General features: G+C 38.1%; 1 protein-coding gene and 2 pseudogenes across 2 annotated transcripts; 2 read left to right on the top strand and 1 right to left on the bottom strand.

Annotated features, from left to right (window-relative positions):
* Positions 1-21,813: 21,813 nt before the first annotated feature.
* Positions 21,814-22,477, top strand: LOC141511123 (large ribosomal subunit protein uL6-like; annotated as a pseudogene).
* A 10,099-nt stretch (positions 22,478-32,576) lies between these two features.
* Positions 32,577-34,234, bottom strand: LOC141512979 (alpha-1,3-mannosyl-glycoprotein 4-beta-N-acetylglucosaminyltransferase-like protein MGAT4E; annotated as a pseudogene).
* Positions 34,235-42,441: 8,207 nt separating this feature from the next.
* KDM5B (lysine demethylase 5B) lies at positions 42,442-112,053 on the top strand. Of its 2 annotated transcripts, XM_074222387.1 has the most exons (28): positions 42,442-42,656; positions 66,957-67,034; positions 69,287-69,409; positions 69,944-70,114; positions 71,409-71,465; positions 74,649-74,783; positions 76,346-76,442; positions 78,948-79,057; positions 80,148-80,306; positions 81,044-81,163; positions 81,949-82,107; positions 82,791-82,972; positions 84,082-84,244; positions 87,451-87,570; positions 88,699-88,893; positions 90,209-90,390; positions 90,621-90,745; positions 91,653-91,803; positions 92,057-92,171; positions 93,289-93,644; positions 95,314-95,452; positions 103,955-104,134; positions 105,213-105,371; positions 106,763-107,248; positions 108,735-108,846; positions 109,512-109,666; positions 110,189-110,509; positions 111,059-112,053. In XM_074222387.1, exons 1-28 carry the CDS (start codon positions 42,459-42,461, stop codon positions 111,194-111,196), a joined length of 4,686 nt encoding a protein of 1,561 aa, XP_074078488.1. In that variant the 5' UTR covers positions 42,442-42,458; the 3' UTR covers positions 111,197-112,053. The 2 variants fall into 2 exon arrangements, with proteins under 2 accessions (XP_074078488.1, XP_074078489.1); XM_074222388.1 differs by lacking the exon at positions 71,409-71,465.
* Positions 112,054-144,179: the final 32,126 nt, after the last annotated feature.

Raw genomic sequence — 144,179 nt, 5'->3', positions numbered from 1 at the left:
ACTCTGTCGTGAGTGGATCACATTCTTTATGATAAGTCCATCACAAAAGTTACTTCCATATTTTTCCAACGTTGCCATTGCTGATCGCAACTCCCTCCTTTCTTATTTCTCCACTACCATGTACTATATTTTCTCTCTCCTTTCACTCTGACTCTGCTGTAGGGTCGCTGAGTGGTGCAGCAGACAGATCCCTGGTCCTGGGGCCAAGAAGCCCTGAGTCCCCATACCACCCCTGAGGCCCAGAATCCACGTGGCCCTGTGGTCCTGGGCAGGCCATCCAATCCCAGCCCCTTGCAAGAAGTAAAAAAGAAAATGTGTTATATCTGACCGTTGTCCCCCCATGGTCCATCCTCTCCTCCTTTATTCACATCCCCACCCCTTCCCCCTGCTCCCCCCTCCTTCTTACTCCAGATGTCTATACCCCATTGAGTATATTTGCTGTTTCCTCACCTAGCCACCTCTGATGAAAGCAAAGGTTCCCTCATTACCCCTTGCCCCCCCTTCCATATCATTGCAATAGCTCATTGTAATAAAAAAAATCTTATTATGTGAGATATCTTGGACTATTCCCCCTCTCCTTTTTCTTTCTCCCATTCCATTTCCCTTTTTTTCTTATTGACTCCATTTTTACACCATATTTTATCTTCAAATTCAGCTTTCTCCTGTGCTTCAACTATAAAAGCTCCCTCTACCTGCTCTATTAACTGAGATGGTTCATATGAATATTATCAGTATCATTTTTCTATACATGCAGTTCATCCTCATTAAGTCCCTCATATTTCCCCCCTCTCCTCCAATCTCCATGCTTCACCTGAGTCCTGTATCTGAAGATCAAACCTTCTGTTCAGCTCTGGCCAGTCCAAAAGGAACCTTTGCAATTCCCCTGGTTCATTGAAAGTCCATCTTTTTCCCTGGAAGAGGACATTCAGCCTTGATGGGTAGTTCATTCTTGGCTGCATTCTAAGCTCTTTTGCCTTTCGGTATATTGTATTCCAAGCCCTATGAGCTTCCAATGTAGTTGCTGCTAAGTCCTGTGTGATCCTGACTGCAGCTCCACGATATTTGAACTGTGTCCTTCTGGCTGCTTGTAATATTTTCTCTTTGACTTGGGAGTTCTGGAACTTGGCTATAATATTCCTGGGTGTTGTTTTTTTGGGATCTCTTTCTCTGGGGGATCAGTGGATTCTCTCCATTTCTATTTTGCCCTCTGCTTCTAGAATATCAGGGCAATTTTCCTGTAGTAATTCTTTGAAAATGATGTCAAGGCTCTTTTCCTGATCATGACTTTCAGGTATTCCAATAATTTTCAAATTATCTTTCTAAGTCTGTTTTCCATATCAGTTGTTTTTTCAATGAGATATTTCACATTTTCTTCTAATTTTTCATTTTTTTGGTTTTGAAGTATTGATTCCTGATTTCTGGTAAATTCATCAATCTCCCTGAATTCTATTCTTTGTCTGAAGGATTTGTTCTCCTTAGAGAGTTTTCTTATCTCTTTTTCCATCTGGCCAATTTTGCTTTTTAAAGCATTCTTCTCCTCAATAACTTTTTGAACTGTTTTATCCATTTGACCTAAGCTGTTTTTTTAGCATGCTATTTTCTTCAGCATTTTTTTGGATTTCCTTGACTAAGCTGCTGACTTCATTTTCATGTTTTTCCTGCATCTCTCTCCTTTCTTTTCCCAGTTTTTCTTCCAACTCCCTCATTTGATTTTCAAAGTCTTTTTTGAGCTCTATCATAGCCTGAGCCCAATTTCTGTTTTTCTTGGAGTCTTTAGATGCAGGAGCTTGTGCTTCCTCATCTTCAGACTGAGTATTTTGATCCTTCTTGGGCTCATTTGCAAAATATTTCTCAATGGTCTTCCTCTTGTTTCTTTGCTTGTTCATTTTCCCAGCCTAAGCCTGTTTTTTGGGGGTGCTTCTTGAGCTTTTGGGACACTCCCACAAGGGTTTCAGTGTGTGAGGCTCTGTCCTCCCTCCTGGTCTGTGAATGACCATATGCGCCCCCCTCTGCCACAGGGCTGAGGTGGGGGGGGGTCCCTGCTGTTCTATGGGGGGGCCTAGACTGGGATCAGGATCTGAATGTGGTCAGAGCCCCAGAGTCCTGTTCCAGGGGCAGAGGACAGAGCTGGGCAGTGTCTCTCTCTTCACTCCCCTCTCTCAGCTCAATGGGCTCATGCCCTGGGGGCTCCTACTTATGGGCTCCACCTGCTTCTGTTTCCTGGTCTGGGCTGCTGAAAGACCAAGCTGCTTGCTGTGTGCCCCGAGGGCTGGGCTCCACGTGCTTGCTCTGGCAGAGGTCCCCCGCTGTTCCCCCACTTTGTGCTGGTGCTCCCCGGGGTGCAGCTCAGGTGACTCCCCCACTGCTGTGAGCTGAGGCTCCCAGCGCCCTGTGGCTGCCTCCGGGAGACTGAAGTTCTTTGGCTCTGGCAGGCCACCCCTCCGGAGGGCCGCCCCTCCAACCCCGGGGAGCAGAGGCTTTCTGCTCTTTTCCAGGTCACCTTGAGTAGGAGAACTGCCTCACTGGGTCCCTTTGTGGGTTCTGTCTCTCGAAAGTTTAGTTAGAGTCCTTAGTTTATGAGTTTTTATCAGAGAGCTCCTAAGACTCCATCCCTTCATGTTGCCATCTTGGCTCCGCCCCCTCTTGTCTACACCTTTAAGAACAATTTATGTACTATTGCAAAGTACTTTACAGACCCTAATCTTATTTGATCCAATAAAACTGGTAGGTAGGTACTATTAATTCCATTTTATAGAAGAGGAAATTGAGGCTGAGAGAGGTTATTGCCCTGAAGAGCTAGGCAATGCAGAGAGCATGACTCTGGGATTAGGGTGTTGAAAATCCCTGCTTTGTAAGACTTTAGAACAGTCTGCCCATAGAACACAATGACTGTTTTGCTTTGTTTTCTTTCTTGTTTTGCTTTTTAATCCCAGAATTTAAAATAATGTCTGACACATTATTGATTTTTGATAAATGTTATCGATTGGTTGATTAATAACACTTAAGTTATCTTCCTGGACCTTAGTTTTCCCATCTGTAAAAGGAGGAGGTTGGATTTCACTGGCTTTTGACGTTCCTTCTCATCTTTTTTCTAGTCCTTATCTCTGATGTTACAGGATTTGACTGGCTTCTAAGGTCCCTTCTCATTTTTCTTCTATGGTCCTTATCTCTGATTACATAGCTTTTACCTCTCTTGGAATCTTCCTGACTCCCAGGTCAACAAACTATCCCCAGCTAAATTGAGATTTTATCTCACTTTCAGGTCAAAATGTTGGCTAATTCTTTTGTGTTCTAACACCTGAAGAAATCTTTCCCATTATTGTTTTATTGCTAGCTCTGATAAAGTTTTGCTGATATCTGTGATTATCTCTAGTGTAAACTAAGACTTTTAGGGCAGCTGATTAGCCCAGTGGAGTAAGTTCTGGGTGTGGAATCAGGAAGACTTATTTTTATGAGTTCAAATCTGACCTTAGACACTTACTAGCTGTGTGACCTTGGGCAAGTAACTTAACCATGTCTGCCTCAGTTTCCTCATCTGTAAAATGATCTGGAGAAGGAAATGGCAAGCCACTTTAACTTAATCTTTGCCAAGGAGTCATAAGGAGGTAGACACAACTGTACAAACAACAAAATAAATATTTGATGGGAAAAAAACTAAACTGTCCAAGATTGAGGTAATTTACCCTTCAGGTCTGGGTAGTTCTCCTTCTCCTTCTCCTTCCCCCAACAACCAGGGAAAGCAGCTTTTATCTTGAACCACCAAAAGAATCATACCCTTAGAACCACAAATACCTGGTGGGTAATTAATAAATATTTTCTGAAGTCCAATAATATTTCTCTTAAAAATAGGAAAATGAAAGTGATCTCTGTGCCACAGGCATTTTCCTGTTCCCCACAAAAGTGGAATTCTAGTTTCTCTGAGACTATATGGGACATTCCATTCTTAACTCTGTATCCTTGCTACATTGCCTGGGTTTGTTACACAGCTCCATGGTAATTACTTCCATGTTCCTTCCCTCACTCTTTTCCCTCCACTTCCCTTGAACATAAACTTGAAAGTAGGGATTTTCTCTTTTTGCCTTTGAATCTTTTAGTACAATGTGATTGTCTCTCATTTTCTAAGTATTTATTAAGTGTCTACTATGCTCCAGATACAGAACTAGGTACTGGAGATATAAAGAAAGGCAGAAGATAAGTCCCTGTCTTTGAGCTGTTTACTGTCTAATTAGTTAAAATTGACTCTCAAATCCCATAGAGCTGAAATCTACTGAGATTGATTGGGGGGGGGGGGGATGTCAATAAATTTCTTTTTTTTCAGTCTCATTTTTTCCTGCCAGCATGAACAACACTGACCTCCTACAAAAGGAAACTTAGAAGGGGAAAAGTTTGAAAAAGTCAAGGAAGGTTATAGCATCTCTTTATTGTCGCTGTTCAGTCTTGTCCAACTCTTTGTGACTCTATTTGAGGTTTTCTTAGCAAAGACACTGGATAAGTTTACTATTTTCTTCTCCAACTCATTTTACAGATGAGGAAGCTGAGGCAAAGAGGGTGAAGTGACTTGCTCAAAGTCAACTCAGCTAGTAAGTATCTGAGGTCAGATTTGAACTCATAAAGTTGAGTCTTCTTGACTCCTGGCTCAGCCCTCTATCCACTGAGTTACCTAGCTGCTCATCTCCTTACTTATAGTAATGTAACTCCCCAGGAGTGGATAGGTTCCTCATCAGTCTGTAACTCTCAGAAACCCCAACAGGCCCCCAATAAACAGCTGAGGCATATTTCAAGATTTTAATTCCCTGTTCCCTGGGAGCCTGGCCCCAGTTTCTCCCACTAGTCCTCAGGGTCTACCAGATGTTGATATGTCTGATATGAGCCAGGCGTGTCTGAGGATGACGGCAGTCACTACAATCCTCACTCAGCTCACCCTGGACCCAGGTAAAGTTTTCTGAAGCTTCAGGTCAAAATGCCCATCAAATAGCATTTATTTGTTTGTTTGTTTGTTTATATGTATTTATTTATATAATAATACATTTATTTAGTTTTATTACCATGTATTGGTTGCACCTTTTGAGCTCCCCAGGGCAGGGTACGGGTAGTGCCTCTCCAGGGTTGTGCCCATTAGCACCTGCACTCCAGTCACTTCATCTAGTGCCATCAGATTTACAGTCAGAAGGTTGCTGAGCCTAGGCTCTGGGGTTTTGAAGTAATCTTTTGTTACCTTATAGGCATTCTGGGGAAGGTGGTCTGAAAAAAATTGCATGTCAGTATGAATAAATACTTGAGAGTTGTGAGGAAAGCCATAGTAACTTTCTTGGAATTGGTTCTATAGGTCAACTTAGTACCTGGTTAAAAAGAGAGAGAGAGAGAGAGAGAGAGCAGCTTATGTGAATGGATTCCTTCTGCCCCATCAGTTTTTGGAAATGGGAGAGGAATAAGTCAGGAAATATTTGTGGTAGGAAAAAAAGGAGGAATTGAGCTAGGGTGAGGAGGTGCCTAGAATGACAGTTTGTCAATGAAACCCAGATTGGAGAACTATAGGACCACCTGTCTGTCCTTCCTTATCTCTACTGCCCCTCAGATGGAAGTGACAAAGTATTGGACACAGTGGACGTCATCCCTGATCATGAGGAAGTAGTTGGAGAGAGTGAGGAAGGCATGGTCCAAAGTTTGCTTTGATTGGAAGGCCTTCAAGTCAGAGGAGTTCCTGAAATTATTGGAGACTCTTCAGGAAGGATAGGTGACTGATAGGGTATGAATTATCATTAGCTTCTTGACTAGTATAAGCAGAGTGAAGAGCATCATGATCCTGGCAATGATCTGGTTGAGCCAGACAGAACTGGGATCAACCAGGTGGACCAGCACAGTGATGTGAATCAGCTCAGATTGGGAGAGATTTGAACAGATTCCAGAGTACTTAGGAGATAATTTCTTTTAGGTCCTTGGACTGAGTCTAGACTTATAGTTAGCTCTGGGGAATGAGTAAGGGATACAATTAGCAATATGGAAAAATGACAAGACAGTTTGCAGGACTAAGGTCATCTTGTTTCCTCTTTTCCCTTACTTCTTTTATTGATTATCCGATGATTGAGGGTAGACTGTCAATCACCAACTAAGTACTGATCAAGTGCTAGCTATGTGACATGCAGCACAAAAACAATTCCTATGCAAAAGGAGCACATGGGGAGACAACATAAAATAGAAATAGGCATATACACATGAGCAGAATAAATGGAATATAATAAATTATATTGTGTCTGGAAATCCCTAGTAATCTAAGGGGTATAATTGTGAAATGACTCTCATAATATTCATTTCTTCTTCTTATAGTTCTTTTTCCTTCTCTCTTCAGTTTGATCCATCCCCTCCTCTTTCCTTCTTTTCCTTCCTCGGGTCCTTACACTAGACTCCCTGAACCCTTCTTGGAAATTTACTTTTCTATAGGGCTGGGGCTCTTACTAGGTATTGATAGGTGAGCTCAGGAAGCAGCCCTGTACTCTTCTGCAGATACTCCTCAATCTTGGAACTGTTCAAGACTGAACTTGGCCATGTTTCCTAAGGAAAGACAGGAGCATCTTGATTTTCAGGGGCCAGTAGTAGGTGAATATATCCAGTCAGCAGGGCAGCTATATCAACCAATAGATCAATAAACAGTAACAGACACAGTGCTAAGTCCTGGGATACAAAAAAAGAGGCAAAAGATAGTTCTGGCCCTCAAGGAGTTTACAAAATCTGTAGATTCCAAGCCAGTGTCTAGGTCTCAGGGTACTGCTGCTCCCTCCCCCCAACTCAAGAAAACCGTTATTTCAAAGACTAAGGTCTCATGCCTGATTGCCTTCTAAGGAAGTAACTTTCTATTCCCTGAAGAGAAGTTCAGGAAAGAGGTGGGCTCAGTCAGAGGAGGGTGAGAGAAAGCAGAGAAGAGTACTAATTGATCTTCCATAGTCACCAGAAAATGGTCTCTGATAAACTTGGGAACTGTTGATCTGAGGAAAAGGAATTCTGAGATAGCCAAGGCCTTGATGACCTTGATGACCAAGGTGATGTGCTTCTCTGTAGAGAAAAATGAATGGGGTTTGAGATTCAAATGTATGACTTAACAGAGTTCTGTTCCCAAATAAGTTCAGAGTTGCCTTCCCTTCTTCTAGAATGCTCCATTCCACTGCAGGCACTGACAGTTTATTTCATATGTCTGTTGTTTCCTCCATCTGGAAGGGCCCAGATAGAGCACAGACTTTGTTCCAGCAAAGGGGAGGAAGGTGGTCACTGATGTTTGCTCTCATGCTTTGTAAGAATAAATGTGCAGATTCAACTTCGAGGATTGAGAACTAACCTCTCAATAAAGTCAAGAGTCATAAGGTGGTAAATGATGCTTTGATCAGTTTAGGAATCAAAAGAGCATTAAAGTAACTTAATATTAGGCTCCTCCCAATCCAGGTTTCAGAGATGTAGAAACAAAAATGAAAAAATTTCTGCCTTCATGGACCTTTCAATTTTTTGGGGGGGGGTCGAAACATACATATGCATAAATATAAAATATGAACCAAACCCAATATAAGGTAATTGAGGGAAGAGAAGAGGGTCTAACAGCTTGAAGGGGTGGGAATCAGGAAGGCTTTCCTGGAGATGGATCTTCAACTGAACATTAAGAGAAGCTAGAAGAAACTGGAGGAAGAATGTTATTTCAGACAAGTGATAGAGACAGATGTCAGTGTTGTGAGAAATTACAAATCAGACGGTTTGACTGAATTTTGTAAAGTTGTGGAAATATGTGAAGTATGAGTTTGTGAAATTGTGGAAATATAGTCTGGAACCAGTTGTGGTAAGGGTTTCAAATACCAAACAAAGGAGTTTGTAATATATTCTAGAGCAGCAATTCTCAAATTCAGTTTTGTTCCTCTTTCAGGGGATCTTTGAAATCAACATTTTTCATAATACATCTAATGTTTTAATTTCTAATGCAGTAAACATCAAAATATATAATATAAAATCATATAAATAAAAGCTCTTTGAGGGAACCTCATTAATTGTTTAGGGATATTAAAGGGTCCTGAGATCAAAATGTTTGAGATGTTATCCTAGATTAAGGGGGAGCATAGAAGAGGGAGTCACATTATACATCAGTTGCTTGTTTCTCAACTGACCCACACTGAAGTCCACCTTTTACACCTCCTTCATTGTTTCACTAGCCCACTTACTAGAGTGATTTTTCCAAACTTTTTCCAAACTGCCTAGTGTGCCCTCCTCAATTGAGAACTTTACCTCAATATTGCACCTAAAAAAATTAAGACCATGTTCCAAGAGCTCATTCTTTTTCTTCCTCCCTGCCCCATTTTACATCATCCAAATACCCTTCTGCCACTATCTCTTCCTTCTTTTCTGTTTCACATGAAGAAGTCTTTCTTGCCACAGCAAATTCCTCAACATGGACAAGTTTTCCTCAGCCTGTTTTCTCCAGTGGATTATCTCCTTTATCAATTCCACTCTTTCATTAGTCTTCAGTGTCTCCCTGCCTATTAACTGCTTCCTTGTTGCTTTATGAATATGTCCATATCTCTTCCATCTTCAAAACCAAGTCACTTAATCTATCTACCCTCACTAGTTATTATCCCATTTGTGGCTAAACTCCTTGAAAAAGCTCTGTACTTGTCTATAACTATATAAATGCCTCCCCTTTCTATCCTCCCACTCTCTTTTTAATTATCTGCAGTCTGGCTTCCTATTTCATCATTCAACTGAAATGACTCTCCAAACTGCCAAATATAATGGTTTTTTCTCAATCCTAATTCTTCTTGCAGTCTTTAACATAATCACTCTCTTGTCCTCCATACAGTGTTGTCACTACCATTTTGCAATACAACTCTAACCTGGTCATCCTTCTCCCTATCTGACCACTCCTCAGTCTCCTTTGCTGGACCCTTATTAGAGTCAAGGCCAATAATGTTTTTCTTCTATATATTCTTCTGCTTAGTGATCTCATTAATTCTTATGGTTTCAATTATCATCTCTATGCTGACAATTCTGTTGAAAGCATATATCCATCTTCCCCTCTTCTAGTCTCACATCTTTGGTGTCTATTTGATTTCTTACTCCTTACCCCTCCATAGCCAACCAGTTTCTAAGTCTTTTTGATTTTATCTTCTTGATATCCTGTGATAATGTCTCTTTTCTCCTCTAATAATACTGTCACCATCCCAGCCTAGACCCTCTTCACCTCATATCTGGACTAGTGCAATAGCTTTGCCAGCTTCAAATTTCTCCTAACTCCAGTCCATTCTCCCCTCAGCTGTCAAACTGATCTTCCTAAAGCACATTTCAGACCATGTTACTCCCCTATCTCTCTTTCCCTCCCCCCATTCAATAAATTCCAGTGTGGCTCTATATCACCTTCTGGATCAAATAGAAAATCATTAGGTACTCAAAGTCTTTCATGTCCTTCTCCCTTCCTAGTCTTAAATCTTACCTAGACACTGATCTCTTTGTCATTCCTGCAAAAGAGACTTAATCATCATGGTATTTTCCAATTCTGTCTTTTCATTAGCTGTTCCTCATTCTCTTCCCTCTTCTTTACCTATCCTATCAATTATATAACCTATAAATATATACTATTTATATTTAACTTTGTATTAAAATATAAAAATATATACAACTAATATATCCTATCAGTTGCCTGATTCTATAAATTTTTCCTCAGTTATCTTTTGCATTAATATTCTCCTTTCTATTCCCATTGTTAACACTCTTGTTGAGCTCCTTATCATCCTTTATTTAGTCCAGATGTTCTTAACCTAAAGGCCATGACCTTTTTTAAAAAAAAATGTTAAGATAGGGGCAGCTAGGTGGCACAATGGATAGAGCACCAGCCCTGGAGTCAGGAGGACCTGAGTTCAGATGTGACCTCAGACACTTAATAATTGCCTAGCTGTATGGCCTTGAGCAAGTCACTTAATCCCATTGCCTTAAAAAAAAAGAAAGAAAAAATGTTATGATGATATAATATTGCATTTCAATATAATTTTCTTTGTAATCCCTTATGTTTTATTTCATATACTCAAAAACATTTTTCTGAGGGATCACTAGGCTTCTTTTGATTGCTAAATGGAGTCCTTAACACACACAAAAATTTTAAAATTTCTGATCTAGGATTTTATAATAGTCACCTAACTTGTATTTATACTTTTGAACACATAATACAATTGAATCACATAAGCTCAGAAGTCACCTTATTCAATCCATACTTGACAACCAGCTTCTACTTAAAGACTTCTTCTCTAGGAATGGGAAACCTACTATCTCAGGAAGTAGTTCATTCCACTTTTGAAGAGCTCTAACTGGACAGCTAGTGGCACAGGGATAGAGTGCCAGGCCTGGAATCAGGAAGATTCAAATTCCTGAGTTCAAATCTCACCTCAGACAACTCACTAGCTGTGTGACCTTGGGCATGTCACTTAACCAGTTTCCTCACAATGAGCTGGAGAAGGAAATGACAAATCACTTCAATATCTTTGCCAAGAAAACTACAAATAGGTTATGAACACTCACGCTCTTTGGAACTACACTAAGGTGCCTTGTGGCATTTCTAGAGATAAAACTAATTACCTTCTTACCAAAGTCCATGTATTTAGTGGTTGTGAGAGGGAGCCTTATTGGAGAAATAAAGGGTGAAACAGAGAACCAAAGGACAATCCCTCCTTCTTTGCCCAAAGCTTCCAGAACTGCAGACCTTGCACATCTTTTTCTCCTTCCTTTATCCATCTATCCATCCTGTATTTCTCCATTGAAGTTTTTCCCCTAAATTACACTTTTTATATAGACTTCTTGGATTTTTTTTCCCCATTCTCTACCAGAGAGATATATACACTAGCTTCAACTCTGCTTCTGTCCCAGCATCCCAAAGGAAGGAGAGAAAAAAAAAGACATGACAATAAGGCTTTAAACGCTTCTCTTGACAAACTAGATCCATCTAAGCCACTTAGTCTATGTATTGGTTCTAGGATATCCTAGAGAAAGAGTTTTTCTTAAGGAGCTTGCACTTTCCTCTAAAATCCAGGAGAAGAATCCAGAAGACTCCACAGCAAGGTTGAACCCTTGGGTAAAGTTTGTCTTTCAGCAAAATACTATTCCATCCCATTCACATGCCATAACTTGTTCAGTGACCCTCCCATTTATGGTTATCCTCAGTTTTCAGTTTTTTGCTATCACAAAAAGAACAGCTATAAATATTTTTATAATATCAGGGCAGTTTTCCTTGATGATTTCTTGAAATTTCTCCAGTCTTTCAAGTAGTCCAATAATTCTTAAATTATCTCTTCAGCATCTATTTTCCAGGATCTGTTTTTCCAAAGAGGTATTTTATATTTTCTTCTATTTTTTCATTTTTTTCTTGATTATGCTTCACTGATTCTTGATGTCTCATGAAGTCATTAGCTTCCATTTTCCCCACCCTTATCAAAAAGAATTATTTTCTCCAGTTAACTTTTGCTTCTCTTTTCCCATTTGATCCATTTTATTTTTCATTTGCCCAATTGTATTTTTGTAGGATTTATTATCTTCTGTCAGTTTTTGTGCTTCCTTTTTCATTGTGTTGCATTTCTTTTTCCAAATTTTCTATTTGTTTTTTGAAATACTTTTTGAGCTCTACCAAGAAGACTTTTTGGGCAGGAGACTAATTCATATTCTCCTTTGCTGGAGAGTTTTTAAGGAATTTCTCCCAGTTGACTTGCTGTGCCATATACCTGCTGATCCTCAACTCCAAGGGCTTCTACAGGAGACCTCTACAGAGCTGAGGACCTCTGGTTGGTCCCTGCCTCACCCCACAAGCTGCGTGTTGGTTTTTTATTACAGGCCCTGGGTTTCCTCCTGAACCTACAAGACAGACCTTGCTGGAAAAGGCTCCATTCTATTGTGGATTATGTCATCCCAAAATCCATTTAGAGGCTTGATTAATGTTGTTTCTGATAGAAACCCCAAAGAGCTTCTCTCTACCACCATCTTGGCTCTGTCCCAATTTTAAATATTTTTGTACAAATGGCTCATCTTCCTATTTCTGTTTTGTTTGGGGGTACAGATCTAGTGGTATTACTGGGACAGTGCATAATTCCAAATTGCTTTCTACAATGACTTAACCAGTTCACAATTCCACCAATAATAAATTAATATACATGGTTTTTTCCATTGTCTCTCCAGTATGCTATTTTTATTTTCTGTCAACTTTGTCAGACTGAATATGGTGTGAAACCATTTCTCTAATTATTAGTGATTTAGAGGGTTTTTTAATTCAGCAATTGATAGTTTGGATTTCTTCTCTGAAAATTGCCTTCATATCCTTTGACACAAACTCCTACATTATAATGACCTCCTCTAACTTACTTAAGCTACAGCAGAAATCTGAAACTTTGAAATTCTATTCTTTGACCTCAAAATCTTAGCATTCCATCTCTCTCTCTCTCTCTCTCTCTCTCTCTCTCTCTCTCTCTCTCTCTCTCTCTCTCTCTCTCTCTCTCTCTCTCTCATATTTAAACTCTGCTCCTCTGGATCCATATCATGGTCTGTAGATCCTTGATCCATAGCTATTCTCTTAGTATCATCTAGCCCACTTTGCCTTCACTCACCTTCACCTTTACCCTAAGGCTCACCATTTTAATAATTCAGCCTCAACTCCTTATTTTGAGTTTCAATTTTGCAATCTTAGCTTTGACTTCCCACTTTATTCCATTACTGATCTCTGAATCCTCATCCCTGGGTAAATCCTTTTATCCCATTTCTCCATTTGTGCCCCAGGTCTGCTGAATGTTAATAGAAAAAAATTAAAAATTAAAAAAGGAAAAAGTCAAGGAATTGTATCATACACATTTATGATACATATCTCAGCAGGTCCTCATTAGGGTTTAATAATTCCATCTGTAGTGGTTCTGGATTTTATTCACATGGTAACTATTCTAACCCTTTTCCTTCTTTTCTTTTACTCTCAATTATGTTCTCTTCTTTCCATTTGGAACAGATGAACTATTCCCATATTTTACTGAGTTTGACTCAAGTACAACTAGCAAAGTGGTAAATAACTAAGATAAATGCACATAAATACAAATTAAAAAAAGGACAAACTAAAAACATATAAAAAAAGAATGGGGAGAGGAAGAAGAAAAGAAGCCTGCAAAGGAAAATCACAGAAAGAATGAAGAAATTACTTAGCAAAAACGAGCTCCCAAAATGAATGAGTACAATAAAGGGTCAGATAAACTGAAGAGAAATCTCTAAAAAATAAGAATAGGGTTGTAATAAGAATAGACTTATTGCAAGATCCCACAGAGAGGTTAAGAATCACAATAAGAGCTAGAAAGGACAATTAGACATCTATAAGACTGGAAAAAAATTACTGACTAAAGAAAATTCAATAAAATAAATAATATAATGGTAATATAGAAAAGAAAATCTTGAAGCAATTTATTCTTTGAAAAAAGGCAATGCTTAAGCATTAGAATTAGAAAATCAAGAATTAGAAAAATAAACAATAAAAAAAGTTTAAAGTCAAAACTGGAAAATATTCTCTTTACAAACTAATTCAATTAAATCTTAACAGATATTATGTGCCATACATTACAATGGTGCAGGAGATCACAAACTAAACATTGCCTATCTGGACAAAGCTTCAATTCCATTTGGGATGAGGGAGAAGATATAACATATATACTGATAAAAACATGTATACTGATAAAAGGATGGGAAGGATAAGAATTAACGACTGAGGCATTAGGAAAGGCCTGACTTAGAGGTGACACTTGAATTGAGCTTTGAAGGAAGCTAGAGATTCCAAGAGATCCAGGCAAAAAGACATTTGTTCAAAGGCAGGGAGGTGGATGATGGGCTTTCCTGTGTAAGGAATGGCAAGTTTGACTAGATTGTAGAATGTTTGAGGTCATATAACATGCAATGTCTGGAAAAATAAATGAGACATTTTTTTAAAGGGTTTTTAATGCCAAAAAAATGGAGTTTGTATTTTAACCTCTTTATCTCCCTTAATGGAATAAAAAACAAAAGAACTTAACAATATTACAGAATGTTACAGGGAAAGTTAAATCTTACACATAAATTTGATGGTAATTTAATTGATTGAGTTGAATTTGCTGAATTCTCTAGTAAAGTGAAAACTAATTGCAAAATGGATTAGAAAACAAACCACTTAACTTACTGTTCATAAGAAACACATGTAAACTATGAGAATAAATTTTGATTCAAAGTGAAGGACTAGAATGAGATGCATTTGCTTTAGTTGAATCCTCATAAGAAGGAGTTACAAACATGATTTAAGATAAAGTGACAAAAAGAAAAGAGGGAAATCATAATTAATAAAAGCATAATAATGCAACAATACTAACTTTTATGCACTAAATGGCATAGTAACCTAATTTCTAAAGAAAAAAACTCGGGGTGGCCAGGTGGCGCAGTGCGGGGCAGCTAGGTGCAGTGGGTAGAACATTGGCCCTGGAGTCAGGAATACCTGAGTTCAAAACTGGCCTCAGACACTTAATAATTACCTAGCAGTGTGGCCTTGGGCAAGCCACTTAATCCTATTGCCTTGAAAAAAACCTAAAAAAGAAAAAAAGAAAAAGAAAAAAGAAAAAACTAAGTGAAAAGTTTAAAATGATTAGATAATTGTAATAGAATTATCATGGCACTTAAATTTTTCAAAGTACTCTACATATATTACCTTACAGCAACTCTGTGAATCAGATGCTATTACTGTACCCATTTTACAGGTGAGGCACCAAGGTGAACAAGGTCACCTGATTTGTCTAGGATCACAGCAAGTAAGTGTAGGAGACAAAAATTTGACCTCGTATCTTTTTAACTCCAAGGTCAATACTTGATCCATTCTTATCACCTAAATGTCTAGATAGTAAGTCATTAATTAAATGAAATTCTAATGTTATTATTTCTGAATCTGTCAAATATAACAGAAAAACAACTAAGGAAATTATACATTTGAAAAAATTTTAGAAAGACTAGATTTGTCAAAGCCAAGGATACTTCTGAGTGAGACTCTTAGAAAATATGCATATCTTAGTCTCCTATGGGACTTAAACAAAAAATTGATCTTGAACTAGGGTGCAAATAAGATATAAATACTGAAGAACTGAACTTTTAAATAGTATATATGTATATGTATATATATATATACACACACACACACACACACACACACACACACATATATATATATATATATATATATAGTAACACAAAAGTATAACCAGGAAAGGAAATATGAACAAAAGTTAGAGATTTAAAAAAAATGACATCTTAATCAATCAGTTAATTATCAAATCATATAAATCATCAAAGTGTCACAATTATAATAAAACAAAATACCAAAATAACATAGGATGAAACTTGATCTCCCATTCCAGGGGTCCTGTTATATGGTTTGATGAATGCCTCACATAAAATATTTGGGTAATTCCAACCAGGCTTTGCTTTATACTCCAGTCATCTTTTATCCACCTATTGACTAATGAGAACATACCTTCTGACCTTCCTTTCTTCATGTGCACTTCTACTTTCCAATTCTGGAACTAAATATTAATTGAATTCTACAATTGCTCTTAGAAAAGGTATGAAAATTTGTTCCTTTATACTTCTGCTCACATCCTGGTAACTTTTCAAACCAAAATATTCCATGGTCAATAATTGAATGATGGATGCAGACATCATTCCCTTGTATTTTTTGCCTCCTCTTAGAAGGTAGTTATTACATATATATTTTTAAATTTGTACTCAGTACTCAGTGCAAAGCTTAGCACAAATGCAGTAAATATGTTTTTATTCATTTCATTTCATTTATTATGAGTTCTTATAAGACAATTTACATCTTTGAAAACTTATGTGACATAAAACAGAGATAAATTAAGATCAAAATGCAGTTTTCAAAAACCTAGAAAAACAACATAAATATAATATCAAAACAGTCAAAAAGAGCTATTTTTGAAAACTAAGGAGTAAGAATTTTAGATGACTGAATTAATAATAAAAAAGAGCTAGTTTTTAAAAATACTAACTTGATAAATCATTAACTAATTAGACTTTTTTAAAAAAGAACAAAATCAAATCAACAAAATAGAAGATGAAATGGAAGAATGGGCAACAAATGAAATGTAAATGAATGTATTTCAAATTATTTCAATTTAATATTTATTTTTTATTTAAAATGGCATGCCAATGAGAAAGTTGATTTAATGAGTAAGGGCTCCCACTAAAATTCCAATTAGTATCAATCAATCTGATAGGATTCTAAGCTCTATATACTCAATCTCAGAGCTATGTACTGCAGATGGAAAGATGACTTGAGCAATCATAGGAAGCTAGCCAGAGGCTAGCTTGTTTTTCCTTGTCTTGGTGACTTAGTCTTATGTAGTGGAGGTGACTCAACTATATGGAAGATCTCCCAAATTATTTTTGTATCTGTGGGCCATGCAAATGATCATTTTCTGACCAACCACAGTCTAGATATATAGCCTTTATCATATCCTCCTACCTAACCTAGGAAGTAGCCTATCCATCTAATAACTATCTAACAACCTTTTAGTCAGGGCAGATACTTATCTAATATAATTCCCCTGCTAATATTTCATTTTTGACCCTCAGGAGGTCAATCAACTAGTAAGATTCTGATGACTTTCAACCCTATCAAACCTATAAAAACAAAGTCCTAGAAGAAGGGGGCACCTCAGATTTAGGGGAAGATTTGAGGTCCACTTCATTAGAGGGGACTATAGACACTTTAATAAAATGCAATTGATTTAGAATTCTGTCTCAGTTTCATTTATTGTGGGTTAGATAATTTAATGCCCATATTTTGGGGGATAAATTATTTTAATCCTCATACCAACAAACCTGAAAAAAAGCAAACAAAAAAACAACAAGCAAAATAGATAATTGTTTCAAAAAATTTAATATATACAAAATAGCAAATCAGAAAATAAATATCCTAGTCCAATATCATAAACAAAAATCAATAATCTTGAATTCTCTTGGGAAAAGAATTCCATGTCCAGGTAGATTAAATAACATTTAAGAACAAAAAATTCATATGCTTCAAAATATAGCAAAAGAAGGCAAGCAATCAAAATCTTCCTATGAGATAAAAAAATGACAAAAGAAGGCACATTACCAAATTCTTTGTAGGAAATGTCTAATGTGATATTCTTTAAGATTGAATTAATATTTCTTAAACAATATATTTCTATCAGGAGTTAAGTCTCTTAACCTTTAACTAGGGCTTATAAAATGCTAGTCTGCTATGTAAAGCCTGTCTCCTGTGTGAAATCTCATTGGCTGGCCACCTAAAATTTTATGGCTCTTTGTTTAAATTGTGTAAAAATTCCCCAAAATGTTAGATCAAGGTTGGCATTTATAAGGATGTCACCTACCCATGGGTTTTTGGTAATATCCTGGAGAATTAAACTTCATTTATAAAACTAACTTTGTTGTTTTCATTTTAGCCAAAGAGAATAATGGTTAACAGTTAATGTTGCCAGAGAAAGAACTGAGGAGTTTGAACAAAGACCAAAGACTATTACCTTTAATTAAAAAAAAAAAAACCTGTTATCTTTTATGTAATTTTGCTCTCTTATACTTTATTTTTCTTCCATAAAGATATGATTTCTCTCTCTTCACATTCAACTTATATCAATGTATACCATGGAAACAATGTAAAGACTAACAGACTGCCTTCTGTTGGGGTAGGGGGGAAGCAAGATTAGGGAAAAAACTGTAAAATTCAAAATAAATAAAATAAATTAATAAAACTTATTTTAAAAAAAGTTAATGGTGCTGTGACTCAGATCTAGGCTTGAATTTGAAAAAGGATAAACTTTTCCTTTGGACAACTCATCAAAGGAATCCTTAAGGGGAAAAAAACAGGAATGGTGACTTGTCTAAAGGTGAGATTATTATTTTTCTTTTTTAAGTTTTTTTGCAAGGTAATGGGGTTAAGTGACTCGCCCAAGGTCACACAGCTAGGTAATTATTAAGTGTCTGAGGCCAGATTTGAACTCAGGTACTCCTGACCCCAGGGCTGGTGCTCTATCTACTGCACCACCTAGCTGCCCAGAGATTATTATTTTTCAAACTCAAATTGTCCGAGTTGTGAACTGTGCTGTTTTACGAAGTGAAGTTCTCTGGGATTGTTACTGATGGTTTTTGTGGCAATTTTTCATTTAGATGAGATTTTTGCCTAGTTGTATGTTTTCTAGCCAGTGTAGGTGTCAGGGTTTATTCCTAGAATCTAAATGAGGTAATTTGGTTGGTAAGATTGCCAAATGGTTAGAGCTCTGGCGTTTTTGGTTTATAAAAACATAAAGGAATAGTTTGCTTGGCATCTTGTGTCTAATGTATTGTATGTTATTTGTTTAGTATCTTTTTGGTATGTGATTTTTGTGTACAGTTATTGCTAACTGACTGTTGAAAATATGGGACATATTGAATCTAAAAACAGAGATCCAGTAGAGAAAACTCCTGCTTTTTATATGACCAAAAATTACAATTCCAGTGATCACATATTTTGCCAGAAGTGGCAAAAATTGACTAGTGATGACCGCCAGCTTAACTGACTCAGGTGGGGTTCATTTGACAGGACTAAAGTTAATTATCTTGATTTAAAATTAAAAACTAGTAAGACCTCTAAAAAAGAATGACAATTCATCTATACTTGGTATGGAGAAATGTTAAAAAGAGAAAGAAAATCTGAGAAGCCCTCATTTAGAGCTACAAGAAAAATTTCTTCAAAATCCTTTCCCCCTGATCAAACAGAAGAGGCAAAAAGCCTCCTCCCTGATGAAACTGTTTCAATATTTTGATAGATTAGTAGAAGCCTTTGATGCAAATTCAGGATTGAAGCATGATAAGGAAGGAGGAGGACAGACTCAGTTTCTCTCTCATTTTGTTAACATTCTGCGGCCCACTCTGTCCAGGAATATTAAGATAAGGGAGCCAAACTGACAAGATAAATATCCTCAATACATTGTGGAATTAGCTCAGAAAGTGAGTCAAAATTTAATAGAGGAGAAAAAAAAGAAAAAGATATCCAAGAAAAGAGAAAATTAAGGGCAAAGCAAAATAAGGTGCTGACTCCGCAGCTCAAGCAGCTGACAGTTCCTAGGATGCAGTCTGAGGATCAGGTAGACAGAGTTTGCCATAATTGCAAAAAAAGCCTGGCAGAAAAAAAAAAACAGTGTAGGTCCCATCTAGAAAATAGTAAAAACCAGAAGTTAAGAAGTCCTTCCAAGTTTTTAAAACTCTTTTTTCTGCCCCTCTTGGACAGAACCAGTTTCAGCTACTGTCCTGACATCCTCTCCTGAGGTTTCCAATCCTCCCTCTGTTGCAGCATTCACTGTGGCTTACCTATGCAATGGCTATTTTTCCATGCCTGTTCCTTTCAGCAGTAAATACATTTCTGCTTTCAAATGGAAAGGTCAGCAATCTGCTTGGATAGACTTATTTTTAAAATTTGCTTTGGAATGTAATGAGGCTCAACTTAATTGTTTGGAAATGAAATGTTCTCTGGATTTTAACCTCTGGTTTGTCAGAGATTTGTCTGGTATTTGTTCTTGCTTGCTGGGGAAGGTGTTGAAGCCTTATCCTTAGATAAGCATAAAGGAGTTGCCTGGCACCCCCTTATCTTTGTTTGTGTAGTGTTTAGGGGACCCTCTAGTGTGAGAGCAAGGTGGGGTTTTCCCTGGAGTTCACGGGGCCTCTTTGGTTCATTCTTTTTGTGTTTTTATATGTATTTCTCTATGTGTTTGTGTTAATTTACAGGAAGAGGGAAGCTCTCAGCTGTCTCTCTGCATAGTCAGGTCTGATGTTGTATTTCTGTAATTTTGATTGGCCAATCTTCCTCTTCATTCTTCCTTTTCAAAAGTAGGTCTTTTTCTTTCCCCAAAACTCATGATTTGCCACCACAGGACAGATTTTCCTGAAAATCTTGTTTGTTTTTGGGGGGGGGAGAAGAGAGTTCTATTATTCTCTATTATTTCCTATTGTTTCTTTTTTGGTCTCATCGACTGGCAGGGTTTTATTTACTGATTTGACAAAATTACATTGACTGGTCTTAATTAGCATGTTAAAAAAGAAAAAGAAAAACCTAATAATAATTTAGATTAAATGTCTCCGTGTTGCTTCTTCCCCAGCAGCTCTTCTTCAGTCTCCTCTGGCCCAAAGATCTGAGAAGAGGTCACTGGACCTTTTTGGGGATTTGAGAGGGCTAATCCAGAGCCCCTAAAATCTTACAACACAGGTTGTCAATGTATAATTTTTATCCTCTAAACAGTGCTGGTTTGGTTAATTCACATAAAATAATTTAGTGTTGATTTCAGAATAAAATAGAAGTTGAAAATCTTATTCTTAATACTGTTTCTCAGTTAGAAACTGCAGAAAGAAAAGTTTTCATTTTGTTTCTAAAATAATAATAATAGAAGAGAGGAATATCTGTAACTTACATGTATTTGTTAAGTACCTCGAAGTCCAGATTTTTAGGTTGATATAATCCAAAATTTAGTTCTGAAGGAAAAGGTAACAGGATTATATAAATTAAGAAATGTATTAAAGCTATATGATCACTTTTTTAATGAAATAACCATGCATGGATTGATTTTCTGTACATTATTAAATTTATACATTGCTTTAACTTAAGGTTTTTTAGTTGGAAAATACATAATTTGAATTATATTGTGATATTCATAAATGTTCTAACATTAAGAAATATTGCTCAATAATTGAGAATTGAGAACTGTGCAAAATGAATGAAGGAAAACTAAATTTTTTATGTATTATTGGTAGCCATAGTTTTTGACATTTGACTCATGAATTTCATAAGATTGTTAAGCACAAAGAAAGTCTTGTAATTATAAAGAAAAAGGAGTTTTAGAACCATCGAGTCATAAATCTTTATCAAAATTTTTTTTCTGTAAAAATGTATGGGGGTGGCTAGGTGGCACAGTGGATAAAGCACCACCGGCCCTGGAGTCAGGAGTACCTGGGTTCAAATCCGGTCTCAGACACTTAATAATTACCTAGCTATGTGGCCTTGGGTAAGCCACTTAACCCTGTTTGCCTTGCAAAAACCTAAAAAAAAAGTCTGATGGGCATTTAACAATTTTAGCTACCTGATCTTAGTAATTTTAATTTCCTTGATTGCCAATGAATGGGTTAATTATGTGATGTCACTTTTTAAAGCCAGTGTTTGGAAATAATTTGATTTAAGGTTGTTTATAAGGGTAATTTTATTAGGTATATTTCTCTATGTCTTCAATCAACAGACCCTTCCTTTTTGTATACAACCTCAAATTCAAGGAAGGTGGTATTTAGAAGTACTGTGGTAATTGGGATTTATTGCCTGTGAAGAATTTGTGGAATTACCTTATAATAAATAAAATAAGTTTTTATACTTAGGCTTGATAAATTCTAATTTCAAATTTTTTGTTGTTCTTGTTTTAAGATTGAATGAGAAAGAGATATCCATCATTTTACAAGTTCATAATTAATACTTGACCTTTTAACAATTAATATTTGACCTTTTAACATCAGGAATGTTTATTGCAAGACTCAGAAAAAGACTTGTAAAAGTTTTTTTTAATGTATTTTGTATAAGTTCTACTAAATTTTCAAATCTGTGACCTAATTTACTACAAATAATGTAATGATATTTGTTTATAGCTGTCATAGAAATGTTTATATATATATATATATATTTTATATATATTTAAGTTTACTATTTGGGAAACAATTAGCTATAGAGTTACTGTTAAGAGCATTTAATGGCTCTCTTTGGCCCATTCACCATCAGGATGAAGACCATTTTAAGCAACCAGACTGTGGACATTCCAGAAAATGTTGACATTTCTCTGAAGGGTCGGACAGTTATTGTGAAGGGACCCAGAGGAATCCTCCACAGGGATTTCAACCATATCAATGTGGAACTCAGTCTCCTTGGAAAGAAGAAAAAAAGGCTCTGGGTGGACAAGTGGTGGGGAAATCAAAAAGACCTTGCAACTGTACGCACAATCTGTAGTCATGTGCAGAACATGATCAAAGGTGTTATTCTGGGTTTTTGTTACAAGATGAGGTCTGTGTATGCTCACTTCCCCATCAATGTTGTTATTCAAGAGAATGGCTCACTTGTTGAAATCAGAAATTTCTTGGGTGAAAAATATATCTGAAGAGTGCGTATGAGACCAGGTGTTGCTTGTGCAGTTTCTCAAGCCCAGAAAGATGAGTTGATTCTTGAAGGAAATGATATTGAACTTGTATCAAACTCAGCTGCCCTGATCCAACAGGCCACTACAGTCAAAAACAAGGATATCAGAAAGTTTTGGATGGTATCTATGTTTCCGAGAAAGGCACAGTGCAACAAGCTGATGAATAAGTTGGAAAAGATGCCAAAGGCTGTGTCCTGAGGAATCAACACTTATTCAGATGTCAAAATAAAAATACTTTTTGTCAAAAAAAAGAGCATTTAATGTTTGCAAGTTGATGAGTTCTTGCTTTGTTTTGAAATGAGCATGTATGAGATTAAGTTCCTGTACTATTATTAAATAAGGTTATGACATCTATAGTCCTATCACATGAGATGGAAGGGATAGATACCAGGGTCACATGAAGAATGTTTAAAAGAACTTTCCCTCATATCCTCTGAGGAAATGTAAAGGTGAAAAGATCCTTTTTCTCTCTTTTGATCTGCAGGTGGCATTATGTGCCCCTTTGACTAAGACGGGGGAGTGATGAAGTAATAGTGACATAGGATTTAGCATGATAGATAGTATAATTTTGTGACAGTAGTTTTACATTTAAAATAGGGAAGTAGATATTCTGTAACAATCAAACTTATTATGAATAATATTCTCAATTTTATATATATAGTTCTTAGTTGGGGTTATTACATTAATTTTTTTCTTTTTCTTGTTTTCTTTCTCCAATTTTCCTGCATATATTGTTACATTGTTAATTCAGAACATCTGTGTTTCTTATATATTTTTGTATATATATGTGTGTTATATTTACATGCACACATACATGCATTGAGGAATATTAATGGAAAATTCTGTTTCTATGTATTATGTTTCAAATCTTTTTGTTGTAAAATCACCCTGCAACATGCTTAACATTTTGTGATTGTTACTACTATACAATCATAATCAAATTATGACATTATCTTTTAGTTTATGAAGTTTAAAGATGTATCTCTGTCTGATTATAGGAAATTGCTATAACAATGTCATGGGACTGAAATTGGATTCCTATCTTAAGTCTGAAATCCAGGTATCAAAAGAAAAGACTGGTGACTCCTAGTCTATAGAGGCCAGAAAAAGAAAGGAACCCAATAGGGGTTTTGTTGAAATTTACAGTGAAAAAGGTTTGTTCAGGGTAAGAGAGTGGGAGAAACAATTTCAGGCTGATCTGAGACTGGATTTCTTTCTGACTTGGTTCCCACAAAAGTGGCATTTTCAAAAAAATGTCTCTTATCTGGCAGAATGAGAATTTTGGCTTGAGACTTGGTTAACCTACACAATCTTCACCTGGAACAGACACCTAAAATACATAAGGAACCATGTCCTTTCTTGAATGTCACTGATTTTTATGGTAAATTGGTATGATCATGTCAGACAATCAATATTAGAACCAAGTTTAGAAATTTAAGTAATTTTGGCCTACATTTATTTGAATTTGAAATAGTCAGCTTGATTAATGTGTAATTTGGCATATCTGTTATGTAAGTCTATTTGTTAAGTGGAAAGGTATTTCTCCAAATGGAGATTAACAAAATCAATGATAATAATCTCTGTATGTAATTGAATTTTCTGTGAATACCAGTTCAAATTATAAATCATCAGAATCTAAGGGATTTCATAATTTCATTTTCTAGTAAGAAGTTTCAACAGGAAAAAGGAAAGAATCTCTACAAGCATCCTGCTTTGAAGAAATCTCTGAAGTCATACCCTAAGCCATAGAACTTCATAAAGTGACTTCAGGAAATAAGGACTTAAATCTTTCTTCCTTACTGTGTGCTTTTATCTATCTATCCATATATATATATATATATATATATATATATATATATGTGTGTGTGTGTGTGTGTGTGTGTGTGTGTGTGTGTGTGTGTGTGTATATATGTATATATATATATATATATATATATAAAATCAAGATTACCCCCCTTTTTGAATCTCTGTAATCATTTTTTATTATTTGTGATTGTATTACTTATGATTGTTATAGATCTTACTTGCTCATGGTTCTCAGGAAATCTAAAATTCCACTGCTACATGATTTCCCAATATGCTTATTATTTTCCTAAAAAAATTTTATATGATTGATCTATGAAGGACAAAGGTCAGTCTTGATCAAAATGGGGGGGTGTCTAATGTGATATTCTTTAAGAAGGAATTAATATTTCTTAAGCAATATATTTCTGATCAGGAGTTAGTCTCTTAACCTTTAACTAGGGGTTATAAAATACTAGTTTGCTATGTAAAGCCTATCTCCTACAAATGTGGACTTCACCTGTGTCAATATCTATCCGGTAATTTTAGTACCTCGATCAACAAACTTTAAGATAAGAGACATCCTGGATGAGCAGAGAGAAAATCCTATTGTTGTTTGTAAACATTTACTCTTCAGTAGAGGTGGAATTCTTGCCAATAGGAACTTTCAGTAAATATTATAAGATTTGAGAGAATTGTATTTGTAGAACCATGTCATCTACGTGAAATCTCATCACTGGACCACTGAAGTTTTATGGCTCTTTGTCTAAATTGTATAAAAATTCCCCAAAACGTTGGATCAAGGTTGGCATTTGTAAAGATGCCATCCACCCATGGGTTTTTAGTAATATCCTAGAGAATTAAACTTCACTTATAAAGTTAACTTTGTTGTTTTCATTTTTGCCAAAGGGAAATAATGGCTAACAGAAATCATTATCCTGATTTCTAAACCAGGGATGTATCAAGCAGAGGAAAAAAAAATTAGACCAATACTGCCAAGGAATTTTAATATAAAATATTAAATAGAATATTGACTAAGGGATTAAAAAGCTATAGCCTAAAAATATTCATTATGATCAAGTTATAATAAATATCATGAATGCATGGATGATTCAACCTTTAGGAAAATAATTGGCATAATAAATTATATTGATAAAAATAGGTGGATGACAGCACAGTAGCCTCTTAGGAAGATGCCACCCCCAGTGCTGGGGAATTTCCCCACAAAATTCTATGCCCCCCCCCTTGGTGGGCTGGAAGTAAGGATAGGAAAGTCAAAAGATAGATAAAAGAATTAAGTACTTCCTATAAGGAAATGAGCCAAAACTTGACCTCAAGCAGTGTATATTCTAAAAGAAGAAGAAAACACCAATAATGGGTGCTGTAAATATGCCCAGCTGTATGTAGGAGGGGGAGAGGAAGGGTTAACCCCAAATTCCCTGTCTGAGGGAAGGATTATATTAAGACCAAGAAAAATAGACCCAACTTTGTGGCAAAAACTCCTGGAGTTGATGAACTAACTATAGGAAACCATGTCTCCCTAAGGGTTGCATTTCTCCTATGTCTAACCCAATCTGGGACTTGGTAAAAGAGGCGATTCTTTGCTTCATCTCTTTCTTACCTAGCCTAGATCACTTAGTCAAACTGATACCTGTAAATGATCCTAGCTTAAAAAGGTCAAGGTCTCCCACTACATGCAGGGTCATCTCCAGTCATACTGATTTATATCTGGCCATTGGACCCAGATGATTCTGGAGGAGAAAGTGAGGCTGGTAACTTTATACAGCACCCCCTCAATTCCAACTTACATATCATGGAATCACCTTCCTTATAGCATGGTCCTCTTTGAGAATGAGGGACAGCAACTGCAGCAATAGTGGATAGATGACTGTCCTTGGTGTTGGTAAGACCTGGGTTTGAATTTCTCCTTTGATTCCCATTGACAAGACCTACCATTTAATCCCTCTAAGTCTAGTTTCTTCATTTCTAAAGTGAAGGAGTTGTACCTTCTTAAGTCTCATCCATCTTTCGGCTAGGTTGCACAGTGGATAGAGCACTGGCCCTGGAGTCAGCAGGACCTAAGTTTAAATCTGACCTCAGATACTTAATAATTGCCTAGCTGTGTGACCTTGGACAAGTCAATTAACCCATTTCCTTAAAGAAATAAAATTTTAAAAAAACCATCATCTCTCTCAGGTATATGTTGTGAAATGTTGGTCTATATCTATCAAAATGTGATATATATATGCATATACCTGATAGTATGTATTTATGTATAGGTCTGTATGTGTTTGTATGTAGTATCTAAGTGGCATGATGGATAGAATTCCAGGTTTGGAATCAGGAAGACTCATCTCCTGAGTTCAGTTCTGATCTCACTTAACCCTCTCTGCCTCAGTTCCTCACCTGTAAAATGAGGTGGAAAAGAAAATGGCAAATCACTCCAATATCTTTGCCAAGAAAATCTCAAATGGGATCATGAAGATATATGCACAACTCAATTGACTGAATATGTATGTAGTTATTTATGCCCAGTATATGTGTGTGTTATATATGTGTGTGTGTAAATACTTGAAAAGGCTGCAAGCCAGGGGCAGCTACTGGCACAGTGAGGGCAGCTAGATGGCACAGTGGGGGGCAGCTAGGTGGTGCAGTGGATAGAGCACCGGCCCTAGAGTCAGGAGTACCTGGGTTCAAATACAGCCTCAGACACTTAATAATTACTGAGCTGTGCAGCCTTGGGGGCAAGCCACTTAACCCCATTGCCTTGCAAAAACCTAAAAAAAAAATAGAAAAAAAAGAAAAAAGACTGCAAGCCAAGACCAAAGTGGAGGGAGTGTTGGTGCATAAGCTTCTTTTTTGCAGATGATAGTGTTCTCAATGCAGTCTCTTAAGCTAAGATGCGATGAAGTATGGACCAATTCTCTACTGCTTGTGCTCATTTTGGCATATCAATTAACACCAAGAAAACCCAGGTGCTCCATCAGCCAGCCCCCACACCATCCATATGTGGAATCATTGATTACATCAAATGGAGAAGTTATGAAGACTGTGGACAAGTTCTCTTACCTTGGCAGTGTCCTTTCCAAGGAGGTTCACATTGACAATGAGGTTGACACTTGCAAGAGCTAGCTCAGGATATGGGAGGCTCCAAAAGTATTGGAGAGAAGGGGTACTAAACTGAAGATCTACAGAGCCATTGTGCCAACCTCACTGCTATATGCCTGTGAAACCTGGCTACCAGCACTCTATCAGGAAACTGAATCACTTCCATTTAAATTATCTTAGGAAGATTCTGAAGATCACTTGGTAGGAGAAGATACCAGACCCTGAAGTCTTTTTTGAGCTAAACTGTGGAGCATTTAAACTTTACTCCAGAAAGCGCAGCTATGATGGTCTGGCCATGTTGCTCAAATGTCAACCATCACACTTGCCAAAAATATTATTTTATGGAGAACTCACACAGGGCAAGGGCTCTTAATGGGTTCAGAAAAAACTGGCACAAGACCAGCCACATCCTCAACATGAGAGGATGCTGCACTCTATGAACAAAGGAGAATGGAAGCAACTCAAAGGAAATGTGAGAGCCAGGTACTCACATGGACTATTTGTGCTCTACCTGTGGTAGAGCATTCCAGGCTCGTATTAGTCTGATCATCTCAGTTGGGACATAGTATAACTTGTCCCTAACATAGTAATGTTGTTTCAGTCTTCTTCAATCACAAAAGACAAGAACCAATCAAAATATAAACACAAATACATACCTACACACAAACAATTACATATATACATACAGAGAAAGAGAGATAAACATTAGTGGAAGGTGAGTAGCAAAAAAATCACTGAGAAAGACCTAAAGATGGGTTTGGAGATGAATTTTTTTTAAATTTTATTTGTTTAAGACAATGGGGTTAAGAGTGACTTACCTAAGGTCAACACAGCTAGGCAATTATTAAGTGTCTGAGATCACATTTGAACTCAAGTCCTTCAGACTCCAGGGTTGGTGCTCTATCCACTGCACCACCTAGGTATCCCAGGAGACGAGTTTTGAAATTAATAGTGGGGAAGTGTTTAAGGAAAAATATCTCCTCTTTCATTTCTTGTGGTGGATAACTGCTGCCAAAACATATTTACCATAACACAGAAATTTAAAGATAAAATCTAGGTTTTATTATTATGCCCAAGCAAAGAAGGTAATAAATCAGAACAACCATTAGGATTCTAAGAAGTCATCATTTAAGTAAAATTACATCTGAAAGAGAAATAATTCTTTTACATATTGCAATCTTGTATATTCTTCATAGGCCATAAAGTTAAAGAAATGACATTTCTAATAGCATGCTTCTTGACTGGAGCAAACAGAAGACTTGTCCAGGGTGACATAGCTAATAAACTGAGACTTAATCTGAACTTGAGTCTTCCTGACCCAAGTCCACTATCCATAGAATATCCTAGCTATCTTAAAGGAGGAAGCTGCTTTTTTGAAGGTTTGTCAGATCTAGTACAGTCCATAGAGTTCTCTCCCTCTTCAAATTACCTGTTTAGAATATAGGAGTGACTAGGATTAACTTAGCCAAAGATTATTTTAAACAAAGTCTTTGGACACTGAAGAAGTTTCTTCAGACAAGATGTTAACATCCTCATTGATAATCTTTTGAGACCTAGTCCCAGAGAAGAAATCTCTCTTAAGAATAAGTCAACTTTTGAGCATTAGACCTTCAAAAGAGGAGCTAGAGAGATTGAGATAACTGGGTTATCATTCCCCCTACTAAATAAACTACATTGGCTCCCTCCAGGAGCAAACAAAAAATCCTCTATTTGACTTAAAAAGTCTTTCAAGCACAGCCCCTTCATATCTTTCCAATCTTCTTAGACTTTACTCACTTTCAAGTTCTCTATGATCCAGTGACACTGGCATCTTTGCTATTCCTCACACCCTAAACCATATCCTGACTCTTGTCCTGACTACTTTCCATGCCTAAAATCCTCTCTCTCCATTCCTCTGTAATGGGAATTTTTAATTTTCTTTTATTCCTCTTGCAACTTTTTTTTAGGTTGTTTTTTTTTTTTTTTGGAAGGCAAACGGGTATAAGTGGCTTGCCCAAGGCCACACAGCTAGGTAATTATTAAGTGTCTGAGTCCGGATTTGAACCCAGGTACTCCTGACTCCAGGGCTGGTGCTTCATCCACTACGCCACCTAGCCGCCACCTAGCCGCCCCCCCCTAAAACTTTTAGCTCATTGAAAACCTGTCTTCCAGTAGTATGAACCTCACCTGACCAAAATCTGACCAGAATGTGAAAATTTACTTAAAGAAAGCTTTAACCATTCCTTATATAAGAAGCCAGAAGAAGAATTTCAATTGTTTTTGATTCCTTGGTAACATGTAAATCTTTTTTCTCAATTAACCTATTTGTGAATCCTCTAAATGCAGTTTAATCTGTAATTGAGATTAATTGCTAGAGATTAATAATCTCTATCAAGACAAACCTAGTCAAACTCTTGCTAGAGATTAATAATCTCTATCAAGACAAACCTAGTCAAACTCTTTAGGTAAATTAAGCAATTACAGATTAAACTGCATTTAGAGGATTCACAAATAGGTTAATTGAGAAAAAAGATTTACATGTTACCAAGGAATCAAAAACAATTGAAATTCTTCTTCTGGCTTCTTATATAAGGAATGGTTAAAGCTTTCTTTAAGTAAATTTTCACATTCTGGTCAGATTTTGGTCAGGTGAGGTTCATACTACTGGAAGACAGGTTTTCAATGAGCTAAAAGTTTTAGGGGGGGGGGCGGCTAGGTGGCGGCTAGGTGGCGTAGTGGATGAAGCACCAGCCCTGGAGTCAGGAGTACCTGGGTTCAAATCCGGGCTCAGACACTTAATAATTACCTAGCTGTGTGGCCTTGGGCAAGCCACTTATACCCGTTTGCCTTCCAAAAAAAAAAAACAACCTTAAAAAAAAGTTGCAAGAGGAATAAAAGAAAATTAAAAATTCCCATTACAGAGGAATGGAAAGTAGTCAGGACAAGAGCCAGGATATGGTTTAGGGTGTGAGGAATAGCAAAGATGCCAGTGTCACTGGATCATAGAGAACTTGAAAGTGAGTAAAGTCTAAGAAGATTGGAAAGATATGAAGGGGCTGTGCTTGAAAGATCTTTTAAGTCAAATAGAGGATTTTTTGTTTGCTCCTGGAGGGAGCCAATGTAGTTTATTTAGTAGGGGGAATGATAATCCAGTTATCTCAATCTCTCTAGCTCCTCTTTTGAAGGTCTAATGCTCAAAAGTTGACTTATTCTTAAGAGAGATTTCTTCTCTGGGACTAGGTCTCAAAAGATTATCAATGAGGATGTTAACATCTTGTCTGAAGAAACTTCTTCAGTGTCCAAAGATTTTGTTTAAAATAATCTTTGGCCAAGTTAATCCTAGTCACTCCTATATTCTAAACAGGTAATTTGAAGAGGGAGAGAACTCTATGGACTGTACTAGATCCAACAAACCTTCAAAAAGCAGCTTCCTCCTTTAAGATAGCTAAGATATTCTATGGATAGCGGACTTGGGTCAGGAAGACTCAAGTTCAGATTAAGTCTCAGTTTATTAGCTATGTCACCCTGGACAAGTCTTCTGTTTGCTCCAGTCTCCTCATCTGTAAAATGGGGATCATAATAGCCCCTGACTCCTAGGATTCATTTGAGGATTCCATGAGATAACAACTAGCTAAACAGATTCTAGCATGCACTTCAATAATGGTGCTTAATATTTACAATTTGTCTTGTAAATAGCTTATCCATACATAGTTTTTTGCTTATTGTTTCCCCATTAGAATGTGAGCTCCTTAAATTTAGAAAACGACTATACTGCCTTTATTTTCCCGATTAGCACTAGGTGTCTAGCACAAAGAAGGAGGTTAATACATGTTATCTTTTTTCTCTCCTATCCCCTACCCCCATCTCCCTAAAACATAATTTCTTCAGGGAAATTATATTTTTGTTTTTGTCTGCCTGGCACTGAATGGGTAGGCCCTTGCTTGTAGAACTGAACTGGATTGAGGATTTTATCTTTTAACCTATTAAACTTGGCTAGGCTCCCAAGGTCACACCCTTCACACATGTAGAAGTCCTTTTAAACTAAATAGACCAAATGAAAAAATAATGTGACTATTTCCCCCTTCCATATACACAACCCAGATTTTAGGAAGAGAAGGAGCTTGGAAAACTCAGGGTTCCATTTCAGACCTTCTCTCTATATAAGACTGAGATTTTCTCCTCAATGGGAAGGTTTCCAACTTTCTCAAATTTGCATGAAACCTGGTAGGTAGGTGTCTGGGTATAGCCAGGTGGGTTGCAAGGTGTCCAGAAAGAATTCAGATTCAGGTTATCTTCAAGTGAAGGCAATTAATATCATACAGTGGACTGGCCTCCCAAAGGGAGACAATTCATCTGAGAAAAGGGTGAGCTTTTTAGGAGGCAAAGATACTGGAAGACTAGGAAATTAGGGACATGTAGATTGAGGGGCATAGTTCAAAGACTTAATTGTTTCAGGGTAGGGCAGGGATTTATTGTCTTGTTGATTGGGACTTGTCTTTTGCCTGGGGGGCAGGGATTTTCTGAGTTCTTGCTAGAGGGTAAGGTCCTACACAAAAGTTCAATAACCTCTTCACTGGGGAAAACTGATGGGTTGAGCTGAGTAAATCCAATTTAGGGGGACTTTTGGAAAGGTTCCCAACTAGGGATAAGTAGATGTAGTTATTAATGAGGTTTAGTAGAAATTTGATTTCTCCTTAATTGGCTGTGCCCTTATAGACGCCTCCACTTTTTATTTAAACCTATTTCACTAGATCTAGTGTTGTCTCCTACTCACCTCAACCTAATAAGATAAAGGCTGAGCCTGATGAGTTGATAGACATCACTTTTTGTCTTCAGCAGATGCTAGAGACCATATAGCAGATTGCCTATCTAATAAGAATCTTATGTAATCATTTACTGGAGACTAGCAAGTCACCTTTTACAATAAAATAATTATGAATGAAAATACAGGGTAAAATATACATGGTAGCAATTTGGTGCCCAAGATTTGTCCACACATGATGGGGATTGGAGAGGGATGGAGGATGTTTAGAAGTCAAAGGAAGGAGACAGAAAAGACAGTCTTGCAAGAATAGCAGTACAAATGTAAGGATTTTGGTCTTTGACACACTTGTTGCTCTACTATTGGGTAGGATTCCAGGAAAAATATTTAGCCTTGTAATGACTTCTCTTCTGGGGCATTTTTTCTAGGACTTCTAGATTCCCTAAAACCTCTTATATTCAACTAGGTTCTTGGTTTGAGGATAGAAGCAGGCCTGTAGAAGCAACTTGACTCTAGGACTGGGGAAAACCTAGGGCTATAATATTGGGCTGAGTAGGGGACCTTGAGCTCCCATTTTCAGAATTATCCCACTGCTGTGCTAGTGTTTGCTCTCAGGGAAAAGACAATTTAGGATTTTGTCACTTGTCAGCTTGTACATCCCTTTCAATAGCTTGGACAGGTAACCCAAAAAATGCCCCTAACAGATTTCAAGATTTTAATTCTCTGTTCCCTATGTCAACTCAATCTCCAGGCTGGGTTCTTTCCATCTCCAACTACTCCTCATAATTGACCCAGATGTTGATGTGTCAAACAATGACCCATGAGTTATCCCAAGGGCTGGTCACTACAAGTCAAACACAGCTCACATTGTGTCCAGTCTGTCTGTTTCACCCTGCAGTCCAATTGCCCATCCCACAGCTGTCCCAGAAAGGTGTATGTTGTACAATGTTTTGATTCCCCAGAGGGATTGAAGCCCAACTCCACTTTTCCCTCCTCTAAACTCTAACTTTTCTACAGGTGTACCTGTCAGCACCTGCACCCAAATCACATTTGCACCCTTATCCAGGATTACAGTCAATTGGTTCCCAGGTAGAGCACTGGGGGGTCAAAAAGTATGTTTCATCCAGGCTATAGGCATTTTGGAGCAAATGGTTCTGAAGAGTCTGAATATTATTGTAGATGACTCCAGGTGGATTATCTGGAATGTCAAAGCTATCTGGAAACTTCTTGACATCTGATTCTTTACCTGTGTATGAGTCTTTAGGAGAAAAAGAAGAGTTGTCAACATGGTAAAAGAGGAGGGAGTCTATGTGGATGGGATCTTCCTGGCCATGAAGGATTCGAAAATGGAAGAAGAGCAAATCAGGGGACTCATCCTGGTAGAAAAGGAGGAGAAAACCAGACAACTTGGGGAGGTCCCTGGAATGACAAAGCTTGCCAACTAAGCCATGGTTGGTGGACTCCAAAATTGTCCATGGTTTATCCTTTTGGGCTTCAAGTTCCTGCTGGATTGTAGTTACAAAGTGGCAGGTACATCTGATACCATCCTCAATCATGAGGAAGTAGTCGGAGAGATTGGCAGTGAAGCTCATGAGGAAGGCATACTCTAATATCTGCTTAGCCTGGAAGGTCTTAATGTCAGAAAAATTAGACTGTGTGCGGCTGGGACCACAAGTGCAGGTAGGCCTCAGATGGGGCATGGATCACAAGCAGCTGCCCTTTGAGGATCTGTGAGGTGAAGTGGCTGATGATGAGACTGAGTGTCTCATTGAGCCAATCTGGGTCAGAATCGGCTAAGTGGACTAGCACTGCCATGCACCTCAACTCATTTTTGGAGGAAACTCTGAACATAGACCTCAGAGTAATCATGAGGTATCTTCCTGCAGGACTCTGCATTGAGGAGAGTCCCACAATGAGAATCTCTGGGGAGGAAATAAGGGACAGTGTCAGCATCACCAGCAAAAACAAATCTTTTCCCCTAAGCAGAGGTTGGCATTTCCTGTAGTCTTCTCAACCCAAAGAGGTGACCAAGATGATCTATTCTTCATCAAAGGTTTTCAAAAGACTAGGACACTTTAAGAAATGATTCCCAAAGAATCTCTTCATTCTAACCATAGTTCTTCCTTCTCTCCTTCCATCTCATCTTTGTTGTTTTTTTTTCTGTTGTTTTTCAGAGCTCTGATATTTCTTATACTGAACTTCTACAGGTATGTGCTTGGGGTAAGGGAATGGATATTATTGGTTTAAGCTAAGACTTTTCTATAAGTTTGCAGTCTAGGAATACTGCTGGCTACAGGTTCAACTATCTCAGCATAGCTGGAATTTCCTAGAATCCTCTTCCCTTCCCCACCCCTTCTTTCTTTCCCCCCCCCTCTCCTGTTGATCTTATTTCTTCTAGTCTCCCCCTCTTGATGCTGCTGTCCTTCATCTTGGGATAAGACAAAACTCATGCACTCACTTTTTTTTCTCAGGGCAGGGCTCCAGCCAGGTATTGGTAGGTGAGATGGGAGACTCTGCTTGAATCATTATATGAGTTCCCCTGCAGGTGTTTCTCACTCTTGAAGTAGAACTTCTATTCCAAGGACTGCCTTGTTTCCTGGAAATATCACAAATTTCAACATCTCAAGATCTCTAGGAGGAAAACTAATGTGGTAATGTTCCCCATGTACCAAGGTACTGGACAATGTTGTTACTAACCTTCCCCCACATATCCCTCAAGAAAAGTACACAATGAATATTATGTCAAGGGTTATGGGCTAATGCCCAATTGCCCTCTAGGAAAATCTCTTCCGTTTTCTGGGGGAGAGGTACAGGGAGGAGGCAAGTTCATTTGGGCAGGAACTACCTTGTTTCTGATACTAGAAGATAGATGACTTCTTTTATCTTTGGGATTTCCAAATTGATTAAAAACCACAGGAAGCGTGAGCCAGCTAAAATAATGGTGTAGTGTCTCAGGGACCACCGCATGATGCTCAGCATGGTGTGTTTCCCTGTAGGGTCTAAAGTTCAAGATATATAGTCTAAAAACACTCGTTCCAAAGTCGGCACAGAACAATCCTCCCTCATCTTAGAATTTCTCCTCAAATTCCATTTTTCTATTCCTCTTTCTAATTATCCCTAGCAGATCATCTTCTGAGTCTGCTGCTCCTCCTACCCCCACACTATCCTTTATTGGGTATTGGGCTGAATACACACTTGGGCTACTGACTAAAGAAAGAGATCCTTGTGATATTTGCTGTCACACTTTGCAAGATTAAATGTGCATGGAGAATATCATCTGTATCCAGAGAAAGAATTGTGGAGTTTAAACAAAGACCAAAGATGATTACCTTTAATTTAGGGGAAAAAAAAAACCCATGTTATATTATTATGTAATTTTGCTATCTCTTATATTTTATTTTTTCCCCTTAAGGATATATATGATTTGTCTCTCATCACATTCAACTTAGATCAATGTATACCATGGAAACAATGTAAAGACTAACAGAATGCTTTCTGTGGGGGTGGGGTGGGGAGAGGGAAGCAAGATTAAGGGAAAAATTGTAAAACTCAAGATTAAATTGCAGATTCAACCTGGAGAAAATCCTTCAAAACTAATTCCAAAGAAGTAAACTAAATCTGAAACATTAGGCAGTGATGGTAAGAGGTTTTGGTGATTTTATAGACTTTGAATCACAGACTTTCTGCTAAGGCTGGTTTACCTGAGAGAGTGCTAAACATAAATATTCTCCTTTATCTCTTTTTTCATTAAGGTAACAATTTATTAAAGACTTTATTCAAAATTATTAAAATTTTATTTTTGTTATATCTTATGTTAAAGCTATAATATTAAAATCTGTATTTTATTTTAATCACATAGAAAATATTGCAGGAAAATGATCACCTAAGTAAAATTAAAGAAGTCTCTTACTAATCCAATCCCTGATATTTGAAAATCATTCTGTTTTGATAAACTTTGATTCAAAGCCTTTTCCAGAGTTTTGGGTCTAATGGAGTCAGTTAAAATTCACTTGAAAATCTCCTTCCTAGTCAAAGTTTTGCAATCTGCTGCTATTCCCCTACACACATCAAAGCATCCTTGTCTTATTTCATGAAAGTTTATGAAAGATGTCCTATGTAAGTCCTAAGAACTGGTTAAGAGAGTGTTTCTTTTCACCTACCTTCTGTTTTTGACTTCTGAAGTTATAGCTTTTATAAACTGAAATTTACATGTTATAGGGAGGACTTTGCAGATTCAGTTCTTCTCAGTGGGTTTCCATGACAACTTGGTTCACCTACAAACTATTTTCTTAAAAAAAAAAAGAGAGAGATTATCTTTCTTTAGGTCTCCTTAACAGTTTATTAAAATGTGTTTTCTCTCCAGAGAACTGATCACTCTCTCTTGTGTAGCATACTTAGCAGAATCTTTGGGGTGGCATTGATCGTGGGTTGGCCTACAAGGAAGAACAAATTTTGAGTTAGAGGGAACCAAAAGATAATCTCTTCTTTTTTCCCCCACAACTACTCAAACTGCCTTCCTTCTCCTTAGAATTCAGACCTATTTCTTTTTCCTCTGGAGTGGTGCCCACTCCATCTTTCTCTTTGGGAAGGAAGTCTCATCTCTGAGAGTTCTCTCCTGATACTTTTTCATCAGGGTCATTCTATGGGATCTTCTCCAATCCTACTCACCTCTCTGCTCACCACCCACCTCCACCTTCCTTTTCTCCCCACCTCTCATTTCCAGTTTTCTAGAGAGTACTATAGATGAGTACTATAGAGAGTACTATAAGATGCGATAGTTAAAGGTGATAGAAAAAAAAAGGAAAAAGAAAAAAATCTAAACACCTCAGTCTTCATAACATCTTTGATGATCTAGGTTCATAAGAATTCTTTTGTATGTATATTATTGCCTTTGACTAATAGATGTTCTAGAGATACTTTAATAAGGAACCAGAACCCTTTCCCCCAAATCCTGTAGAAGAACCTGGAAATCACAGAGCTGGAACTGGAGTAGACAGAACCAGATGGCATTGACTTCTGTGATCCCAAACAACCCACATCTGTCATCATTTCCCCTGGGTGACATTCCCTTGGCAACCATTGTTTCCTTTGTAAAGGGAGGTTAGGTTTCTACTCCTTCCTTCAGGATTTACTTCCAATGTTATGGAAAGATGGGAAGGATAGTATATGAACATTACACATTAAGAATAGCAAATGTATATTAGAAAACTATGTAAGAACCTTATTATTCTAGCTTCTAGAGTTGGGTCCTGCCTCACTGAGGACTGAACACAACCACAGGCAAAGAGATCCAGATAATGATAGAGAAAAGGAGACATGATTAAAAAAAAAAGGAAAATGCAGTCTGTGTGATCCTGTGAAGACCAAAGGAGGTGCCACATAAAATGATCATGGGAGAGGAGGTGGGGGATGGGGTAAAGAAAGAATTGAGAAGAGCAGAGTTTCCTAATAATTGAAAAATAAATGGTAAAATCCAAAAGAGAGAAAAGTAATTATTTTCATTTTCCATATATATATAAAAAAATCCTCTTGGGAGGGTATCTCACAGGGAGTGAGGACTCCTCGAATTCCAAATTTGGAAAATTTAGGGTTGGGGAAAATAAATCATGGCCCTAAATTATTCTTCTGGGTAATTTACAAAACAGTAGGATCTCAGGGAATAAGGGTGGGCTTTCTCTCTCCCTTGTCCTCAGCCTTCTTAGAACAGTTTACATCATTTTGGGAGATATTCCATCCCAGGTAGAAGGAATTTTGTATGTTCCAATGATCCAAGATCTAGGAAGAATATGGCAATTGTATGGTAACTGGCCCAGAGAAAGAATGTCTTATAATCAAACAAGACTTTTCTGGGTGTCCTAAGCTTTGCAGCGGGCCTGACTGAAATGGAAGAACCTTAGATATGGCCTTGCAGGATTAGATTGTCCCTTTACTGCTTCCATAGGTTTTCATCCCTTTAGACATATGCTCTGAGTGGACTGGCAGATTTTTAGGCTCCTGCAATCAGTTTGGAGAGGGAGGGAGCTACCCAAGGATCTGGAAGTCTGGATGAACAGAACCCCTCTACCTGGAAGTCATCTCTCTCATCCCAAACTCCTCATAGCACTTTGCCTGGAATTGTCCTTTGTACTCATCAGTGTCTCCTATATAATTATTTACTTCTCTACAGTAGATTATAAATTTAGGAACAAGGTCTCTGTCATGGGTCTCTATTCCCACAATAGTAATTTGCAAATAAATTCTTAATAAGTTTATTGAACTCTAATAGCCCTATTTTGCACATAGTAAGTTGTTCTTAAGTTATTGAACTCAGCCCTGTTTTCAGATAGTTCTTAAGTTTATTGAACTTTAATAGCCATATTTTTGCACATGATAGATTCTTAAGTTTATTGAACTCAAATAGCCATACTTTGCACAAAGTAGGTTCTTAAGTTTATTGAACAGTTTTTTGCTGTTCTTTGGATTCATTTAGGAGAAAATCAATCAAATAAATCAATAAGTGTTTATTAGTACCTACTTAATAGTAGGGGCAGGTAGCTCAGTGGATAAGAGTCTAGATTAGGAAGACACATCTTGAGTTCAAATCAGGTCTCAGACACAAAATAGCTGTGTGACCCTGGGCAGGTCACTTAAACTTGTTCTCCTTAGTTCCTTATTTGTAAAATGAACTGGAAAAGAAAATGCAAAACCACTCCAGTATCTTTTGCCAAGAAAATCACAAATGGAGTCACAAAGAGTCAGAAATGATTAAAAACAACAAACACAGGCATGTTTGTCAGTAATACAAATAAAAGCAAAAGATAATACCCTACCTTCAGGTAACTCACAGTCTAATTGGGGAGACCATAAGCAAACCAGTATGTACACAGAAATGAGATACAGGATAAATAGGAAACAACAGAAGAATAAATTAGAATTAAGAGGTTCAGGAAAAGGCTTCCTTTAGAAGCTAGGGTTTTAGCTGGGACTTAAGTCAGAAAGTGGAGATGAAGGAGAAAATTCTGGATTGAGGTGTAGGTGGGGAGTGGGGGTGGGGGAGGAACCGCTAGAGAAGTTTCCTGGAGCAGAAACATGTCTTTTATGGAGCAGAAATTAGGGAAGGTCTTTCAACTGGGATGCAGCTTTACTGTATATGTAAACTGGTCAAAAGGAATGGATCCTAAAGCAGTCTTGCATGTAGCACATTCGTGGCATCTCTTAGAGCTGTGGATGTTCAGAGAAGTTGTCATATTTGGGGTCAGAAGGATTTCAGGAAGTGGTAGGGTGATTAAGAAGACTTTGTTCTTAAGGTCAGTGCAGGGGACTGCTGCCTTAACTAGGTGTGCACAGGAAACCTACAGAAAACTGAGTTTAGTTACCAAAAATACACTAGGAAGCTACTAAATAACCACATTGTTAAAGGTGCCCATCTGTGAATGACTTTAGGAACTATCTTAATCACTTCCCCTATCATTTTCACTTCTTGAATTGTAAAGCTGATTTGTGTGGAACACTCTGCCCTTGGGCAGCTTTTGAGAGAATTACTAGTTCAGACTCTAGTTCTTTGACTTTATGAAGATGTGGCCTCAGATTGGACCTCGGGATTTCAAGTCCGAGACAGGGATTATTTGGTTGGTTGTGCTTGTCTTCACCTGTGATTTCTTTGGTAGGGAATTGCCCCCATGCCCCCATCGTTCCACTCTCATTTCTTCTTGCCAAGCAGATGAGCAATTCTGCATCTTCCAATTCAGAGAGTTGCCAAGGGTCCTAGGGGTGGGGGCAGAGGAAGCACGTTTGCCCATTAACTCCATCTTTATAATACATTATACCTTCATTTTTCAGCTCCCTCCTGTGCCATGTCTATTATGGGCTCCTTCAAACTGCCCCAATAAATGAGGTTTATAGGAGTTATCAGTATCATCTTCCCATGCAGGAATATAAGCAGTTCAGCATCATTAAATCCCTCATAATTTGCCCTGTGAGGTAGCACATTTGGAAGTGGATCAGAGCTCTGGGTTCGGGCAAGATAATGGAAAATTCATCTTTAACTGGGGGCAGAGTTCAAGTTACAGGAGCCAGAAGGATGAGGTGGATGGTCCTAGTAGAGAAGTCATGGCTGCTGAGCCAAGACGTCTTAAGAATTCAGGAGAGTTGGGAAAGGAAATTGGTTATCTTTGTTACAATATTTTGCATCACCCATCTTAATGCCCCGCTAGGGTGGGATGGGGAAGCCTAAGGCGTACAACTAAGGCTGGACGTGGGAAGCTGGGCTAGAACCCTGCCCCGACTGGTAAGAAGTCTTTTTCTTCAGTTTCTCCACCAGACTAGGACTAGAATTCAGTCCTTAGATAACAACGTCCCCTCCTAAGCCCTTCTTAGCCGTACCCCAATTCAACCTCGCTGCTCACCTTTGACTTCTTGCGGCCTCCAGACAGGTGTCTCTGACCGGCCGCCCTCTGCAGCCTAGGCTGCCCTAGGTCCGCCCTCCTAACCCTGGCCAGCCCCCAGGGGTCCCCTGTCCCGGTGGAACCCCACCTTCTTCTATACCCCGGATTTTCGGCCCTCCCCTCCCCCAAACGCCAGCGCCTCCTTCTTGAACTGGCTTTAATGGCTTTGTGTTTCTCTGCCGATTCTTTTATATCCTTTCCTTTAGAAGGCAGGTTAAGGAATGCAGTCCTGAGAGCAGGGGCCGGGCCCCTGGAGGTCTCTCAGGTCTGCCTGACTGGCCCCCCAGAGGCCTCCTTGAAGGACCCCAGGCCCCTTTCCAGCCCCATTCCTGCGATGAGAATTCAGGGGCCTTGAAATAAATGCTCGAGAGGTTTTTGTGTGGGTTGATTGAAAAGGGGAGAAAAGGAGAGGGAGGATCCAGGCAAGGTGGGAAGTGGGGGAGGGGGTGAGGAGGGGCTCGGCCGGAGCCAGAAGTGGGGGGTCGGTGGGGGGTACAAGCAGCGGGAGGAGGGGGAGGGGCGGAGCCGCGCCGCACACGTGCGCTACGTGCAGAGCCGGCCGCCGCCCCCTGCCCAGCCCCCCGAGGGCCCGCTCCGCCTGCCCAGGCCGCGGCCGCCCGAGCGGCGCCGGAGGGGGCCGTTAGCCCCGAGCCCGGCGTCGGGAACGTGTCCCGTGGGCCCCGCGCCCGGGGGTCTGCGCGGCTACGGCCCTCCCCGGGCAGGGCCCGGGGCGCACGCAGACTCGGGGGGACCCTGGCCCGGGGCGCTGGGGTGGGGTCCCGGAGACGTGGCGCCGCGGCCGGGGGCTCGCGGGACCCCCAGTCCGCCGGGGCCGAGGCCGGCGCGGCCCGGACTGCCCGGCCCGGGCTCCCCCGGCCGCCCCCCTCGGGGCCCGGGCCCAGACAATGCGGGCCGGCCCCGCCCCCGGCTGATGCGCCCGCAGCGTCTGCCAATCACCGCCCGCGGCCAGGCTCTTTAAAAAAAGGAGATCCGGGCCTGGTGTGGCTGTCAGCTGGAGGAGATCCCTCCGCACATGTAAACACACATCATAAAGGGCAAAGGGAACCCTTCTCTGGCAGGGGGAGGGGCCGCTCCCTGGGCCCGCTTCCGTCGAGCCCCCGCAGGCGCTCCGCGCCGGGCCACGGCAGCCCCGGTCCTTGGCCGATGGAGGCCGGAGTTTCGGGCTTGCCCGCCCCACGGTGGAGGAAATCGGGTGGGCAGAGCCGGGGGCCAAGGGCTGGGAGGGAGGGCCATGGGGCCCGTTCTCTTGTGCCCGCCGCCCCGCAGTAGTCCCGGCCCAGAAAGTGCGTGTCGGGCCCGTGGGGAGCGCCCCCAGCCGTGGCCCCGGGCCCGGGGGTTAGGGTCCCAGGCCCAGCCGCCCCGTTCCGGGCCTCCCCGGACCCACCGCTCCCACGTCTGTGAGAGGTCCCCGGGGACAAGCCGGGGCTCCGACTCGCCAGGGCACCCGGGCCTTACTCAGCTGCGTCTTTTCTTACAGAACAGATGCAGTGTTGAAGCGGCCTGCCCGGGGAGGCTGCCCTCGGGCGTCGGCCCCGCGGGATGCCCGGCCCCCGGCCCCCGGGCCCCCGGCCCCCCGGCCCCCCGGCCCCCCGGCCCCCCGGCCCGGGGCCTCTCTCCTGCTCTTGAGCCAGGGCTGGGCTGCGGCCTCCCGGGCACCGGGGCTTCCTGCCCGCCCCCCGGCACGGACGGGGCCCCGAGGCCCGGGGAGGGCTGAGCCCGCGGGGAGCGCGGGGCCGGGGCCCGGGGCCCGCAGGTGGAGGCGGCCCCGCGGGCCGCGGTGACAGCCCCGGCCCGAGCCGCCCGCCCCGCGCTCCGCGGCCCCGCCCCGCTGGGGACGGAAGGAGGCGGGGGCGCGCCGCTCATTGGGGGAGGCGGGATGCCGAGGGACTCCTTTCTCTCTCTCCGTGGCGGCGGAAGGGCACGGCGGCGAGGCGCACAGGCGGCGACGACGGCGGCGGTGGCGGCGGTGGCGTCGTCGTAGTCGTCGGCGGCGTCGGAGCAGCCTCGGCCGAGCCGGAGGGGCCGCCGCCGCCGCTGCCGCTGCCGCTGCCGCGCCGCCGGGGCCCGAGCCGCCGCGCTCGCCGCCCGTCGCCCCCCCCCGGCCCGGCCCCGCCGCCCCGGCCCCGCGCCGCCCCGCCGATGGAGTCGGCCCCGGCGCCGCCCCCGGCGGGCCCCCGCCCGGCGCCTCCCGGGGGCCCGCTGGGCGAGTTCCTGCCCCCGCCCGAGTGCCCGGTGTTCGAGCCCAGCTGGGAGGAGTTCGCCGACCCCTTCGCCTTCATCCACAAGATCCGGCCCATCGCCGAGCAGACGGGCATCTGCAAGGTGCGGCCGCCGCCGGTGAGTGCCGGGGCGGCGGGGCGGCGGGGCGGCGGGGCGGCGGGGCGGCGGGGCGCCCGGCGAGGAGTCGGGGCGAGGAGCAAACTTTTCAATATGGCGGCGGGAGCCCCTGGTCCTTTGTGTGGCGGCGGCGGCGGCCCGGGGCGGCCCTCACCTGGGCGCCCCGCCCGGCCCGGCCCGGCCCGGCCCGAGTGCGCGCGGGGAGGCCCGGGGGCTCGGGCAGGGGCGCCGCCAGCCGCCCCCCCGCCCCTTGGCCCCGCGGGGACCCCCTTCCTGGCCCCAGCAGGGCGGAGGACCCCCTTTTAAACTCAGCCCCCCCCGGGGGAGGGGGACCCCGCCCTGGCGGGGGGAGTGGGAGCCCCAACCCTGGGGCCCAACGGCCGCAACGTCCGGCACGAAGAGCCCGAGGCCCGTCGGAGCCGGAGCGCCCCTCCCCCGCCCCGCCGGGCACCCCCGCCCCGGGGGCTGCGCCAGGGGCCCGGCGGCCGTTGGAGGGGCCGGGACCGTTGGGGGAGGGGGCCAACTGCCCCGCCGCGGCTGCGAGCGCCCCCTCCCCCACCCCCAGCTGGCCTATCCGCCCCCCCAGCTGACCTATCGCCCCCCCAGCTGGCCTATCGCCCCCCCAGCTGGCCTATCCCCCCCCCCCCGAGCTGGCCTATCCCCCCCCCCAGCTGGCCTATCCCCCCCCCCCCCCCCGCTGGCCTACCCCCCCCCCAGCTGGCCTGTCCCACCCGGGATGGGAGCGAAGCGGCTTTGTTTTGTTTATTCGCCCCCCGCCCGCCCCTTCCCGACCACCGCTCGCTCTTTGTAGTGACGTCTGCGAGCAGGAGGGTCTTTGCTCCCTCCCCGTCTTGAGCCCTCCTCCTTTTTGCCTTGAAAAGATGTTTATGGGGGGGGGGGTGGATCACGTCCTGGAGGGGGAGAAAACCCACTACCATCACCCCCCCACACACAAAATAAACCCACCACCACATTGTTAAGAGTCCCACTTGGACAAGTTTAAAGTTGAAATACCTGTCGTCCTGTGCCTTCTCCTCCACCCCCAATTTCTGGCTGTTTCACTTCGGTTGTGATAATAATGCAAAAAAAGGCTGTATTTTTTTTGAGAAGAGTAGACAAGAAGGGTTCTGGCGTCTGAAGGGAAGCGAATTTTCTTTTAAAGCTCTGGTAGTCTTGCCAAAGCCCACAAAAAACTCATCTTGTTGAAGTCATTGTTTTAATTCCTGAGAAGAAAATAAACAGTGGTCCATAGCTATTTTAGTTTTCTTCTACTATCAGAAGCTAGAATAGGAAGGGTGAATGTAAATTATGCAGTTCTTTTAATAGTCAGAAAGCTACTAACTTGGGCAAGTTCTTTGGGACCCAGATAGTGAGCGTCTTGTGCTGAGAGGCAGGAGAGCTCTGAGGAGGAGGCTGGATCCTGGGTGTTGTCCTCCATGTTGGCATTGTGGCATACCATGGCTGGGGGGAAAAGCCATTTATTTTTGCCTTTTATAGGTCCCCTATGTAAGATGGGGTGCTTTAGGGTGAGTTGGCTCCTTCTGTCCCTAACTTGGTTCCCATATTAATGGAAAGTTTAGTAAAATGTAATCTTGGAGCCTTTTCCCTACCCTTAATGCTAGACATGATGGCCACCATTTTGTATAGAGGGGAATACAGACTGAGGAGGAGTGTAACGAGGCACAAATAGTTTATAAATATAAGCCAAGCCTCTCTTTTTGGAACCCATCTTCATACTCAGGGGGCTTCCTTCTCTCTTTGTTTAATGAACTCCAGTGCCAAATGGAATCTTGGTATTTGTTGTTGTAAATTTATTGATCTAACCACAGAAAGGGAGTATATTCAGAAGTTATAGTTCTTGGAAGAGGGGTCTTGTTAGAACAAAGGTTTCTTGAGAAATGTTAACAGTCTTTGTTTTAGGAAAAGAGTGCTTCATTTGGAAAGCATAATGAAACAAGTGGTTTTATGTAGTTGAAATAGCAAACAAAATCTTTTATATATATTTCAATAGGAGGTAAACTTGTTATAATAGATTTATTTTTAAAAATTGAGTTCTTTTTGGAAAAGTAGATACATTGAAAGGGTGGGGTGTGAAAAGTTAATTTTCACCTTTTGGGAGTGATGAAGAAGAGGAAGAGGAAGAGTGGAATAAAAATCATTAACTTTTTGTTATTATCTTAAGAGTTAGATTGTATAATCGATTACCATAAACTCAGCTGGGAGATAGTTTGAGGTGACTTCTGGGAACTTCGTGGTGAGGTTTTATCACTGGGTTGTTATTCTGAAATTTATATGAAGGTAGATTGTATAAATTTGCTTGTAACTAATATCGTATATGTGCCCAAGCCTAGAGGTAGGAGTTAAGAAAAAGAAAAAAAAATGACTTTTAATTCAAGCAACATCAAAATAGCATGAAATAACCACCTTTTATTTTCTGCTCTTCATTACTGTTTAGATTCAAAAAGTTTTATGGAAAAGTGTATTCTGTTGCTTCCCTAGTTTTCTTCCATTAAGGATCCAATTTTATTTTCAATGTGATGTTTATATTTGTAGTTATTCTGTTAAACTAGACTATACAATTAAATAACGTATGATTCTTACTGGTTTGACAGAGTTTACTGATGTTTAAAAAAAATCAACCGAAGATATTTTAAATTCTCTGACCTTCAGATGTTTTGACTGGATACCCAGATATTTTATCCAGTGTACATAGTAGTTTTTGGTTAGACAACATCCTGCAGGACCCTTGACCCCTACTCCTCTCCAATAAGGGAGAAAAACCTAATGAATTTATATAACAATCTAAATGTTCACTCAATCTGCTCCTGTGTTCCATGTTTGATTAAGATGTATAAGTGAGATGGAGGTGGAGAATGGAAAGCTATAGGCTCGTCATTTTAACTTGTGTGAACTTTGACTTACAGTTTTGCATATATATGTGAACCATTCTTCCCAATTTTCTAAGAGTAAGGGAAGGAGGCCAATTTTGTGACCCTTTATCATGTGGTTGATTGTAAATGCCTAGTTGAATGAATTTTGGGCCCCCCCCCTTTATGGGTTTTTGTGATTTTAGCCTCTGAATCACCTGAATCCCATGGTTTAAAATCTTTACCACTGTATCACTTGGCCATCAATTTCTAACTGTCTTTGTATGAATGTTCTTGTGTGGAGTCACTCTTTTTACTTAGGATGTGCTTATTGCAGCTTCACAAAGAACCAGTGGGGAAGAGATCTTAAAATACTACTGTACTAAGGGACCAGGCAGAGAAAATGGCATTGTTTTGGCCAGAAGGCAGGGGTCTGAATTGTTTGTTCTAGTATATATATATATCACTTTGCATGATGGAGAGAAGTTTTAAAGAATTTATCTTCAAAGAATTTCGTTTGTTAAAGAACTTTATTTTTTAAGCCACTGAATTTACATCTGGCTAAATTTGACTATCACTGTTAATTGGTCTTTGAGTCACAATAACATCTGTTAAAACTTAATAAATTATTGAAAATTGATATGAGAAACTAATTTTGAGTATGGAGAAAAGATTTAGCAACCTTGAGAAAGAGCTCCCCCTTCATATAGTTGGATGATTTGTTGATGGAACAGGGGATGCTAACCGGCTTATTGGTTCATATAACTACTACATTTTATAGTCTCTCCATGAATTGCCTCTTTGTTTTAAACACTGATGTGGGACTTATTGAACTGATTTGAAAAAATTACGGAAAATTATTAACCCTTAGCATCACTTGTTGTTTCTTAGACTTAAAGTACTTTTTTTTTCTGTAGGAGCTGAATACTTCCCAATTGAGTAGCTAACTCCTCATCCTGACATCTTCATCAATGGTTTTGTGGCCATTATACTTGGAATTTTTCGGACTTAATATGAGTAGCATAAATTTGCTACTCATAAAACTTTAAAAGGGGCAAAAAACTTATTCACTTAATATATAAACTACTAATTTCTTTAAATTGAACTTGACTCATTTCACATAATGAGATCTTTTGCCGAACCTTGCTACCTTTGATTGTCCTCTTAATTAGGAAAAGGAATCATGTTGGAGAGACAAAGCCACAAAAATGAAAGTGCTAATTAGGTTCCTTACCCTGTGGTCCCTGAAGTCTAATAGATTGGCGATTGGCTGCAGAACCACTTCATTTGGATGAGGAAAAAGTTGGGATTTAAGTTTGTATAATTTACTTTATACATGAGATCCTGATTCATTTTATCCATTTAGACCTGCTTGGTTTATGATAACCAGGGTAATCCAGGTACTAGATATAGTTTTCCCTGGAGATGAGATTAAAAAGCTATCCAAAGGAAGCCCTTGGAGTGTGGCTGTATGCTAGCTAGCCTAAAGTAGGCTAGATTTTTTTTTTTTTGAAGAAGATACCTTAATTAAAACATTTTTTCCCCATTATTTGAGATTGTAGCTAATCAAAATGATAGGGCAAATTCAGTTTGGGAGCTACTCCTGGCTTTGGATACAGTTGGGAATGGGCTTAGCTGTGAAGTGTTCTATCTTAGGACTCTTTGCACCCTGCCCCTAGAGTTTTTTTTTTAAGTTTTTGCAAGGCAATTGGGGTTAAGTGGCTTGCCCAAGGCCACACGTGTCTGAGACCAGATTTTTGAACCCAGGTACTCCTGACTCCAGGGCTGGTGCTTTATCCACTGTGCCACCTAGCCCCCACCCCCACCCCACCCCAAGTGCTGTTCTTTTTTGGAAACTTTTTTAGCCTACTTAAATGGTTTTGGTTGCCTGTAACTTTAGTGAAATTTGTATATTGCAGAAAAAATTTGCTGTTGAGAACTAGTGATTAAGATGTGAGAATTGAATATATAGCAAAGTCATTTTAGTTTAGTGTATTTAATTTACTGCCTACAATGTGCCTTGATAAGAATGTTATCTATAATTTACAGAGTTCCACTGGGTATACTTTTTAAGGAGCACTTGCACTTGACTTCTACTCTTGGACCTGATACTTTATTTGACCCTGGCCAAGTTGCTTTACTCCTTCTGAGTTTGTTTCTTTGTTATATATAATAAATAGGTGACTGAAGTTGATATTCTCTCTCAAGTCCCTTCTATCTCTAAATTATAAGGTTTGCAATTTACAACTTTTAAACTTCTTGAGGGCAGTCTTGAATTTAGTAGAAGCTTAATGTTTGACTACATCTTAATGACTGAAATTTTGCCTTTTCCTAACTTGATATTTTTATTTCTATAATAGTAACCAGTTAAGAGTTTAAATTGATAGCTTGGACTTACAACTAAATTCAGTGACCAGAATAAGAATTGATAGAGAGGTGTTTGGACTCAAGAATGAATAGGGATTTGACTATATCCATCTATGTAGATTTTAAAAATCTCTTTAAAATCCCAGGTTATAGTTAAATTTCTGTTCAAGAAAAATGACTACAGGGAGCGGCTAGGTGGCACAGTGGATAGAGCCACCAGCCCTGGAGTCAGGAGGACCTTAGTTCAAATCTGGCCTCAGAGACTTAATAATTACCTAGCTGTGTGGCCTTGGCCAAGCAAATCACTTAACCCCATTGTCTTGCTAAAAACAAAGGGAAAAAAACCAAAACAAGAAACACAACTAATTTAAGTCACGAAACATGAGTATTTAAGTCCATAGGTTCATTAATGCTGCTCACTAGTAGGAAGGTGTTTTTCCTTTTAATTTGATGGTGGATTCCCAGACAGGAGGAAAATATATTGTCTTTTTTCTTGCCAGGGTGAGAAAAATTTTTAGAGATGATTTGGTGCTTTGAATTTCTCCTTGAAATTGGAAGTCTTGAGATTGAATAGAAGGGAACCTTAAAGGGGGAGCCATTGAAAGGCACCTGACTGGAAACTTCTTCTCTTCCTGGCAATGAGAGGGTAGGAGGGAAGGAAGGGTGTTGGGATGTCAGATGATCTTTTGGTGCCAAGTGCAATTACATGCAAGAAACAGCTTGATTGTTAACTGACTGCTTTTCTGTTGTTGTTGAGTCATGCTCTTCCGGTGCCCATTTAGATTTTTTTTTAGCAAAGAGACTGGTGATATGATATTTTCTTCAGATCATTTTACAGAGAAACTGAGGTAAACGGATTTAAGTGACTCACCCAGGAACATACAGCTAGCAAGTGTTGGAGACCAAATTTGAACCCAGGAAGATGACCTGAGCTGATTCCAGGCCCACCACTCTTATCTGCTTTGTTACCTCCTGCTGCTGTACTGTGTATAAAGAAAAGATATTGGAATTGACTTTTGAGTCTTCTGTGTCTAGTGGGAGAAAGACACTTGCATTGGGAATGGGAAGTGCCTTTCAGGACAGTTGCTGGATCTTGCATGTCAGCTAGTTATTCTAGGTAGCATGACATTCTGACTGGAGGGAAGTTCTCTTAATGAAAATTGGCTTGCTCTATTCTCCTTTTCTCAGATCCTACAGGTACTGATAGTTTTCAGCAATCATTTTTGTACATTTTTCTCCCTCCCTTTCCCCCCTTCTTTCTGACAGAAAGCAATGTAATATAGGCTCTTCATCTATGATTATGTTTAATATGACTCCATATTATTCATATTGTAAAAGAAGAATCACATCCAAATGGAAGAGGAAAAAATGTCATAATGTCATAATTCATAAAACCATTTTTTAAAAAATTTAAGTTAGTAAACTTTGGTCTGCCTTTAAACTCCACAGTTCCTTTTCTGGTTATGGCTAGTATTTTCTGTCACAAGTCTTTTAGACCTGTCTTTGATTATTGTGCTGTTGAAATGAACAAGTCCATCAGAGTTGATTGTCATCCCATGTTGTTGTTAGTATGTAAAATCTTTTGATAGTGCTTACTTCACTCTGCATCAGTTCAAGCAAGTCTTTCTAGGCTATTCTGAAGTTCTGTCCCTCATGATATCTTACAGGACAGTAGTGTTCCATCATATTCACATACCACAATTTGTTCAACCATTTCCCAGTTGATGGACATCTCCTCAGTTTCCAATTCTTTGCCACTACAAAAAGAGCCCCTATAATCATTCTTGTACATGTGGGTTTTACCCTTTTTTTGTGATCTCTTTGGGATACAGACCCAATCAATAATGGTATTGCTGGATCAAAGAGCATGCCTTAGTTTTATTGCCCTTTAGGCGTAATTCCAAATTGCTCTCCAAAAAGATTGGATGAGTTCGCAGTTCCACAAACAATGTATTAGTATCCCAGTTTTCCCACATTCCCTCTTAACATTGATCATCTTCCTTTTTAGTAATATTGGTAAATCTGATAAGTGTGAGGTGGTACCTCAGAGTTGTTTAAATTTGCATTTCTCTTATCAAAAATGATTTAGAGGATTTTTTTTTATCTAACTGGCTTTAATTTCATCTGAGAATTGTCTTTTCATATATCCTTTGTGGGTAGTACCATTTTAATTAGTTCTTAGTTAACTCTTTCTTGTATTTCAGTAGCTTCTAGTACTCTCTACCTGAAGATAAGATTTTCTTTCTTTGTATAGATACACACTTACATGTGTTTGCATATCTGTGCCTATCATATGTGTGTGTGTGTATACATACATATATATATCTATGATAAACTTGAGGTAATTTTATCTGACTAGTTTTCTTCAAATTTTGGGTGAAATCCCATTTTCTGCAAGCAATCCTTTCTGATTCTCCTCTAATCTTAATGCCCTCCCTCCTAAATAAAGTGAATTATTTATATTCACTCTCCTATTGGATAATGTGAACTCCTTGAGAACAGGATTTGATTTATTTTTGTCTTTGTATCCCTGATTCCTGGTACATGGTAGTTGATTAAATAAATGCTTGTAGGTCTACCTGGAAATCTTTTTACAGAAATATCTTGTGATTCTTAGAAGTTCTTTATAGAGTTCATGTGGTTTATATGCAGAATGTTTATAATTTGCATAGTTTTAATTTTTTCCCCCCAAAAAAGATGTCATTTTGAATTGGAAGTCTTTAAGATCATTTAGTCCAGCTTTCCTCATTTTAACTAGATCCAAACAGGTTAAGTAACTGTCTTAGGCCACATAGATTTAGCAGCTAAGTTGAATTTTTTTTTTTAGAATTTTGCAAGGCAAATGGGGTTAAGTGGCTTGCCCAAGGCCATACTGCTAGGTAATTATTAAGTGTCTGAGGTCAGATTTGAACTCAGGTGCCCCTAACTCTAGGGCTGGCGCTTTATCTACTGTGCCACCTAGCCACCCCTAAGTTGAATTTTGAACCTAGTTCTCTACTACTTTGTTAAGAGACTTACATCATTTTTTATTGATGGGAAACCATTAGGAATGAAGCTTTATTGAGTTGGAATTGCAGACTCTTGAAGCCACTTGATTTCATATTATTCCTTTTCCTTGTTTCTTTTGTCATATTGGAACATTTTGCCTTAAATTTTAATTGCATAAGCCAGTGGTTCAAAATACTATACTAATAGGAATTTAAGAAGCCCTAGATAGTGAAGGGTAAATGGGGAATGCCAGATTTTTAAAAGCAGATGAGGGTCTTGTTTTTCCCTATTCCAGCATTACTTTGGATGAAGCTTCATTTGCAAATAAGGATCAGACACCAACTGGGCCTGCTGTCCAGATTAATTAACTGGTGATAGGAGAGGGATTAAGATCCAAAGCCTTACTTCCTTGTTTGTTCTTGAAAGTTCTTGGTAGGAGGTTATGGCAGAATGCTTTCAGAGCTGAAACACACCAGGTCTATGAGTCTTAAAGGATAAAGCATTTCTTTTTTCTTCATAAACACAAAATGTTCCGTAATTGGAACACAGTTGAGGACTAAGGGAAGGTCAACAGTTGTACCTTGAAAATAGAAGAAAGCAACAGGATAAGGTGATTATGGAGTTTTCCTACAAACTGTGTTGTGTTTTGAGGTGAGGAGACAAAATTGTTCCTTGTTTGTAAGTAAAAAATTCTGGGTACCAATTAAAGACTAATTGTTCTTACATGATTTTTCCTGCTTAGCTTAATGTGTGTAGACTTCGTAGAAGCAGTCTATTTCCCTAAAAATTCCTACACTGTTTTTCTGAAAATTGTACTTCACATTTCTTTTTATTCGGTTTACATTTAACCCAATTTTGAAATTGAAGGAAAAGGCAAGGTCATATTGGATATAAAAGTCCTATAATTTGTATACCTTGAAAAACTATTTAGTGGAATTCAGTAAGTACACTTTGTGTTCTTTACATAGTTGCTTTTGTAAGGCAAACAGGGGTTGCCCAAGGCCACACAGCTAGGTCATTATTAAGTGTCTAAGACCGGATTTGAACCCATGCACTCCTGACTCCAGGGCTGGTGCTCTATCCACTAAGCCACCTAGCTGCCCCTATTCTTTACATAGTTTGGCAGGCCCTGCTTTGCACAGCCACTAAGTTGGCCAGAGTAAATTTTCATCTCTACATTTCAGTTTCTTTTGAGAGGAAAGAGACCTCTTATTCCTAATCTTTCATAGGATAGAACCTGTTGACTTCATAAAATAGTATAGGAAAAGCCCTCAGTTTGGAGTAAAAAGACTAGCTCAGATTTCTATGCAAGTAGCAGTGTGATTTTAGCTAGTAAGTTTCCTTTGAGTCTTTTCTTTGTAAAATGAGAGCAAAAGTCCCCCAAAGTCATGTTAATTACCTTCTCTCTGAGATTCTTTTCCTGGTCCTCTGCCCTTAGCTTGCTTCTCCATTAGCCTGTGAGATCCTGAAGAGCAGGGACAGTTTTGCTTTCTTGGTGTCCTTAGCCTCAACACTTAAAGGATCTTTAAAATTGTTAACTTCAGTTCAATTCATTAAGCATTCATTAAGGACTTAGAGAGAGTGTTAGGGATACAGGAAATAATGAAAAGTGCCTTCAAGGAGGTTTGATGCTACCTGGTGAAAATAGGTAGAGGATGAAAAAGATGAAGTCAGTCTGGAAAGATAGGTTGGAGACAGATTGAGGGAAGAGGGAACCAGCCACTGACTAAAGCTCCTAAGCTTGAGGAATGTTTCAGCAGTGGGTGGGGATGATGGATTTTCATAGAACAGAAATTAGAAATGGGGACAGTTTGGAGATCATGAGCTTGGAGATAGACACTGCACTGTCTTTTGTTTTGTTATATCCCCAGTGTTATAAGCCCTGGCAATATGGTAGACTCTTAGTAAACATTTATTAATTATAGATTAGGAGGCCAAATGAGAGCTTAGAAAGACTTGATTGGACATGTGAATGGAGAAAAGGAATCAACCATACTTGCTAACTGGTTGAATAGAGGAGAGGAAAGAGATTACTTAGGGGAAAGATGAAGCATTCCTTTGGAGGAGGTACCTCTTCCATTGGACTCAACTAGTGATGAAGGGATTATGGCAGTTGGGCCTGAAGTTCAGCCTCAGACATTTTATTAAGTTATATAACCTGTTTGCCTCAAGTTTTCTTCAACGCAAAAATGAGTATAGCGTGAGCATTTGCCTCACAGGGTTGTTGAGATCATCAAATGAAATGTTTTACAAAGCACTGGCATATATAGTGTTTCCCTTCCTTTCCTGCATGACAACTAGGTTATGACTGCAAGACAGCAGATAGGCAACTGGTGATGATTATAGGAAAGTCTTCATCTAGACTTCACTAGTGGGGGAAAGTTTTTTTTTCCATTGCCTGGAGCATAAATCTCTTTGATCTGAGTTTTGTAATACTCAGGACATCCCCTTCCTGAGTATTTGACGTGGGTTTCCATCCTCCTCCCCAAATTAATGGAAGCCCTTAAATAGAAAAATAGCTTTTTCTAGACATACCTTAAATACTAATACCAGTGGGAAGGGAGAAAAGTAGGTGACTGCATGTGTGGAAAGGGAGAAGGTATTGTAAGCAGCTCTTGAGTCTGGCTCCCTCATCCATCCTTTCTCTGTCTCCTGCTTAATGTGTTACTTTAAACCTGTTGGTTGAATTAAATTTGGCCTACCATAAAATTTTGGGCATTTATTCTTAGGTTGGGAGAAGTATTTTTAATATTTGTTCAGAATTCTAGGACGGTCTTGTAATTTTGGAGACTTGCTAATTAAATAGCAAGAGGAAATTGAGACATTAGTGTATAATTTAATTTAATCAAGTTATTGACTTAAGCCTCAGGTTAAGGATTTTATTCTATTGAACTGATGTATTTGACTATACCTTTGAGAGTTTCAGTATGATTTCCAGTTCATTTATATACATGAACTGTATGACTCTCCTCACTTTAAAATCAGGGAGATATTTTGATTTTGTCCCCTTTAAACTTGAGATACTGTTCAAGAGATGTGCCATATATGTTCTTTTTTTATTTTAGTTGTTGGTCACAGTTAAAGTTGAGAAAAAGATCTCCAGCATGAATTACAAAATAATGAATAAGTATAGAAAAAGTCACACAGCAATGAATAGACCTCAAATATGTCATTAGAATTGGCTTATGTTTTATCTGTATTCTCATAACCTCTTCAAATTGGAGGACTAAAATTATAAGGTGATGAGTGTGGATTGGACTGGCATATTTGTCCATTGTTAAAATGATTTAGATGATTTGGTAGTGATTATGATTAGATGACTTAGTTTCCTATAGAAGCATTTCAGGTTTGAACTTTAGACACTTAATTCCAATTTACCATAACGGTCAATAAACTACCATATATGTATATATGTATATATGTAATTGTAATATTAAAGATTATTTTTGTAATAGTTACAGAATCATAGGACCTCTTAATTGTTGTTTCAGAACATTTAGTCTAACTTTGCCTGAGGCATTCATCTCTTTTCCAAAGTAGAAATACTTGGTTTTTCCCCCCAATTCAATAGTTATTACTTGCTTGTTTGAAAAAAAAAAGAATGCCAAGTATAGTAATGATTCAGCAAATTTCATTCAGCCTGTGAGGCTTAGGCTGGGATTCTCATAGTTGTTTTTAATCTGTTTGCATTAACTGACATGCAATTAAATCCCACTTACTGAACTACTACAGAATCCCTTCTGCCCTTGCCCTGATTTGGAATGACTGTAAGAAGCATCTAGATTTCTTACCTGCCACTTATGAACAGACAGGTGTTTGCAAATCTAATAAATTAAGGTGTGAGTGTTGAATTTTTCTTGGTTTAACTCTTTTTGTATGTTTTAGTTTTAGTTTTTTTGCAAGGTAAATGGAGTTAAGTGGCTTGCCCAAGGTCACACAGCCTTATTAAGTGTCTGAGGATGGATTTGAACTCAGGTACTCATGGCTCCAGGGCTGGTGCTCTATCCACTGTGCCGCCTAGCCGCCCCAGGAACCATCTATCCTTCTCACAATATTGCTGTTAATGAGTCCAATGTTCTTGTCTGCTCACTTCACTCAGCATCAGTTCATGCAAGCCTTTCCAGACTTCTAGTCTGATCAAGATCTTACAGAACAATAGTACTCCATAACTTTTCATATACAACAACTTGTTTAGCCATTCCCCAGTTGATTGGGAATCCCCTCAATTTCCAATTCTTTGCTACTACAAAAAGAGCTGCTATGTTTTGTACATGTGAGTTTTGTGATCTCTTTGGAATACACACCTAATGTTGCTGGATCAAAGGGTATGCACAGTTTTATTGTCCTTTGGGTGTAATTCCGAATTGTTCTCCAGAAAGGTTGGATCACTTCACAATTCCACTAGCAGTACAACAATGTCCCAGTTTCCCCCATTCTCTACCATATTTAGCATTTTCCTTTTTTGTCATATAGCCAATCTGAGAGGTGTGAGGTAGTAACCCCCATAAAACTTTTTAAACGATTTATTTAAAAAAAATGCAGCACACAGGGGCAGTTAGGTGGTGCAGTGGATAGAGCACCAACCCTGGAGTCGGGAGGTCCTGAGTTCAAATTTGGCCCCACACTCAAAAATTATCTAGCTGTGTGCCAGTCAGTTAACCTCATTGCCTTGGCAACTACCAAAAAAAATGCAGCACCATCTTTGAATCATCATGCTAAGCTGAACAATTAGAACTGTCAGATGATCTGAAATCATTTTTTCCCTTTCATTGGCAAACCATGCCCATAGATAGGAGTGCTACTAACTACTTTAGCTTTTGATTTTGTTTGTGAAATAGGGGATTTGTAATGTATGATCCAACTTCTATTTTTTGATTCGTGCTTGATTTCAAGAATTTATGCTTGATTCAAATGGATTTTAGCTCTAAACATTGAAATGGAAGAATTGCTTTGATTGTTTAGTAAGGAACCACTGCCCCCATTTTCCTATTTATTTTTTATTTTAGTTTTTTAGTTTTTGCAAGGCAAATGGGGTTAAAGTGGCTTGCCCAAGGCCCATACAGCTAGGTAATTATTAAGTGTCTGAAGTCGAATTTGAACTCAGGTCCTCCTGACTCCAGGGCCGGTGCTCTATACACTGCGCCACCTAGCTGCCCCTAAAGTAACATTCTTAATGAGGGAGTATACTTAAAATGTGTATATTGAGAGGCAACCATAACATGTTTTGAGAACTGGTTTATGGGATCTTGGACTAGTCATCACCCAACCTCGAATTGCTTATGCAGCTGTCTTAGACTATATATGTTGCACAGAAGGTGCTGTGACTAATTTGAAGTGATAGAGGGAGTTGTCTAAACCAATGAAATGAAATGACAAGTCTAGTTGGTTTTTTTTGGGTTTTTTTTTTGATTTTTCAAGGCAGTGGGGTTAAGTGGCTTGCCCAAGGCCACACGGCTAGGTAATTATTAAGTGTCTGAGGTCAGTGAACCCAAGTACTCCTGACTCCCAAGGCCCGTGCTCTATTCACTGCGCCACCTAGCCGCCCCCACAAGTCTAGTTCTTACCTTACCATCCCTTGTTAACATTACCACATAACATAGTCCTGGTACACTCTGTGTTCTCCATACTTTTATGTAGAACTTTGTTCAGGAAATGCTATAATTCACTTTATTAAAGACCTATCTTTAATTTGCATAACTTTATAAAGATTTATTAGTGTTTTAGTTTAATCCTCCAACCTATTTCCTTAGAATTGTATTTAAACTCCTTCCTTAATGTAGTTCAGCAAACTTTTGAATATCCCTTCTGTTTAAGGCACTGCTAACCCTGGGATCCACAGATGAAAAAGCTCTCCTGAACTCATATCCTAATGAGAAGGGAGAAAGATAAAAGAAATATGACCTAAGTTTGCTACTAGGTAGACTATAAGGGCAAAGGAGAGATCACTGGAGATCAGCAAAGGATTCTTGGAAGGATATGCTAGCACTTGGTACAGTGTCTTGAGATATATTTCAGTAGCTGGTAATGTGTAGGGAATTCATATTCCCATTTGTTACCTGGACTTTGAACTGAAGTATCCTATTGTCTTATCCTTTTCTCATCCTGTACATTCAACCCATTTCTTAGTTTATCAGTTGTACACAATCTCTTATCCATTCATTAGTCACCTCTCTGCTAATCATTTTACTCACTGCATTTCCTGCTTGGACAAGTATACTTACCTCCTAATTGTTCTCCCAGTTTCTCATTTTCTCCATTCCATTGCTAACACAAAAATTTTCCTAATCCATAAATCTGGTCCTTTTCCTTTTAACAGTAGCTCGCCATTGCCCAGGTTCTGGGGAAAGTTAGGGTTTTATGGGTACCTGTTGATAAGAGGATACTTAAGTGATGCTCAGCAGGCAAATAGAAATTCAAAACTAGAACTCAGGATAAATATTGGGACTGGAGATAGATAGGAGCATAGGAGTCATAGGAATGAATGAGATCTTCAAGGAAAGGAATAAAACTTGCAATGAAATGCTGAAAGGCCTGGGTTTGTTTCATTATCAGTTAGTAATGGACCAGTATGGGGAGGTAAGACATGTAAAGGGAGAATAGTGTCTGGAATGCTAAGGTAGAAATTTAAAAAGAGTTTGGGAAATAGAACAATACCAAATGTTAAAAGTCCTGGTGAATGAGAATTGAAAAAGTCATAAAATTTGACAGGACAGAACAGTTTTGGGATCTAGCAATCAAGGATGAAAATTATATTTCAAGGGATTGAAGAGTGAGTTGGTAGATGGGATAATTGAGTCAGTAATCCTCTTTAGATACTGGGAAGTGAGGGAGGGAGGAGACAGCAAGGATGTTTGAATGGTTGGTACATGATTAAGACAATCTAGGGCCGCTAGGTGGCGAAGTGGATAAAGCCACCGGCCTTGGAGTCAGGAGTACCTGGGTTCAAATGCGGTCTCAGACACTTAATAATTACCTAGCTGTGTGGCCTTGGGCAAGCTACTTAACTCCATTTACCTTGCAAAAGAAAAAGACTTAATCAACAACAAAATGTTAGCAGTAATTTTCTATTGTGGAAGGCCAAAAAAAACCTTACTGTAATGAAACTAGTACTTAAATAAAATTTAAATCGATTTTTTTTGGAGGTGGCTGGGTTGATTGACAAACAAAAGAAAGGTATGGGCCTGTGTCCTGAATTCTGTGGATGTCTCCATGCAGACAGGAGTTAATTTCAGCAACCAACTTAGGTCGGGAGTGTTAATAGCTGTATTTCATTATAAATCATTAGCACCAGGCAGGTTCAGCAGAATAGTGTGGTCTATTAGTTGTTTTTAAAACTTAGTGATGGGGTTAAATGTGGGAACATTTTATTTGGAAAGCTGATTTTATTTTGCTAAGTTTGCCTTCTATAGGGAGATAATGGCATCACTCCCCAAAATATATTAATCTTTATATACTATAAACAGAGGAAAAAGTGCCTGATAGAGTCCTACTTGAAATGGGAGACAAGATGAATAGTCAGTATTTAGAGCAACATATAACTAAAAACATCCCTATTTTGGGAGAATAGAGAAAGATGCTAGCTAGTGAACAAACTTGTAATGAGAAGCTTGGTGGTACAATGGATATTGTATGGGTCCTGAAGTCACAAATACTCATCTTTCTGAGTTGAAACTGGCTTCAAACACTTGCTGACTGTGTGACCCTTGGCAAGTCACTTAACCCCAGTATGCTTCAGTCTCGCATCTGTAAAATATTTGGACTGGAGAAGGAAACAACAAACCACTCCAGTATATGCCAAGAAAACCCTAAATGGGGACATGATGAATTGGACACAAGTAAAACAACTGAATGACAATAACAAGTGAATAAACTTAATGAAAGAGAAGAGACTTGGCGCTGCAGAGTCTTGAATACAATTGGGAATCTGCAATGATTGTTCTGTTAACAAAACTTTATTTGCATATACCAGTAGAGGGCAGACTAAACATTTCAAGCAGCTATTCACTAGCCAGGTACTAGCATTTTTTTTAAACTGCTTTTCATAAGTTGTAACAGTTATCATATTTGTGAAAATCTCATTTGCCTTCCTTAAATTTGTTTTCATAGAATCAGAACAATTTGTAAAATGAAATATAATTATAAAATGTTGCTTAATTACCTTTGAACATTCTCAAAGATTAGTCCTTTCTAATCTCTGGAAGTTTTTTTAATTTAAAGAGCTATGGAGGGATCTTCTGTATTGAATACCTGAATTAAAAAAATAAAGTAATTAAACTTTAAAGAAGTGCTTTTGTTTGTCAGCTTAGGTTGATTATAACAGATTTCTTTTGTAATTAAAATTTTAGTACTTTTATGTCTATGTATATGTACATATGTGTATATGTGTATATATGTATACATATAACTATCTTTTCCTATATGTATGTCTATGTTTATGGAGATCTTTGTATTACTAGCCATAATTTCCCCAATTAGAGTTTGTCAATTTCAATGCTATAAAAAAACTTAATGTTAACCATTTTAAAATAGGATATTGAGCAGAAGAAATCAAGGGCTAATAAACAACTTATAATTAAATGTAAGCTTGCTTTTTTATCTCTCTTTACATTTCATTATTAAACATTTTTGGATCTTTGGTCTACATGACACTATTCTATGAATTAGTTATTTAAAACTCCATTTTTGAAAGTCAGGGTTACATTTATAAGCAGCTGCTCTCTGTAGAACCAGAAGTAAACCTTTTTTATTCTTGGATTACTTGTATCTCAGAGGTCAAATTCTCAATTTATACTTAGGTTGTATAAAATATAAGAGGGATAGATACTTCTTTAGGTGAAACTGAAAACAAATAGTTTACTTCACATAGTGTTTTACTGCAGTATTGAGGGAATGTGAGGAATGAAAGGAGGGAATCTGGCCTATTTTCTGAAGTATTCATTTAATACTGTTATAATTGTAATTATATTGGCCCAATACCACTGACTTGTTTGAGACTGGAGTCAATTTGAGAACCATGACTGCTTTTAGTTTGATAGGAGCTAGGTTTTTTTAAGTTTATTTTTATTAATGATATTATTTGAGTTTTACAATTTTCCCCCCAATTTTGCTTCCTCCCCCCCCCCCCACACACACACACGGAAAGCACTCTGTCAGTCTTTACTTTGTTTCCATGTTGTACCTTGATCCAATTTGGGTGTGATGAGAGAGAAATCATATCCTTAAAGAAGAGAATAGAAGTTTCAGAGGTAACAAGATCAGACAATAAAGTATCTGGGTTTTTTTTCCTAAATTAAAGGGAATAGTCTTGCAAGTCCTTCAAGGTTGAATGTCACCCCCATGTTGCTGTTAGGGTGTACAGTGTTTTTCTGGTTCTGCTCATCTCACTCAGCATCAGTTCATGCAAATCCCTCCAGGTTTCCCTGAAATCCCATCCCTCCTGGTTTCTAATAGAACAATAGTGTTCCATGACATACATATACCACAGTTTGCTAAGCCATTCCCCAAATGAAGGACATTTACTGTACAAGTAATGTTTTTACCCTTTGTCTTCATCTCTTCAGGGTATAGACCCAGTAGTGGTATTGCTGGGTCAAAGGTTATGCACATTTTTGTTGCCCTTTGGGCATAGTTCCAAATAGGAGCTAGGTTTTTTTGAAGTATAAACTTGGTGCTCTACTGAAGTAGAAATATATGTATCATCTATACAGGCAGAAGAAGATGGTATTCCTGCTGCCAAGAAATGAACTCTGGGAACAGGAAAGTATATCTGTTGGGTGGGGAGGTGAGAGGTGAGAACTCTTAAATTTTTTTAGAATGGGGGAAAAAAAGGAGCCAGTTTTGAAAACTAAGAGACTGAAATTCCAAGCTTGACAACTAGTATATAAAATTGTAGTGTTCCCTCTCAAGTAGAGGACAAATGAGAGGGTTTTTGTGTTCAAGACTTTAAAAAAGAAAAGGTGGCACCTAACTAAACTTTCAGATTTTGGTTCAGTTCAGAAATACCAAATTAACTGAATAATGGGCTCTGAAAAGTGAAAGGAAGCCTTCAATATGTCCTGAAAAGTAACACTGAACCCAGGACATCACCCAGCAAGACTGCAGACATAAACAGGTCTAAAGCTGTTCTGATGATGGTCATTATCACTCTAGTAAGGCAGAAATGGGGATTTTTAAATTTCTTTTTGTTTTCTCGATATTCATTCCCTGGAAACTAGTCTCAAGATTATTCATAAGGACAATTCTTGAGCAAGCGTTTTCTAGGGAAAGAGAGGAATCAAAGGACTTGGAATCATCTCTTTGGAGACTGGGGGCCAGTGCTTATATTACTACTACATATATCAACTAGTTTTTTGTTTAAATTAAATATAAAAGTATTCTGTTCTCTGCTTATTATTCAAAGTTTTCAGAGTTGATAAAATAACTTTTATTAACTATTACCTCTTAAAAAGAGAGAAGAGAATATTTATTAGATTTGGCTGGTGGTCTCTATCCCCTTCTGGTTTGTTGACATCCCATTCAAAAAAGTAAGAGAACTTTGCCATTGTGTCTGATTGGGTTTGTTTGAGTGCAAGTCAATTAAAAAAATAGTTCTTTTATCTAGGTTAATGTTATTGGCAAAAAAAAAAAGTTTCATTGTGATACTGTTTTTTTTTTTTAATTGGCCCCTTCTTTGAGGGCATCATATAGAGCCTTTTTGAAAATAATTATTTTGCTTATCATAAATTTCTTACAATAATGACCAGATGTCTTTAAAGAGAGAAGTGTCAGGTTTTAAATAAGTTAAATTTGGTTCTGTTGGCATATATAGATGATATCAGAGGTTCAAATGCCCAAGTAATTATGTGGCATCCTGGATGAATTAATTTCAGAGTTAATTTTCTTGACATTATTTGCTTTAGAAGCATTTTCTGAAACAATTTTTTATAGAGTTTTTTCTTTTTCTAAAATTTTCTTTTAATTTACTAGAATATTCTTGTAAGAGTAAACATAATATCCCCTCCCCACACAAACATAAAACATCATGAGAAATAAAGGGAAAGAAAGAGGGGGGAAAATGTGTTTCAGTCTGTGTTCTGATAGCATCAGCTCTGTCTTGGGTGGATCACATTCTTTATCATAAGTCCATCATAGAAGTTATTTCCATATTTTTCCACAGTTGTTGTTGCGGATTATAATTCCCTCCATCCATTCCTCCCCACTATTATATTTCCTCTCTCCTTTCACTCTGTCCCTCTTCAAAAATGTGCTGTAGGGCATCTGAGTGGCACAGCAGACAGAGGTTCGTCCCTGGGGCCAAGGTGCCCCAAGCCCACATCCCACCCCAGCAATCACCTGACCCTGTGGTCCCAGACAGGCCACCCAATCCCAACACCTTGCAAAAAGTAAAAAAGAAAAGTATTATCTGACTATCCTCTCCCATTATCTAACCTCTCCTTTATCACCCACATCTCCCCTCCCTTTCTTTCCTTTTTCTTTTAGATTTCTATACCCCTTTGAGTGTGTATGCTGTTTCCTTCCTCTCTGAGCCATCTAAAACAGTTTTTAAGATTTTGTCTTGTCTTCTAAATATTTTTTTCATTTTGTAAGTTGCTGTTGCTAGGTACTTATGAGGGTGTTGGGTGTAAAGAAAATATTTACCTGATTGTCCAAATCTCTGGAGAATTTTAAAGTCCCAGAGTCCTACTTAATTGCCTTTCTGAGGAATACATATATTTTGTGTTGAGGAAACATCTGGGCTCTGATTATAATAGCTAACTTTTATTTTGAACATATTTTATATATAAAAATTAAAAATAAAATTACAAGAAGTTTGTATAGACAACATGATGACTTGAAGAATTCACGTACCAATCCTGTCAGTTTTCATATAGGGAAATTTTATTAAAATATGAAATTCACAAATGTCTTAATTTGGGGAGATCTGTTGTATTTGAGTATTCACTTGATGTGTATTCAAGTTAAAACTAATTGTTTTGGCTGTCCACATATCTTATGAATTATTATGTTTATTTCAATGAAACGTAACTTTTTCCTACTTGACTTTTTTTGGTGAACTATTCTTCTAGTTCAAATTTAAGAGTTTGAATCTTGTTTTCCCTATAAGCCCATGATAGTCTAGAATTCATGGTACTGAGTCCCCAAAGCAAGCTGTGCCAAGAATACCTTTACCTTAAGCATAAAACCAAGGGGTCCACCCAAGATACAATTCTGTGGGAATAGAGAACTTTGCAGTCATCAGTGGACAACTTGAGTGACAGCTGTCTGTGCTCTCACACTTAATTTCCAGTAATGCTGATAGTTTCCTATTATTTGTAGTTAAAAGGATAATCTGTATTTTTTTTTTTTTTTGCAAGGCTATGGGGTTAAGTGGCTTGCCCAAGGCCACACAGCTAGGTAATTATTAAGTGTCTGAGACTGGATTTGAGCCCATGGACTCCTGACTCCAGGGCCAGCGCTTTATCCACTGTGCCACCTAGCCGCCCTTATAATCTGTATTTCTTTAGGACAAATGGTGTCCTTGGCTGTTGTCCCACAGTGTCCCCTGAGGTTGACTGAAGACTTAATCAACATTTTTTGTTCCTGTTGTCAATATTCTAATCATATCTTATCTCTGTTTATCATAGAATTTTATGTGATTTCTCCCTGGCTTGAACTCATATGCCTGAAATCTCAGTTTCTGGGAACCCTGAGGCTGATTTGAATTTCATTATTTTAAGTTGCAGTGGGCTGTTTTGATTGGGTATCTACAATGTTGAATAGTCATTTGGTGGCTAGCTTGGAGAGGTAATTAGATTGCCTGAGGATGTTCAGACTTGTCCAAGTTAAATCAACTCTTGAATAGTCTCTGCCTAGCCTGGCCTAGATGACCTAGACCTAGTCTCTTTATTTTATTTTAATTTGTGCAAGGCAATGGTTAAGTTAAGTGACTTGCCCAAGGTCATACATCTAGATAATTATTAAGTGTCTGAGGCCAAATTTGAACTCAGGTCTTCCTGAGTTCAGGACCAGTGCGCTCTATCCATTGTGCCCACCTAGCTGCCCCAAATCAGTCTCTTAAAAAAAAAAGCAGAAAGGCATTTAAAGACTGTTATAAAGATTAAAATGATTATCAGCATTGTAGAATTTTAAGCTATATACTTTTTAAGTACTTTCTTTGCCTATGAGAAGGTGTAATCTTCTAGACAACTAGAATTCTACCTATGCCATTTTCAGGTTTTCAACTAGAATTATGACCAAAAGGCAGTAAAATTCTTATTATGACTCCAGGGCTGACACTGTCCTCTCTACACTACCTAGTTGCCCCACTTCATATCTTTTGATAGTACCATTACTGGGTCTGTATCCTGAAGAGATCATGGAAAGAAAAGGGCAAAAACTCCACATGAACAAAAATATTCATAGCAGCTCCTTTAGAACTGGTGAAGAAGTAGAAGTTGAGTGGATGCTCATCAATTGGGCAATGGCTGAACAAGTTTTGGTATATGAATATTATTGGTGTACTGTTCTGTAAAAAATCATGAAGAAAAGCCTGGAAACACTTTCATGAACTCATGCTGAGTGAAGTGAGTAGAATCAGGAGTGCATTATACACATTATGATCAACTCTGATGGACTGTCCTCTGAGCCAACCAAATCATTGGACTGAAGACCAAAGCATACTATTTTCACTTTTTAAAATTTGTTTTTAGTGGTTTTTCCCCTTTTTCAGAGATTTTCCCCCTTTCTGATTGTTCTTTCACAACATGACTAATATGGATATTTCCAAATTGAATTACTGTCATGAGTAGGGGGAGGGAAAGGAGGGAGGTAGAAAAATGTGAAATTCAAAAGCTTAGAAAAAGATGAATATTGAAAACTTATCTTTGCATATAATTGAAAAAATGAAATAAAATGACATTCAAAAAGAAAAGTAAAGTAGGAAGTAAGGTGCTTTCAGAGAGTAGAGTAGGGAAGAAAGAAGGGAGGCATGGAGTATAAAAATATTTATAGTGGCTCTTGGTGGCAAAGAATTGGAAATGTGAGGGGATGCCCATCAATTGGGGAATGACTGAACATGGATGTGATAAACACTGTTCTTTTTTTTTTTTAAGTTTTTTTAGTTTTTTGCAAGGCAAATGTGTTAAGTGGCTTGCCCAAGGCCACACAGCTAGGTCATTATTAAGTGTCTGAGACCGGATTTGAACCCAGGTACTCCTGACTCCAGGGCTGGTGCTTTATCCACTGCACCACCTAGCCGCCCTAAACACTGTTCTAATAAGAAATCATGAGGGATGGAAATTTCAGAAAAGCCTTGGATGGATAGGCTTGCATGAATTGATTCTGAATGAAATAGGCAGAACCAGAAGAGCATTATTCAAAAGCAATATATTGGGTGATGATCTACTACAATGAACTTGTTCACTTCAGCCATACAATAATCAAGGACAATTTTAATTAAGAGAGACTTAATTAAATGATAGAAAATGCCATTTTCAGAGAGGGAACTGTGAAGTTCAAATGAAGACTAAAGCTTAAATTCAGTTTTAAAAATAATATATATATATATATATATATGAATATGAAATACTCAAAACTTACAAAACTTACCAAAAAAGATTGGTAGAAACTACCTTTGCATGTACAATTTTAATTAAGAGAGACTTAATTAAATGATAGAAAATGCCATTTTCAGAGAGGGAACTGTGAAGTTCAAATGAAGACTAAAGCTTAAATTCAGTTTTAAAAATAATATATATATGAATATGAAATACTCAAAACTTACAAAACTTACCAAAAAAGATTGGTAGAAACTACCTTTGCATGTAGTTGGAAAACCAAATAAAAATAATAAAAAAAATTTGTCCCATGATCTTTTACATTCTTTTTGGTATCTTGTCTTTGAAATATTTTGAAAAATTCCTTGTTCCTGAAGTATCTGCTAATTCACAGAACTGTGTGATTAGAGAAGGGACTTAATAGAAAGTGACTTCATTTAGGAGATTACATTTGAGTTGGACTTTCAAATTGATGCAATTAGGGGTAAAGTTACTGTTGGAGGCACCAGATTTTTATTTCTTATAACACAGACAAGATTCCATCACATTTAGCCATCCCCCAATATAAATTGGATCCCCTCAACTTCCATTTCTTTGCTACCACAAATTAATTTTAATTTTCCTCTTTGATCTTTTTGGGGTTATAGAAAATTCTGGGTCATAAAGTAGGCACAGTTTAATAAAAGCCTTTTGAGCATAGTAACACGTTTTTCAGCATGGGTAGAACAGTTCACAGCCTCTCCAACAATGTTTTTTTCCACATCCCTTCCAGCATTTGACATTTTCTTTTTTTTTTTTGGTTAGTCTATTTCTACTGATTATTAAGTTTTCACTGATTTTCTTTGTGACTTTATGCCAAATGAGAAATAATCCCAATCAATATGTTCTTAGCTTTGCAGTCTTTTGAGAAAAGCTTGATTTTTTTTTTTTAATTTGCTTTTGGGGTTGGAGTGTGGATGTGTGGAGTTATATTGTTTTATATGGGATATCTTATTTGTAAATTGATTTTTATAATGTTTCAGGAGCACTTCCCTTTTTAACGTCTTAACGTTCAGAGATACTAAAGAATATCTAAAATCCAATTTACACGATACTTGCCAGAAATGTAGCTTCTGTAGATAAGCAATTATCCCTTCGACATCTGGGGAGTTAAGAGTCTAGTAAAATCTTTTAACTGTTCCTTCATGCTAGAGAAAGAAGTCTTCTAGTTTTGTGGATTTTCTTTGTCTTGAGATTATACAATATACTTTACATATATTTTATGCATTTTTAAGTTTCTAATCTTTTTTTCTACATTGTCTGCCTTCCTTATGTTTTCTGTGGCATCTGCCACTTCCCCAAAAAATGTCTATTTAATTTCTTATGGGGAAAATAGTGATGTGAAAGGGATTACTATAGTTATGAGAAAGGGTAGTCTTTTTTTTCCTCACTTATCTAGAGAGTCCTTTTTTGGACATCAAGACCGCAAGTAACGTTGGTTTTCATGATATGCATGAAATTTAATGGCATTTCATCTTCCAATTTCTTTCTCCTCTCTCTCTTAGGCCTGGCAGCCACCATTTGCTTGTGATGTTGATAAACTTCATTTTACCCCTCGAATCCAGAGACTGAACGAATTGGAGGTAATGTCATAAAATATCCTTCTATTTTAAGACTTGTAACCATTATGGTCCTTTGTCTGAATGTGACTTAATTTCTGCAAACAGTATTATGGTATGATAACAATAGTTTCAGTCTTACGTATTGAATCAGATTTTACAAAATCAACCACCCCAAAGGAAGAAATGTCCCTACATACATAGGCCCCATCTGAACCAGACCCCAGACCCCTCTGCCCTCAAAGGAAACCCAGCATTCACCATCTCCCATTGCTCTCCCCTTCACCCATGCCCACCCCCCTTCCTACCAGCAGTCTAATTTGTAGGAGTAGGCCTACTTTGTAATCTTTTATCACTATTGACTCCATGACTTTTCTTGCTTATTTTCCTATCCACCAGTCATTTAGGGGGGAAAAACCCCCCAAAACTCTTAGCATCTCTTCTCTTTTCCTCACTCCAAAGTCTCTTCTAACTCTACCCTCTCCTATGTTCCCTGGAATTCTTCCTGGACCTTTCTCTAGCTAACATTCCTTCTCTTCCACCCTCAGGCTTGGCTGCCCTCTGACAAAAATGTGCCAGTGAATATACCTACTCTCACAATTCCTGGTCCTAGAGGAAGAAGTGGAATTCTATTTGATTCCCATTTTCCCTTTCAGACTCTTCCTTAGAAATCTTATTAACTCTGCAACCTGTCCTCTCATGAATGGAAGTCCACTTAAAGCTTTTTACCCATTCTGAATTATGGGAGCAGAGACAGCTAGGTGGCACAGTAGATAGAGCACCAGGCCTGGAGTCAGGAGTACCTGAGTTCAAATTCTGCCCCAGACACTTAATAGTTACCCACCTGTGTGGCCTTGGGCAAGCCACTTAACCCCATTTGCCTTGCAAAAAAACTCAAAAGTGAAAAAGTAAAAAAAAAGTAAAGTAAAAAAAGTAAAGTAAAAAAATGAATTATGGGAGCAGCAGTGTATTGACCCTTAGATTTTTTTCTCATTTTAAAAATTTAATTTCATTCATCTTTTTTATAGCAATTAAAAAGCATTTATTTTCTTTCCTTCTATGTCAGTTCATATAGGATTTCCCAGATTTAAATTTTTTTTTCTAAATAACAAAATATTCTATTTCTTCCATTCCCATTTTCTCCTCCATTCCCCCCACTTCCACTATTCTCCCATACAAAATCCTTGTAACTAACATGCAGAATTCAACAAAATGTCAAGAATGTCTCATTCTGTATCAAGTCTAGATGAGCAAATCTTGGTTGGTCATTGCCTTGGTCAGTTTGATGTTCTACTCTTTTGATTCTTTGCATTCTGCCTCCTTCCACATAAGTCTTCTGGGTTTCTTTCCTCCCTTTTTTTGCAAGGCATTGGGATTAAGTGACTTGCCCAAGGGAATATAGCTAGACAATTATTAAGTGTCTGAGGCTAGATTTAAACTTGGGGGCCTGTACTTTACCCACTATGCCACCTAGCTGCCCCCAAATCTAATTTCAATGAAGATTACTTTGATAGTTGGCATAGAATTTGGATCCAGGATATCTCGATTCCAGGGTTAGTCCTTTCTTCCTACTGTACCAGTTCTTCTGAAAGTACTTTGTTTTTTTAGCTCTTCATACAAAAATTTATTATTTTTGTTTATTTTTGTGCTTACTCTGTCACCTCTGCTAGATTGTGAGTTCCTTGAAGGCAAAGATCATTTCTGATATGTTCTTTTCAGTACTGTTTACTCAGTAAATAATTGCTTTCATAGACTAGGATTTTAACATACTTGGTTGATAGGTGACCATGCTGGGGTGGGGGAAGATTTAATGTTGTCATCTAAATTTAATAGAAAAAAAAATCAGACTGTTAAAAAAGGCCAAAATTTAGCCTTCCAAAGTAACTTTAAATAATCATCTATTCTGATCTGTTTTATATTTCCTTTAAATGAAACAACTCTTCAGCCCTTGCTTTCATAGCAAAGAAATTTTGAAGTAAATCATTAATTCGTTATAGGACAGAAATAATAGTTTTTAAGTTTTTCTTGACCTGTAATGCAGGCGATCTTATAATCTATTGTATGGTTTAAGCAATTACTATAAACCTTTAATCTTTCTTTGCAAGCTACTTTCACATATACTAAAGCCATAAATGATTGCTTGTGCATGTATTTTTTTTGAAGCTCTGGAAATTCTCTGTGGCAAAAATGAAAGGAACCTAAGTGTTCTCAGTTTATGAACTTTTGATCTTTTTTGAAGGAAAATTAAATTATAGCATAGTTCTTTGTTTTTCTAGGCTCAAACTCGGGTAAAACTGAATTTTCTGGACCAGATTGCAAAGTTTTGGGAGCTCCAAGGATGTACTTTAAAAATTCCACATGTTGAAAGAAAGATATTGGATTTATTTCAGCTTAATAGGGTAAGGGAGTTTGTTTAAATGATTTAAAAATTAATTGAGTAATATTCTATTTTTTTGTTTTGTGTACTGGTAAATTATATTTACTGTGAGTCCTTAATTTCTTTTTTTTAATAAGTTTTTATTTGATTGTATATATATTTACATTTATATATGGGGGGGAAGTGGGGGGGGTAAATAAGTTGCCCAAGGTCAGGTAAAGGGTAATAAGTGTCTTGACGACGTCAAATTTGAACTCAAGACCTCCTGACTCCAGGGCTGCTGCACTTTCCACTGCTTCACCTAACTGCCCTCACCTAAATTGAGACATAGAAACGTTTCTTGAAACTTATTTCTTACTTAAGCTTACAACTTTCATTGAAATAAATAGTAAGGAAATTAAAATTAATTTTCCAAACTAAGGGAAAACTAAAGAAAATCAATGTCTTCAGTTTAGTTACGCAGATACGTAATTTTCTTTTTAGGAATTCTAATAATAGGCGATTAAGAAAATTTTGTTCTTAGGATCTTGACACTTATTTTCATTTTATTTTATAGTTAGTGGCAGAAGAAGGTGGATTTGATATTGTCTGCAAAGAGAGAAAATGGACCAAAATTGCCACCAAGATGGGATTTGCTCCAGGCAAAGCTGTGGGTTCACACATTCGAGCACATTATGAACGAATTCTTTACCCCTACAACTTATTCCAGTCTGGAGCTAGTCTGCTGGTGAGTATTGATTGGTAGTTGAAACCTGTTGTTAAGTAACTACTGGAAGAAGGATAAGAGGCAGGAATAGGGAGAGGGCCATGACCCATTTTTTTGAAGATTCTGTTCACAATGATCAGTATTTTATATTTTTAGCAGTGAACTTCTTTGATTAAGTATAGCATAATGTATGATTTTTCTCTTTTAGATTGTCCAAAATATGTGGGGTAATATCTTATGTGGTCAGGTTGAAGTTTGCTAATACATTTTTCTCCAAAGTTGTTCCTAAATGAATGTGCCATTTTGTCTTACACTTACTGTTGAATAAAGTCTTGTTTTTTACTTCAAAGCAGTTTGACCTTTGTGTTCCTGGTTGTTGTTTCATGAAGTGCAGCCGCAGAAGTTCTTGCCCCACTCTCTTGTCAGATAGTAGAGATCACTTAGCAGGATGGAAGATCTTTTAAGAGATGAAAGGACTTTAGGTCTGTTGATAATTAATGTTTTCCAAATCATAGCTTTTTAAAGCCTGATGAAGAGCTGAAGAGAGCAGATTTTTGTCCTGGGCTTTTACATCACAAAACCGAACAACTTTTAAAAGAAGTCTGACTTAGGAAATTCTATTCACTGGGAAGTTCTGTTCTCTAGGATTATCTATAGTTGCTTTAATGTGTTTTAAAGGATGTGTTTATAAGATTTGGTGATGTCAATCTTAGGAAGAAGGTAAGAAAGATGTCTTTAAAGGATCACGAGTCTGTACAATCTTTTAATGCTTGAGTCTTGCAGGTTTTCAGTTTTGTATGCTTTATACCACAACAAAACCTGATGCAATTAATGTAGCAATCTCATTTTCAGAAACAATGGAATTATAAGTGAATAATCAGTTTATTGGTCTGAAAGTTTCAGATATGTTATGCCAATTTTTTTTTTAGGAATAAACATATTGGATGAAATGGAGCAGAAGTCTATGTTAATTCTTTTTATTCTTTATGCTTATTTCCCAGTATGAATCAATGAATTTACCCTTTATTAAAATTGTATAGATTTTAATTTTTCAACAGTTGGCTCTTGTATCTTATTTTGGATTGTCTTATTTGAGGTATCTCCTTGGCTCAGGCAGTATAGGATCACAGCTCAATGCATCAGGAATCAGGTAGCCAGTGTGTGGAGAGGCACAGTCAGGCCCCTTCTTACAGCCTGATCAGTGTGGAAGGCAACAGCAAGAAAGGCAGGAGACCCAGTTGGGCTGCTTGTGACCTCGGTTTTTGTGGCCCCACTTTTTGTTAAGTGTAACTTTCCAAGCTCTCTCTTGCAATAGGCACCTGACATATGTTCCAAACTGATGTGTTTAGTGGATCATGGCGTTCTGGAAAAGGTACGTTTCCTTTTTATTGTTGTGCTGTTTTTGTTTTAAATCTGCTGTGCCTAAAAGCTGTCACTTCTGCATTGTTGTCATCATTGCCCCCATTCTGATGTGCCGGATGTGCAGGATTCATTTGGCTTTCTAAAAAACCGAGCAAACAAATGTGGTTTATTTGCCTCTTTCATTGTGTTATGTGTTGTTGTGCTTCGTGTTTTTTTCTTTTGCTTTGACTTGATATTTTTAGGGGCCCTTGTTTGTTTCCACTCCAGCCTTTTAGTGCCTTTCAGACAGGTCCTGTGCTGGTTTTCACTTTGTTTTCTTTGATGTTTTAACTAGGATTGAGTGAGGCCTTGGTGATTTGTTTTTTTGGGGAGGATGTTGATTTTGGATCTTTTAACATCTGCTCTCTTGGGTTAGAGCAGCAAAGAACTTCCAAGCTACAAGTGAGCGACTTCACAGCCAAGTCCTTTAAAGTTTGATGGGGATCTAGAGAAAAGATTATAAGAGGAAAGGAATAGGTGGATTTTTTTTTTTAAAGTCCCTCACCCTTTTCTTGCAGTGTACTGACCTACTGTGGATTGCTGTCAGTTCACTCCTTTCCATCTAGTAGCAGAAATAAGCTTTTACTTGGGTATTGGGTGAGGCCTCTGGGACCTTTTGCTCTTTCAGAGCTTCATTGATCCTAGGTTATTATAGCTTTTGTCATTTTTAATTTCCAGATTGTCTCTATCTGCTTTGAACAAAGGCATTAAGAAAAAGTTCAAAAGAAGGCATGGGAAAGTTATCCTGCTCTCTTAGGAAAAGTTCATGTGTAATGGCTCTCATCCTTGTAAATTTTCATGCAAATTTAGTGGCATTAATTCTTGCAAGCATCTGCTTTTTTCATTTATTTCCCCACCCAAAAAGGAGGAGTACTTGTTGGTTTGAGGAAATGAAATTATTTAAATTATTTGGTCTCATCTTAATCTTGAGCAAATGTATATTGTATTTAAATTTGAATTGCTAAAGCATTCTTAAGGAATTTTAGAATGAATGTAAGGGATCTTTCAGATAAGTACATTTATTAACTTGACAGATAAAGGGGAGTTAAAAATAGATATTAAAAAATTATGTCTGATGGAGTTGACTTGACAGTAGAGAATTGTTGGGCTAACAGTTATTGGGGGTTGAGTTGGGTGTAGGATAAACCTTAAACTGAAAAAATAACGTGGAGCTTAAGTGTGTACTAAACTTGTTCTCTAAATCTCTGTAAGAGAGAGACATCCTTCAGAGAATCTAATTACCTTTTAAGACTTATATCCCATATCCCCTTTCCCCAATAAAATTTAAATTATTCACAGTATTTGATGGTATGAGGCATGAAACCGATAAAAGTGCTTTTTAAAAATAGTATCTTGAAGTGAAATGAATTAAGTGGTGGACTTGATTTTTTTTTAACTCCCTCATATTTTGGGGGAATATTGTAGTTTTGGAACAAAGTTGGCTCCAAATAGAATTCTGCTTGTACAGATTTGTAGCAAGTTAGTCAGATAATCTTTGAATTTAGTACCTGAACCTCTGTGTCCTTTAGTGCTGGTACCAGAATTGAATAATACCGTGTTGGATCAGTTGGTTTTAATCACTTCCAGTCTGACATATCCAAGAGTTGGCTTTGTCAAGAAATAGGGAACAATTTTTTAAGTAGCTCTTTTCCCTTTCTCTTATTAAAATTAACTTTATAGCCTTAATTATTGTTGTTTTAAACCTTAGCACAGACTAGGACTTAAGTGCTTGGAACTGTTGTATTATCTTGTGTTGTTGTTTTTTTTTTTGAAGTTCCTATGAAGCATCAAAAAGTAGTATTTAGCATTTTTACTGACCTACATATGATACCTTGTCTTACCTAGAATTTCAAAATTCAGCTGATTCAAAGAGCCTTTAGCTTTTTTTTTTTAAGATTAATGAGCCATAATGAGCTTTGGGTACATATATAATAGATACTATCCTAGTCTTTTTTTTTTTAAAGAAGAAATTTGACCTGCTTAAGCATTTCAATCAAATAGATAGCTTGATTTCTTTAAGTACTAGGATTGTGGTGCACTATGGAGATATTCTTGGAGTTTATCAGGAGATTGAGAGACTAGCTGTTATAATTTGTATGCTATGTATGCTTTTCCAATGTATTTGAATGGCATTAGAAGTTTTTTATATCTTATAAGACCTGTTAAAGTTCTCCATAAAGGTCTTGTTTTAAGTGTTCTATAACCCTTGTTATATATTTCAGCTCACTCTTAATCACTAAATTAAATATTCCTGTTTTAACACACACCATCTCAAGATAATGGTAGTGATGGATCAGTAAAACACATTTCTTGAAGATTTTGTTTTCAACAATGTTAACTTTTTTGGGGGGGGGGGATGACTCACTTTTTTATCAATGAGAAATATTTTTTGGTACCTGTCATCTTTGCTTCCATAAGCTTTATCTTTTTAGTGAATACGAATAATGTTGATTAGGTTTTTAGGAGATAAAGACATAACTTCATAAGATTAAAGGATAGCATTGCCAGTTCACTGTATGAAAATTATTTCTCTTTAATTTTGCTTTATGATTTTTATTACTTTATATTAGTATTTTCTGTAGTTCCTCCTGTAACAGAATTCTTTCAACCATAGCTTCTTTTGTGCTAGAGTAAGGAATTTATTGACATTTTTGGAAGGTAGTAAGAACAATTTGCTATGACATGTGTAAAGGTTGTGGTGGTTGTTGTAGTTGTTATTGTTAAAGTCTAGCAAGCAAACTTAAATGTTCCTGCCTTCAATTTCCAACACTTTTCTGAATGGATGTCCTTAATCCAGCCTCATTCAGAAACAATTTCTTTCAGACCTTTGCAGTTCAAATCATCAATTAATGGTTGAAAGAGAACTATTACAGACTTGGGTAATAACTTCTGAATGATAGCATCATCAGTTGAATAAACTAAAGCAACATTAAATCTCACCCTTAAATCAGCATATTTATGTCAGATATATTTGACTGGAGACTAAATATTATGCCATTGAAGTAGGTGCAATATCCAGTAGCCCATCACTGTTTGTTTACATTTTTTGATATTCACTAGTAGATTTGAAGCATACCTTACAGAATCATATGTGGGCCTGTTTGTGTTTGAAAGGAGCTGTGAAATCTCACCAATCCAATTGTATTGTTTTCAGTGTCTGCAGAAGCCAAATCTAACCACAGACACAAAGGACAAGGAATATAAACCCCATGATATTCCCCAGAGACAGTCAGTTCAGCCTGTGGAAACGTGTCCCCCAGCACGTCGTGCCAAACGCATGAGAGCAGAGGTGAGAATCTAAGAAGTTTTATTAGTTGAAACCACGAGCATTAGTTCTGCATGTCTGAGTCTCTTACATGTGTACTCTCTGTTTGGAAAGCTGTCAACCCCTTGGTCTATAATATGCTGTTCTTAAATCCAGTGAATTTATGGGAGAAGCATAATTTTTGAGATTGTTAGAAAACCATTTACTCATCAAATTAATTATTGGAGGCCAGAGCCTCAGGAAAACTAGAAAACGATTGTCTGAGGTCTGAGTTAAAAAGGCTGGGAGAAATAAAGCTAGGAGAGATGGAGAATGGAGAAATATATATGTAAAAAATTACCTTATAATGAAATTGGGAACAAAGTGAAAGCTTTTTCTTGGATGTGTCCACCAGGTTAGTGTTAGAGTATGTAATGAAAAACAAATATGTGATATAGTAGTAGAATCCTTGTGAAACAGATTGGGAAGTATAGGTGATATTGGGTGATTATGCTTAATAAAAGAGAGGGGAAAACTTTATAGTTTTTTTTTTAAATTAGGGACTATAAGGTCTTAAGAGAACATAAGCTGTTAAAGGGTTAGGAAAAGGGTAGCTTAAAATTGAGTTTTCTTGCTATTCTCATGGAAAAGAGGTTTTTTTTGCCAGGCAAATGGGGTTAAGTGGCTTGCCCAAGGCCACACAGCTAGGCAACTACTAAGTGTCTGAGGCTGGATTTGAACCCAGGCACTCCTGACTCCAGGGCTGGTGCTCTATCCACTGCGCCACCTAGCCGCCTCAAGAGTATTTTTCTTAATTATAAAGTAGAGTTGTGTAACACTCTATGAATTCCTATATGGCATAATTAGTTAGTCTCTGTGCTCTTGAAATGAGAAGAAAAAATGACTCTTCCAAATTGAGAATTCAGATTTACTTTTATCAGGGTTGATTTGCCCCAGGTCACCCAGCTAGTCTCTGAGGCCAGATTTGAACCTAGGCTCTTCTGACTCCAGGACTGTGACCTAGTCAGATTTTAAGTACTCAGCCTCTTCAATCTGTCCCTCCTCCCCTACTCCATACCCCTTGTTTTTAAGGGAGGCTGAAGGATGGGTGATTTACACATACTTGGAGACATTCATACAAGTATATCCATTCCACAGTTGCAAAAGAAAAATGAAAGTTTTGATTGGCTACAAGTCCTTTTTGCACTTGAGTATTCTGACCTCACTCAAGAAGGATCCCTGTTACCAGATGCAACTCAGTATTGTCCCAGGCTTCCCTGTCTCAGTCTTTTTTTTTTTAAATTTAATATTTATTCTCATTTTGTACAATTTTTTAAAATACATTAATAAAATATTCTTGTTTAAGAGTAAACAAAATACCCCCTTATTTAGTAACAGTTCTCAAAATTCATTCTTTTTTTTTTAACTTCTCTTTTGTTCATTCTTTATAGATTCTGCAAATGAGCTAAATGATAATTCTGTAAGGGTGGTGGCATATGGTTTGGAAAGAAAATGCTAAATTATAATTTTGTTGTAATTAAGTATTTTTAGCTTAGAATATTTAATAGCACTAATTTAACGAAATACTAAATATGTTACTTTTAAAGGCCACTAATATTAAAACAGAACCAGGAGAGGCTCCAGAAGCCAGAACTCATAATCTGAGACGCCGAATGGGCTGTCCAGCTCCAAAGTGTGAAAACGGTAAGAAGAATTGAGTGGAGAATGAAGACACAAAAGTAAAGATAATTATGTCAGTTATGTAGTTGAATTCCTAAATGTAAGTTTTAAAATGTGATTCAGTAACTGTTTACAATTCAGAAAGCATTTGACAGTTCATTTCAGTATAGGCAAATGCATTTTTCTCCAAGTGGCTAATGACTGAATAACAGTTGAAGTTTTGGATGGTCGTCTTAGAAGTTGAAAAAAGTTTCTCTGTATATAACCTGTCGTTGCTTCATAGTTCTGTGGGTAAATGGGTACCAGGTGTATGAATGAAAACATTTTTCTCTGGCAAAGGTTTGGATAGAGAAAGAAAGGAGTTTTAATGTTGTCTTTGAATTTACTGATTAATAAATCTGGCAATATCTACTCCATTGTTCTAGCTTACAGAGACCTCACATTACCTTTGCTTTAGATAAGGACTTTGGAATTATATTTTATATATATATATATTTTTGCAAGGCAATGGATTAAGTGGCTTGCCCAAGGCCACACAGCTAGGTAATTATTAAGTGCCTGAGTTTGGATTTGAACTTAGGTATTCCTAACTCCAGGGCCGGTGCTCTGTCCACTGTGCCAACTAGGCACCTCCTTTGGAATTATCTAGAAGGAAATATTTTCTATTCAGGAACTCTTAAGTCATCTCACATACATAATAGATGTCATTAAAATATGACTTTGGATTTAGAATTTACAAATTTGGCTTTGAGTGTCTTTGTTTTAGTTCATCTAGTTAACTCTGAGAAACCTTGGGTCTTTGGAAATAGGAAATTGGAGCTGAATTTTTTCCCCCGATTGGCATTTTATTTTTCCCATTACATATAATGAAAGTTTTTCAACATTCATCCACGTGTATAATTTTAAGTTACATAATTTCCTTTTTTTTAGGTTTTTTTTGCAAGGCAAATGGGGCTAAGTGGCTTGCCCAAGGCCACACAGCTAGGTAATTATTAAGTGTCGGGAGACCGGACTTGAACCCAGGTACTCCTGACTCCAGGGCTGGTGCTTTATCCACTATGCCACCTAACCGCCCCTCATAATTTGCTTTCACTCTCCCTTTACACCCCCTCCTCTCTGCAATGAATAATCTGGTGAATATTGTACATGTATGTTTATGTTTAACACATTTACCGATTAGTCATTTTCTGTGTTAGGAATTAGGATTAAGGGAAATTGAAGAAAATCATGAGATAGGAAAGAGAAATTTTAAAAACGTGAATGGAGGGTCCATCTAGGTGGCACAGTGGGGATAGAGCACCGGCCCTGGAGTCAGAAGTACCTGAAAATCCAGCCTCAGACACTTAATAATTACCTAACTGTGTGGCCTTGGGCAAGCCACTTAACCCCATTACATTACCTTGCAAAAACCTTTAAAAAAAAGTGTATGTAGTGTTCATTCAGATTCTGTAGGGTTTTTTTGTTTTTGTTTTTCTTTGGATTGGGGATGGCATTGTACATAGGTCTCCCAGGCTTGTCCTAAATCTCTAAACTGCTGATAGAAGTGTATCTGTTGGGGCAGCTAGGTGGCGCAGTACATAGAGCACCAGCCCTGGAGTCAGGAGTACCTGGGTTCAAATCTGACCTCAGACACTTAATAATTGCCTAGTTGTGTGGCCTTGGGAAAACCTCTTAACCCTATTGCCTTGCAAAAACTAAAAAAAAAAAAAGTGCATCAACTCATAATGTTGTCATTAATGTGTACAATGAACCTTCTCTTGCTTCTGCTCACTTCCTTAGCACCAGTTTCATGCTTAATCCAACCATTCATGATTTCCTTTATTTTTCTGGCAAGGCAATAGGTTTGAGTGACTTGCCCAAGTTTCACAGCTAGTAATCATTAAATGTCTGAGGTCAAATTTGAACTCAGGTCCTCCTGGTTCAAGGACCCGTGCTTTGTGCCACCTTGTTGCCCCTTCCATTCATGGTTTCTTATAGAATAATAATAATGCTCCATAACAATCACATACCTGAACTTATTCAGCATTCCCCAATTGATAGGCATTTCCTCAATTTCCAGATCTTTGCCACTAAAAAAAAAAGCTGCTGTGAATATAGCATGTGGGACTTCCCATTGGAACTAACTCTTAAAAGTTCAAGACATTGACTAATCAGAATTCCAAGGGAGTCATGATGAAGCATGCACTTCCCAATAGAGAGCTATTGGACTGGGAGTACAGATTGTTCTGTCTCCCCTCCTCTCCCCTACCTTTCCTGAGATATTTTTTATAATTAAAAAAGGAAATAAATTGAAAAACAAAAGAAGTAATAGAAGAAGTCTTATCTTAAACATATTTTGGAAAGTTCCAGAAATAACATTTTAGAAACATTTCTTTTGCAGTGTTGAAACTTAGGGAATATTAACATTTTTCTTACCACTGAAAAATACCTGTTAGTGTTGTATTCAGTAATATTTATTACAGATTAAACAAAGTTTATATGACAGTATAAGATTGAATGATCTAGTTTGTTTTTGGTTGTTTCCAACAGAGAAAGAAATTCGGAACATAATAAAAAGAGATACTGTTGAGAAGAAAGAGCATGCTGGAGAAATTGAGAAGGAGAAACCTAAGAGTCGGTCTAAGAAAAGCACAAATGCTGTAAATAATCTATCTTCATTTTTATTATTTATCCTAGTGTGATGATGAAGGCATCTTGGCTTTGCCCAGATCACTTTCAGTGTTTTTCTAGGAGAGTTGCTGGATAAAGTAATCAAAAGGATTTGGAGAATCAACATTTATTTTTAGGACATGTTTTAAGTGTGATCAATTAGATCAGTTAATGTGATGGAATTAATGTATAGGTCTCATTGTGCTTTATGAATCAATGCAGCACTGATCTTCATTTCAGAGATAAGTTCATGAATATAGGTTTCCAACCAAAACAGAAAAGGTTATTTATAATGAGTAACTTCTATCAACCCCTTCTGCTTTACTCATTGGTCCCATTTCTGACTTTTTCCAGGAGATCAAGATTACAAAAACCATGAAGCTATGAGTATAGTTGAATAAATCAATGTTCCTCTCTACCTTTTATATTTTCAGGTTGTTTTTAAAAAAAATAACTCTTTTGGGTGGTCACATACAGGTTATCTTGGTGTTTAATAGGAAGGAACTCTATGAGAATCATAGATCTTTTATAACTCCATGTATGATAAAAGACATAGTGGGTTGTTGCCTTTCCACAGAGTATTTCCCACTTTGTAGTTGCTTAATATGAAATGGAAAGATTTATTATCCACATTCAAGGATTCTTTCATTTGGAACCTTTCTTAAAGGTATAACCATTGCTAACTAAGTTGGATAATTCAAAACTTAAAATACCTGTGGAATGATTATTCTTATATACATAATGTTAAAAATTTCAAATATTAGACTTTAAATAAGAGCCTAATTTTAGGGACAACATAAAGCTACTTGATCTAATCATTTAGTGATTCCTCTTTTGGTTTTGGTTGAACATAAAATAGTTGATAGTTGAATGCTAAAGAGGGTTTTCTATTAGATGTTTAAGTGTGATGGAATTAGAATGTCAAGAGGATGCTTGAAATAATACAGGCACAAATATGAAAGTTGGGAAGAAGAGAGATGATTAAGTTAATTAATGGAAATCCCCCTCACGTTTAGAATTTTTAAAAATCATATGTGAATGCGCATTGCCCTCTTAAGAAGACAGTTTCTAATATTGCAGGTGGATCTCTATGTCTGCCTCTTATGTGGCAGTGGTAATGATGAGGATCGACTTCTTTTGTGTGATGGCTGTGATGATAGCTACCATACATTCTGTTTGATTCCACCTCTTCATGATGTTCCGAAGGGAGACTGGAGGTGCCCTAAGTGTTTGGCTCAGGTAAACATTTGAGTATTGCTTTAAGATATGTGTAGTGAGTAAGGTAGATTGAACAGAATGAAATTTAATTTTAAAAAGTTGAATTAAACAGTTGTAGTAAAAAAATTTGCAGCATGCGTATATATATATATATATATATATATATATATATATATATATATATATATATATATATATATATATATTCAAGCAAAACAGATTTCTGCATTAGATGTTGAAATTTTCAAAGTAGAAGTACATAATGATTGTAGCAGTTGACAAATCCGGAGGTTAGGATAGACAGAAAATCTGAAGATGTGAGTTTTCACGAAGGTTTACATGGTAAATAGATAAACGAATAGCTGTCAGTTTTATGAGTATTATTTTGCTTTGGTTGGTTAAAATTTTTGACCGGATTATGATACTGCTTCCTTAAAATACAGTAAATTTCTTGTTTAGGTAAGGATATATATATGTATGTAGCATGTGTAGTGCTTGGTATGTGAATGGTTTCATGCTAGTAGAATCCTGCTGAAATTTCTTTCTATGTTTAGATTACTTCCTGTATTGTATTTTGAATATTTCATATACTATATCATTTTATTTTTATCAGTTGAAATTGGGGAAGTTGACTGGTTAGTATACCCCTTAAAGAAAGGGAAGCATTTTTTTTCAAAATTTTGTAGATTTAGAAGAGGAGAAACTTAATCTTTTTTATGTTAGTTTAGTAAAAATAACTGCCTTTTTTATTGTTTTAGGAGTGTAATAAGCCTCAGGAAGCATTTGGTTTTGAACAGGCTGCCAGGGACTACACACTCCGCACATTTGGGGAAATGGCAGATGCATTTAAGTCAGACTATTTCAACATGCCTGTTCACGTATGTATATTACTTGAAATTCAAATCTGCTTATTTAAAAATATTTTGAAATATAGAACACGATATATAATGTTACATTTAATAATAGCCTGCAATTTACATGTAAACTAATTAAGCTTTAATATTAAATAACTTTTTTTCTAATTGATAGAATGAAACCAAAGGAATGGATAATAAAGGACTTGGCTAAAGGGTTTCTAAGAAGTCAGTATTTGAACTTGGAAATAGATTGTTCTGCCTTTGTTCCTGCCCTAAAGTCTAGCATTAATTCTAGTTATATACTATATTTCATCCTGGTTTTCAAGTTATGCTCCTATATTCCACCCAGTGTTTAGCTTATAGTAGTGTACCATATCAAGTGCTTTTCATTCACTTGATCTTGTCTTTGATAATTTCCTGACTTCCCCTCAAAAGTTATGAAATAAAGCATTATGCTAAATATTTCAAGAGTATAATGTTATAAAAATAGGGCCCAGGATAACTACTCAGAAATAATATCATGCAAGAAAGGAAAGCATTACTGATTTCCAAACAATACTTTTTTTTTTAAAGATAGAGCACCCAAATTTATATTTTAATTCACAACATGCCATTCAGAAAGTGGGATTTTTTTTTTTTTTTTTAGTTTTGTTCCTTGTGCTGATAGAAGGGGCAAGTAATTAGAACGCTGTTCTGTGCTTTTCCTGTTTAGTTGCAGTACAATTGGAACTGGGTCATGGGGAGTTTGAGAAATGGAGCTTTTAGTTAAGGAATTCATTCCTTGTCTTCTTTTGTTTCATTTCCAGATGGTTCCCACAGAGCTAGTGGAGAAAGAATTTTGGCGTCTGGTAAGCACCATTGAAGAGGATGTCACAGTAGAGTATGGTGCTGATATTGCCTCTAAAGAATTTGGCAGTGGCTTTCCTGTCCGGGATGGGAAAATAAAATTGTCCCCTGGGGAGGAGGTAAGGTTCCCAATCTCAGACACTTAAGTTTTAGAATGTGAAGAAAGCTTGCTATATAGGGATGTGGAAAACATCCTTTAACAGCTATGCTTTGGCAATTATATTGCATCAATGACCTTTTTACAGTGAATTGTAAAGGCTCATTTGTATAGCCTGTAAATCAAAGTTCGCAATTTCGATTCCCCTATAGTTGGCCTAAAGATTATTCAACTTCTGGAAAATTTTGTTTGGAGTAGACATTATAATGATTTTAGTATTTCTTCAAATGTTGATTTAAATATATGGTATGAGAAAATCATATGTGGAATTCCTAGAAATTTTAAAATTATATACTCTTACTGTCAACCAAACGTAGAAGTGACACTTGTAAAAAGGATGTGCTTTTCCTTCATGAGAAGTTGAGATTTTGAAAAAGTTTCTGTTATTAGATCTTCATGAAGAAATCAGTGTACGTCTCAAAAGGTAATTGTTTAAGTCACCTAAAAGCAACAGATTCAGGCCAAATAAATCCATTGGACTTAACTACGCTCTAAGCTTCTTAGAAAGTATTCCCTATCCAACACAAAAGTGATAACTTCATCTGGGGAGCTGATCCTTATTCAATTGAAATGATCCTTGTGTTAATTAGTGATCTTGTAGGCAAATTAATTCATGAAGTAATAAAAGACTGTCTTAATTTTTAGGAATATCTTGATAGTGGTTGGAATTTAAACAACATGCCTGTAATGGAACAGTCTGTCCTTGCCCACATTACTGCTGATATATGTGGTATGAAACTACCCTGGCTATATGTGGGAATGTGTTTTTCTTCATTTTGTTGGCATATTGAAGACCACTGGAGCTACTCAATCAATTACTTGCACTGGTAAGCAGATCCCAGATGGAGTTTTGTGGTTATGAAAAAAGGAGCTCTTGTATAATGAAATGCATATTCTTTTTGGGTAATGATACTCCCCCATTCCATTTATTTTCTGATATGTTGATTACTGACTTAATCCAGGAAAATGACCCTATGTTGTCCTAATGACTCCATTCCCTTTTTTAGTTTTTATCTCTACATTATATTGGAATATTGGATTGGTTATCAGTGTAAAATGTATTTGAAAAAGGAAAACAACAACCTTTTGTTTTTCTTTAGTGACAATGTAATAAATTAACTTACTGCTGCGATTGTTTTCATTTCTGGCTTGTCATACTATCATAGTTGTGCATTGATCTTCAATCCTTACTACTATCTTCTTAGTATGTGATTGTATGGCTTTTTACTCCTTAGTAGTACAAATGTGTAGGGTAGACCCTAAGTTTTACCATCTTTTCTGCTTTTTAAATTCCTCAAAAATAAAGCTTCTCTCACATCTGTTTTCCTTTCCATATATCCATCCCTTGCTCTGATCCCCACATCAGAAGAGGGTGACTTTCAGCCTGTGTATGGGGAAGTGGCAGGCCCGCCTTACTTCCTGGAATTCCTCCCAGATGTAGAGGAATATGTTATTTACCATTCTTCCTAGGGGATGTCTCAGATTAATTGGTTGACAGTGTAAAATGCTTTAAAGAAGTTGAGCTCGAGCTCTATAGAAATGCTAATTGTCTTATTAGCTTTCCATTAATCTCAGATGTCAGGATGGGTAAGGGCATATTGTTTTTCCATCCCTCTTTCACCTCAAATTCACATCCAAATCTGGGTTAAAAAATGCTATCAACCACATGTCTTGGACTTTGTATACTGCAGATTGTTAGAAATTTAGATTGTTTTCTAAGTGGTTTTAAAAAACTCAGGTGGAACGATTTTAATTTATTGAACATTTGAAGAAAATGTAATTCTTCATATTCTTGTATCTACAAGTTTTTCACACTGTCTATGCTTTTGTGGCACATACCTTTGAATCTGAACCTAAAAATATGAAGGTATCAATCAGGGGGAAATCTGGTAGAAGGAAATGTTCCATGTTTATTTTTTTTCTACTTCATTTGTAGGGGGGAGCCAAAAACCTGGTATGGAGCCCCAGGATATGCAGCAGAGCAGCTGGAAGATGTAATGAAGAAACTGGCTCCAGAGCTCTTTGTGTCCCAGCCAGATCTCCTCCACCAACTTGTCACCATCATGAACCCAAACACCCTAATGGCTCATGGTGTTCCTGTACGTTCTGGGGTTCATCACCTTATTCCACCTTCCTTGTTTTAATTTCTTCTCCTTGACCTTGACTTCTTTTGTGAAATTGATTGAGTTAAAAGAATTCCTGGCAGCATCATTTGATAGCAGAAACAGCTGTTTGTTTGGTGTACTTCACACATTTGTCATGAAGCCAGTGGGATTCTTAAGATGATATAAAAGCCAATTCAGAGTTTAGCCAGTAATTAGATATACTGAGACTTTTGTCAACCTAGATCCTTGTTTTCATTTGGTTTTGACTCATCCCACTTCAAGTACTTTTCTCTACACTGCCCTTAGAGTACATATTTTATAGAGATCAAGAATAAGAAATTGAGAGTAGAAAGTGATCTAAGCCATCATTTATACATTCATGAATGCTAGAGGTCTGATTTAATCTAGACCCTCTTTTTTTGTAGGTTTTCTTTTCTTTTTGCAAGGCAATGGAGTTAAGTGGCTTGCCCAAGGCCACACAGCTAGGTAATTATTAAGTATCTGAGGCCAGATTTGAACTGGGTACTCCTGACTCCAGGACCAGTGCTCTATCCACTATACTCCTTAGCCGCCCCTAATCTGGACCCTCTTGACTGCATTATTTTTTTCACTGAATTCTTTTTTTTTTTTTAAAAGATTTTATTTTGAGTTTTACAATTTTCTCCTAATCTTGCTTCTCTCCCATCACCCCCACAGAAGGGGCAGTCTGTTAGTCTTTACATTGTTGGAAATATGTTTTGAATAATTTCACATGGATAATTTGCAAACTTCTCAATGGTTAGGGTAGGGACTAGAAAGAGAAAGAATAAGGAACTCAAATTTCTAAAAAAGATGTTAAAATCCATTAATTTTCTTTGGCTTTTTTTCTTTTAAAGATTTTATTTATTTTGAGTTTTACAATTTTTCCCCTAACCTTGCTTCCCTCCCCCTAACCCCCACAGAAGGCAATTTGCCAGTCTTTACATTGTTTCCATGTTATACATGTGAATTCATGTCCTTAAGGAAGAAAAATAAAGCATAAGAGATAGCAAGATTACATAATATCAGGGTTTTTTTTTTTTAGGTAATAGTCCTTGGTCTTTGTTCAAACTCCACAATTCTTTCTCTGCATATTCCATTGAAGTCTTAATTCTATATGTTTCATACCCTCATTACAACTTGGGTGTTTTCTGGGATCAAATTTCAGGAAAGAGAGACAAAGTAGAACACTAGAAGAGGGTAATCCGGATTTTGAGAGAATTGGAAAACATGTTTTAAAAAGCATTGGTTGAAGGAATTGTAAATGTTATAAGATGAACATAAGGTGAAAAATTTTAGGAAAACAATGGTCATTTTGTAGTATATTTTAGAGTTTTGTGGAAAGAAAGATCAGTTCACTTTGTTCAGTTGACTTGAATCAATTGACTTGACCCGCCCAAAAAGATTGAACCAGCTTCATTAGTGAATGAAAGTTGCAAAGAGTTGTGTCAGTGTAATAGAAGGAAAGTCTTCCTAGCCATCATCTTAATTAATGCCAGGGATATAGTATAAATATTGAAGTCTAGGAAGACTTGAGTTTGAATCTGGCTTCAGATCACTTACTAGTTGGAAGATTTTAGAGCAAGTCACTTAAGTCACTGCTTCAGTTTTTCTCGATGATTAAAAAATAGGTATTATCTACATCAGAAAATTATTGTGAAGAGCATATGAGTTAATATTGCTTCTGCAAACTTTAAGGTACTATTTAAATGCTCACTATTACCTTTTTAGTTTTTTGAACTGCTTACTGAAAAAGGAATGAGTACATTGTGTAGTGTAATGGCATTTCCTATACTGAAGATAGATGTTTGTGATTGTATATTAAATGAAGATTCTTGCATAAATAAGTTTATTTCTTACTCTACTAACAATATAAATTATTAGTCTTAGGTTTAAGTGCTTGGACCTTTTCCTATGAATATTACTTAAGTTTTATTTTGCTTTTTAAAATAATAAGGTCCTATCTGCATCATCTTTTAATGCATAGATCACTTAGAAATAGACTTTTGGTGGTCCTTAATCCACAATGTCTACACATTATCTAGTTTAAAAGATAATCTAAAAGTCCTAAACTAAGATAGATTGATGACTCTGAATTTGGTATTTGAATGTTAGTTATTATGTACTGGATTTCCTTCAGTGGTAGCTCTCCATAATTTTTTGAGTGCCATATTTGGCGTAGAAAACAATTTGGCTCAAACATAAGATCTTAGTGCCTCAATAGAAGCAGGTTTTCTGCTGAAGAAATCTCTGAAATTATTTTAGGCTTGACTTAAGATGTACATTCTTTCAAAGTCACCTTGATGTGTTCTTTTTGAACTTGCATGTTCCTTGGTCCTAGCCTTTAACAAACCCAAGTCACCTCCATGTCAAAGTAAGGCATCAGGGTTTGACTTTAGTGGACTTTTTATTTTTTTTTTATTATTTATAAATTTATTTTTATTTTATTTAAGGCAGTGGGGTTAAGTGACCAGCCCAAGGTCACACAGCTAGGCAATTACTTAGTGTCTGAGGCTGAATTTGAACTCAGATCCTCTTGAGTCCATGGCCAGTGCTTTATTCACTGTGACACCTAGTTGCTCTTTAGGGACTTCTAACATCAGAAAAGACTATGATGATGATGATGATGATGATGATGATGATGATGATGATGATGATGATTTATCTTTTGCCCCCTAGTAAGGAAAACTAAAAACTTTTGTTTACAAATAATATGTGACCTAAAATTTAGGTGTTTGCTTAAATGATATCTAGCTCAAATTTCCATTAATTTTATTTTGGCTCACCACTTTCAATAGGTCATCATTATCATCTCAAAATGTTTTAAAGTTTATATTTAACTCCTTTGTAAAACATTCAAAAAATCCTCAATGGATTATTACAGATGCAAGTTTTAGGTTAGATTAATGTTACATTTTATCATTGTGTCTTTGGTGGAGAGGAAAATCACAGGAGCAATGGTCCAGAAGTGCCTTTTCGCCACTTTGAGGCACAGAAAAGAAGTAATCTGCTGACATCCTCAGAAGTCATCTTATCTGCTTATGGAAGTTTTTTTCAATACCATTCACTGATGTCTGCATATATTTTCATTACTGAATGAATCAACCATCTTTAATTGTTTCATATGCTGTGCTATATACCTGTTATCCATCTCAGAAATAAATTCCTTTTATTTTTGATAGGTTTACCGAACTAATCAATGTGCTGGTGAGTTTGTGATTACCTTTCCAAGAGCCTATCATAGTGGTTTTAACCAGGGCTTTAATTTTGCTGAAGCAGTTAACTTCTGCACTGTTGATTGGGTATGTATTAAGACTTACTGAGCATTTTCGGATTTACTCTTGTTACTTGTATAAATTGTAGTTTTTTTAGGTTTTGTTTTTTTTTTTGCAAGGTAATGGGGTTAAGTGGCTTGCCCAAGGCCACACAGCTAGGTAATTATTAAGTGTCTGAGGCGGGTTTTGAACCTCAGGTACTCTTGACTCCAGGACTGGTGCTCTATCCACTGTGCCACCTAGCTGCCCCCTATTGTTGTGTTATTTGAATTGCCACATTATAGTTACTTAAAAATGTACATTTTAGTTAGTAATTTTTAGTTTTGATTGTTGAACTTGATTAATTTACTTATAGTTTGCTACAGAAATGTCATGTCTTTTTAATATTTACTTTTTTTGTGCAGGAATATTTTATGTTGAAAAAGATGTTTTCTGCAAGTTTTATTATTTAGTTGTTTTAGGTTCATTTATAGAGTAGTTAGAAAGAAACTAATAAATAAATCGCAACTAAAACTGATCTCTTGTGAAATTTGTATTTTGACCCAAATTTGGCACATAATATTCAATACTAGTTTAAAATTTTTCCCCCAGCGCTGAAAGAGTCAGTCGGATAATCTGGAGCAGTATTTGTTTTGACTTACAGTTTACAAAACTTTGATTGTAAAACACTAGATTATAAGGTTTTTGAAGGCATTGACTGTCTTTTTCTCTCTTTATAAATTCTTTTCACAGTTGCTTGGCATGTAGTAAATGTTAAATAGTTGTTTAATTATTGACTTTTGACTGAAAAACTATTAAATATACTCATTTGTCCTAAAATTTCCCTCAAATAGCCTTTTTGCTTATGTAATCTGAAGTTTTTGGTTTTTTTTTCATTAATTTGAGCAAAAAATGTCCTGAATAAAATTGGACAAAAGCATTTAGAAGTTTATGAAGTTATTTCATTGAATTGTTTTGAACAAGTTTCGTTTCTTGAAAGTCTTATCAGTTTTATACAGATTACACCCTCCTTTAACATGAGCTAGTATAATTTAAAATAGTTGCAAAAGATACATTATGGGTTGGTCCACTTTTATGAAATGATTATTGTTTTTACATTTTGATGGGGCATTAAGTTAATTTTTTTTTCATTGAAATGTTTGTGTTTTGATATAGCTGCCACTCGGTCGTCAATGTGTCGAGCATTATCGACTGCTGAACCGATACTGTGTTTTTTCTCATGATGAGATGATTTGTAAAATGGCTTCCAAAGCTGATGTGCTAGATGTGGTGGTTGCTTCAACTGTTCAAAAAGATATGGCCATTATGATTGAAGATGAAAAGATGTTAAGGGAGACTGTCCGCAAGTTGGTAAGATTTATGTATATTTTTGCAATCAGAATTTAGAAGTTAATATTTTTCTGTGTTATTCTTATTTTGTTCCCTTAGAGAATCTGTAGTCCTTTCCTCCTCTTTACTTTAAAGAAAATAAAATAAACTTCCAGGTAAAAAAGTTAGTGTAATTGTGACTTTTGTCGTTTGGAAATATTCATTTTACTTTGTTTTAGAATTTTACACCAATACATAGATCTTGGAATTTCTAGGTAACTTTGGATTAAAGTACATATGAGAGAATAAGACCAGGGACTCTTGAATTGAACCCCCTAAAAGTTCCTGACAGGGAACTAAACTTCCCTTCTCTTGGGGGGAGAGGTTCTGGTGAAAGTCAAAATATACTTGTCATCTCCATGTAAAGGTTATGATTGTGTAAATTTCCTAATGTACCCTGAACAAACTCATGAGTCCACATTCATGGGTAATTTTGTTTGACTTGGAGAATTATATTCAGGCAATAATAACAATAGTTAATTAATATTTACATAGTGTTTTAATGTTTGTACAACACTTTACAATTAACCCATTTTATCTACATAACATCCCTGGGAGGTAAGGCGCTATTATTATATCCAGTTTATGGATAAGAAAACTGAGGCAGGCAAAAATCAAAGTGACTAGCCTAGGATCACATAGCTTGTAAGCATCTGAGGTGGGTTTTGTACTGAAGTCTTCCTCAGTCTAAATGTGTCATTCAGTTGCCATTTTTATATTAGCTAGTGGAAGAATTTTTTAGTCCATCCTTTAATTTCTCTGGAAACAAAAATAAATTGCAATCTTATGTTAAAGATCTGAAGGGAAGGAATTCTTTTTCATGATCTTAATGAAAATTTTTCTGGCTCAAATAAAGAGAAAAACAATTGAAGATTTCCTTTCTCATTCTCAGACTAGAACTAGAACTTTAAGCCAAATAATTCCTTTTCCTCTTAAGCTTTCCTATATTTCCTTAATTTTCCTCATTATTTGACCTTAGTTCATTTCTTCTGACCTTCCCTGGGTCACTATTCATGAAGCTATATTAAGCATCTACATACCCAGAGCCAGAGCCTCCTAATAATAGTCTAGTATCAACTTGACCAGTGTGAAGTAGAGTGGGCTTTTCTTAGCTTTAAATTCTTATGTGCTGTGGGTTACCCATAATGTTTCTTGTTCAGTTCTTCTATAAACTCATGGAGTAATGTGAATTTACTGTATTATAGTTGTGTTTATATTTGTTTAATACATTTTTCTTCCTGTTCTTGGTGGTTTATATAATCTTTTTTGGAGCTTTCTAAAGCAAACTTTATCGTAGGGAGTAATCGATTCAGAACGAATGGATTTTGAACTGTTGCCAGATGATGAACGCCAGTGCATAAAATGCAAGACTACATGCTTCATGTCTGGAGTGTCCTGTTCTTGTAAACCTGGGCTGCTGGTGTGTCTCCATCATGTAGAGGATCTGTGTTCTTGTCCTGCCTATAAGTATAAGCTAGGGTGAGTCAAATTAGTTATTTCTTTCATAGGGAATGTGTTAAAATGAATAGTGTAATGCTTAAGGATGTTTTTGTGAGAGTTTGCTCTTTTTTTCTACATTCCTAGTCTTCATATATTCATATATAGCATAGTAATTCAGTTATGTTTGGGGTGGAAGTGTTTCATCCTGCATTATGTTGTTTTTATGATATCTGTGTAAGGTAGACTGAAGTAGGTTTTCTTGCTTCTAGGTACAGATATACACTGGATGATCTATACCCTATGATGAATGCCCTGAAACTCCGAGCAGAATCTTATAATGAATGGGCATTAAACGTAAATGAAGCTTTGGAGGCCAAAATCAACAATAAGAAAAGTATGTGAAACTGCAAATGCTGTTTGCTCACCTGAAAAGCACATAAAACATGATGATAATTAATAATTAAGTTTTGTAGACTTGTTTTTCTAGCTTTTTCCCATATCTTAAGACTAATGGCAGAATCACTAATAGCCCCAGTTGTCTTTGTTACATATCTGTGATTCTTAGAAAGCAAAATATTGATTTTTGATTTTTTATTTAAACCTTTTCCCTTTTTGTATTAATATATATAAAGTTTACCTCTATATAGTATTGTTGTTTTCTTTTGATAACTCATCAGGTGAATCATTGAGATGAAGTATCTTAAAACATTTATTCTTTAGGGTGAAGCATTTTACATTTTATATATAGGGTTTTAGAAAAACAGCTGGAAGTACTATTACATACTTTATCAGCAGTGAAAATCATTAAATACTTTAGCTTTGAGGGAAGCATTTCATTAAATGAGTGAAATAGTTTCTCTTCTCTACCACCTTTGCTTGTCTTTGCTAACATACCCAGCCTTGTTTTTCTCCTGTCTCCCAGAATTCTACTCTCTAAGGGTATTGAAGTAGCTTACCATTCTTGTATAGGAAGAGTGCTAACTGAAATCACCTATGTAAGGAGAGGAGGTTTGATCCATTATATGGATTATATATGGGTTATATTTTTCTGATTTTTTTTTTATAATGGACCCTTTTTTTATTTTATAGTTTTAAGTATACATTTCATTTCTAGTGAATATTGAAGACCAATCCTTAACATAAAATAAGACCCAATGTTAATCTCTCTTATTTTTAAGACGACATTTATCTGTCATTCTATGTGCTTATTTGAGAAAATAAAAGGGAAGGCTAAATAAATATGTAGTAAATATTATTATTAAAGACAATCTCTTCACTTATATACTTGTGTCATTTTTCAGGTCTTGTCAACTTTAAGGCTCTGATAGAAGAATCTGAAATAAAGAAATTTCCTGATAATGATCTTTTACGCCATCTCCGCTTAGTCACGCAGGATGCTGATAAGTGTGCTTCAGTGGCCCAGCAACTGCTCAATGGCAAAAGGCAGACTAGGTATGTACTCAGTTTAGGGTTAAGATGGGCTGCAAAGCTCCCAGCTTTGTTTAGTTTTTTGCAAGGTCACACAGCTAGGTTAATTAGTGTCTGAGGCTGGATTTGAACTCAGGACCTCCTGACTCCAGGGCAGATGCTGTATCCACTGTACCACCTAGGTACCCCAATACAGTAATAAACTGTTGAATTATTCACTGTGACACCTAGCTGCCCCCAACTTTATTTTAATGAGACCTGTGGGTTATTTTTTCAGATACCGGTCTGGTGGAGGAAAATCCCAAAATCAGCTGACAGTCAATGAGCTCCGACTATTTGTGAAACAGCTTTATGCTCTTCCATGCATTCTTAGTCAAACACCATTGCTAAAGGTAAGAAATAAGGGGCAGGTTTAATCTCATGATCTGCTCACTGGGTGGTATATTTGATTTCTTCCTTGGAGAAATTATCTGTGTCTGAGAATTGTTTTCATGCCTTAGATGTTATCTGTATGCAATTTTGTAGCAAATCTTTGAAGAAATGACCATTTTGCCTGAATTTCATTTTGAAATGAATTCACTGGGCAGCTAGGTGGCGCAGTGGATAAAGCACCGGCCCTGGAGTCAGGAGTACCTGGGTTCAAATCCGGTCTCAGACACTTTATAATTACCTAGCTGTGTGGCCTTGGGCAAGCCACTTAACCCCATTCCCCATTGCCTTGCAAAAACCTAAAAGAACAAAAGAAAAAAAAAAGAAATGAATTCACATCTGCTTCAGAAACTACAAACCTGTAAGAATTCTTGCTTTAGGTGGCTATTTTAGTGTATACTATTTGCTTTTTTTGGAAACCTGAGAATTTTTGCTTCAATTATTAGCTCTATGGACATTTCTCCATCTGTAAATGACAATGATACTATTTACTTCAAGGTTTTGGAGAAAGTGCTTTGTAAAACTTAGAGTGCTATCTAGAATGTGAATAATTGTGTATTTTGTTTCTCATTATTCTCCTTTAGAGGTAGTTAAAATAGGATAGTGAATAGATTTGGCTTCAAGTCCAGGAAGACCTGGGTTCAAGTCTTATCTATGATACTTAGTGCCAATGTGACTTTCCTTGGAGAAAACATTTAATCCCTATTTGGGCTTTTAGGCAGCTCTCTAAACTTTAAATTGAAAATAATTCTGACTCCTATTGATGGTTTTCCTCTTCTGGAATTCATCTTATCCCTTCTCACTTGAAAAATATATTGTTTTTCCAACTCACCCCACTGGTGGTTAAGGGGTATAGGAGTGGAGATAAATAATATAAATTCCCACATTGACCATGTACAAAAACTAGATATCTCATTGTGCCACCTGAGTTATCACCTCTATCAGGAGCTTGTTACCCATATACATGCTTGATTTTTCAATTCACACTGAAAATCAAGTTGCGTTATTAAAATAGGCTCTCAACAGTTTTGAAATCAAAAAAAGTATCTTTTGTTTAATTCTACATCTCATATTTTTTAGGATCTCTTGAATAGGGTGGAAGATTTCCAGCAGCATAGTCAGAAAGTGCTATCCGAAGAAATGCCCAGTGCTGGGGAGCTACAGGAACTGTTGGATGTTAGTTTTGAATTTGATGTTGAGCTTCCGCAGCTTTCTGAAATGCGCATCCGTCTAGAACAGGCTCGATGGCTAGAAGAAGTTCACCGGGCTTGCTTAGACCCCAGCTCCCTCACCCTGGATGATATGAGACGTCTCATAGATTTGGGAGTGGGATTAGCCCCCTACTCAGCAGTGGAGAAGGCTATGGCAAGGCTACAGGAGCTGCTTACTGTGTCAGAACATTGGGATGACAAAGCCAGGAGCCTCATCAAGGCCAGGTGAAAATCCAGTTTCCTCATTTTTACACTTGAAAAAATATTTTTAAAAAGAAGCAGAATCAGGACCATACTTTGCCATAACAATCTATGTTATTTCAACCAACTCATATTGCAGTATTAGAATAAGAGGGTATATGGGGAATGGGTTTGATCTTGGTTTTGTATTTTGATCTAGAAACCCTAAGATAAAGGTTGTTTTTGAATCCATTATTGGATTTGTGGCTTCTGATAATGAATTCATAGTTTGAAGTGAAGTGATTTTTTTTTGTTTTAGAATTCCCTCCAAATTATTTAGTCCAACTGTTCCAGATTATTCTTCATTTCTTAAGGAAGCTACAGGGAGAGCAAGCAACAAATGAAAGAATTTAAAGCTACAACTGTGGAAGGACAAATGTCATGATAATAAGTGTATAAGGAGGAACTTTAAAATAATTAGATTTATTCAAACATAGAAAAGGCTATCTCTTGTTAGTAGTGATTATTTCCTGAGGATAACTTGGCAAGTTTACCCCACGAGATTGCAAGTTGGACTAGCTAAAATGTCCAGTTGGATTAGATGATTATGGTCTTTTAATTCTAATCTGTCCTGATGTCATTACTTATTCCCCCCTTTCAGCCTAATTTTATTAATGTTATTTCTGGAACAGGACAAAAAATACTAATCTTCTTGGAAATTGAGCTCATTTCTTGATTTTCAGATTCTTTTTTTAAATTGAAGCACTGATAATCAATTTGCTATTTTGCCTTTCTCTAATCACATTTAAGTATAAATAAATTGAATGCATATTATATTTTCTCATCAGATTTAGAGTGGAAACATACTTGAAACAGGCATGATCATGAAAAGTTAGTAGCCCTAGTTTTTATAGGGGGGGAAAAATTGATGTGATCAGTGAAGAATTCAAATCCATTCTGATTCTGTTCATCAAATCTTTCTACTCACATGTTGCTTTTCCCACTAGACTCCAAGATTTACTATATTTAATCAATAGATTTATGTGACCTTTCACTTGATTTTCTGTTTTGTGTATGCCCAAAGCACTCTAGAGGGCTTTATCACCTGGAGTTTTTCTTTTTTTCTTTTTTTCTTTTTTTTACCCCCAGTGCTGTTATTTCTTAATTGTTTTCTAGAATATGAAGGTTAATGGTGAATGTGGTCCTCTTTTCTTATACCCTGTGTGGGAGTTCAAGGTTAAGGAGAGTGGAGGGGCTACTTTTAATCCTGTTGTCCTTCTTAAATGAATCTAACTTGACTCATCTTGGTCTGTATCTTTCTATATAGATGTTGTCTAACTTACAGGGAGAATGATCCTTCAAATGGAATTTTTCAGTAGAACCAAGAACAAGGCATCTTCCAAGTGTCATTATTTGCTTCTCCCTGCCATTCTCTAGCTCCCTTCAGACCTCTTTACCCCCCTCAACCCCCCAAAAAACAAAAACAACCAGCTTTTCTTATAGACTTTTTAGCCATTTTAAGCCAGCCATCATTTGATTTAAAGCTTTGGTAAGCATATACCACAGAAGTGATTGCTGTCCAAAAAGTCAATTGTATTTGGAAAACTTAAGATTTTTGTTTAGTATACCAAACTAGCTAGTCTTCAGTTATAATGAGTAAAAAGAATCTGATCTATCATATGCTGAATGGGTTTTTTAAATCTAATTTCCATAGACCACGACACTCATTAAACAGCCTTGCAGCAGCAGTCAAGGAAATTGAGGAGATTCCAGCATACCTCCCAAATGGCCTTGCTCTGAAAGATGCTGTACAGAAAGCCAGAGACTGGCTTCAGGAAGTGGAAGCCCTGCAGGTTGGTGCTCTTCATTCCCTATGTTTATCTGCCACATACCTTTTTTCAGTTTCATTCTACATTAAGGTAAGACAAGAGACCACTATGACACTTTAAATGTAGCATGGTACGATTTTGGGTAAAAATATTAATGTTCATATAATCTTAAGTTAAAAGTTCTTGCTAGCTTCTTGTGCTCAAGTACTCATCTCTTCCTGCCTCTCTTCTTCCCAGTTAGGTTTGCTCAGGGCAGTTGTTTTTCCTGTCAAATTGTGTCCCTATTTTTCCTTAGTTTGTTGATAATCACTAGCTATTGGAGCACAGTACATAAAAGAACAAGGGATGAAGAGAGTGGGAGATGTAGAAGTTTGTTAGATTACCAGGAACTCAAAGTCAGACAAGTGGGTTTGGTGATTTGAATTCTAGCAAACCCAATGAACATAAAAGCTGCATTTTTCAATGACAGTTTTCTTGGTGACCATTGTGTTAGCAGTTGCTAAAGAACACCTGGCCGACTGATCTTCAGCATCGAATAGGTATGAATAGTCTCATGGAAGAAAAGAGTTTTAGCTTATTACCAAGTGATGTGGTTGCATTTGTTTACTGTGATGTTTTCTTTGTATAAACTGGATTTTCTCATGCATCTGACTGCCATGGTCACAGTAATAATCTTACCACTTTGATAGCCTGAAATCCAGCCCATTAGATCTTTAATATGGAAATAGCCAGGGGTTTGGAGATCTTTCATGCTCTCTGAATATTATTTTATTACATAGACCTACTTCTTACTGAACTATAGGATCAAGACCTGTAAAAGGCAAGAAACACAATCTTTCATTTACATAGTCACCCTCTAATTTCTCATTTAAATCCCAGGTCACCATTTTCCCCAATGGCCTGCCCCATCATATAGTATTACTAAAAACTCCACTATTGTAGAGATAAAAACAGGAGTTAATTTTAGGATTAGGATCTGTGCATTTTTTTCAGAGATTCTATGTTCTGTGTTAAAAAATAAAATATGGTTCATTAAAATATTGGAGAGCCCTGAGAAAAATTTTAATGATTATTTGAGTATTTGTGAAAGCCAGATTGAAGATTTCAGTATATAGTTTCAGGCAGATTGTTAACATATATATAGGGAGAAGTCAACTTCTGACAGAATTAATGAACAAGTAATAATAAGATGGAAAAACTAAAGCATTGGGTTTTTTTTCAGATTTCTGCCTCATTACTCCTTGCTTTGTCCAAATCCTTACAACAAGCTATTACCTATGGCTAATACAGTGAAAGAGTTTATTCTTTTGGATAATCCCCCTTTTGGACTTGTGGAAAAGGAAGGGGAAATGACTAAACTTTTTTCATCGTAAAAATCACTTGTCTACTTTCTTTACTTAAATGATCCTCCTCACATTGACTACATCTTACCTCTATATAAGGATTTACCTTGCAAGTATAAAAGCTAGGATGCATGAATAGTGGCTAAGATCAGGAACCTTTGGATTCACCTTTAGCTTTTGATATTTTCTGACTTTGGGATTAGGGAAATGGATCTTTAACCACCTTAGGGTCCTCCTCTATTCAATAAGGATAATACCTGCAACCTGTAACTTATCTCAGATGAAAATAAGTATAATAATGTATTTTTAAAACTTTAAAAATTCCATATAAATGTCATTTGTTATTAATCAGTGCATGAAATCATTGAAGGAAAACAAAAAGACCTTGATACTTTGTTGAGATTGATTTTATTTGAATGGAGAAATTGGCCAAAAGGGCTTCTAGCTACATTGAGGAATTAAATGGGAGAAGAGCCAGTATTTATTAACTGTCTCTGGCACAGCAGACTAATCAGCGCCCCTGGGGCCAAGAGGCCCTGAGACTACATACTACCCCTAAGGCCCAGCAACCACCCTGCCCTGTGATCCCAGACAGGTCATCCAATCCCAGCCGCTTGTTAAAATCCTTTGCTGAAGGGAAATTATTTGTGGGAAGGAGAATGAGAACCTTCTAAATTGAGAATAGGTATTTTTGCATAAATGTCAGAATTAGGTATTGCTACATATTTAATTCAGAATGTTATACTTCTAATGTATGCAAAGAGGTTTGTGACCATTCACAAAATGGGTGCAGTTCTTGTTAGTATTATTATGCAGCAAGAAACTAAGACTAAATTATTTCAACTCTGTAAGAGGAGAAGAATTTAGCTTGTGACTATTAAATTTAAATTGCTAATTTTCAATCTTTTTTTAAAGGACTTCTTTAAAAGTTTGTAAAAGGATAACCCTAGTAAGTTGAACTCAACTTGAAGTTGAGTTTTCTTGAAGATGCTCTTTAGTGGGACTTCTTTATTTTTTCAATAGGTATCATTTTATTTTTTTATATTTATTTTTATTTTTATTTTTTGTACAAATGTTTTTTTATACATTGCTAAAATATTCTTGTATTAAACATAATACTCCCTCCCCCCAAAAATATAGACCCTCATGAGCGAGCACTAAAGTAAAGAGAAAAAAATTAAAATTAAAAAAAATGGGGCAGCTAGGTAGCGCAGTGATCAGAGCACCAGCCCTGGAGCCAGGAGCACTCCAGTTCAAATTCGGCCTCAGGCACCCAATAATCATCTAGCTCTGTGACCTGGGGCAAGTCACCCAAACCCTACTGCCATACAAAAAAAATGAAATAATAATAATAAATAAATGTGCTTCAGTCTGTGTTTCAACACCACCAGCTCTGTTGTGGGTGGATCACGTTCTTTATGATAAGTCCTTCACAAAAGTTACTTCCATATTTTTCCACTGTTGGCCATTGCTGATTGCAACTCCCTCCATTCGTACTTCCCCACTACCATACACTATTTCACTCTGTCCTTCTTAAATGTGCTGTAGGGTCGCTGAGTGGCACAGCAGACTAATCAGCACCTCTGGGGCCAAGAGGCCCTGAGCCCACATACCACCCCTAAGGCCCAGCAACCACCCTGCCCTGTGGTCCCAGACAGGTCATCCAATCCCAGCTGCTTGCAAGAAGTAAAAAATGAAAATGTGTTATATCTGACCACTGTTCCCCCATGGTCCATCCTCTCCTCCATCACTCACCCCCCCCCCCTTCCTCCTGTTCCCCCTTCTCTCCTTCTTACTTCAGATGTCTATAACCCATTGAGTATATATGCTGTTTCCTCTTCTAGCCACCTCTGATGAGAGCGAAGATTCCCTCATTCCCCCTTGACTTCCCCCCTTCCATATCATTGCAATAGCTCATTATAATGAAAAAAATATTATTATATGAAATTTCTTAGCCTATTCCACCTCTCCTTTCTCTTACTCCCATTACATTTCCCTTTTAGCCATGGACTCCATTTTTACAATATATTACATCTTCAAATTCAGCTTTCTCCTGTGCTTCATCTATGAAAGCTCCTTCTACCTGCTCTATTAAATGAGAAGTTTTCTGAGTATTATCAGTGTCATTTTTCTATGCAGGAATACATGTAGTTCATCATCTTTAAGTCCCCCATATTTTACTGTTCTCTTCCACTCTCTATGCTTCACCTGAATCCTGTATTTAAAGATCAAACCTTCTGTTCAGCTCTGGCAGTTTTAACAGGAACATTTGAAATTCCCCTGGTTCATTGAAAGTCCATCTTTTTCCCTGGACGAGGATGTTCAGTTTTGCTGGATAGTTGATTTTCTGTTGCTTTCCGAGCTCTTTTGCCTTGCAGAATATTATATTCCAAGCCCTATGACCCTTTAATGTAGTTGCTGCTAAGTCCTGTGTGATCCTGACTGCAGCTCCATGATATTTGAACTGTGTCCTTCTGGCTGCTTGTAATATTTTCTCTGATATGGGAGTTCTGGAACTTGGCTATAATATTCCTGGGGGTTGGTGTTTTTGGATCTCTTTCTGGGGGAGATCGGTAGATTCTCTCAACTTCTGTTTTGCTCTCAGCTTTAAGGATATCAGGGCAATTTTTCTGTAGGAATTCTTTAAAAATGGTGTCAAGGCTCTTTTCCTGATCATCACTTTCAGGTATCCCAATAATTTAAAAATTCTTTCCTGAATCTGTTTTCTAGTTTATTTTTTTTTTTAGGTTTTTGCAAGGCAAACGGGGTTAAGTGGCTTGCCCAAGGCCACACAGCTAGGTAATTATTAAATGTCTGAGACTGGATTTGAACCCAGGTACTCCTGACTCCAGGGCTGGTGCTTTATCCACTGTGCCACCTAGCCACCCCCAGTTGTTTATTCAGTGAGATGTTTCACATAATTTGTCATTCTTTTGGTTTTGAAGTATTGTGTCTTGACTTCTTGTAAATTCAGCAGCTTCCCTTTAATTCCATTCTACGTCTGAAGGATTTGTTTTCCTCAGAGAGCTTTATTATCTTTTTTCTATCCAGCTAGTTCTGCCAAATTCTTCTCCTCAATAACTTTTTGAACTGTTTTATCCATTTGACCTATGCTGGTTTTTAATGTTATTTTCTTAAGCATTTTTTTTTTTTGGATCTCCTTGACTAAGCAGCTGCCTTTTTTCATGTTTTTCCTGTATCTCTCATTTCTTTTTCTAATTTTTTTCTATCTCCCTTACTTTGCGTTTCAATTTTTGAGCTCTGTCATAGCCTGAGCCCAATTTCTGTTTTTCTTGGAGTCTTTAGATGCAGGAGCTTGTGCTTCCTCATCTTCAGAGTATTTTAATCCTTCTTGTTGTCTTTTTTTCTCTGTTTACTCATTTCCCCATCCTGAACCTGGTTTTGAGGTACTTTCTGAGCTTTTGAGTATTATTTGGGGACCCCCCCCCCAGGATCTCAGTGTGTGAAGTCTTCCCTCCTGCTCTTTGAATGACCACAAACATACTCGGGACTGGGGGAGGGGGGGAGGCTGCTGTTCTGTGGGAGGCCTAGACTGCGATCAGGATCTGAATGTGGTCAGAACCCCAGAGTCCTGTTCCAAGTACAGAGTACAGACCTCGGAAGTCTCTCTCCACTCCCCTTACCTTTAGTAGGCTGAGCACTCAATGCTCATTTGCCTGGGGGCTCTACCTGCTTCAGGCTGCCCTGGCCACTTGTGTAGTTCAGGAAACTGTGAAGTGAGGCTCCCAAGCATCCTGGGGCTGCCTCCGGGAGGCTGAAGTTCCTTCACTCTGGCAAGCCACCCCTCTAACCCCATGGAGCAGAGCCTTTCCACTATTTTCCAGGTTACTTTGTTCTTGATAATTGTCTCACTGGATCTTTCTGTGGGTTCTGTCTCTCGGTGAGTTTTGAAATATTAGAGAGAGAGAGAGAGAGAACACCAAAAGAGGCTCTTCTGTGCCATCTTGGCTCCGCCAAGGCATTTTGCAAGGCAAATGGGGTAAGATGGCTTGCCCAAGGCCACACAGCTAGGTAATTATTAAATGTCTGTGACTGGATTTGAACCCAGGTACTCCTGACTCCAGGGCCAGTGCTTTATCCACTGCACCACTTAACAGTCCCAATGGGACTTACTTAAGGATGTTTTGAGTTCTAGGTATTTTTCTGTGGGTGAATATAGTCATATTCAGATATATGGCAGTTATATGAATAAGAGTTTTTACATTGTTTCCTTTTTTAGTTCTGTTTTCACATTTTATGATTCTCTGCTTCATCTTTGTCTCTGAAAATCCTGATTTATCTTTGTCTAATAGACCAAGTTGGACTTGAATACTCTTGAAGAAAATTGGTTCCCATGTCCAAGTACTGTTTTTGTCACGACTTTTTTTTTCTAGATGCATTTACTAAACCTCTCTCCCAGGTAGTACCAATGCTACGGTGAACTGCTCCTCACTAGGACATATACTTTCAGCCCCAGCATGGGTCGTCCTGTGAGCTCAGTTGATTAGAGCATGGGTGCTAATAGTATATAAGTCATGGGTTTTGTCCTCAGGCCACTGGTTTATCTTTTAGTGGGCAGCTATGTGGTATCTACATACATACCGACATCTTCCTAAGTTCACATCTGGTCTCAGAAAATAGGTAGGGTCAGTCACTTAACCCTATTCGCCTCAGCTTTTTTCATCTGGAGAAAGAAATAGGAGACAACTCCAATGTCTTGCCAAGAATGGATGGACATGACCAAAACAAGTGAACCAGTGAACCCGTAATCCAGGTCCAGCATAAATAAATTACTGGTTGTGTAATCATGAACAACTCCCTGAATACACATACATATACACACACAAACACACACACACACACATGCACACATTCACTCCTCAGTTTCAAATTTGTGAAGTCAAAAACCATGAATGTTTTCTTGAACCTATAGGAAATAGAGTAGGTTCCCATGGCCACTAAAAACTCTTAAATTTTTCACCAGATTGCTGAAAATGCAGTTTTCTGCAGTTATTTTTATAAAAATAAAATTTGATAGTATAAACTTTTCTTGAAACAGTAATCATGGAATAACCCATAAAATGTTGAGTAAGGGACTCTATATGTGGAGAGAGGAAGGGGCTGCAATGTTAGAAGACATTCTTCCTTCCCCCCCAAAGTTATAAAAGGAACAGGGTACCCTACCATTTCTAATGCCTCTTTCAGAATTGTGGTTGGTACCTATTCCTTGATGAAAAGCACATGCTTTGGGGTGAGTCTCTGGTCCTCATTTGGCACTCCGAACTCTTGGGGTGAGTCTCTGGGAACCAGATGTAGTAAAGGGGGGGAATTGGTACTGCTGGTTGTTCTGGGAAGCTCATGAATCCCAGTAGCAAGGATGGAGTGGAAAGGCAAGTGAGAGGATCAACCACCATCTCATTTATCTACACACTTAGTTTCAAAACTTAGCTTTTTTTCCCCTTTTCATTCTCAATTCCTTCATTGTTCACTTAAATTAGCACTTCAAGGAGTAGATTCACAAACAGCCACCAATCTTCCTAGTTGTCACAAAAATGAAAATGAGGTCACTACTCATGTGCAAATGTTTAGGATTGAATGTATTTTGTCTGTCAAACATGAGGAAAGCCCTTTGCAAGCACTCAAGCCCTCTACAAACATTGCCTCTACGGATCACATTCTTTTCTAGGTTCCTTTAGTTATCAGTCAGAACTCTTTCTTTAAGGTCTCCCAAAATGTCCCAACCAAGTTCATTACTAGGCCCAAGTTGAAAGGAAGCACACAATCTTATCCTAAAGCAATTGATTTCATTTGTAGTCATTCCTGGGAGACTTTTGAGAGACACAAACAAAGAAGCTATTAGGTTCTGCTCAGTTGAATTAATTATTTAAATGATCACAGAAGATGATGATTATATTTTATGAAGTTTTTTAAAAAAAATTTTCAAATTATATGCCAAGAGTTTTCAACATCCTTTTGCTAGCTTTTTAGGTCTATATTTTTATCCCCCCCCCCCCCCAAATCTGATCTGCTATACATGTACAATCATGTCTAAACTATTTCCATAGTAATTATGATGTGAAAGAAGAGTAAAAGAAAAACAAGAATAAAAAGTATTCTTTGGTTTGCATTCAGTTTTCTCTTTGTAACAAACTTATTGTTGTATCTCTACTGCTACACAGTAGTATCTTGAACTTCACAGAACATTCAGCTTCTCTTCCCCCCCCCCCCCCCAATACACACACAAACATACACACATCTGGTTCCCAGAGAGTTATGCTCCCATGTAACTAATAATATTTTTTGAAGACAAAGAGAAGAGGGAAAATGCACAACTGGTCAATTGCAAACTTCTGAAAATGTGCAATTTTGTAATAAGACCCATATACGTATATATGTATATGTATGTAAAATAATTCTTTTGCCTTGGTTACCTTTCTAACTTAAGATTCAATTGCAAAATTTCAGAAGATCTGGCTAAGGGTTTTTTGAAGTGCAGGCAAAGTCTCTTATCCTGAAGATCTTTGCTGGTAGGGATAAGTATGGATCATCAGTTTCTCCAAGATTGATCAAAGCAAAAACATTTCCTGCTAACTCTAGGTGATAGTGAAAACTTCTCTTAAATCATTGTTTTCAAGGATGGGACTTTAGCAGTAGAAATGAATGTTTTTATTTTCATTTTCAATGTCAGTTATTTGTATAATAAAAATTAGACTAAATATTTTAATTTTCTGTGATGAAAAAAATCTTTTGCTATAACCACTTTGTCATTTTTATATATGTATAAGGGAGAGCTTTGTACTGAGTCCTGGGCTTCATCTTCGTAATTTCAACTCTTGCTTTGGTGACTCTGGGCAACTCATTTCACCCTATTTGCCTCAGTTTTCTCATCTGTCAAATGGCAAACCACCAAGATGTATCCTCAGAAATGACCGAACAATACAAATAACAGCTGCTAAATAGGCTTCAGTTGAATAAAATGTAGGCCCCTAGGGTTGTGGAATTTGGGTGGCTATTTTTCAAAGGCATGTTATTTAATATTCAGTCTCTGCCTTTTGTCTCCTACCATTATGTTTCTCTTTGTTGAAGGGTTATATCTGTTTCCAATCAGATGAATAAACTGAAAAACTAAACCTTGCTTAAAAACCTTATGTTTCAATATCAGCTATTTTCTTGATTGTATTAGGCTGGAGGACGAATACCAGTGTTAGACACACTAATGGAGCTTGTTTCACGAGGCCGATCTATCCCTGTACATCTGAATTCTTTGCCAAGACTAGAGTCTCTAGTGGTTGAGGTTCAGTCTTGGAAAGAATGTGCAGCCAATACCTTTCTGATGGAAAATTCTCCATACTCTCTCTTAGAGGTAAGATAACTTGAAACCAACCAACCTACTTGTCTTCTGGCTCAATAATTCAATATTTGTTTATAACGTCAGCATTACCTATTTGTGTTTCTATAGCTTGTTTTTTTTTAATATTAATATTTAATATTTCAAAATGTACTTGCTGACCAGACTTAGAATACCAGTTTGGCTTAAGGACATTTCCCCACTGACCTTTAGTCATTAGAAATTCAGTTTGATCTTGAATTATCTTCTCCAGAAAATCATTTTCTCCAGATGCATAGTTTCTATATGTTTTTTGCAGGAGATTCCATTTGACTAGTTCACTGGAGAGGTTTTTTTTTAGCTTTCACAATCTCACAGACAGTTGCCTGGATCACTGAGATGTTGAAATATGTCCAGGGCTACACAGTCCATGTGAAAGGAACAGGACTTGTTATCATCAAGTATTCCTCACTGTTAAAGATGGTTTGATTCGGTATGAATTGTTCTGGGAGGGACGAAGTCAACTTTAGGGTTTTTTTAATATATTTTTTATTTTTATTTTTTATTTTTGGTCAGATGACATTTTTTTAATACATTACTAAAGTATTCTTCAGCTTTAGTTTTATAATCTTGATGACCTGTCACCTCATTCGGATACTTGGAACACTTTTAACAAGTAACTGCTTTAGTTGATTAATGATCAAAGTACAATTATTTTAATAAATCTCATTAAATCAGGGCACTACCTGCTTCTTGAAGGGAAGTCAGGAATGCAGTTTTAAGTATCTAGACAGAGAACTGTGACCTTCCAGTTTTTCACTTCATCTTTTTTTCTTGTACCATGGGCCCCCTCTGCTACTCTTAAACCTATTTTGAACCCCTTCTAAAATATATTAGAAAATGCTAAAATTAGTTTGAGGTTATTGAAAATAAAGATGCAGTTTTCCCCCACATTCAAGTTCACTGACCCTCACTTCGATCCTTTCAATCCATAGATGCATTGATGGTTCATAAACCCCCAATTAAAAACTGAAAATCTGCCTCAGTGCTTCATTTTGTTACCTCTCTGATAGTATTTGCATTTTTGAAACAATTTGCTTTGTGTTCATATTAGGTTCTTTGTCCCCGGTGTGATGTGGGTCCAATGGGACTGAAGAGAAAGCAGAGAAAATTAAAAGAACCTCTTCCAAGTGGGAAGAAGAGAAGCACAAGACTAGAGAGTCTGAGTGACCTTGAGAGAGCTTTGACTGACAGTAAAGAGACGGCCTCAGCGGTGAGTCACTCTCTCTTCTTGACCTAGTTTACCCATTTATGGTTTTTTTTGGAAGACTTTTGAGTCTCAGTCATTTCTGAATCTCTGCCTTTTCAAAGTTGAATAAACTGACCAAACAGTTTGATTGACAGATCAACATAACATTTCACATTCTTTTTTCCAGTTAGGCATATTGGGAGGACAGATGCAAGTATATGGGAAGTGCTTTGGAAAGCCTAGAATTCTCTTAATTAGATCATTGTTATTATGAAAAAAATGTTTGGCTTTGGATCTAGTGATATAGTAAATGTTAACTTATTACAGTCATTGAAATCTTGTTTATTGTGCAGATTCACATCATGAATGGGGTATTGTATAGGGACTGGGATCAGGTGAGAAATGGAAGATTTACTTAATCCATGGACTACGTTTTTATTTTTGAGTCTCTTAAAAACTTTTAATACTTCTTCCTCTTTTCAGAATAATGTAGTTGTCACTTTCTGACTGTTGATGTAAATAAATTGTTAGAAGATCAATTTAAGCAGATAAAATCTACTATTAAGCAGATAAAAAAGCCAGAAATCACAGCTTACAATGGACAATAAGAGGTCAGAAAGGTTTTAGCTATTCCTGTATGTAACCTTAGTGGGTTTTTTCTTTTTTTAAATAATTGGAATGAATTAAGAATAGTTAGTATTTTCTTGTAGTCTAGGAGCTCTTTTAAGAGAGACTCCTCTTGAGGAGGCTAGGTGGTGCAGTGGATAGAGCACCAATCCTGGAGACAGGAGGATCTGAGTTCAAATTAAGCCTCATACAATTAATAATTACTCTAGCTGCAAGTCACTTAACCCCATTTCCTTGCAAAAACCAAAACCCCTCCCTCCCAAAAAAGAGACCCCTTTTAAAGGGAGGACTGAAACATTGGTATTGGTAATTTAAAAATGTATTATATTTTGTTTAGCAAATTAAGTTCTATACTAACTTATGCCAAGCAATGGAAAAAAATGTTTCCTTTCTTTTAGTGCTTTTGAATTGTAAAGCATAAAGGAATGGTTTTATTTAACTTAGTATTTTTAAGAGACATGTAAAACAAGTGATATGAATTTTTCCAGAAGCTATATCTAAACCAGATTAATAGGAGAAAGGAAATTTTGATAACAGATCCAGAGTTTAAATGACAACATTTCGTACTGACATATTTGTAGATTAATAGTGAAGTTTAAGAAAAAGTAAACTTGAAAAATTTGTGTGATTCGGGATTTTTAGAAGGTGAGAAGGCAAAGGAAACAAATGTAGGCATTAATATGTTAGAAGTAATAAAGTGTTCCAGGAGCATCTGAACGATAGTTTTGGGGTTCAGGATCAGGAATCTCCTCTGCCCTGATATTAAAGCTTGATTGGTATTCTTGCAGATGGCAACACTTGGTGAAGCCCGACTAAAGGAAATGGAAGCCCTGCAGTCCCTGAGAGCAGCTAATGAAGGGAAACTACTGTCACCCAACCAAGATTTAGAAATCAAAATCTGTGTATGTCAGAAATCCCCAGCTGCACCTATGATTCAGTGTGAACTCTGCCGAGATGCCTTCCACACAGGCTGTGTGGCTGTGCCCAGTATTTTACAAGGTCCCCGAGTCTGGCTCTGTCCCTATTGTCGGAGATCTGAGAAACCCCCATTAGAGAAAATTCTTCCCCTTTTGGCCTCCCTTCAGCGCATCCGTGTTCGCCTTCCTGAAGGAGATGCACTTCGGTATATGATTGAAAGAACCGTGAACTGGCAGCATAGAGCACAGCAGATGCTTTCTTCAGGGAGCCTAAAATTGGTACTAGACCAAGCGGGGTCAGGACTATTGTACAGCAGATGGCAGGCTTCGACAGGCCAGGTGCCAGAGACAAATAAGGTAAGCTCAGACTTTGATCTTCAGATCTGGCAAGCCCCTAGGACTTCAATGCATGTTGCTGGAGTATCATCTTATTCACTTGTGTGTTCGATGTTCTCAGTTTACTGCTGCTGCTCCCTTTGCTTCTCAAAGAAATGTCTTCTAGGAGATTTAGTTTTTGTATTTTCTGAGGTATATACTCTTCCTTGAGGCTGTGGATTCATCTGCTTCTGAGGGCAATTTTCTGTTGAAGACCATCATTCTTTTCTGTTCATTTAGAGCAGTCTCAAGCTTTCCAGTGATGCATAGTAAATTGGCAAATCTTTCCCCATTAGTTTGCATATCATTAGTCTGTGTACTTTTTATATTTATTACAGTATTGCTCATTTTAAAGTAATTTCTTAAATTTTATACTTCAATGCAAACTTTTCATCAAGGAAAATGGAAAGAAACTCCTGACAATCCATTCTTTTTTTCTTCTAATAGCTTTTTATACTTCGTTCTTCATTGCTTCATTCTTTTGTCCTCCCAGAGAGCTACTTCTTAAAGACAAAAACACACATTTGTACTGTTGTCTTAACCATTTATCTGAGAGCAAAGGTGATCCAGCACACCTTATGATGTCCTGATGGCAGTTTGCTAAGCACTAAAACTCACTTGGGATATGAACGTTTCTTTTTATCACATGGGTGGGAAAGGCCTTTGGATTATTTATAACATCATTCGCTAACTATATTTGATCAAACAATTCATCTCTCAAAAGCTCCTAGATTTACTGATTTTGGAGTCATGCCGGCTGTTTGCTGTGGTAGCACTAATTTCGGACTGGATGTTCTCTTGTCCCTGATCTGGATGATAGATTTAAAAAACCACCAAATCTTGCCTGTACTTTTCCAATCTCACTTAAGTTATCGCTAAATTCATTTGGATAGTAGCTGAGTTATGCCCTTTTCCTAAGAATGATTCTCCTTAACCATTTATTTCCCTGGATTTCTCAGTCTGTTCTTTGGGAATAATCTAAGTATTTCCATTTTTTTTAAAGTAAGGAAGATTGCAGCTGGGGTGGTGATTATTTATCTTCTCAAGACTGTGACTCCTTTGATATAAATGTTCTTATAGTTTCTAAAGCACATGCACACACTTTTTCTCAGTTAATCTACCAAATACTGTGATAAAATTGGCATTTTTAATGGACTGTCTTTAATTTGAACACTGTAAGAATTGATTAGTTCATATCTATCCCCTACAGGGGATAAGTCCAGTTCAGGCAATCCATGAAACTGGATTCCGGAGAGCTAGGAAGATCCAAGGTCAAATTCATTTTATTCTTTTCCAGTCCATTTGCTTAGATTCAGAGCCCGATGATCCCAGTGTTACTGAGGGTCAAGGTGGTCATTTTGGGGCAGCTTGAGTCACTGTTCTTCCTCTTGTCAATCTGACAACCTGATGTAGTGACCGCTCTGGAGCTGTAAGAAAGTCTTGTTACAAAATGTTTTCCTCCTATTAGGTTTCACAGACAATTGGTGCAATGTCCTTTTCTCTGCCCCATGACTGGGACAACAGAACCTCCTACTTACACTCTCCCTTTTCAACTGGACGAAGTTGCATCCCCCTCCACGGTTTGTATATTCTCTTCATTTTGGGCTTTGGGATAGAGGAGATACAAGCAATCCTGTTTTAGATTTCTACTGCTATTAAACAGTTGTCTATAGGTCTTGAACTATTTCATTTTAAGTGAAGTTTATTGCTCCCTTAATAAATGCAAAAGAGTTGGGGTGGGGGGAGGGCTTTTTTTATTCATTCTTTTTTGGAATTTTGTAGTGGTTAAATTGTGATCTACAGTTTCCACTATGATAAGTTAATTTTCCAAATGCCTGGAGCACTTGTTAAGAATCCTGCTCTTTACCCACAAACTGGGCTTAGTATTTATTATCTGATAGCTTTACTAATTCTTTGCTAGTTCAAGTTGTATAGATCTGGGACTGCCATGTATCTATGAGGATCTGGCAGCTAGGTGGTACAGTGTGGATAGAACACTGGCTCTGGAGTTAGGAAACCTCAGTTCAAATCCGGCCTCAGACACATAAAACTTTTACCTAGCTTGTGATCTTAGGCAAATCACTTAACCCTGTTGCCTTGCAAAAGAAATGTAGACATATTTATCTATCTGTAAGGATTAGTGTGAGACTACAGATTCTAGTCTTTCTGAAGGAGTAGTCAGTTTTAGAGGAAAAGATAAGATAAACAAGATAAGAGATTCATTTATTCTTAATCTTTTATATAGGTATCAGTCCTGATGTGGATGAGCTTCTAACTGAAGCCCAATTGCTCCAGGTATCTCTGCCCGAGATTCAAGAAATCTACCAGACTTTACTCTCCAAGCCAAGCCTGACTCAGTACCCTGACCGAGGTTCCCCTGTTGGACTCTCCAGTGAGAAGGCAAGCATCAAGCTTGAGGGAGGTTCACCTCTATTTATTCTGTGACTCTGTCCCCTAAGTCTGGGTTTTCAAAATAAAACCTGTTGTAATTGAATTTAAGTGTGCACAGTTAAAGTTAGCCTTTCAGAGGATTTTATTTTGTATTGCAGCTACTTAATCTCTTTAGTAATTCTCTGAGATGATGAAGATGCCAAGTTGTTTTGGTACATTTTATCCGTAAATTTTGTATCATTAAAATGGATGAAGTGTAGAGATTTCTGCTATAAGAACTTAATATTCAAAAGAAGGGATAAATATTCTTTTTAAACAATCTAAATTTTAAGATAGCACTTTTTTTACATCAATTTCTTGATTTTTTTTTTAAGAGATACTTCCTTGATTTATTAGGAGATTTAAGTATTTGAGGTTTACTTTTGGGTTTCTTATTCTCTTTAGCCATAATAATGAACTTTATTTTAGAATGAATATCAAAAGGGATTGGTGGGGAAATAATAAAGCTAATCTTGACTTCACATTTTTCAGAATGACTGCTGCCGGGGGAAGCGAGATGGAATTGGAAATGTTGAGAGAAAATTGAAGAGAAGACTGGAAAAAGAGAGTTTGTCTCTGGAGCGACGGGAGCGAATTAAAAAAACTCGGACCCCTAAAAAGAAGAAAATCAAACTGAGCCACTCCAAGGACATGAACAATCTCAAGCAAGAGAAAGAACGGAGCTATGAAATGGCCCGTCCCACTGAAACTCAGTCCCTGCCCTCAGATACATCCTACTCGGAACAAGAGGACTCAGAGGATGAAGATGCCATCTGTCCGGCCGTGAGCTGCCTACAGCCAGAAGGAGATGAGGTCAGTGAGGTGTGGGCCATAGAGGACGTGCTACCTACCCCCTAACTCAGACACCCTGTTATCTAGACCTCGATGGGTCTCTTGTCTCTTCTGCTTATCTGCTTGGAGCTGATCGAAGTCGATGGCTCCTCCCTACCCCTACTGATTTCTCTGCTCTTACCATCGTAACTGGGTCTCCTCCCTTTTCTCGAAGAAGCTCTTGTTCTTCCCTTTTTCCTTTTCTTGCCTCCTCTTCCAGCTTTCACCATCCAGTGCTCAGAAGGTGGGAGGGATGCTGTCATTGCTTTTTAATGCTTACCCACCACAGGGAAGCACTGTTTTAATCCCAAAGCAGTCACAACTTGAAGAATGGCTTTGACTTGGTGGTTCTGGCTAGTGGTCCAGCTACGGTACATCTGGCTTAACTGTTATGCCAGAGATCCCAGTGGTGGGATATTGGCGGGCTAGTTAGGAACAGTCTAGATCTCCTGAACCTGGCCCGCTGGCCCGCCCATTTTTGAAACTCATTTTCTCCTCTGAAAATCCCATCTCCCTGCTCTTTGTAACTAGGTGGACTGGGTCCAGTGTGATGGCAGCTGCAATCAGTGGTTTCACCAGGTCTGTGTTGGTGTTTCTCCAGAGATGGCAGAGAAGGAAGACTACATCTGTGTGCGCTGTACTGTGAAGGACGCACCGAACCGAAAGTAAAAAACAAAACAAAACAAAACAATACAAAAACAAATCCCCCCCACTTACGTAATTCAGGACTCCGAGAAGATTTCTGCAATTTCTCAGCAAAGCTACAGGACTGGTATTAGAACCAGCCTGTAAACGGTGCTATTTCTATTCTTCATGGGATCATTTTTCCAGAACTGTTTGAAAAAAAAAAAGAAAAAAAGAAAAAACTAACAAAAAAATTTTTTTTGACACTTTTTGTATTTTTCCCTTAAGAAGCTGTTTGTGGTTGTTGAGGTCTGAAATGCTGACTGTTTTTTGCAGGAGTTTCCACCGATTTAGAAGGGAGTGGAGCTGGCACCTTTTCATGGACAGCATTAAAGTCATACCTCTGTCTGGGATTTACCGGCTTAATAGTCCAGCTTGGCTTGAGTGCCCAGAGGGGCATTAAGAAATTCCAGTAAATCCTCTTTTGAGGAATCTCTCCTGTTTACTCTGTTACCATTTGGGGGAACTTTTGGTTTTTCACTTTGGGGTTTTTGTTTTTGTTTTGCTTTGCTCTCTGACTCCCGCCTTTTCCCTTCCTCCTCCTCCCCATAGATTAGGTTTATTTATCTGAGCAATAACTTCTATGTCTGGTTTCAGTGGCTGGAATTAAAAACGTTCTGAACAGTGTGGTGGTGCTTTAGCATTGGGTTAATGTACGGGACACAGTCGTTTAGGCTCTAGTGTCACTGATGGACTAGTGATATAGAAGGGAGACAGCTCTGTAAGTAATTGCCACAGCTGTATTTTCGCTTTTTCTCTTTTTTTTTTCCCTTGGGGAGGGGGGTAGCTTGTATCAAATGTTGCAGTTTATATTGTGGAATAAATCCTTGGTTATAATATAATAGTAATTCTTTGTTATTCAGAGCCTTTAAGATTACAGCTTCTCTTAACCTTTTTTCCTTTCTGCTTGCCTTGCCTCTGTTCAGTTAGCTGGCTGTAGAATGAGCCCCAACCTGTGGGAGCTGGAGATGGGTTTCTTCTGATTTGCTGTGCCCTTCTGTTCACTCTTGTTATCTCACCTCTCACCCCTCCCACCTCCTGTGGTGCCTCATACTCTAGAAGAAATAGAACCTGTACTTGAAAGCCATGCTGCTTATAGGTTTTCTCAGAATCTTGGCAATTATGCCTAATCTTTGGATTGGTCTCATCTGATGAAGTGCTTTCTTTGTATTTAATAAACTAGAAGAAGGAAACTGGAGTCTTAAAGATAGGTCAGGAAGGAATCCAAAGGAATTTTTTTTCCTCCACAGATGGGATTTTGAAAGTGAACATTGAAGGAGACTTTAGGTTCCTGGGCCTAAGAACTTACAAGGTGGGAGAAGGTGTCTTCCCAGGTTTTTTCCTCCCCACTATCATTTCTTAAATGGCTGGGGCACGGGTGTGGGTGGGAGAGGGTGTGGGTGGGAGTGGGAGTGGGGTGATTCCTGTACTCATCACAGTTTTCCTCCTCTCAAGGAGTTCTGTTTTACAGTGGAGATCACTGGCAAACAGAACTTGCTTATTGCTTAATTTCTATGTCCATTTGGTAACATATTTCTCATTTTACTGCCATCACCCTGAGGGAGGGTTATAGAACTAGTGGGTTTTAAAAAACAAAAACAAAAACACCCTAGCAGTTTGTGATATAGTGGAGATTAAATGTACTTAGTCCCCTTATGCAATTTAAATAATTAAATCTCTTTATGAACAACTCTTAGTTGTCTACAGTTTTGATGCAGTTCCTGTGATGTCACTCCTTGTTTCAGGGTCCTGGGTTTAGAAGGAACCTGTTAACAGAGGACCATCTATAATAATTTGTGGTTTTGCCCTCAAATTCCTAGGGTCTGAAAATGTCTTTTGGTGAGAATGTCAGCTATCACTGAAGTTACTATCAAGACCATGAAAATTCTGCATCCAGAATCATAGGCTATATTGTCTTTTCAAAACTCTTTAAGTTTCTAGGTCTCTGGTGAGAAGAAAAGTATTGAGGCAAAGAAGCCATCTGGGATCTGTCAGTCTTGACTATTTAAAAAAAACATGTTAGAAAAATCACAGGGTCATAGTTTTGGAGCTGAAGGTATCTGTGGACATTATCTGGCTAAACACCCTCATTTTACAGTTGCGGAAGCAAAGGCTTACCAAATTTATTGACCTAACCAGATCATGCTTGTAGTAATCATCCAAGGCAGAATTTGAACTTGGGTCCCCTGCCTACCTTTAAAGGTAGAAAGAACTTATTCATAGATTGACCCTGAAGAACGAAGACTGAGTGAGGACCCTAAGTTTAAATGCTTGGGTCAGTCCTTTTCCCTTCCTGGATTCCAGATTCCTCATCTGTAAAATGAGAGCATTGATTTAATTGACCAAAAGTCCCATCCAGCTTTGAATTCATGAAACTAGCCCAGTCTCTTATCAGATAAAGAATAAGGAACTTAAGATGGTTGTCTTGGACATTATTCCAGCTACTCAGTGATAGTGGCATATTAAGAGCTTAATCTCCAGGTCTGGGTGGTTCTATTCCCCTCTAGTTGGAGATGGGAATGCAATCTTTAAAGAGACTAAACTGGTAAGTCATTTGTAGTCACTGTTGATAAGCCTGCCAATACCTTATATTGGCTAGAGGTTTGCCTACTTGTTCTGGGGGATTCAGAGGCCAAGTTTTTAGTCCTTTGAGTTGGTATAGGGGTCCAATCCCTGCACTGACCTCTTCAAGTGTATGTGGGCAGTGAGAGCATCCCCTTCTACCAGGATATGGCCAGACTGTTTACATCATCATGCCCTGGGGCCTGTTATCAACAGATAGAAACATTTTAGGATAATTATTATGAGCCATCACACATGCCTGTCATATTCAGATGTTTTGTGAGTGCTTAGCACATATAAGGCCAAGTGATAAGGAAATTTAGGATTATTCTTGTCAGCCCCAGAGCAGGTAAATCACCAGGTACTCAAAGGTCACTGCCCTGCCACAAGGAGCACATTTTTTTGAATAAAATACAAATATTTAAATATATGAACAATACAGACAGTTCCAAAAAGACAATTTCATATTATATTACATGTGTGTCTTCTATATTAGCACCAGCCTAGATAATCGTTATCAAGTACCTTAAGGAATTGAAGACAAGGTCTTCTCCCTGTTGGTTATTGGAGAAGAGCAGGACCATTTGTGGGTCATTCTCCTATGTATAGCTCCAGCAGCCTGGATGTGGTAACTGCTGCTCTCATTGCTATTTCTCAAAGCTTTCCCTCTAATATGGTTCTTAATCTGGTTGAAGGAAATCCTTTTGCCTTCATAGGGTGTAGACCCTTGCATGTGGGTAGATTAAATAAGTTGGGAGCCTACCCTTTGAATGTGTGCTACCTTAACTGTCTTTGCAATGTAAAGAAATTTATAAAGCATCCATATGATCTTTATGTTCAGATCCTCATGTATTGTATTTAATTTTAGGGTGCACCTTAATTAATATTGTCAGCCATGTGATGGAGCCCTCAAGACTAGCAGGAAGCTGAAAAGATTGCATATTCACTTGTTTTGAATTAATCACATGGGGCAAGAAAATCTGGTATTGTTCATAATTCAGCCAACCTATTTTCTAGGTAATTTGCACTTTGTGACTGAGATGGTTAGGACCATGGCAGGGTCACTTTTATGAGTGACAAGAGTGGACACATAAGAACTGAATTCTTTTATTGGGGACAACAAGCACCAGGAAATGGAGAAGCTGCTAAATTAATGTTGCTTTTTATTTGTTACGGTGTGTGTGTGTGTGTGTGTGTGTGTGTAAAATATATATGAAGAATAAGCTACAAAAAGTTGATTTGCGTAGAAGTTGAAGAGAAGACACTTCTACACACTACACAGTTCCTTTGATTCTTAGTGGAAAAATCTGAAAAGATGGCTGTTTGGTTCAGTCTTGGACTTCCAAACAAATTTGTGAAGGGTTTTTTAATGATAGAAGATGTTATTACTCATCATTGTTCTGGGTCTCTAGGAAGACATAGCTTCACAGCCCTCCTACAAACTGAACCAGTGACTAATCACCATGAATGTCAGATTTTTTTTTTATTTTTATTTTTTTTTTTTGCCGGTTAGGTCAATTTCATTTGAACTTTTTCACAGGGTCATTTGGCTAATGAGGAAGATAGGATTCCATTTCCTTTTAGATTATAGAACATAAGAGTTAGAATTTTCTAGATGGATACAAATCCAATTCTGCCACATATGTTTAACATTTACATTAGAATAAAATATACCAGAGATTGGTCCACTATAATTTTATTCTTTGTATCACAGTAGCACTTAGCAAAGTTGTTAGCATATTGTAGTAAGTGCTTTGTTGATTGTCACTATGCCAAACAAATTGTAAAGCAAATGATAATTTGCTGGAATTTACATTGTCCTGGAAGCAGGGGGGGCGGTATGTGGATAAAGTTGTGGGCATCACAATTTTCTATAGGTGGTACCACACGAGTTAAGTAAGCCTTTGTGTATCCTAGTGGCAAAGTGACTTAATTTTCTTAGACAAATTCCTCATATCAAAGTTCTATATTGATCGTGCTGTTATTGTATTACACATTCCTCTCCCCTTTTTTCCTGTGCCTTAAATGTTAAAAGATATGATCCTACCTTCTCTTACAGCTAGTAATGTATTGTCACTGTGAAAGGGGGCAGAGATTTAGTTATATGTAATGGGATTCCTTTTGGACCCTGAGCAGCCCTCTTTGTGTTAGGTTGGGGGGAGGCAGGACATGATTTTGTAGGTAGAACTACTCTGGAAAGGAACAAGCTTACCCTGAAGACTAGTGGGGTACATCTTGATTTTGGATGACTTCTCCTTTCTCTAGAACTCTGAAAGTGCCGGTAAAAACATCAGTCCCTAGGCCAAGATACTGGTTTGACTGGATTTGTGTAGGATATACTAATGACAGTAATGTTAAAACAAACATAAAAGTACTCTCTAGGGGAAATAATTGCATTCTATGCCTCATGAGAAAGTGTAGATTGTGTGGTGAAAGGTTGGCCCAGTTTTGGATTGACAAACCTGGGATCTAATAATCAAGAATTCAGCTATCCCAATACTCCTTGCTGATAACCACCCTGTTGCTGATCACCCAGGTTTGCAAGCTCTCCTAATTCCTCAAGTACCACCCCCCTCCTCCTAGTGCCTCTTCCCCTCCAGGCCTCACTTGATGTGCCCTAGGCATGTGGGGAATGCTGAGCATATCATCTACTTTGTTCTGGAAACTGGCAGAGCACTCAAGTTTTGAGAAGCTTTTCAGGCTTGGGACACACTACTCTGCATTATATTTAGGCAAAAAGGCCAAGTTGCACTTTGAAAGTTACGACATTCTGATGATGTACCTTTGCTGTTACCAGAGCCTGGAAGGATCCCTTTCTCAGGATCCCAGCTGATTCCAAAGGTTCAAGTTTCACTGGCCTTGCTTGGTTCATTTCCTCATTCATGATGTTCTCCCTATTTCCCTTGAAGGATATTCTGTATACACTCAGTTGTCTTTCTCCCTAATAGATTGTGAGCCCTCTGGGGGTAGGAGTTCTTGTTTTTAATTTCCACAGTGCCTATCATGGTGCCTTGCATTTAGTGGGGGCTCCATGAATGTAAGTTTCTAATAAAGATGTGGTTTTCTGGGTCATGGCTTAGGGTTGGGAGAATCACTTTAAAATGAGGATGGGGAAACTAGAGGAAATAACTTTGCTCTAAGGAATCAACACATTGGAGCAGGAACAATTTACACAAAATGGCAATACAAGGACATATAAGGTCATGTGAGTAAAAGTGTAGAGCTAAAAATGAGCTAAAAGCATAAATGGGAACTGCAGGAAGTTGGAAGATTTCTGTGGAATGAAGCCAGTGAGGTACATGAACAAAAAGGCATCCATCCACTCACCACCACCCACTCCCATTACAGGCTTGTCTTTCCAAATCTTGTCTTGGTAAAAACATTTCACTCTGCATTGGCCCTTTAGATTTCCTTGCTCTTTTATCTAATTTGATTTTGCTTCGTCCTCAGATCAGTTTTAGTATCTGTTGCTTTCACTGGTTAGAGCTGGAAAACAATCTCCCTGGGCCCTTCAGATTTGTTTCATAAGCTGCTCTGGCCTTTCACTGCTGCCAGGCAGTCCTTTGATTTGATCATCTAGCTCAGGCAGCTATGTGCTTCAATTCTCATCCCTGGTGCCCCCTCCTCTCCTTTGCTTCAGTGGTGCCCTCAGCCACTACCACCACCTTTACCCATCTAACATTAAAGATGATCTTTATTGCTTTTGGATGCATGTGATCTCATTCCTTAACAATCTTGTTTTCTCCAAAATTTCCTCTGGTCATCCTCTACAATTTCTCCCCTTTCTTACTGTCCTCAAACATACCTGTTCCCCCCCACCCCATCTGAAAACTTCCAATTCATCCCTACTTACTAGTTCTTGTCTCATAAGGATGACCTTTTTTTCTCCTTAACTCTGCAATCTAACTGCAAAGTAGTCTAATTGACTTGATTTCTTTGAAACTTTGTGGACACTTGATGACTTTGAATAATCTTTTAAAACATTTCTTCTTGATGCTGTGAGACTGCTTTTTGGTCTAACTCTTGGTGTTCCCTAGAGCTTCTGCTTTGGCTCTTTTTTCACTTGATCTCAAGTTAGCATGGATCCTATTGCCTCTGCTGCTAACTCTGATAATACTTAATCAGTTCTAACCTTTCCACCTTGGTCTTGCCTTTCCAACTTCTCAATCATCCTTTTTTTCCAAATAGCCTCATTTTAATCCTCCCAATTCACCAGGACTCAAAACTTGGGTTGAGGCTCTCTTGACCAATTTGTTGCCAAAGCCTGTCAATTTTCCATTTTTAATATTTCTTGCACCCACCCTTTTTCCTTTGTCTTCATCTTGGTATTCTGATGCTCATGAACTCCCACCTGGAGTGAAACAGTAAGCTTGCTGGTGAATCTACTTGCATTGGGTTTCTATTCAGTTAGTAGCACTTAACACTGTCGAAGTTCAGGTCTGACAATGTACACCCCCCCCCCCCCCCCAGCACCTGGGAAATTACTAGTAGTTCCTTGTCACCTTCAGGATCCAATAGATGATCAATAAAAAAAGCACTATGCTCCAGCACAGTCCTAATTGCTGAAGGTTTCAAAAGGCAGAAGACAGTTGCAGCCTTCAAGGGTAAAATGTAGACAAAAGCCAAGTTGCACAAACAAGCTCTACAGGGTGAAGTGTAATTTAGGAAATGCCCTAAAATTGGGGATAATTCTAGTAAAAGATGAGGTTTTAGTTGGGACTTGAAAAAAATCTCAGCTTTTGAGAGATGAGGGAATGAGTGTGGTGTCAATGGAATGTCGAGTTTGGATCAAAGACCGTATAAGGGGGTATAAGGATATGAAAAGGTATGAAGCACTATGAACCCCCAAACAGGATTTAAGGGTGCATGTGGAGATCCTGCAAAGGTGAGATTTATAGGCTGTCAGAGGCTGTGGGGAATGAGAGGAGTTGGTGAGTATACCTGGGGTGTGAAGCAGAGCTGCCAAGAATGGAGAGTTGGAAAGAATAAAGGAGTTTTGGACAAGGTGTGTATTATTGGCCATCCAATTTGAAATGTCTGACAACAGCAGTTGGACCGGTGAGAGGTGGTCAGAGGTTTGGGCTGTATAGAGTCCATTCTTTGGGGTTTATAGCTCTTCCTCTTTACCCCAAACCTATCCAGTTTTCCCCTTCCTGAGAAATACCCTCCAATGGCAACATTAGCTCCTGACACACTGCATGGATTTTCCTTGACTACCCCATGCTTGGAATGCTTTCCCTATTCATCCCAACATCCCTGTTACCTTCAAATCTGCTAAAATTTCAACTACAGGAAACCCTTCTCAATCTCACTAAATTCTGGAGTTTTCTGTTTCCAGGTTATCTTGTATATAACTTTATATAGAAGTTGTTTACTGAATTATTTGAAAATAGATTATCAATTACCGTTTATAACCACAGTATCTGGCCTAGAGGTCCTTCCTAAGTGTTCATTAACTGGTTTGAAAAAGTTGGACAAGGACAAGACTCTTGGGGGCACATCACGAGTTCAATATCATTTTACAGCTGAGGAAACAGGCTTGCAGAGGACAAATTAACCATGTTTTTCATAGTAACAGAAACATAGACGTTCAGCTCAAAAGTAACTTTTTTTTTTTAGCATTACTGATGTGCCTTTATGCCAATCAGTAGAGGCCAAAAGAGGATTACATTACCTAAGGACTCCAGTCTGAAAAAAGCACTTTTTTCACGAGCATATTTCTTAGGTTTTTCAGTTCCCTTCTTGTCAGTTGTGGGGACATAAGAAAAAAAATTAGAATACAGCCTTCTTCCCTCTTGGAGAATAGATAGATTTTGTCTTTTTTGTATTGTGTTAGATAACGTAAACTCAATGGTATGAAGCATTGGTTTCTGGGTGATGGCAGTTGAGCTTTTTAAGGAAAAAGGTGTGAAGTAAATGAAGGCAGAGGCAAAAATCTGTTTCAAGGGGCTAGTATATCCAATTAATAGTTCCATGACTACCTGCTCCAACCTGTTTATTAAAAAAACCCTTCACAGTCAGCCTTTTACTAAGTGCCTACAATGGATGTGCAGTTCCTGCTTGAATATTTACAGGGAGGATGAGCTCACTCCTCACCCAACACATTCTATTGTTCCGCCTTCTAGGACCAGCAAGTGTTTTCTTTCCCATAAATATAATCCCTCTCATTACCACTCCAACTCCACTTCTCCCAATCCAGCATAAGGATAAATTTAGTTCAATTAATCCTCATCATATGGGCTCAAATTCATTCTGGGTTTTTCCCTGGACAATTAGCTGCTTAGACTAGCTCTCAGAATATGGTACTCCAGTTTATTGCTATACAGAGTGCAGTGGGACTATCAATTCTCTATTCCTCAAAGTTAGACCTTAATTCAGCCCAAGATTGCATTAGTTTTGATTGCCACATCTTGCTGCTGACTCATTAGCCTCAACCTCCACATCTTTTTCAGAAAGATTACCTAACCCCATCTTTTATTTGTGAAGTTGATTTTTTTTTTTGGTCTGTGCAAGATCACATATCTTGAATTTCATATAAGATTGTCCAGCCCTTTTTAGATACTGATTCTACCCTCTTATATTCCCTGGTATGGGCCATTTGCAGATTGGGCTAGACACAGATCCATATATATGTACTAAAGACAAATTGCCACATTGACTTGGAACCATTTTAATCACTTGTCTGTGTAATCATACAATCTATCCGTTTCTGAAATTTTCTATCTTCGTAATATTTTAAAATACTTTGTCAAAAGCTCTGCATGCATAATCTATTGGTAATCTCTGGGGGAAAGGGGTAGAATGTGGAACTCCAAAAAAAATTTAGTCTGCATCAATCACCTTTTAGGTTTTTTTTTTTTTTTGCAAGGCAAATGGGGTTAAAGTGGCTTGCCCAAGGCCACACAGCTAGGTAATTAAGTATCTGAGACCGGATTTGAACCCAGGTAACTGACTCCAGGGCCGCTGCTTTATCCACTATGCCACCTAGCCGCCCTCCTTTTAGGTTTTTACATTTTTGTCTCCCCTCCCCTGATGGCAGTCTTCCGAATAGAAGAAAAATGACAGGATACCTAAGACATCTTGTAAAAATTGAGGATAGTCTGCATATAAACTTTAGTTTCTTATGGATGGTATTTTCCAATTGTCTGATCATAGTTGATCAAAGTCCATCATATTTGATCATCACACAATGCTGCTGTTAGTGTGTATTAATGTTCTGGTTCTGTTCATTTCATTCAGTATTAGTTCTGGTTCTGTTCATTTCATTCAGCATTAGTTCATGCAAGTCTTTCCAGGTTTTTTTGAAGTTTGTCCCTCTTTTTAGGTTTTTGCAAGGCAACAGTTAAGTGGCTTGCCCAAGGCCACAAAGCTAGGCATTATGTCTGAGGCTGAATTTGAACTCGGGTACTCCTGACTCCATGGCTGGTGCTCTATCCACTGTGCCACCTAGCCCCCCCCCCAATGATTTCTTAAAAGAACAATAGTATTCCACATTCATATGCCGTAATTTGTTCAGTCATTTCCCAATTGATGGTCATCCCTTTAATTCTTTGCCAATCTCTTGAATGATGTGTCTTGAAATTTTTCCATGAAGTCATTTTAGTGGTCTTTAGTCTGAAAGCTTTTTTGAAAATGGAGATATTTGCTTTGCTCCAGTCTTGCCGAACCTGTCTTTTTCCATGATATTTTCAAATATGAAAGAGGCTTAATCCACACCTATTTTGGAACCTGATTTTCCAATGGCAGCTCCTATTCATTCTTTGGTACCAGATCCCTGTAATTGGCAGAGAAAGCAATAGAAAAATAAGCAATAATAATCTGTCAATGACTGTCTCAATTTACTCCAAGCAGGGGCCTATCCCTTTGATTTTTTCCATAATATAATGAAAAAGCCTTTTTGTTTCCCTTCTCATAACTTCTGCTCATTTTGCATGATAGCACTCCTAAGGTATTTCTATTAGTGCCATAGTCCTGCTCATCTGCCATCACTTCCATCTTTTATACAATCCTTAAAAACCCAAGTTGCCCATCCATATCTTTTTGTTCAGACAAATCCCTACATCCCTCATTTTCTCTTATTAGAATACTTGGTGTCTTCAGAATTTAATTCTTGTGCTTCTAAAAAGAGCATTCCTTTGGGGCTGAGGAAACACCAGGAGGAAACATAATTTTTTGTCATTTCCTTTGAACCTTTTAAAATTAGAATTCTCAAATTCTAGGAAGTGCCTCAGACTTATGACCATGTTTCTTCCCCAATTTTGATTTAACTTTATTCCCATCAGTTAGTAAAAATCATATCCAGAACAAAATTCCCCCTTGTTGGTTGTTCTGCTTTGAAGGATAAAATAGCCATTAAGGCAAGTAATTTTAGCAGAGAACTGCAGAGGAGGAATGGATAATAGAGTGGAAATTCTCTATTTTACTAATAATTTGTTTTTCAAACTTTTAAAGTTGTACCACCCTATTTTTAACTTTGGAATTTCTCGATACAAGATCAACATTATCTCCTTTTATTTAAGAGCATATAGTTCCTCTTGCTAATTGCTCATAATTTCCTTTTTGGGGGCGGGGAGAGGAAAGTTTCTTGCAGGGCAATGGAGTTGTGACTCGCCCAAGTTTGGATTTGAACTCAGGTCCTCCTGACTCCAGGGCCAATGCTACTGCGCCACCTAGCTACCCCTAGTTGCTCATACCTCGACAGTACCCAGACGGGCTTTTACTAGTCTTCGGATTTTTGTCTGAACTGGGGATCTTTGCTATTCTTTGCAGCAGGGGAAGTCTCTTTCCTCGATCCTTTTTAGGTAAAAATAATTCTTATTAGATTTATGAGATTCTCAATAAATATCCCTGCCAACATTTATCAAGTGTTATCTGTCTTTGGGCAAGAATTTAAGCATAGTCCAGACACCACCTTTGTAAATGGATAGCCAATTCTCAATTTTTCTCTTCTCCAGACCTTTTTTTTAATGGCCTTCATTTTGATACAGGCTCCTTCCAGCCTAAGTGGATCATCAGAAGTATAGTAGTTCTTGTTTTGAGAAGTTGTGTTAACTTCTCTGTTGTACCTGTGAACATGCCCTTAAAGGCAAAGAACCATTATATTGACAGATGGGTATATTAGTATTTCTGAGCAGGTAATTGATAATTCTTCTATTCCTATGACCTTACTGGATGATCCCCCTGCTATCTTCTGAGATTTCTGTGTTTTTTAGGGGGCTAGGGGAAGCAACTTCTTTCCTTGAAGAACACACTTTTTTTTAAGAAAGATTTTATTTTGAGTTTTACAATTTTTCTCCCATTCTTACTTCCCTCACCCCACTCCCCCACAGAAGGCATTCTGTTAGTCTTTTACAGTGGTTCCATGTTATACATTCTGATCTCAGTTGAATGTGATGACAGAGAAATCATATCCTTAAGGAAGAAAAATAAAGGATGAGATAGTAAAATTACATGATACATATATTTTTTCTAATTTGAAGGTAATTGTTTTTGGTCTTTGTTCAAAGTCCATAATTCTTTCTCTGGATACAGATGGTATTCTCCATTGCAGATAGCCCCAAGTTGTCCCTGGTTGGCACTGAAGAGTTGAGCAAGTCCATCAAGGTTGATCATCACCCCATGTTGCTGAAGAATACACTTTTAAAAAATTTCTAGCTTCAAAATTTATTACAGATGCCCTTTCCCTTTATTTGTTTGTGTTTCACTTTTCAAGTGTACACTCCATCCCACTGAAGTTTTCATTTCTGTTACTTGGGAAGTTTTTTTGGGGGGGTTGCATTTTCAAATTATTTACATAAATGCAAATTTGTTATGTACAAATAACTTTTTTAATATAAAATAGTTATCATGTAAATATCTTCTCTTCCACCCACCCCCACTCCAGAGAGGCCTACCATTAGACATAAATTGTAATGAATGTGGGTAATCATAGTAGTCAAAATAACTTAATCACTCAAAAGTTGTTAAAACAGTGATGCCTTGATTCTGCTCATTTTTATTTTGTACAACTTTCTCCATGTTTTTCTAAGCTCATCAAGTTCATTTTAAAAAAAATTTTTAAAAGCTCATTTCTTATTGCATAGTGATATTCCATCACAACCATATATACCACAACTTGTTCAGCTATTCTCCAATTGTTGGGCATCCCTGCAATTTATCCATTCTTTGCTACTACATTTCTGTTTCTTTGAAGAACATCCTTTTAACAAACTGGAGTAGGAAGACATTCTTTGAGCCTGTTTAATTCTCCAAAGTCAACCTACCCTTGAAACACAGAACAGTCATTTTCCTCTAACGGAGGCAATATTAGACATTTTAGGTAAACCATATAATTTTCCCCTACTCCATATTGAGATTTTCAGCCTTTTTTTTTTGGTAGAGAGTGAAGGTGGGCTAGAAGATGTTTATCTCAACTGTAAGTACTTGAAATGACAGATGTTTTTTGTCCTTTTTTAAAAAATTTTTTAGGTTTTTGCAAGGCAAGTGGGGTTAAGTGGCTTGCCCAAGGCCACACAGCTAGGTAATTATTAAGTGTCTGAGACCAGATTTGAACCCAGGTACTCCTAACTCCAGGGCCGGTGCTTTATTCACTGTGCCACCTAGCCGCCCCTTGTCCTTGATTTTCAAAGAAGACCACAATATTAGGGAGCTGTTGCCATGACAAGTACATGAATTGAATTTGAGTGAGGGGGATGCTCTGCTGAGTCACCAGCCTTTCTCCAGAACCATTAAGAGTCCAGTGATCAGATAGGAATCAGAACAACTGGGGATAACCCTGGATGTGAGGCAATCGGGGTTAAATAACTTACCCAAGGTCACACAAACAGTACGTGGCAAGTGTGAGACCAGATTTGAATCCATCCACTTTGCCACCTATCTCCCTTGATCATTAGGTTGAGATCTCTGGAAGTGATGGGACAGAATGGAATTGGAATTAGCTCTTAGGAGACAATCGAACAAGAGGGTTGGATAAAGGGATTGTTGAAGGATTTTGAAGTGTGGAATAGGGTAGATGAGGGAACCTCTTTTTTTAAAAAAGTAAAGCTCCCTGAGAGAATGATTAAGATAATCTTGGATGTCTTGAAATGAAATTAGGAACAGTGAGGGGAGGGGATACAATTAAAACAGCAGTGAGGTGGGATAATATTTTGTAGTGAATGATGTGCTTGATTTTCAAGGGTGGTTAGCAAGGGTTTAGGAGGACAGAAGATGTTGGGAACGTAAGAAGGGAAAGGGGGAGTTGAACTAATCCTCTCAGGATTGAAGAGAGGTGGGTTCAGCTAGGTGGCGCAGTGGAGAGAGCACTGGACCTGGAATCAGGAATACCTGGGTTCAAATTCCGCCTCAGATACTTAATAATTACCTAGCTATGTGGCCTTGGGAAAGTCATTTAACCCCATTGCCTTGGAAAAACTAAAAAACCAAGTTTGAAGAGAGGTGGCAAAACCAGAGTAGAGGAGGATTATATTACAGATTTAGGGATATGAATTGTGTTTTAAGAGAAATGAGGTAGGGAAGAAACTACATAAAGTGGAAGGATGGATTGAAGAAATAAATGGAGGTGTTAAATATATTGGGATGTTGGTGAAATTTAAGGTATGATAATCCCTATGACTGGTTCTTGGTCATGGAAGTTTTGAGATTGACCAAGTTGGGATGGAAAGGAATACCAGAAGTCCATGAGTAAGGAAAGAAGGGTGGGAGAGTGGAGAGGAACTTAGAGGTAGAGTTAAATGAAATAACTGGAGAGATGTTCAAAGGAGGAAAAGTTGGGAGTGATGCTGGGGGTAAGGTGATCAAATGGGGATCATATATGGCCCGGTGAGAAAAGTGAGCAAGTGAGAAAAGAACTGGGGGAGGGCGGTCCAGGGAAGGGATCCCGCAGTTTCTTCTGAAAGGAGCCAGGTTTTCATAATGCCAAAAAATGAAAAATGGGGCTTGAGGGGAGTGGAGGAAAGGATTAGACATAAGGGAAGTTTAGTGATTGTCAACCATTAAGTCTTTATTTGTGAGACCATGATCCTTAACAAGGTTTTCTGGTGACGGAGGTCCTGGTTGGGGGCCACACTTTGTTTTTCTCAGAGGTTCCTTATTAAGTTTGACACATTTAGGTTATAGCCAAGAACTGTTACAAACTACCATTTACTCTCATTTAGCCTGCCAGGGACATTTATCCCTATTCAATTCTTTCATGGTATATTCAGCCCAGTCAAGATCTTTCCTACTATATAGAGTATTTCCTGTCAGTCTAATCAGAAAAGAAAATGAAGTTGGTTCAGACCTATTGATGAATCTATGCTGGCTCTTTGTAGAGCCGTCACCACCTCCTTTTTAGATTTATTGCCAAGTAGTTTCCGTTGTGTCCTGACTCCTTGTGATCCTGTTTGGGGTTTTCTTGGCAAAGATGTGAGTGGTTTTCCATTTCCTTCTCCAGCTCATTTTGCAGATGAGGAAATTGAGATAAATACAATAAGTGATTTATCCAAGGGTCATGCAAGCTAGTGGCTGAGGCCAGATGTGAACTTAGAAAGATGAGTCTTTTGTTTCCAGCCTGACACTATCCACTTTGTCACCTAGCTGCCCATTTAGATATAATTCATTTAATATTTTTAATTTTTCCTGGAATTGACATATTATGACTAGTAATTTGCAACTCTGTTATCTTGCTTTTATTTTTCAAAATGGAGATAATTGTCTTTCCTCCAATCTTACTGCACTTTAGGTGGTCCAGAAATCATATCTGGCAGTTTTTTCAGTTGAAGATGAGGATTATCTCAGGACCTCTGGTGACTTCCATCTCTCAACTGTGGCTCTCCCTATATTGGATTACAACTCCATGTTTGATATTTTTGGTTTGTCCATCCCAGGTCAAAGAATATTCTTGGTAATGAAAACAAAAGCAAAATAAAGAGATATATTTTCTTTCCTTCATTGTTTTTTTCATCTGTCTTGAATAGTGATTCCCATTTTTAAATTTTTTCCTAGTATGGGGTTGGAACAACCTTTTTATTGTCCTTTCAACCACAGTTCATTCTGAGCTCCAGTACTCTGTTGTATTTCCTTTTTGTCACCTGCTTCCAGTTTGCTTTGCAAACTAGAATGGCCCTGTCCATCCCCATCCACATCTTGATTCACTTCCATAATAGATTGATTTCGCTGATTCTTGAGAAGATAACAAATTGAAGAAGGCCTTGAGTATCATGGTAAGGAGTGTGGACTTGATTTATAAGCAGTGAAAAGCTTATAAATCGCAGTGAGAAGACTGAAATGATATAATCTAGCTATTCATGAGAAAACCTAGTAATTTATGAAGGACAGATTGGAGGAAAGAGATTAATGGAGAACTCTTTTTAATTTTATTTTAATTTTTTTTTTGTTTTTTGTTTTTGCAAGGCAATGGGGTTAAGTGGCTTGCCTGAGGCCACGCGGCTAGGTAATTATTAAGTGTCTGAGACCGGATTTGAACCCAGTTCCTCCTGACTCCAGGACCGGTGCTTCATCCACTACGCCACCTAGTGGCCCCAATGGAGAACTCTTGATAGGAAGTTATGTTAAGTAGACTAGGTGGGAATGAAAAGGATAAAAGCAAGGCAGAGACAGTGTTACTGTGACCATCAGATGTGACTGTTTTACATACTCCAGGTTTTTTGACCCTGGGCAAGTCATTTAATCTCTGCCTCAATTTCCTTATTGGTAAAATGGGATAATAGCACCTATTTTGGAGGATGAAGATTAAATGAGATAAAGCAATTAACATAGTGCCTGCTCCATAGGAAATACTATCTAAATGTGAGTTCTTGCTATTAATGAATTATAACAACAGTTATAGTAAAATCCTGGAGCCCTAGGGGACAGAACTTCCCTCTCACAGGAGAAAGGCATTTCTTGCATCTTAAGGGTTAGTGTCTTCATTGTGGCTTCCTTTCTAGATGCTTCTGACCTTTATCCACACCCATGAGTTTATCTCTGCACAGATGACCCCCAAATCTGTATAAATCTCTCCTAAAGACCCAAGTTGACTCCTACCTTCTGGACAGCATCAGTAAGGAGTTCCCATTGGCCTCTTTAAACTTAATGATCCAACCAGCTCCACTGATTTTTTTTTTTTTAGGTTTTTACAAGGCATTGGGGTTAAGTTAGGTAAGTGTCTGAGGTCGGATCTGAATTCAGGTACTCCTGATTCCAGGGCTGGTGCTCTGTCCACTGCACCACCTAGCCACCCACCCCCTAATGATTTATTTTCTGTTGAGGGTGTTACTAATCTCAAAGTTGTTCAGGAGTCACCCTTCTCTTACTCCCCTTCTTCACCTACATTCTTGTCAGTTCAGCCTCCATGATATCTCTCATGCTCATCTTCTTTCATGGAGATGCTACTCCACTTCAATCCTTCATCTCCTCTTACCCAGACTACTGAAAATAACCTAATTGACCTCCTTCCAGTCTCTTCTCTCTCCAATCTGCCAAAAAAATTTCCTAAAGCATATTTCTTTAATCTATTTTTATTTTTCAAAATAGAGATAATCTCTCAGAAGCTTTCTGTGGCATCTTATTCTGTCTTATCTTTTGAAATACAAACTTCTTAACCCATTATTTAAGACCTTCCACTTGCTGGCTTTGCATGCAGCATCTATATTCCAGCCAGTCTGGACTCTCAGCTATTCCCTGGGCTCACTATCTTTAACCATATTCATTTCCTTCTCCCATCTGCCTTTCCAAGTCCTAATCTTCCTTTAAAAAATACCATCTTAGGGGCAGCTAGGTGGTGCAGTGGATAAAGCACCAGCCCTGGAGTCAGGAGTACCTGGGTTCAAATCTGGTCTCAGACACTTAATAATTACCTAGCTGTGTGGCTTTGGGCAAGCCACTTAACCCCATTTACCTTGCAAAAAAAAAGCCTAAAAAAAATAAAAAATACCATCTCAAAGGATCATCTCAGATCCTCGCCCCCACCCAAGTTTCTGGTAGTCCTTCAGTCCAGTTCACCTAAACATTTAACATGAGAAAGGACAGAATTGGCAATTCTTTAGACATTTGAATGAAAAAGACTTAGGATGGGTTTTTTCTAGATTTTTATACTACTTTTGTACTTTATGGCTTTTCCTATACTCTGTCCCTCAGTGTTCCTTAGCAATCCTAAAGACTTTTCAAAGAATGAAAGAAATAAAACATCTTGTTTTGTGTGGAAGGACCAGATACATCAAATGATATAGCTTGCTCCTTTGAGGTGTTCTTAAATTCTAGTCCTTTCCTGTGTTGCTGGGTATTAGGTTCTGAATATTCATGAAGACAAAAATGAAAATGACCTCTGCCTACAAGAAAGAGGAGGAGATGTATGCACAGATAATTAAGTACAAAATGTTTGAGGAGTTGGGAAAGGAATCCTGTAGGTAGGATGTCATCTTAAGCTGAGTCTTGACCAGAGCTCAAGATTATAAGGGATGGAAGTGAGGAGAGACCATTCCAGTTATGGGGGATATGTTGCTTCAGTGAAGTCATGAAGGCAGGAGATAGTACTGCAATCAGCAAGTCCAGTTTGTCTAGACATGAGAACTATACGAAATGATCTTTCAAAGAAAGATTGGAGTCAGAATCAGTGCTTCTAAATGAAACCGGAGAATCTTGAGTGGGTCGCTAGAACTTAGTGAGCCAGGAAGTGATACGATCAGAAGAGTGCTTTTAAGAACATGAATTTCTCAGTTGCAATCAACTGTGAGGGTCCAAGGTGACCTTTAGGGGAGGTTTGGCTGTGTGAATGAAGAGATTTGATGGTGGTAGACTTGGCAAAACTTGATATCACTTGCTGAATATAAAGGGTGAGAGAATGTGACATTGAGATTGACTTCAATATTGTATATCCGAGTAGGAGGAGAGTAGTACCCTATTCATTTTTTTGGAAGTAAAATGATATTTGATTATGTTAAGTTGGAGATTTCTTTGGGGCCTTTGGGTAGGTTCCAAACAGCAGGAATTTGGGACACGGGACTTGGGAAGGTTTGGGCCAGTACTGAGACTCAGAAGAGTATATAAATTTGATGGTTAGATACAAAGAATTTCTAGAGGTTGAATCTCTCCTCAAAGATCTGCAGTGATGGGTAGCACTACTTCTTGAGACACCCCTTTCCACTTTTGAATAGCTCTAATTAAGAACTTTCTCCCCCACCTTAATTATATTTTAAATATCCTGTCTGTAATTTGTACTCATTCATTCTAGTTGCCTAAAGTCATGTCTCTAGGAATTGATATGTAAAAGAAATCTAAATCCTTTTCTACTTGATACCCTTTCAGATACTTGGAGGCATCTCATATTTTCTCTCTTATAATCTTCTCTAAGCTAAACATCTAATTTAACTGATTACTAAGTTAATAGATAAGTGTAATGGTGTGAATATAGTTCACTTAGATTATAGTAAAGATTTTGATAAAGTATCTCATAATATTCTTGTATAGATGAAGAGAGATGTACTAAATGGTATAGCTGAAAGGATTCAGAACTGAAAGAAATACAAAAAAGGATTCAGAACTGGACAGATGTCTACACTCAGAGTTCCTGATTCAGGGTCTCCTACAAGTCACCAGGGGAATTCTTTAGAGAACAGAAAAACAGAAAAGTCCATCAAATTTGCAAAAAAGCTGGGAGAGATGATTAATAGACTGAATTGATAAGTCCAAAGACATCCTAGACATTTGGCTGAATGGAAAAAAATGTCAAATTTTTACACTCTGGTACAAGAAATCAATCTCAAAAGTCTAAGAATGGATGAAGGATGATGAGACAGCACTTCTGAAAAAGATCTGGGAGTTTTAGTAGACTTTAGGTTTATTATGAGTCAGCAGAGTGATGGGGCAGCCAAAAAAGCTAATATACTTTTGAGCTGCATTAAGAGAGGTCTGATTTCCAGGAACTGGAAGGTGGTGATCCCACTATACTGCTTTGTTTTATTCAGACCTCATCTGCAGCATCATGTTCAGGTCTCGGGTTAAGAATATTGGGTGTATAGAATAGGACAAGCAGTATGACAAAGGAAATTGAGTATAGTCTGGGACCCCCCCCCCAAAAATAACTTAAGACATGGTAGCTGTGGGTGTTAGGTGTTGGGTGAGAGTGGGATTGAATTTGATTCTATTTAGTCCCATAGAGTCAGATTTAGGCTTGGTGTCAGAAAAAATTTCCTAACAAAGCTGCCCTAAAGTGTAATGGATGACTTCTAGAAGAGATAGGTATTAACTCTTTGGAGGACTTCAAAGAGGCCAGATGAACATTTATCAGGTATAGTGGTTGGGACTCCTATCATGTGTAGGTGGAATAGATGACCACTGAGGGTCCTTTAATCCACAAATTTTATGATTCCCTGTCAACCCTATTTCTCATGCTATATTTTCCAGACCACTCATCAACCAGATTGTCCTTCTGGGTATGCTCTAGGATGGCATTCTTTTATTTTACAGATGAGGAAAGTGAGTCTGAGAGCAAGGAAATTATTTGTCCAAGGTCAAGTAAACATCATAGATACCCAATTGTCAGGCTGTGACCCTCTTTCCCCTTCACCACACTACTTTTCTGTTTGGTCCTAAAATATTAGCCTGAACAGGCAAGGTGGCTTCCCAGGTAATCTAAACATGCAAGAGCAGACAAATTTGCTGTGATTGCAAAGCACTTAGAAGTGAACATGGTGTTTGTTGAAGTTTAAGGTATCATTCCCTCTAAGGTTACATTATTTGAGTTAAGGGACTCTTGAAAATTTTGGAAACTCAAGCTGGTTAAGAATAAGCCATCTTCAAACTCATCATTTTCTTTGTTGATTGGACTGTTAAGACTACTAGCACATGGTGATACTAAAGACACAAAATTCTTGGCTGCAGCCACACCAGAATGATTGATGTCCTTCATTCTCAAGAAGATGGTGACATCAGGGATGGATTGCCATGGCAAGCAAGTGAATTGAATTTGAGAGTGATTGTGTGTATGTGTGTGTGTGTCTGTGTGTGCGTGCGCTGTGCTAAGTCACCAGCCTCACTTTCTCCTCCAGAGCCATCTGGGACCAGTGATGAAAAACAGTCCTAGATGTGAGACAATCAGGGTTAAGTGATTTGCACAAGGTCATATGGCTAGTAAATGAGGTCGAATTTGAACTCTCTTCTCCTGACTTCAGGGCCGGTGCTCTACCCATGGAGCCATCCAGCTTCCCCCAGACCAGAGTATATGATCACAGAATGCCAGAATTTGCCTATGAAGAAGATAATGAGTAGCAGAAGGGAGCCAAAAACAGATCTGTGACTTTAAGTTCATTATTATTCCCCACAATAAAAGTGTATGTCAGCACATACTAGGTACCCCGTTCTAGGTCCTGTTTTAGTTTATATCTTTTTCAGTGACATAAATGTAAAGGTCTATGTCTTGTATGAGCCGCACTTAACAAATTTGTGGAGGATAGACTCAAAATACAAAATGATTTTATAAGACTAGAAAGGACTGAAACAAAAAAAAGATGACATTTAACTGAATAAAGTGTAAGTCCTGAATTGAGGTTGAGAAAATGAATTGCATAGCTATAGGATGGTGGCTTAATAGCAGTTTACATAAAACCCCTCAAAAACCTTTGGGTTTTATTTGACATAATCTTTTTTTTAATTTACTTAAGGCAACGGGGTTAAGTGACTTGCCCAAGGTCACAGCTAATCCAAAAGGGGCTTCATTAAGAGATGTATCCAGGGTGAGAGTGGCAACAAATTACATAGTTCCTCATTCCTACTCACTCAGAGGATCTGGAATACTTGGTGCAACAACATGAGAGATTTTTTTTTAGGTTTTTGCAAGGCAAATGGTGTTAAGTGGCTTGCCCAAGGTCACACAGGTAGGTAATTATTAAGTGTCTGAGGCTGGACTTGAACTCAGAGGTACTCCTGACTCCAGGGCCGGTGCTCTATCCACTGCACCACCTAGCCACCCCAACATGAAGGATCTTGTTGTACCAATCATGTTTAGGTAGAGGGAACCAAGTTTGTTTGAGGAGTCTGGAAATTATGCCAATTGCTGAGGAGGTTGGAAGAAAAATACACACACCTGATTAAATTCCCACCTGATATTTTTGAGATGGCAGGTGAATCGCATAACTTCCCTGGGTTTCAGTTTTTTCATCTGTAAAATGAGGGCATCGAAATGGTATCTGGGGTTTCTTCCAGTCCTAGATCTGTGATCCTATGGCAGTATAACGGGAGATATGATCACGGAATGTTTTGTATTAGACTTGTTCTCTTTGAACCCAGGCAGCAGATGTGGGTGGCAGTTACAGATAGATTTTTCATTTAGAGAACAATTTCTATTCAAAAGAAGAGTGTATTGCCTTGAGAGGTAGTAGTCATTGTATGCATTTAGTCAGATTTTTGTTAGGGATTTTGTAGAAATGATTATTGGGTCAGATAGAGGTTAGTCTAGTTGACATTTGGGGGTTGTTTTCAATTCTGAGTTTCCATGAGAAGGGTTCCCAGGTTGGGCTAAGCTGAGGCAGTCCATTAATCCTATGAGAATCATAGTCACTGAAGCAACTTGCCCAAATCTTTTGAAGATCTCATGCCTTTCCTATTCCTACCCAAATATTGAGACGGAAAAAAAAAATGTGGGCTGTTACCTTCTTTAAGGCAGCAGCAGCAGTAGAGGGCAGCAGAGGATCAATAATATTTCCCTCCTCAGTTGAATGCTAGATTTGGTGCTTTCTATCTAGGTTCTTAGAAAAAAGAGGTTTGGACACTTGTGAGGCCATTTCATTATCCTCAGAAATCAAGGCAGTGTAGTGTCTGAATGAGCATAGATAGATAACCTTTTTCTAGCTCTGAAAAATCTCCAGTTGCAAAAAAATTAGAGAAAGGCTTCTCCAGACCTCTACTTCATGTTTTCTACAATCTATATGCTGCTGATGGGAAAATGTGAAACCACTTCTGCAAACTGCTTTTTGGATACCTGATTGTAGGGTAATAATTCTTACCCTGAAGAAATATTTTCTTAGAACTAGAATTATATTTTAATACTACGTCTTCTAGTCTAATTGGCTTAAACCATAAATTGCTTAGACCATGGGTTTAAAGCTCAAAGTCTATTTATTTGGGTCCAGAGCAAGCCTAGGAGCTTGCTAAAATCCTAATCCCTCCTAACCTCTTATCCCTTGTAAATGCTCTCCCTTATCATATAGACCTAAATCCAGTCCAACTAATCTGCCTTGTATCAAAACATGTCGAATCATGATCTCATCAAGTAGTAGAAGCCAAAAATCATTGTTGATGCTATAAAGACTTGCCTCCAGTAGCTGCCAAATGCCATTAGTGGATATAAGGAGGACCCCAATCCCAGACGGGCCAGAAATGCCTTTCCAAAATGATATCTGATTTTAATTACGCTCAGTCAATATTAAGTTGCTACCATCGAACAAATTTGAAAAGTGAAAATAATGAAAAGAAATTAATGCCTCTGCCCTTAAAAGGACTTTTTTTAGCCAGGCATTTATTTTGTATATATATATATATATATATATATATATATATATATATATATATTTATATCATATGAATAAATACAAAGAAAAATCAAGAGGGTAGTAGCAATGAAAATTTCCTTTAGCTGAACCTTGAGGAAAGCAAGGGATTCTTTGAGTAAGGCATCATTTGTGAGTTTTAAGAATGTCGTCTTTAGCAGCTATGTGGAGGATGAATTGGGGAGGGGAGAAACTGTATCTAGGGTTATTGGTTAGAATAATCCACAATAATCCAGATAAGAAGTGATGAATAAGAACCGAATTTGGATAGAGGTCATATGAGTGGAGAGAAAGGGGCAGATGCCAGAAATATTGTAGAAGTAGAATTAATAAAATCTGGTAAATAATCAGATAGGGTAGAACGGTGAGGGAAAGACTAAACGGCGGTAAATCCTGGTGAGTGGAAGAAATCGACAGAAATGGGCAAATTTAGAGGATGGATGGTGGGGAAGGAGGGGGAAGAAATATGGTAGAAGTCACAACAGTAATGTAGGATGACATTTAGGAGAGAGACTAGGAGTTCGTTGCATAGATAAGATTTTTGAACCTCTGGGAGCTGATTATCAAAGAAGCTATATAGAAAGGGTACCCAAGATTGAACCTTGGGGAATAATCCATATTTAGTGGATAGGTGGAGGGTGACATCCAAAAAAAGGAGACTGAAGAGCTGCCAGACAAGAGAACCAAGAAAGAAGAGAGTGTCTAGGAAGGCTGAGTGGTTGAGGGCTGAGAAGTTCTAATAGTAAATATTAGCTAGCATTTATATAATACAAAGCACTTTATAAATGTTATCTCATTTTGCTCTTACAGCTATCCTGGGAGGTAGGTTCTAATAAGTTAGGATGAAAATTGAGAAAAACCATTAGCAGTTGAGAAATTGATTATGGATGCTAGATTATGAGATTGAAGTGAGTGGCAAAAGAGGAAGTGGAGGTATGAATGTAGACCATCCTTTCTAGGAGTTTGTGAAAAGTAGAAAACAGGAAGATAGCTTGAGGAACTGAACCTTTTAATTCTAAACAGACTTAGAAAATTCAATAGCCTTATAAACATTAGCTTCCTCATTGATGCTCTGTGGTAGCAGCATAGCAGCCCCCTTAAAGAGTATATGTATCATCAGAGGAATGAGAGAGCCAGTACAGAGATCTCAAATGAGAGGAAACATGTGTGATGTCATTCAAATTCTGACACTAACTCCAAGCAGATGCTAGGACTCAATCAAAGACGCTCCTGACCAACCCCCTTTCTCCAAATATGCATCACATGTGTATCACATCACATCAAATATATATCACATGTGTTCTCTGGTATGAGAGTGTGTGAATATATGAATATATATGAGTAATGTATGCCTGTATGTATTACTATTATTCTCCTTGGATGGAAACCATAGGATCATAGATTTAGAGCTGGAAGGGGATCTTTGATATCTAATCCAACTCCCTTATTTTATGGAGGAGGTCACTGAGAACTCACCAGATTAGGTGATTTACCTAATGTTTCAAGTGGTAGGGCTGGCATTTGAACTTAGGTCTTTTGAATCCAAACTCAACAATTTTGCCACTGCCTTATGCTGCCTTTATAAGAGAGTTACAACTTACTTTGAGCTCTGCCCATTGCCTCACCCTATTTAGAAGCTCTTCCATCAAACTCAAATATTTCTTGTGCTTTGATTTCAATTCATTCCCAGTCAGAAAACAAATCACAACCACACTGTGTGAGGTTATCTTTATCTAGAGTTCTAGCAATAGACTTGGGGAATTAATATTCTATTGGCATCGACTCTGAACCTTCCCAAATTTTTGACTTGCTCATTTTGTATTTGTTGTTCATTATTTCAGTCATGTTCAACTCTTCATGACTCCATCTGAGGTTTTCTTGGCAAGGTAATGGAGTGGTTTTGCCATTTCCTTTCTTACTTCAATTTACAGATGAGGAAAACTGAGGGAAGCTGGATGAAATAACTTGTCCAAGAACTCACCTCTTCCTAACTCCAGGGATGGTTCACTATGCATTATGGTGTCACCTAACTGCCTATATTTGTGTAAAATAAAAACCAATATATGGTAATGTTTATTAATAATTCATTGTAACCTCTTAGGAGGTTCATGGCTATGCAAATGTACTGTAGTTTTGGGGGGAGAGATTTGACTTTGTATAATGGTACTTAGATTTTTCTATATTCATATTATGTCATTTTTTCCTTTTTTTACCTTTCCATGTTAATTTTATTTAGTGATTACTTCCACCCACAAAATCTGGGAACTTCATAGTGCTACCTCTAAGAGTATTGTCCAAAATACTTACAAACATTTGATTCTCCAAGTTTAAAAAAATGGACATATTTGCTTATAGATCAATGAAAAAGCTTAGGATTGTCATCACAACCCTTGGAAATAACATCAACCCAGGAGCCATCCTTTCCCTAAAAGTTTTCATAGCCTCATTCATGGTAGTATCACCCTGGCTATGGTTCCAATTAGTTATATCTCTAGAGTGGCTTCTTGGTACATGTCTCACATTAAGATTCTTTACATACCTGAGTTCAAATCTAGCCTCAGACACTTAATAATTGCTTAGTTGTGTGTCCTTGGGCAAGTCACTTAAACCCATTGCATTAAATAAATAAAAACATTTTTAAAAAAGATTCTTCACAAAAGATTAAAGGAAACAAAAAAGAACCTCTATATACAAAAATATTTATAACAACTTTTGTGGTGGCAAAGAATTAGAAACTGAAGTTAACATCTCTCAGTGGGGAATGACTGAACAAGGTATATGATATGATTGTGATGGATTATCATTCTCATGTCTTTTTTCCTAATGAATGCTTATGTTTCCATAGCTTGAAACTCTATGAGGACAAGAACCATCTGCCTGACTTCTGTATTTCTCTAGCACAAATTGGACCGTTCTGTGTCGAATTTATGCATCATAAATTGTTGGCAAGATACTGGAGTGGTTTTGTCATTTTCTTCATCAGTCCGTTTTACAGATGAGGAAAACTGAGGCAAACAGAATAAACTGATCTTGATAACATATACATTCCCCTAGCAACCTGGTGGAGTAGGTAGTTAACACAGGTATTATTAAGTTTAATTCAACTCAACAAACTTTTCATCAGTTGGATTTAGGTAGAATTTAAGGAAGTAGATTATCATCTAGACCAGATCAGGAACTGAGGCTTGGAGAGGTTCAGGAGCTTGCATGCAACCCAGGATTCTAAATCCTATTCGCTATGATACGACACCTCAATTCTTATCCCAATTTTACAGATGAGGGTCAGAAAAGTGAAGTGTCTACTCATTCGTTTTACTGTTTTTTTTATGTGATGAAACCAGAACTCAAGCCAAAGCCTTCTGACTTCTGTTCCAATTATTTTCCACTTATATCTCAATGTCCCTGATCCTCTACAAGTCTTTTGGTATCAAGATGGGATCCCTATTGGAAGGGATGAATTACAGCTCCTTCATGATGAGGTTTTACTGAGCAGGTTGTGTTGGTGTGGAAGATGGTAAGAGCCTTGGGGCAACTAGGAGTACTGGGCCTGCAGTCAGTTCAAATATGGCCTCAGACACTTATTAAATAGATACTAACCTTGTTTGTCTCAGTTTCTTCATCTGTAAAAATGAGCTGGAGAAAGGAATGACAAATCACTCCAGCATCTCTGCCAGAAAAATCCCAAATGGGGTCATGAAGAGCTGGACACAACTAAAATGATCAGCAACAAAAAAACAGTTGGTAAAGCATAAGTGTTTACAGAAGATTCTGGATCTAGTTTTAAATGCTTTGTCAATAATTAAAAATAATTATGTCTTGAAAAGTTAATTGATTACCTATGTGAGAGCAAGGAATGAAAGTGCTGGGATCCATAAAATGTTAAAAGAGGAAAGCCTTTGATGAGTTTGGGGGTTCCTTCAGGGACAATGTATGCAAAGATCTAGCAAATATACAAGGTCATCCCCCCCTCCCGAATCTTTTGCACTGAATTGTCACATTGGATATTCTTTGTCAAGGTAGTTTACCTGCCTATACATTGAGAGCACCATGACAGTAAGAGCCATGCTTCACACAGGTTGAAAAGGTGTGGAGGGTTTTCATTGTGCACTCATGAAGGAGAGGGTCAAAGGAAGTGCCAAGACTGCCCAATTGAGTATCAGAGTAAGTATGTATGAGAAACTTTCTATGTAGAGCATTTCTGGGGGGTCCAGATCAGCACCTGTTCTGCCACTTAAGTTTTATCATAAGCCCGAGGCACTGAGTTAATTGACTTGCTGAAGATCATATTGACAGTATGTGTCTGAAGAATGACACAGACCTAGGGGCGGCTAGGTGGCACAGTAGATAGTGCACTGACCCTGGAGTCAGGAGTACCTGAATTCAAATCTGGACTCAGATGCTTAATAATTACCTAGCTGTGTGGCCTTGGGCAAGTCACTTAACCCCATTACTCTGCAAAAAAAATTTTTAAAAATGACATGGATCCAGGTCATCCTGATTCAAAGGCTATATCACAGCTGCCCCCTCTATGAAGGACATAAGAGAAATAGCTGGCACATGCATAGTGTTTTGAATTACTTATACTGTCTCATTGCAGCTTCCCAATGACCCTGTGAAATAGGCATTAAAGTTATTCCTGCCATTCCTATTTTACAGATGAGGAAACCAAGGCTGAGAAATCAAGAACAAGCCCATGTCACACAGCTTCTCTCAGAGGTGGTGTTTGAAGCTAGGGTGTGCACTCTGAGTGCCCATGCCCTATTCCAAGAGAATTATCAGAGACTTAAACCTTTTTTGGGGGGGGTTAGGTGGCACAGTGGATAGAGCACCGATCCTGGAGTCAGGAGGACCTGAGTTCAAATCCAGCCTCATACACTTAATTACCTAGCTGTGTGGCCCTGGGCAAGCCACTTAACCCCATTACCTGGCAAGAACCTAAAACAAACAAACAAAATCTTTTGGAGGGAGGCATACTGTGTATATGAATCAAAATGCCTCTGTAGAATTCTGCCATGTTATGTGTTGTAGAGAGGATCCAAGAATGTCAGAAGATTGAAAGGGACAAGCATTGCAGTGGAAAGTTTGCAGAAGAGGTCAGTCCTGGGCCTTCCCTTGAAGGAGGAGTTGAGTTTGACTAAGGGGAGCAGATTAAGAATGATGGAAATGGGTGGAAGGATCAAACATAAGCAAGTTTCAGAGCACATAAATATGAGTTATGATTAGATGGAGTTGTAAATTTTTTTGAGCACATCAACCTGTGACATGAAATGACTTGTGGTTGGTCTTCATTCTGGGCCTTCCTATTCTTAAGGCCATTTCACCAGGGGGAAAAACAATATAAGACTGGGCATCTTGAACAAGATTAGTCCAAATAGAACACTTGGCATTCCTGAAAACTGTCTCTTAACTCTAGTGCACTCGCATGTTATTAGAAATATCTGTATTTGCTGTATTCCTCTATAAGATTGTGAGCTGTTAGGATAAAATCTATCTCATATAACTTTTCCCATCTTTTCCCCTTCATCTTTTGCTCTCCTCTTTCTCAAAGCAAGGTTAAATGAAAGCAAGGCAGCATATAATGACTTCAGTTCAATCACTTTTGAGCCATGCCCAACTCTTCATGATCCCATTTGGGGTTCTCTTGGCAGAGACACTAGAGGGGTTTGCCATTTCCTTCATAGCTCATTTTATAGATAAGAAAACTGAGTCACAGAAGGTTAAGTGACTTGCTTGGAGTCACACACCCTAGTAAGTGTCTGAGGTCAGATTAGAACTCAGGAAAATGAGTCTTCCTGACTCCAGACCTGGTGCTCTATCGTCTGTACTTCTAGCCACCCAATAAAAAGGTGAGTGAAGTTAAGGCAGCTTTTCTTCCCAACACCATCTGAATGAAATTCAGAGTAAAAGGGGAGCTCAGCTAGATTCCAGCGTGTTGGTAATAACATATTGGGATCATAGACTTAGAGTCACAAATTTAGAGCTAGATGGGATTGATCATTTATTCTAACCCACTCATTTTACAGATGAAGAAATTGAGGTCCAGAAAGGTGAAGTTAATTTTCCCAAGGTCATAGAGTAGAGTTGGAATCTGAATCAAGGTCCTCTGCTTCTGAAGCACTGTACCACAATTTAAAACTGAAGGAACACTTAGAAATGACCGATTCACCTCATTTTACAAATGAAGAAACTGAGGTACATAGGGTTTAAGGAACTTATCTATTACTTAAATGGAAAACAGCAGCATCGAGATTTGAGGTCAGATTCTGACTCCCAATATGGCTTTCTCTCAATGTTGTAGATTGCTGTCCCTTGTTTGAGAAGATGCTCATAGCTGTTGAGGGGAATGGCGTAGAGAATCAGGTCAACTTAATGAGCTTCCAGAGTGGTGAGGCTTTGATTGTACATCATTATTTGGAGATGGATTGACTGGGGCTGAATTGGTTGGTTTTTTTTTTTTTAGGTTTTTGCAAGGCAAATGGGGTTAAGTGGCTTGCCCAAGGCCACACAGCTAGGTAATTATTAAGTGTCTGAGACCGATGAATTGGTTGTTTATGCTCTTGACCACATGGACCCAGGAAGGAAGAACAACATGGTCCAATAGTGAGAATATCCAACTCTATTGGAAAGAGAGTTCCTGAACTACAGCAGCTTTGTGGTTTTTGATGAACCAAACCCAAGTTTGAATTCTAGAATACAGTTTATTATGAAAGAAGAAGTTTCCAGGTAACAGCAGCCTTTTGAAGAGAGAAAGAACACACATGTGGTCCCTTACAGATGGAGGAATGACAAAGAACTAAATCTATAACATAAAGAAGCCAAGGATATAGAATTTGTTACCCACTATTTTCCATGACATATTTAAACATTACAGGCAAGATGGGGATGGGAAAGGAGTGCCACTCTAGTAACTCTAAGTATGATTACCTTTCTAGGTAGCCCATGCCCTCAAGATGATACTACAATATCGTTTATATGAATAAATCTCTGGATATAAAATTCTAGAAAAATTCATAAACTCCCCAGTGAAGAGAGGACAAATTGAGGAAAGAAGAGGAATCTACAGACTTTTTAATGGGCTATGAAGATCTTATGCAATTTTTGTATCATTATGTGTGTGTGGGGTGAAATGGTTTGTCCTGTATTTTGTATTATTTGTATTATATTGGGTGTTTATATGGACTCCGAAGACCCTTTTTGCTTCTACATGTAGATGATGAGACATGATTTATATCCCCAGACAACACTGTGGATAAAATGAACCAAAAAAATTTTGATTTTGAGATTCAAGATTAGATTTAGTCAAAATGTAAGTGTAGAGCAACCAAGTCACAGGTTACATTTATCCTACCCGTGATCACTATCTAGGATAGACAATCCTCACCTCACTGCATATGGAAAAATTTAGCTTTTATTCATGGCCAAAGCACTTGCAATTGTTTGTGTTCTTTGATTTATAGATTTTATAGTCAACCCTGAGCCTTTGCCAGGAGAGCTTTAAAAACCCTTACCTCTCCCACCCCGTCTACCCACCTCCTGATCCCAACACACAAGCCCAAAATATTGCTGGAGAGTACAGCAATGTCATCTTGTCTGTTCAGCCAAGTCTTTTTAAAAAATTTTATATTTAAAGATAATCATTTTTATAAAGTTTTTTCCCTCCCCCCATCCTCAGAGAGTAAGTAATCTGATGTAAGTTATACACACCCAATCGTGTTACACATATTTCTATATTAGTCTCACCATGAAGGAAGAATCAAAATAAAAGGCAGTCTAGTCTTCTTACAGATGTCTCTACACTGTGCAATCTTATCATGGCAAAGTGGAAATGAGCCCTGGTCTTAGGTGACTTGGATTGAGCTGCTGAATTAGTTACAAAACAAAAAATTATATGAGATCTGAAGTCCGAGGCTGAGGGGAGAGGGGAGTGAATAACCAATAGGAGGGATCAGGAAAGGGATTTATTCAGGAGGTGGTATTTGCATTTAATCCCATTCTTTCAAAGACTAGGAATCAAAAGAATTGATTTCAAGATTTACTGAGTGATCAACTTCTATATTTGGATGATGAGAATATTCAACTTCACTTTTGACTTCTGGAGAGAAGGTTTTTTAGAGCATGGTTGGAAGAATCAAAATGGTCTTTGTGAACTTGAGGTCCAGAGAGGGAAAGAAACTAGGGCTAGAATACTGGATGCAGAATCCAGTCATCTTGGTCCCTTCTCAGAGTACCTGCTCCCTTTAACTGAGATACTATCCCCAGGACTAGTTCTGCAATGAGACAATTATTTATGTAGGGTTGTTTTGTTTTGGTTTGGTTTTTGCAAGGCAATGGGGTTAAGTGACTTGCCCAACGTCATACTGCTAGGTGATTAATAAGTGTCTGAGATCCAATTTGAACTCAGATCCTCTTGACTCCAGGACCAGTGCTCTATCCACTGTGCTACCTAGCTGCTCCTTATATAGGGTTTTTAATAAACGTGGGGCCTAGGTTAATTATTCAGAGAGTCTTAGCTACCTGCATTCCAGCTCCTTTCTACGGGCAACTCCATCATCCATGGTTGACCTCTGGTGACACGAAGAACTATTCATCTATTTCCAAGTTCTTAATCATTTTTTCTGACCCATTTATTCATTCAAGCTCCAGAGAGCCCTAAGAATACTACAGACACCCTGTTTTAAACTAAACTCCTTTCCGTGCCCTCATGAAGTGTTTGGAGGAATGTGAAAAGAGAAGAGAATCAAGAAGAATCTTTCCTCACAGCATGAGTCCAAATGGATTATAACTTACCTACAGTCATAAAGCAGGACTAGAAGTGAAAGTACGAGAGATTCACAGAATATTAGAGCTGGAATTGATCTTGGAGACAAACTAGTCCAACATCTTCATTTGGCAAATGAAGAAATGCAAGATAAGGAGGCCTAGAAGAGTTCTTGTTCAGATAAAGTTGAACTAGATGAACTCAAAGGGCTGATTCTGAGGGACAAATTTGCTCAGGAATATGCAGCCAGACAAACCAAAATTCAAACCAACATGTTCAGCCTCTCAAACCAGTGTTTTTTTTTTTTTTCATTATACCTTTGGCTCTATTCAATTCCTTTTTTTTTTTAGTTTAATTCTAGTAGAATTCCCAGGGATCCTGAAACCTATTACCTAATTTCTAGGAGCAGATCTAAATTTGTGAATATTGCTTGAAAATGAAGTTCCTTCTCATATTGCTAGTTTTGGTTTAGGTGGCTAGAGGGCAGTGTGGTATAGGAGAAAGAATGGTGAATCTAGAGTCAGATGACCTAAATCCTGGCTCTCCTAATTATAAAGTGGGTGACTTTGGGCAAGTCATTTCATTTCTCGATCTCAGCTATCCTATCTACAAAACTGATTAAATGATGGCTAAGGCCCTTTTTACTTCTAGATCCTATAGTAATGCCCCTACCCTCTTAGAGAGTAGCTTTGAAACATGGGAATGGCACTTTCCATCCACATCCACATCCACATAAATATTCATCATTCACTCTAAGTTTAAAAACAAAATCTAACTCATCCAACCTTTCTGGAGAGCAATTTGGAATTACGCCCAAATGGCAACAAAAATGTGCCTGCCCTTTGGTCCAGCAATACCACTACTAGGTCTATACCCTGAAGGGATTATGAAAAAGGGTAAAAACATCACTTGTACAAAAATATGAATAGCAGCCCTGTTTGTGGTGGCAAAGAATTGGAAATCAAGTAAATGTCCTTCAATTGGGGAATGGCTTAGCAAAACTGTGGTATATGTATGTCATGGAACACTATTGTTCAATTAGAAACCAGGAGGGATGGGAATTCAGGGAAGCCTGGAAAGATTTGCATGAACTGATGCCGAGTGAGATAAGCAGAACCAGAAAAAC

This window comes from Macrotis lagotis, chromosome 2 (genome assembly GCF_037893015.1).
Source record: "Macrotis lagotis isolate mMagLag1 chromosome 2, bilby.v1.9.chrom.fasta, whole genome shotgun sequence".
Taxonomy (NCBI): Eukaryota; Metazoa; Chordata; class Mammalia; order Peramelemorphia; family Peramelidae; genus Macrotis; species Macrotis lagotis.
This window is presented reverse-complemented; position numbering and strand designations above follow the sequence as displayed.

Excerpts from the sequence above, each read along its gene's own strand:
- KDM5B (XM_074222387.1), top strand. The coding sequence starts at position 42,459 with ATGGAGTCGGCCCCGGCGCCGCCCCCGGCGGGCCCCCGCCCGGCGCCT. Across the intron at positions 87,571-88,698 it reads ACTTCTGCACTGTTGATTGG|CTGCCACTCGGTCGTCAATG; the intron begins GTATGTATTAAG and ends GTTTTGATATAG. Across the intron at positions 104,135-105,212 it reads CTCCATACTCTCTCTTAGAG|GTTCTTTGTCCCCGGTGTGA; the intron begins GTAAGATAACTT and ends TGTTCATATTAG.